This window comes from Urocampus carinirostris, chromosome 9 (genome assembly GCF_059441175.1).
Source record: "Urocampus carinirostris isolate Australia breed hairy pipefish chromosome 9, RoL_Ucar_1.0, whole genome shotgun sequence".
NCBI classification, from domain to species: Eukaryota; Metazoa; Chordata; class Actinopteri; order Syngnathiformes; family Syngnathidae; genus Urocampus; species Urocampus carinirostris.
Genome location: NC_142357.1, coordinates 36,991,786 through 37,135,964, shown reverse-complemented (window position 1 = coordinate 37,135,964; position 144,179 = coordinate 36,991,786). Strand labels below are relative to the sequence as shown.

At 38.9% G+C, this 144,179-nt stretch overlaps 3 protein-coding genes across 13 annotated transcripts in view; 2 read left to right on the top strand and 1 right to left on the bottom strand.

The window, feature by feature from the left end:
* Positions 1-15,305, top strand: part of hrh2a (histamine receptor H2a) — a 57,101-nt gene extending 41,796 nt beyond the window's left edge. For all 6 annotated transcript variants that reach the window (XM_088343671.1, XM_088343672.1, XM_088343668.1 and 3 more), the window contains 5 exons: positions 2,270-2,800; positions 6,896-7,563; positions 12,369-12,526; positions 12,596-12,664; positions 14,819-15,305. In XM_088343671.1, the coding sequence (XP_088199797.1) occupies positions 2,469-2,800; positions 6,896-7,563; positions 12,369-12,523 (1,155 nt within the window). In that variant the 5' untranslated portion in view covers positions 2,270-2,468 and the 3' untranslated portion in view covers positions 12,524-12,526; positions 12,596-12,664; positions 14,819-15,305. The remainder of the gene's footprint in view (positions 1-2,269; positions 2,801-6,895; positions 7,564-12,368; positions 12,527-12,595; positions 12,665-14,818) is intronic.
* Positions 15,306-54,859: 39,554 nt separating this feature from the next.
* On the top strand, positions 54,860-67,937 carry tlx3a (T cell leukemia homeobox 3a). The gene is made up of 3 exons (XM_088343664.1): positions 54,860-55,430; positions 59,624-59,861; positions 62,580-67,937. Exons 1-3 carry the CDS (start codon positions 55,055-55,057, stop codon positions 62,761-62,763), a joined length of 798 nt encoding a protein of 265 aa, XP_088199790.1. The 5' UTR covers positions 54,860-55,054; the 3' UTR covers positions 62,764-67,937.
* A 124-nt stretch (positions 67,938-68,061) lies between these two features.
* kcnip1a (Kv channel interacting protein 1 a) lies at positions 68,062-138,430 on the bottom strand. Of its 6 annotated transcripts, none has more exons than XM_088343659.1 (9): positions 138,364-138,430; positions 135,669-135,771; positions 77,403-77,527; positions 75,319-75,388; positions 74,219-74,289; positions 74,045-74,152; positions 72,433-72,537; positions 72,261-72,323; positions 68,062-70,495 (listed from the first exon to the last, which is right to left on the bottom strand). In XM_088343659.1, the coding sequence occupies exons 2-9, from the start codon at positions 135,754-135,756 to the stop codon at positions 70,448-70,450; spliced, it is 678 nt and encodes a 225-aa protein (XP_088199785.1). In that variant the 5' UTR covers positions 135,757-135,771; positions 138,364-138,430; the 3' UTR covers positions 68,062-70,447. The 6 variants fall into 6 exon arrangements, with proteins under 6 accessions (XP_088199785.1, XP_088199783.1, XP_088199789.1 ...); XM_088343657.1 differs by lacking the exons at positions 135,669-135,771; positions 138,364-138,430 and adding exons at positions 84,239-84,386; positions 121,206-121,467; XM_088343663.1 differs by lacking the exons at positions 135,669-135,771; positions 138,364-138,430 and adding exons at positions 84,239-84,379; positions 121,206-121,222.
* Between the last annotated feature and the right edge of the window lie 5,749 nt (positions 138,431-144,179).

The window sequence follows — 144,179 nt, the reverse complement described above, 5'->3', positions numbered from 1 at the left end:
ATGTTTCTTCATGGCGTACTTTAGCGAGCTTGCTATTCATAGTCATCTTTTTCGGCCAATTGCAGGGTTTGTTTTGGCCCTCTAGCCTATCCGAGGCTCCGAATAACTTCAGCCAATAGCGATCGATTTAACTGATGATTGACACATCTTTTTCGGCTAATTGCAGGGTTTGTTTTGGCCCTCTAGCCTATCCGAGGCTCCGAATAACTTCAGCCAATAGCGATCGATTTAACTGATGATTGACACATCTTTTCCTGCCAATTGCAGGGTTTGTTTTGGCCCTCTAGCCTATCTGAGGCTCCGAATAACTTCAGCCAATAGCGATCGATTCAAATGATTGACACATTGGTTAGCCAATGAAACGCCGGTATATAAATGCCAGCATACATCGCGGACTACTCCACGTTCGGGGGAAAATCGAGTCGGCGGCTGTTGCGTAAGTTGCGAGACCTTGCGACTTAATATTGAGCCATATATAAGGCGCACTGTATTATAAGGCGCATGGTCAGCTTTTGAAAAAAAATTAAGACTTTTAGGTGCGCCTTATAGTGCGGAAAATACAGTAATCAACTTTTATTTGCCACCACTTTCGTGTCGATGAATTATGTCCGATGAATTATTTGATGCCAAATCAGGGTAGGGGACACAGACAGTCAGTGCAGAAGTCCGATAACAATCAGGTTGGAGATGGGATACTTAGAGACCAGGCATGAGGACAAGGGATGCCTTAAGTTGAATTATTTATTGCCAAATCAGCAGTAGGGAACCCTGTTTTCCACTTATCCTTCCTTTGACATCGCTACAGCTCATCAGCAGACTCTGCAGGAGTTTGATAATCCATTTTCATCTACTCAGCTGTGTTAGAGAAGGGAGACTGAGAAAGCAAGCCTGAGGACAAGGTTTGCCTTTTTTTACTAATCATTTATTGCCAAATCAGGGGTAGGGAACCCTGTTTTCCATGCCTCCCTCTTTCAACATTGATGCAGCTCACCATCAGGCCCTGGAGAAGTCCTGTGACAATCTGGTTTTATAAAATCAACTGTGTTGGAGAAGAGCGACTGGGAAACCTGGAGAGAGGATCAAGGCTACCTTAAGATTAAATTTTTGTTGCCAAATTGGGGCTAGGGGACCCTGTTTTCCATGTCTGCCTTATGTTTAGCACTGGTGGAGTTGATCAGAAGCCTCTGCAGAAGTCCCAAAACAATCTATTTTCGTCAAATCTACTGTGTTGGTGGAGGGATACTCAGAGACCAGACATGAGGACCAGGTTTGCCTCACATTTTGATTATGTTTTGCTAAATAAGAAGAGAGCTGCAGTTAGTTAGCAGGCCCTGTAGGAGTCCTGTAACCATCTGGTTTCATCAAATCAGCGGTATAAGAGGAGGGAGACCAGAAAACCAAGCAAGAGGACCAAGGTTGCTTTAAGATTATTCATTTATTACCAAATCAACCGGAGGGAACCCTGTATTAGATATGCCCCTCCTTCGACACATTTGCAACTCACCAGCGGGCTCTGCAAAAGTCCTGTAACCATCTGGTTTCATCAAATCAGTTGTGTAAGAGGAGGGAGACCAGAAAACCAGGCAAGAGGACCAGGGTTGCTTTAAGATTCATTTATTGCCAAATGAACTGGGAGAGAACCCTGTATTACATATGTTCCTCCTTCAACACAGCTGCAGCACACAAGCTCTGAGGAATTAGAATACCAAGACATTTTCTTTGAATCAGTTGTGTTGGAGGAGGGAGACTCAGAAACCATACCCGAAGACCAGGGTGGCGTTAAGATTAATTATTTATGCCCTAATCAGGGGTAAGGAACCCTTTTTCCATGTTTTTCTCTTTTGACACTGCTACAGCTCATCAGACGGTTCTTCAGAAGGCTAATAATCCATCTTTATTGAACCAGCTCTGTCAAAGTGAGACTCTGAGGCCAGTCAGGAGGATCAGTGTTGCTCTTTGATTAATTCATTGCGCTAGGCTCAGTTTTTTTTAGGTCATCCCTGCCCTCATCAAGGTTTCAGATCAGGGGGTGTTGTAAAGGTGGTCCGTCTGTCCCTTTGAAACTTTTTGTGACGAATAGATAAGTGACTTGACTTGGCCAAATTGTAGGCAGGGAATCCTTTTTTCAATGTCTCCCTCTTTTGGCACAGTTTCAGCTCATCAGCGGGTTCTGCAGAAACAATCTGGTTTGCAGGGGGAGACCCAGAAACTAGCCAGGAGTTCGAGGATGACCTATCTGTGTTACTGATTTCTTTTTATTCTCCACCAGATGGTGCTAAAGCCATGAGAGATGTGCTCTGCATTCAACACCAGTGCGGACCTTTGCCTTTTGGACCATAAAATGCAACCAATCCCAGATCCTAGGCCACACAAATCGGCGGCTCAACGTTTTTTGGGCTTACCCAGCAAGAAGCCCAGCAGCACAAGTGTTAAAGGGTGAAAAAGTCCCCATGTAGCGTGGGGGGGCCATGTTGTCGAAAATCGTAGTGGGCCTGCTCCTGAGCCTCCTGATCCTTTTGACCATCAGCGGCAATGTTCTCGTCTGCCTGGCGGTGTGCGCCTCGCGCCGTCTTCGCTGCCTCACCAATTGCTTCATCGTGTCGCTGGCCGTCACCGACCTCCTGCTAGGCCTGGCCGTCCTCCCTTTCTCGGCACACCTGCAGCTTACCCACGACTGGCCCCTGGGACCTGTCTTCTGCAACTTCTACATTTCTATGGACGTCATGCTGTGCACCGCCTCCATTCTCACCCTGCTGGCCATCAGCATGGACCGTTACCTGGCTGTCACCATGCCCCTCAGGTACACTATGACCTAACAGAAATGTGATCTATGAAACTGAACAATAGTTTGTAAATATACAGCAAAGCCATGTATATTTCATGTTCCACAGGAAATTTTCCAATTTTCTCCTTGCAAAAAAGCATGCCATTCAGTATTTTTTTTTTGCTTGGATTATCATGCCTTTAGAAGACATTTCTTTTAATCCCCTCCTTATTCTTAACAGTCCCTTTTGCATATATGCCAACCTCTTGACACTAAAAAGCAGTACCATAAATTCCAGACAATAGACACACCTGATTATAAGCCGCACCCACCACATTTTAAGAGGAAAACCAATTTTGTACTTACACAAGCCGCACCTGTATATAAGCCGCATGCGCCCACATTTAAAAAAATCAAACACAAACACAAAATTAACCCAAACCCGACTTTAAGTCCCGCGATTGAAACTGAATGTCCATCATTAAAGTTCACAGTCCAAAAATCACAGCCGAAATGAACGGAAAATGATAATGATACTTAAGGTTTGATGCAGACCTGCAGAGTCCGGGTCCCGTTGAAAGTAATCCAAAGACAAAAGTGTATATTTCCAAAGGTAAGGGTGGGAAAAATATACATCCACTATTGTCCGCCGCGTCCACAAACAGGTCTCACCTTTACCCCACTTCCCGTCACCCCGCGTTTGTTCCGCCCCTTCTTTTTTATTCGCCCGTGCAAAACATATCAGAATAAGTATCATTGCATTTTGCATGATGAGGGTATGTTTACGCTAATTTAATTTATGCACAAGCCAAGAAGTTGCAGTCTTCCTCGGCGCATATATTCCACTGGTCTAAATCTTACCTTTTGCACTCGAGCACCGCTGGGGGCCGTTAGAAATATTACATAAATTGGCCGCATCACTGAATAAGCCGCAGGGTTGAACGTTTGGGAAAAAAGTAGCGGCTTATTGTCCGGAATTTACAGTATATTCAATTGCAAACTTCATTTCTATGCTCAAAACAAAAACTGTCGAGAATTCAAAAAACTAAAACAAAGAATATGTGATTGTTTAAAACCGGAAATGTCAAACGTTTACCAAAATGGAAATCTAATCCTTGTTGGAGCAATTTATTGAAGAACAAACACTTAGTCTGGTTTCAAAAAATGCAAATACTAATTTTCATTCCCCCCGATAAAGTTTGTAAATAAAATTTGAGAAAGCGGTAGAATTTTTTTAAAGCGGTAGGCATTTTTAAGAGGAGAAAAGCGGTAGTCTGACACGTAGCGGTCATGTTGGTGAGTATGAGATCATCGATTTGCTAAGGTAATGCGGTTTAGTGATGATAGCGATTGCTCTGTCTTCTTATTTCTTGATCATCGCAAATAAGAGTGTTACCAGAGGGGGCAGCGGTGGGCAGTGCCTACCCAAAAAGAGCTGGATGGAAAATTTAAAAAAAGAAGAAAAAAATAAAGGAAAACGGAGAACAAAATAGGAAAAGACCATAGAAAAGGAAGCAAAAAGAAGATAAAAAGTAAAGAAAAGGGGAAAAAAATGTTTAAAGAGTATATTATTAACAATAATGTAACATTCAGCACAAAATAAATTATTGTGTTTTTATTCCACAAAATTATAATAGAAATTATAAAAATGTCTGTCAATGGCCCTTTTCATGGTTTTGCTTCTCCTTTTAGCATCTCTGAAAGCCTTGGACCAATAGCAAATACATTCCATACAAAAAAATACAGTATTGTCTCGCCGATTTGCAGTATCTCTATAAATCTCACGAGATTCTGAACTGAAATAATAAAAAGGCATTGTGGGAGGTATTTCAGCCAATAGTGTATCTGTATTTTCGTGATGCTTTGATGCAAACCAATAACAGACCAACTTCTTATATTATGTCGACAGGCCTCTGAAAGAAATTTACAAGGTATTGGGTAGGCAAAATCATTTGTTGTGGATTTGGTATAATGGGAAACATGCCATCACGAGCGGCCGAAAGAAACATCTTTATCCACATCGTTAAAAATGTGGAGGCTAGTTTAAGGCGTCCTTTAAAAAGGCGGCGCAGTGGTTAGCGCGTGTGCGGCACAGTTCTAAGGTCTTGGGAACCTCCTGTGTGGGTTCAAATCCAGCTACCGGACTTCCTGTGCGGAGTTTGTATGTTCTCCCCGTGCTTGCGTGGGTTTCTTCCGGGCACTCCCACATTCCAAAGACATGCATTTCAGGTGCATTGGCCGGTCCAAATTGTCCCTAGGGTTGAATGAGCGAGAGAGTTGTCTGTCCCTGTGTGCCCTGCGATTGGCTGGCAACCAGTTCAGGGTATCCCCTGTCCACTGCCCGATGATTGCTGGGGCGGGCTCCAGCACCCCCGCGACCCTACTGAGGAGCTCAGTAGCCTAGATGGTAAGGCGCCCGCTTTGAGACTGGGAGGTCGGTGGTTCGCGCCCCGGCCGAGTCATTCCTAAGACTTAAAAAGTGGTCGGCGGCGCCCTCTGTTGGCTGCGGCTGCATCGGCTCGCTACAACGGGTCAGGTGCAATCGACATTTCGTTCTGTGTACATTGTTACACAGAATGACAATACAAGGAAATTATTATTATTATTATTATAAGCGGTGCAGCTGATGAGATGAGATTAAACCTTCTTTATTCTAGGTTGGGTCCAAAATCAGCTGGCGCTATCTTCTGGCTGAAATCATAATCTTTTGGGGCGGTATGGTTCGGCATTTGGACTGTTTATGAAACAGTCCTTTTCTTTAACCATTATTATTGTAGAATAAAAGAAAACCTTGAGCACGCGCGTGAAATCACTCTCCTCCGTCCATCCTCTCCGCCTCCTTTTTTCCAGCGTAATGTGCTATATGGCTGGGATACCGAGGGTAAAAGTAAAGTAAAAAAAACAGATAGGCGCGGTGTGAAAAAATATATGAAGCCCTTTGAAGGACACCTCAAACTACACACCACAACTTTAATTATGTAAGTAACAATGCACTCCTGACTTCAAAGAACCATTATGGGTTTTTTACACTGGCCCTATCTGCTTTTATCTTATTTTTTTGCAAATCCGTTCAGAGCAGAACACATTACGTAGGAGGAATGGGGGTTGGGGGAGTGCTGAAGAGTGATGTTATGCATCCGAGTGGATCTTTCTCTTTCTATTTGTAAGTGTGGCATGGAAATGGTGAAAGTAAGAAGAGGCCTTTTTCAAGTACAGTCCAAATGCCAACCCAAACTAAAAAGAGATGAAACAAGAGATTATTTGTGTGCGTCTAAGAAATGCTTGTACTTGCACATGCATCATGAACGAGATAAGAGAGGCTGCAATATAAATATAAATGCAGATCATTTCATTTCATTGGGGCGGCAGTGGCTCAGGAGGTAGAGCGCTCGTCTTGAGATCAAGAGATCGCAGTTCGAATCCCGGCTCCTCCGTGTTACATGTCGAAGTGTCCTTGGGTAAGACACTGAACCCCTAATACCCCCAATATGCAGGTTAGCACCTTACATGGCTGCACGGCCGCTATTGGGAAATGTGAAGCACACTGTAAAGCGCTTTGGGAAGTCTTGACTTGAAAAGCGCTATATAAATGCAGATCATTTCATTTCATTTCATTCATTTCATTGCAATGATAAAACAAGCCACAGACCCAAGTTCCAAATTCCACACAGCTCCTTTAACGTGAAAACTCTCTAAGGCAGGGACGCCATTACTTGGGGGTTTACTATATAATCAGGGTTGGGTAGGGTTACTTTAACTTGATTACTTTCAATTACTTTAAAATAAAATTATGACTCACAACAAGTGGTAAGCTTTCTCTCCTGGCTTTGATCTCTTTGATCTCTGGCAAAACTAACATAAAATGCGACAGAAACAAAATGAAAATAAATCCAAACAGCTTGTCAACATCATTTTTGCCGTTCCATGTGTTCCGTTACTCCCCAAACCTGCACAAAATTTAGTCATTTTATTCATATTTAGTTTATTTTGTCTTTTATTAGCATATTTGGTATTGGAGTAATCCAAAAGTAATTGAAAGTAATCAAGTTAAAGTAACCCTACCCAACCCTGTATATAATACACGCAATAACAAATCAGATCCTGAATTCATCCAAAATCCCTTTCTCTCAGGTACAACTCCCTGGTCCTACCCTGGAGGGTCTTCGTGGCGATGGCCGGCGTCTGGACGGTATCAGTAGCGGTATCCTTTCTACCCATCTACATGGGCTGGAACACGGTCAACGGGACGGTGCAAAACTACGGCCGGCGTGCTGCCGCCAGGACGTGTCGCTTCGAGCTCAACAGACCTTACGTCCTAACCGACGCGCTTCTTACTTTCTACCTGCCCTTGCTGGTCATGTGCTGGACCTACCTGAGGATCCTCCGCATCGCCCGGGCACAGATCAAGCGCATCCTCAGCGCCCGGCCCACCTGTGTGACCAGCTACAGCGGCCGGCAATCGGTCGTGACCACGGCGCTCGCCGGAGTCCCGGCCCCGGCCCTCCGCGAGCACAAGGCCACGGTGACACTGGCGGCGGTTATAGGAGCCTTCGTGGTGTGCTGGTTGCCTTACTTCATCCTGTTCACGGCACTGGGACTGCAGGAGAATCCAGATCCCAACCAAGTGCCGGAATTTTCAATCGTGCTGTGGCTGGGTTACGCCAACTCGGCCCTCAATCCCATTCTGTACGGGGCCCTCAACAGGGACTTCAGGTCCGCCTACACTCACCTGCTGCGGTGCCGATGGCCCACGTACAGCGGATGGAGAAGCCGGCATTCCTCTGCCTCTGCCACAATAGGTAATTTTTTTTCTTTTTTTTACAATAATGACAAATATGATCGTCTGAGAACGTTCAGTTCTGCTTCATCGCAATGCCTTTGTTCATTTGATGTTACATAAAGCTTTTCAAATCGGAGTTTATATAAAACCGAGGAGTTGTGTCAGGATCCGGCACGATTGTAGATCGGATCCGATTGACATAGACACGAAACAAGATTTTTTAAAAAGTCAAGGCAAGTCAACTTTATTTGTACAACCCTTAGGGCCCGGTCACACAGCCGTTTGCGTCTGTATCACGGGTAAAATTTTGCGTTTTTTTTTTTTGCCCATGGTTGCCCGCGATGGAAAATGCGCAAAATTGGCCAACCCGCTGTTCATCGGTGGTATGCCCGCAAAACAGACGCCGGCGACTGTTCCGCTTCCTCATCGCGTCATTTCCGCGTCATTTCCGCGTGTGGACCACGGGTATAAAAGCTGCCGAGCCGGTGTTATGCCGAGAAATGCATCCCCTCGCTACTACAACCACTTTTACCTCGTTTTATCTCACTTTTATATCACTTTTAGGGAATTCAATGGCGAACATATAACCAAAACCACTTCGTCTTGCATTTGTTGGGAATGTAATACAACTTAAACCATTCCGTCTTTGTATTTGTTGTGTGTGAATGTAATCGAACGGTAATGCATGCCGTATACAAATCACATTTGAGCAGCTAACATGTTTATTTTTCCTTTTTCTATTCAAATCGCTCGTATTGAAACTGTTATGCACTCTACCATAAAGCTTATTTCTGCATAATAAGCTTTACGGTAGAGTGCATAACAGTTCTCAAAAGTGACCTTCAGGATTAAAAGAGTCTCAAAGGGCTGCACAGACCCCTGCTACATAATGTTTAAACCCCCACTAGATCTAAATAAATAAAACACAAAATAAAAGAAAACACCAGCTCTACCAGAACAAAACATGAAAGGGGGGCAACACGGAAAATGTTGGAATACTGACTTGTTCTAACTGAAGAAAAACCTAAATGAAGAGGATGCAGCTCACAGTCCATTATATAAGAAAAACCCGATGTTATTGGTATTTATGATTTTTTTATGACAATACCACTGTCTTATAGACCACAGGCGTCAAAAAGGCGGCCTGCGGGCCAGATCAGGCCTGCTAAGGGATTGAATCTGGCTCGCGAGACAACACTCAGAGAAGTGCAAGAGAAAAACAAGCTGCAGGTTGAAATATGTCAACTTGATGTTGCCAAAGAAAGGTGCCTTGAACAAAGACACTGTACTTGTATTTCTCTCTCTCTCTCTCTCTCTCTCTCTCTCTCTCTCTCTCTCTCTCTCTCTCTCTCTCTCTCTCTTTATCCATCTCTCTCTATCCATCTCTCTCTCTCTCTCTCTCTCTCTCTCTCTTTTCCATCCCTTTTCTCACTCTCTCTGTCTCTGTCTCTTTCCCTCTCTGTGTCTCTCTTTTTCTCTTCCTTCATTGCCCTTTTTTATTTTTCTCTCTCTGTGTCTTTTTAACTTATTTTGCTCTAAATTTCTTTTTTCCTTTTCTCTTTTCTCTTTCTCTCTTCCTACTCGCACTTTCTTTTCTCTTTTCTCTCCTTCTGTCTTTCTATTTCTCTTTGAATTTCTTTCTTCCTCTCTCTTTCTTTACCCCCTCTCTCACGACTTTTTATCTCTTTTGTTTTTCCCTCTCTCTCCCTCTCTCTCTTTTTCTTTCTTTGTCCCGCCCTCTCTCCTTTTTTCCTCCCTCTTTCTCTTATTTCTTTATCTCTCTTTTTCTTTCTCTTTAATCTACTAGTCCGGCCCCCGACAGAATGTTTGTTCTATCGTGTGGCCCCCGAGTTAAAATGAGTTTGAAACCCCTGTTATAGACTAATACAAGGGCAAATATTCAACTCCTAAGAATAAGGGTTTAAATGTCTGCATCAAGAAAGTAACCACTAGAGGGGGCTAGAACTCCAGAATTAGATCTGTGTTTGCAGTTTATGATAACGGGACCGTCATGTCGGTCAGTGGCGTGCACAGCTTGTTGAATACAGGTACAGTGAACCCTCCTTTGAGTTTAAAGTTCAATTCTAAAAAGAACCTTGATAGGGAAAAATCTGTGACTTAGAAACCTTTATTTTTTTACAATAAATTCTCCTTTCTATACTACATTTATTTGTATAGCTTTTGAGGTGAGGTGCGTGGTTTGACCTTTAAAAGTAACAAATTAAATATTGTCTATATTAAGAATGTGTTAATGAAGTCCAACTGAGCTCAAATGGCATTTATATCTTTTTCCACCACTCCTATTTCTTTTTATCTTACTTTTACTGCCATGGAGCGCATTAGAGGAAACTAAATAACGATGAAAGTGTTGAAAGTAAGAAAAGGACTGTTTCAAATACAGTCCAAATGCCAACTCAAACCCCCCAAGAAATGAAAAACACAAGTTTATTTGAGCGCAGCTAAGAATTTCACACGCGCGACAAAAGGAGCTGCAATAATGACTTCAGCCAGAAGATGGCATCAGCCAACACAATATTTTGAAGTTACGGTTTGAAGTTACAGACACCCCTTTTAAGCATCTAGAGAAGGGGTGTCAGACTCATTTTAACTCGGGGGCCACACGATAGAACAAACAGGCCGGACTAGTAGATTAGAGAGAAAGAAAAACAAAGAGAAAGAAATAAGAGAAAGAGAGGGAGAGAAAAGTAGAGTGTGGGACAAAAAAAGAGAGAATGAAAGATGAAGAGAAAAGAGAGAGAGAGAAAGAGAGAGAGCGAGAGAGAGAGAGAGAGAGAGAGAGAGAGAGAGAGAGAAACAAGAGATTAAAAGAGAAATAGTGAGAGAGGGGAAAAGAAAGAGAGAGAAAGAACAAAATCCAAAGAGAAATAGAAAACGAGAAAGAGAGAAGGAGAGAAAAGAGAAGGAGGGAAAGAGAGAAATGAGACGGAAAAATAAAAAAAGAAGAGAGCAAAAAGACACAGAGAGAAAGAGACAAAGAGGAACAAAGACAGAGAAAAAGAGATACAGAGAGAGAGTGAAAGAGAAAGTGAAAAAAGAAAGCAAAAGCAAAAAAAAGTGAGATAGAAGAGAGAAAAAGAAAGGGAAATAGAAAAAAAGGAAAAGAGAGAAATTATGACAAAGAAAGAGAAAAAAACGAGAAAAAAAGAGAGATAGTCAGAGAGTTAGACTGAGATAGAAAGAGAGAGCAAAAGAAAGAAAGAGAAAAAAATAGAGAGAACAGAAAAGTGAGAGAGGAAGAGAGAGAAAGAAAGAGAGAGAGAGAGAGAGAGAGAGAGAGAGAGAGAGAGAGAGAGAGAGAGAGAGAGAGAGAGAGAGAGAGAGAGAGAGAGAGAGAGAGAGAGAGAAATACAAGTACAGCATTTGTGAGAGGCACCTGACTTTGGCAACATCAAGTGGATATATTTCGACCTGCAGCTCGTTTTTCTCTTGCGCTTCCCTCAGCGTTGTCTCGCGGGCCGGATTCAATCCCTTAGCGGGCCTCATACGGCCCGTCTGTTTGACGCCCCTGATCTAGAGTCTCAAAGGGCTCATTGATACAAAAAAACATAAAACTTTTTACAGGCCCAAGCATTTGTTGGAAATGTTTTTTTACAATTACTACTGCACTGGAGGGCAGCACGGCGGCGCAGTGGTTAGCGCGTGTGCGGCACAGTTCTAAGGTCTTGGGAACCTCCTGTGTGGGTTAAAATCCAGCTACCGGACTTCCTGTGCGGAGTTTGTATGTTCTCCCTGTGCTTGTGTGGGTTTCCTCCGGGCACTCCGGTTTCCTCCCACATTCCAAAGACATGCATTTCAGGTGGATTGGCCGGTCCAAATTGTCCCTAGGTGTGAATGAGCGAGTGAGTTGTCTGTCCCTGTGTGCCCTGCGATTGGCTGGCAACCAGTTCAGGGTGTCCCCTGCCCACTGCCCGATGATTGCTGGGATGGGCTCCAGCACTACCGCGACCCTACTGAGGATAAGCGGTGCAGCTGATGAGATGAGATGAGATAATATAATATAATATCCATCCGGGGCAGCACGGCAGCGCAGTGGTTAGCGCGTGTGCGGCACAGTTCTGAGGTCATAAGATCGGGCCTCCTGTGTGGAGTTTGCATGTTCTCTCCATGCTTGTGTGGGTTTCCTCCCACATTCCAAAAACAGGTGAATTGTCCAGTCCAAATTGTCCCTAGGTGTGAATGAGCAAGTGAGTTGTCTGTCTCTATGTGCGACTGGCTGGCAACCAGTTCAGGGTGTCCCCTGCCCACTGCCCGAAGATAGCTGGGATGGGCTCCAGCACTCCCGCGAACCTACTGAGGATAAGCAGTGCAGATAATTCATCGTCATTGTCAAAGAACAACGAAACTTCGTTTGGAGCATCTCCGGAGCATGATAATCAGTGTTTCATTCATTTTGCATTGTTGAGGGTGATTATTGCCTTAGGGTGCAAGCGGTTTTTCAATCTATTAGTTCTACTTGATGGTCCTAAATCTCCTACCTAAGGGCAACAGTTCAAACAAGTAACCTCCTGCGTGGAAAATGTCCTTCACAATTTTCTGAGCTCTCTTATCACAGCAGGCTCTGTGCAGTTCATCAAGTGATGGTAGAGGGCACTCCACAATTTTCTGTGCTATCCGAAAACAAGCAAACTCTTGCTAAAATACTGTAAAAATGGATCTAAACTTGATATCTTGACTCGTACTTCGCAAGAAGTCTTAGCAAAGGCAACCTTAACTCGGGCTTCCACCCCCAGCTCTGTTTGCCTTTGCACAACAAAAGGATTAATGGCAAATCCTCCACCTTTGTTTGATGTTCCCACATCTTAGGCAGAGAACAGATCATGGAGGTCACCCTACTATGCGGACATGTTCCTGCCAGCTGCAGGGCGGGTCAAACCGATCCTAACTTTCCACCGCCAGAGATGAACGCAGCCGCCACCCAATCGGGGAACGGCGCGACTGTCGCCGATACCGGCAGTTAAAAGGTAAACCGATATTGACGGTGTGTGGAAAAGGTGCACAAAATCACCTTTGATTCTCGTTGATGAGCTTAGGTCCTACAGTGTTGCTGGCGAGAAGGTTACAATGAAGGAGCTCACACTACTGAAGACGCCTAAAGGACAGTAAGTAGACGGGCGCCTTTGCTTTTGGCACAGTTCATCCATCCATTATGCACCGCTTATCTTCAGTAGGGTCGCGGGCAGGGTTGGGTAGGGTTACTTTAACTTGATTACTTTCAATTACTTTTGGATTACTCCAATACCAAATATGCTAATAAAAGACAAAAGAAACTAAATATGAATAAAATGATGACTCACGACACGTGGTAAGCTTTCTCTCCTGGCTTTGATCTCCGGCAAAACTAACATAAAATGCGACAGAAACAAAATGAAAATAAATCCAAACAGCTTGCCAACATCATTTTTGCCATTCCATGTATTCCGCTACTCCCAAAGCCTGCACAAAATTTATTCATTTTATTCATATTTAGTTTTTTTTGTCTTTTATTAGCATATTTGGTATTGGAGTAATCCAAAAGTAATTGAAAGTAATCAAGTTAAAGTAACCCTACCCAACCCTGGTCGCGGGGGTGCTGGAGCCCATCCCAACTATCTTCGGGCAGTGGGCAGGGGACACCCTGATCTGGTTGCCAGCCAATCGCACACAGGGACAGACAATTCGCTCGCTCATTCACACCTAGGGACAATTTGGAATGTGGGAGGAAACCGGAGTGCACGGAGGAAACCCATGCAAGCACGGGGAGAACATGCAAACTCCACACAGGAGGCTCGATCTCATGACCTCAGAACTGTGTTGCACACGCGATATAGTTAGTGCAATTCAAAGGTGGGGTGTGTCATTTGCAGTGTCCTTAAAAAGTTGGATCTCTATCTTAGGGAAATATTGACAATGTCCAACTGAAGTCAAAGAGTCATTATGTAGTTTTGTTTCACCACGCCTATCTGCTTTTATCTTACTTTTAGCAAAGCTGTTTGGGGCAGAACACCCTCAGTAGGAGGAATTGTGGCTGGTGTCGAGAGTATCCTAATGCCTGTGTTATTTTTGTTTATATTTGTTTGTGAAACGAAGACATTGTGAAAGAAAGATAGGTCTATTTCAAGGACAGTCCAAACACATACCCAAACCCCAAGAAAGATGCAAGAGAAGAATTTATTGAGCATCTTGAAGAAATGCACGTACGTGCACGCGCAACATGAGGAAATGAACATACACTGCAATTATGACACAAGCCAGGAGAAGTTCCAAATTCAGTACAGCTCCTATAAGGTCAAGGTGCATTATATACAGCAGCTAGTGATGTAAACAAAACACTATTGATTCAAATAATAAACAAACCATCATGTATCTCATAAACATGACTTTAGGTTTTGAAAGCTCTAAGGACATGACAAAAACTGAAGAAGCTGACCATTTTTTTGCCGACATCTTGCTACTACTGAAACCCAACTGGGGATTTTGCTAATGTAGCTTGTCCAGTGGTGCTTTTAGCAATTAGCAGGCACTTGCTGCACACAGCTGAGCCCTGAATATGATGGTCACATCATTTAGGCAACCTCCACTCTTCGTTTCCACCGTTTTCTTCTTTAGCCACTCATGTTAGCCAATCGGCTGCAGGTTATGGCTGGACACTATTGTTGTCTTCTCCTTCAGTGTCAATCGCCTTCCACAGCTGGTCATGTAAGCGAAGGTCGCAAAGTCCCGGAATCCGGTGTTTGTCCTATATGACTTTTTTTTCTCACTGTTTTCCTCTCTAGCCACTCATGATGTTGATTTCTATGATTCAGGGTACTGAGACTTGAATCCTTTCCTGGCTTTTTTTAGTAGCTTTTCCCGCTAAAGTTAAAGTTAGCTGTTTGCACCATCTCTGACCAATTCCAATCTTTGTCTCTTATTAGCCCTTCCAGTTGTATCTAGCTCTCTCTGTCTTTGTGTTCTCCCTTTTTTGGATTAACAGCAGCTTCCTTGCCCTGACGCTAGCTTAAATTCTACTTGTTCCCCTTGGGAAAATATGGAAGTAGGCTTCGAAATTTTGCAAAGTGGTACATAGTGCGTCTTCTTCTAATGCACACACTTCAGTTCAGCTCCATTCTAAGCTACAACGACCTCTTGTGTTGAATTACACGCTACACTTTTAGCCCAAAAAGCATTTTTTTTAAATATATACTTATTTCAAACAGCGGATATTGCAACCTAAATGGCCTCCAAAGAAAGAGTATCCTGATTTTCACACGTATTTATTTGTTTATGTCTTTCAGCCGCTTCACTTCTCCTTGCACACAAGAAGCATCAATGCACATGCCATCTGGAAAAGCGAGGGGCGCCATGATGTGGGATCCAAAGTGCACCAAAGAGCCTTCCTGGCCCAGGACTTCACCTGCATCTCCATGCCTGGATTGGAAGTATTGAAAATGAGGAACTTTAAGACTAGCCTGACCTCTAAAGGCGGGTTTTGGTATCACAAGCTGGATATCAAAACATTGCGACGAGAGAGACTTTACAATCATTTCATGTACAGTCTTGCGTAATCGTAGCATGGATTCTACTGTGAATGCATGTGTTTTTTTTATTTTGTATTAGAAGAATGTTAGCACACCAAAAAATGAAAATAACACACAGTCTTTTTAGTGGGTAAGTACAGTCGCTGCACTTTATATGTGGTCATAAAAAAAGTCTGAACTTGTTCAAAGATACCACAAGCTGAATGCTATGTTAATGTCTCCTTTAAAGTGTCTATTTTTAGAAATTAAGCAAGATACAGTAGACCCCCAGGATACGACAAGAATCCCTTCTGAGATGGGGGATCACATTGTAAAATTGCCATAGAGCAGGGGTGTCAAACTCATTTTACCTCGGGGGCCACACGATAGAACAAACTTTCTTTCGGGGGCCGGACTAGAATATTAGAGAGAGAGAAAAAGAGAGAAAGAAATAAGACAAAGTGAAGGAGAGAAAAAGAGAGAGGGCTGGACAATGAAAGAGAGAAAGGCAAAAAGAGAGAGAGAGAGAAGAGAGAGGGAGAGAGAATGTAAGAAAAAAAAGATATAAAGACAAATGACGATAAAGGGGGAAAGAAAGAGAGAGAGGGAGAGAGAATGTGAGAAAAAAAGATATAAAGACAAATAGTGAGAGAGGGGGGAAGAAAGAGAGAGAAAGAATGATATCCAAAGATAAATAAAAAGAGAGAAAGGGAGAAAGAGAGAGAGAGGGAGAGAGAATGTGAGAAAAAAAAGATACAAAGACAAATAGTGAGAGAGGGGGGAAGAAAGAGCGAGAGAGAGAAGAGAGAGGGAGAGAATGTGAGAAAAAAAAGATATAAAAACAAATAGTGAGAGAGCGCGGAAGAAAGAGAGAGAAAGAATGATATCAAAGAAAAATAGAAAGAGAGAAAGAGGGAAGGAGAGAAAAGAGAAGGAGAGAAAGAGAGAATGGGAGAAGGAGAGAAGGGGAAAGCAGGAGAGAGCGAAAGAGAGAAAAGGAAAAATGGAAGAGAGAGCAAAAGAAGGTAAAAAGACACAGAGAGAGATAGAGACAAAGAAAAACAAAGAAAGAGACACAGAAAGTGAAAGAGAGGGACACAGTGAGAGAAAAAGGGAGGAAAAGAGAAAGAGAGAGAGAGAGAGCACGAGAGAGAGAGAAAAACAAATAAATTCAAGTACCGGTACACTGTCTTTGTGAGACGCACCTGCCTTTGGCAACATCAAGTCGACATATTTAAACCTGCAGCTTGTTTTACTCTTGCGCTTCTCTGAGCGTTGTCTCGCGGGCCAGATTCAATCCCTTAGCGGGCCTGATCCGGCCCCCGGGCCGCATGTTTGACACCCCTGCTATAGAGCGTGGGATAGAAACCTAGAGTATTTACCTAAAGTGTTCTGAAACTCCGGTTTTCCAAATAAAAACATTGAAATAACCAAATAATATGTAGTAAGTTATTCATATGTGTAATATTCATTCTTATGATTAAATAATATATTGATAGATATGTAAAGGGAAAATAAAATTTGATATACCTTTGATATGACGTTAAAAGCTAGTTGAGTGGAGTAACGGGTGGATGCAATGTGTCGGAGGAGACTGCGATGGCGGTTTGAACATGAAACTTGTTTTAAACCATCCACGCGCAGTTTATTTGCTTTAACTGCTCTACAATTTTTAATAGTTGTCTCAGTTGGTGTTGGCCATGAAACTAGGTTGGGTTGGTGATTCGTGTGCTGTCTGTGTAAGCTTTTTTTCCATGGTTATCATGTTTTTGCTTGTCCCTTTGGCACCAATGCAAGTCTTGAGATCCATAGCGATTAAATACAGTAAAATAATACCAATGTTTTATTCCTGTCAGAACCTGAACAGGCGGTGGACCCAGATGCGTAACATTTTCACACAAGCTTTATTTTACGGGAACGGGGCAGTCATGCGCGGGAACACAAACGCCAGCGATTTGGCGATCGCTTGGCAGAAGAGATCGAAACCGGATAGGACAGATTGATATCAGATACAGGATACACGAGCAGATACCGGACAGGATGGAACAGACGGGATTGATACCGGATACTGCAGACAGGAGCATGATACCGGACAAGACGAGACAGACGGGATTGATACCGAATACTGGAGACTGGAGTAAAATAACGGGCAGGACGAGACAGACAGTACCGATACTGGAGACTGGAGCAAGATACCGGACAGGACGAGACAGACGGGATCGATACCAGATACTGGAGACTGGAGCAAGATACTGGACAGGACGAGACAGGCGGGATCGATACCGTCTTCCGGATACACGAGCAGGATACTGTACAGAGTCAAAATACAGGTCTTGCAAGTGCAGAGGTTTGTTGACTGACTGACAAGGAGTGACTGGAGTACTGACTTTAAATAGGAGATTAATCCATCAGGCAACAAGCACTGGCGGGCGCCAAACGGGCAGGCACAGGTGAGGGCAATGACTAATGATAATTCCTGATTTGCAAAGTAGTTACAAAGCACACGAGATTCTAAACTGGACCAATATAGAGAAAGGTATCGTGGGAGGTAATACAGTCAATAGCCTATCCGCATTTTCTTGATGGCCGATGCAAACCAATATCAGACCAGCTTTTTATATAACGTAGACTAATTGCAGAATGGCATTTTGAGACGTAACTTGTCATACGCAAAATTGTATAAGTTTAATTTGATTTGATATATAGTTGATATGGTATAATGAAGAAAATGCTGTAACGCGGGGCTGAAAAAAACATCCTATTCGCATCCTAAAGTGAAACCATCGTAAGGTGGGGAGACTGTATCCCGGGGTCTACTGTAAATCAAAACAAAAAGTGACATTGATGTCACAAACTCAAAACAGCACACGTCTGCCGATTGTCTTAGTCCTACGACTGCTTTTACCGTTTGAAATGTGTATTCAATCGAATGGATGCTTCCTAGAATTGTCTGCGGCTCATCCGAAGAAGCTGACGAAGAACACGAAAGAAGATCACGCTCTCGAGGGATAACGGCCACGTAGGCAGGTGACGAGCGATAACTGATTTACGGTGTTGCAATCCGCAGGTGAGACCTTCCAAGTGAAATCCTGCTAAGTGGAAGCCCAACATCGGCAATAACCCGACTGTCAGATCGCAAGGGGAACATAACAACAAGTCTTTTTAACAATTACCAGGTTCCATCGGACTCTCGGGGAGAGTGAGTACGAAAGAAAAATGGTTTCTGCTGCCGTTCAAGCTATTGTGTGTGTGTGTCTTGGGGGGTGCATCCTTTTGATCCTTCCATGTGGGTTTTCTAATGCAGCGGGATGATCAGGATCAAATTCTAAAATAAAGGACCACAATTCAGGGTTTTCATTTTGAAGGCATGGAAGAAAAGTGGTTTTGTCTGGGTTATTATTGAGAGATTTTTAAATACAATACAAGGAATTGACTTTTTAAATTGTGCTCAGTGATAAGTGTCTTTCTATTGTGCTACATTTAAATGGAAATACTGTTTTATATTTAGAGGGGGAGAGAGAGGGAGAGAGAGAGAGAGGGGAAAAGGTAAAGAACAAAATCCAAAGAAATAGAAAAAGAGAAAAGAGAAGCCAAGAAAGAGAGAAAGGAGGGGAAAGGAAGAGAGAAAAAGAGGGTAAAATGACAGAGAGATTGAGACAAAGAAGAACAAAGACAGAAAGAAGACAGACAGAGAGAGTGAAAGAGAAAGTGAAAAAAGAATGAAAAAACGAAAGAAAGTGAGATAGAGGAGAGAAAAAGAAAGGGAAGTGAGAGAAAGAGAGGGGGGGTAAAGAATGAAATCCAAAGAAAAATAGAAAACGAGAAAGAGAGAAGAAGAGAAAAGAGAAGGAGAGAAAGAGAGAAAAGAGGGAAAAGGAAAAAAAGGAAGAGAGAAAAAGAAGGTAAAATGACACAGAGAGAAAGAGACAAAGAAGAACAAAGGCAGAGAAATAAAACAGACAGAGAGAGTGAAAGAGAAAGTGAAAAAAGAATAAAAAAGTGAGATAGAAGAAAGAAAAAGAAAGGGGAGAGAGAGAGGGGGGGGGAGAAAACTAGAGAGTGTGGGACAAAGAAAGAGAGAATGAAAGAGGGAGAGAGAGAGAAGAAAGAGTAAAGAACAAGATCCAAAGAAATAGAAAACAAGAAAGAGAGAAGAGAAAAGAGAAGCTGAGAAAGAGAAAAAAGAGGGAAAAGGAAAAAAGGAAGAGAGAAAAAGAAGGTAAAATAACACAGAGAGAAAGAGACAAAGAAGAACAAAGACAGAGAAGAAAAGACAGACAGAGAGAGTGAAAGAGAAAGTGAAAATAGAATAAAAAATCGAAAGAAAGTGAGATAGAAGAGAGAAAAAGAAAGGGAAGAGAGAGAGAGGGAGAAATTTAGAGGGTGTGAGACAAAGAAAGAGTATGAAAGAGGGAGATAGAGAGAGGGATATATACATATATCTTTAGAGAGAGAGGGAGAGAGAGTGACATATTCATAAATCTAGAGAGAGAGAGAGAGAGAGAGAGGGGAAAACGTAAAGAATAAAATCCAAAGAAAAATAGAAAACGAGAAAGAGAGAAAAGAGGGAAAAGGAAGAGAGAAAAAGAAGGTAAAATGACACGGAGAGAAAGAGACAAAGAAGAACACAGACAGAGAAAAAAGACAAACAGAGAGAGTGAAAGAGAAAGTGAAAAAAGAATGAAAAAGCGAAAGAAAGTGAGATAGAAGAGAGAAAAAGAAAGGGAAGAGAGAGAGGGAGAAAATTAGAGGGTGTGAAAGAAAGAGAGAATGAAAGAGGGAGAGAGAGAGAGGGATATATTCATAAATTTAGAGAGAGAGAGAGAAAGAGAGTATTACTGTTTTATGTGAATGCAAAAAAAGAAAGGACTCAACATAGTAAAATATTTCCCCAAAAAACGTTCTTGTTCAGATGTCTCATCTCATCTCATTAGCCGTACCGCTTATCCTCATTAGGGTCGCGGGGGGCTGGAGCCCATCCCAGCCATCTCCGGGCAGTGGGCAGGGGACACCCTGAACTGGTTGCCAGCCAATCGCAGGGCACACAGGGACAGACAACTCATTCGCTCATTCACACCTAGGGACAATTTGGACCGGCCAATTCACCTGAAATGCATGTTTTTGGAACGTGGGAGGAAACCGGAGTGCCCGGAGGAAACCCACGCAGGAACGGGGAGAACATACAAACTCCGCACAGGAAGTCTGGAGCTGGATTCGAACCCACGACAGGTTCCCATGACATGAACTGTGCCGCACAAGCGCTAACCACTGCGCCGCCGTGCTGCCCCTTGTTCAGATGTATTTCTTTCTAATTTTGAAATCCCCTGTCCCCTTCACCCTGTGCAGTGTAGAGCTGCAAGTGTTTAGTAGAAATATTGTAATATAATAGAAAAATACTTATAATAATAAAGTTACAGTGTGTAATATTTCGTGCCTCCTAGTGCTAAAAAAAACTTTAAGTAAAAAAACATATATATTTTTATTTCCTTTTACATAGTGAAGTCCATACCTAGTAGTCCCCGCCATGATTGTCTGCCGTGTTTTTGCTTCCTGCGGCAATGGTTTTCCTTCGCATTCGACAACAGTGCCACCTAGCGGTCAAACATGACACACTTGGGCTTTAAATGATTTTAATTATCTTCTATTGGAATATTTCGCGTGCACAAACATAAAAAACTGTCCAAAAGAAAAAGGAAAAAACCCCGAGCTTTTACCATCGATTGCAATAGTGTTCCTAATCAAGTGGCGAGCCCGAATGAGATACTTTACAACCACAATAAAACTCACTACTACAAAACGCCGGCCGTAAGTACTTTATGTGTTGAAAACGGCAAACACCAGCAAAAAAAAACCCAATCCCACACGTCTTAAAAACCCCAAGCGGCTTTCCTGAAGTCCGGCAAATTCCTCAAAGGACGGCCATTCCCGTTTTTATTTATGATGCTTTCCTCTTTAAGAGCGCCCGTCAGCGGAGAATAACACATATTTATCGTTACTTCCTTGCAGAAAATGAGGATTTGCGAGACAATAATGCTTTTTTTGAACAAATGATCTCGTTTTTTAGATCACAATCACTTTTATTAGCATTGTATTGCCAGGGTTGGGTAGGGTTACTTTAACTGGATTACTTTCGATTACTTTTGGATTACTCCAATACCAAATATGCTAATAAAAGACAAAATCAACTAAATATGAATAAAATAAATAAATTTGGGCAGGCTCGAAATACATACATACAAGATTTGGGATTCGGGTGGAACCTTTGCATTTAAAGTATTGTATGTTGAAGGATTTTATACATTTTACTTTAAAGGATTTTAAACGATTAAATACAAGTTACATTTATCGAGTGTAATGAAGATTTTCGCTGAGTGGGCTTCCGGTCACGTTGTTCTGAACAGTGTTGGGTAGGGTTACTTTAACTGGATTACTTTCGATTACTTTTGGATTACTCCAATACCAAATATGCTAATAAAAGACAAAATCAACTAAATATGAATAAAATGACTAAATTTCGTGCAGGCTTGGAATACATACAAGATTTGGGATTCGGGTGGAACCTTTGCATTTAAAGTATTGTATATTGAAGGATTTTATACATTTTACTTTAAAGGATTTTATACGAATAAATACAAGTTACATTTATCGAGTGTAATGAAGATTTTCGCTGAGTGGGCTTCAGGTCACGTTGTTCTGAACAGGGTTGGGTAGGGTTACTTTAACTGGATTACTTTCGATTACTTTTGGATTACTCCAATACCAAATATGCCAATAAAAGACAAAAGAAACTAAATATGAATAAAATGACTAAATTTTGTCCAGGCTTGGGGAGTAACGGAATACATGGAACGGCAAAAACGATGTTGGCAAGCTGTTTGGATTTATTTTCATTTTGTTTCTGTCGCATTTTATGTTCGTTTTGCCGGAGATCAAAGAGATCAAAGCCAGGAGAGAAAGCTTACCACGTGTTGTGAGTCATCATTTTATTCATATTTAGTTTCTTTTGTCTTTTATTAGCATATTTGGTGTTGGAGTAATCCAAAAGTCAGTGAAAGTAATCCAGTAAAAGTAACCCTACCCAACCCTGTATATTGCTACATCGAAATGATGGTTGCACGCCAGTTGGCGAAATACAAAATAAAAAGACTGATAAAAAGAAAAATATAAAGTATTTACTTGTTTTATGAAGTATTTGCATCTAAAATGAGAATCATACACAACTGGGATATTGTGCTTCAACTGTAACAATGTGGTACCTAAAATAACCAGAACGGAGACAGGACCCACTCGCGTTGCGTTTCTCACAAGTTTTATTGGAAGAAAGAGAAAGGGTTGCGCCCACGATCCGGTGATTGCTGGACGCGGGAAGCAGGTCGTTCTGATATTCAGATTGCACTCCGAACGCGGAAGTGGATCTTCCGTGGAGGGCAATGGCGGAGTCGGGAACGGAAAAAACGGGTCAGTAGCCGGGACAGGAGAGCAAAAACGTGGTCGGAAGCGAGTCGGAAGCTAGGAAAGGAGAGTAGACGTGGTCGGGGACAAAAAAGGTCGAAAGCATTGACGGGAGAGTAGACGTTGTCAGGATCAAAAACTGGTTGAAGCCGGGGGACAGACAGGAGCAAAAAACAGGGTTGAGTCAGGGTTGAAAAAAAGGCTTGCCTCGTGTAAACTGAGGTTCGCAGACAGACTCACAACAGGGGACAGATAGGAGTGAGTTTAAATAAGGACAGAGAGCCAAGTTTGTGGGACGGAAATTAGCCATTACCAGCATTTTCATGGTAAAAAAAAAAGCACGTAATGAAAATTTGTCGAGACCAGAGCAGAGACAGGACCCCCTTATGGTTCCGTTTCAGTTTTATTGGAAGAAAGGAAAGGGTTGCACCCACGATCCGGTGATCGCTGGGCGCGGGAAGCAGGTCGCTCTGAACGCGGAAGTGGATCTTCCGTGGCGAGCGATGGCGAAGTTGGGTACGGAAGAAACGGGTCAGTAGCCGGGACAGGAGAGCAAAAATATGGTCGGGGTCGTAAGCAAGTCGTAAGCCAGGAAAGGAGAGCAGACGTGGTCGGGGACAAAGAAGGTCGAAAGCCGGGACGGGAGAGTAGACGTGGTCAGGATCAAAAACAGGTCGAAGCCGGGGAACAGACAGGAGCAAAAAATTGGACAGGTAGGAGTCAGGGTTCAAAAAGGCTTGCCTAGTGTTAACTGAGGTTTGCAGACGGACTGACAAAAGGGGACGGACAGGACTGGGTACAACTACTGAAAATGAAAATGAAACCGGGACATTGCACTTCAAAACTATTTCCCGACTGGGTTGTTTAGTAATTTTAAAGAAAATTCAACTGTTTTATAAATTTGATTCAACATTTAGTATTATTTTGCACAAAAATTATTTATTTATTTTCCCTTCCCCTAAAAATCCACTGTTGTGGGTTGTTTTCTACAACATGACACAAAACATTGAATTAATTTAATTCATCTTTTTATATTATGAAGTACAAAACATTTTTTCTTGCCCCGCTCCAAACAAATAGTCTGTTTCATTTGTGTGTCGTTTTGTACTCTACAATCCATTATTCTGGGTTGTTATACAATATTGAGTGTTTAAAACATAATGACTCTTTTTTTGTACTGAATAGTAACCGATTTAATTGCTTGCTTTTGGGGTTATTTTTTATTTATTTCATTTTTATTTATTTATGTATTTATTTGCTTAAGAATTATACCAAATTGGTTGCATTGATTCGATTTTTTGGGTATATTTTATATAATTTGTTCCTTTTTTTTAATTGATTTTTTTGTTTTTTCTGGTTGTGGCTGTGTTCCAAATAAATGATTCAAGTTGTTGTGGGTCATTTTGTACACAAAAACTCAATTTTAGTGCTTTAAAATCTAACTTTTTAGTGTTTAAAACATAAAGCTGAAGGCTTTTTAGGGATTGAATCATTACTTTGGGCCAGGAGGTGGCGGCAGAGTAGCATATGATTGCGTGCATTTTTAGATGCGCTCTAATAAACTCTTTTTTTATCTTCTTTGAGGTTTGTTTCGCTCCAAACAAGCCTGATAAAAGTAGATAGCTGCAGGGGGGTGCATAAGGGCTCTTTGAACTCAGTCGGGCATCATTAACGAAAATATTTCACTTTCAACATTTTAAGGACTCTGAACTTCTTTTTATTTATTATTATTTAGTTTTTCTCTAATTAGCTTAAACAGCGCACCCGTGACTTTTATTTTATGTAAGATAACATCAGGATGGGTTCCCTCAATGTTCTCTGATTGATTAATGGTAGTCAGCAAAAACAGCTATCGAGGATGCTTTGCAGGGGGCGTCTGGCTTTGGCGACATCCAGTGGACATATATAAAACTGCAAATCATCATTTGATGTGAATGTATCTCATTTTTCTCTAGTGCTTCTTTTAGCATTCTTGTGGTAGGCTGCATTTGGGCTCCGGGCTATGTGTGTGTAAACAAATGACACAATTAGATGAATTGTATCCATTTTTTTAAGACAAGTCAAGTTTATTTGTATAGCCACAGACTATTGCAAACTTGAACTACATTCGCGCAGTCATGATCCATTATCTCCAGTCGATTATTACTGCAAGCTGGCTCTTTCTCTGCCGTACTGTCCACTAAAAAGTGAACTGAACTTGTGCGGCTGCAATCCCTTATCCCCAATTTTGTTAAAAGCGGGGACCGGCAGAAGGTACTTTTGTCAGGAGACATGCCGTTGGCTCGCCTAAAATTGGATTTCATATTGGCTGTGATCTATTATCCCCAATTGATTATTGCTGAGAGGAGGGACAAGCAGAGTGCGTGATAAAAACACAAGTACATTAAATTACTTGTCTCTAAAAATTCTTGCTTCCCCTTCAAATGGATAAATAAACGGATATACGGTACGGGTTTACCATATTTTGTACAAAAATAACTTTTTTTTTTGCTTTTGTTCCAAACAAGTCAGTTAAATTCCGTGACGGACAGCAGTTTCCGAATTTATTTACGGGGATTTAACAGCGCCGGTCACTCGGCCTTGTCTAGCACTCTGGGGGAAACAGTCATCATTGCTTCTTAGACGAAATAACAGAAGGAGAAAAAAAGAAAAACAAACACACTTATAAACAAGCATCTCTATGGAAGCTATCAATCATAAATATTGTCATTATTCAACCAGGAAGAGCATCATGAATCATAAATCTTATGAATGCCACTCGGAGAAGCTATGAGGAAAAGCCAAGATTGATCGATGCGGTCGAGAAGAGGAGGAAGGGAGAAAAGCAAGAAGGGGAACAGAAGGGGGGCGGGGGTCACTCACCAGCAGGTCAGGGTTCGAATAGATTTGGCAAAGGAGCAATATCACGGACTAGGACAGGGGAGGGGTATCAAACTGAATTTAGCAGGGGGGCGAGCTTGGTTCTGCATCAGATTTTTCTCAAGAGAAATTCTCAGCGATTCAAAAAACACTTGGAAAATCACCAAAAACGTAAATTACACTTAAAAAAATAAAAATAAAATGTAAACATTTGAAGAATGTACTGAAATGTATGGAAAAAGTACAATATCTTGTGAAAATATGAAAAAGTCCTGAAACCGAACTCAATAGTATGAAAAAGTACTAAAAGGAACTAAAATAGTACATATTACTCAAAAGTATAAAAAATGACGAAAAAAACAACTGAAAAATGACCCAAAAATGTGACAAGAAATGACAAAAAAACAACCCCAAAAAAAAGAAAATCGACCAAAAAATCATGAATGATCCAAAAACCAACATTAGAATGAAAATCGACCAAAATTTCCAAAATAATCCAGAAATTGTAAAAATGTTTAATTAAAGAATGTACTGAAAAGTATGAATAACCAAAAAAATACTGGAAAGCATAAAACGTGCTGTAAAGTGGAAGGAAAGTACATATTACCTAAAAGTTTTAAAATGTAGGAAAAACGAATGCCAAATGACCAAAACGAATTTAGAAACAAAAAGTAACTAAAAAAAAGGAAAAAAATGACTGAAAATGACCAAAAAACACCAACAAAACAGAAACAGAAGATACCCCCGAAAAACTAAAATGTACGAATTTGAGGAATGTATTGAAAAGTATGAAAAATACCGAAAAATACTGAAAACTATGGAAAAAGTACATAAGGCAGTGAAAAGTGTGATAAAGTACTGGAAAACACAAAAAAAGTGATGAAAAGTAATATTACTCAAAAGTTTTAAAATGAAGGGAAAACGACTGCAAAATGACCAAAAACACAAACAAAAAAAAACAAAAAAACAACTAAATATGCAAAACATAATGACTGAAAATGACCAGAAAAGCAACAAAAAAACATAAAATGTACCAACTAAAATAATGTACTGACCTGTATGAATAATTACCGAAAAGCATAGGAAAAGTACAAAAGCTAGTCAAAAATGTGAAAACGTACTGAAACTAGTAATAATACATATTACTCAAAAGCATTAAAATGAATAAAAGAAAACAACTGAAATTTCACCACAAAAAAGACGAGAAATTACCGGTACAAGAAAGGGGACCATAAAACTTGACCCAAAAGACACAAAAATGACCAAATAAATGAAAAAGAAAATTGATCAAAAAACGACCAAAAGGAGATTGAAAAAATAAATAAAAATAAAACTAATCATCCATCCACTAGCTTCACCTTAATAACCTTAAAACGAAAATCAACCAAAAATATTGACTGGGAAATGTAAACATAACAGACTGACAAAAGACCAAAAAACGAATCTAAAAACAAAAATAAAAAAACAAATAAATAAGCAAACGATCCAAAATCGGCCTGTTAAAAACAATAAATAAAACAAAAATAAGTTCAAATGTAAACATTTGAAGAATTTACTGAAAAGTATAAAGAATTCGTGAAAAACGTGAAAAAAGTGCAAAAGTTAGTGAAAAATGTGAAAAAATAAGTAAAACATAACTAAATAGTATTTACAAGTACTGTAGTGTACTGAAATAGTACATATTACTCAAAAGTATACAAATGAACAAAAAAAAAATGACTGAAAAATGACCCAAGAACGTGACACAAATGACAAAAAAAAAGACAAAAAAATTGACTAAAAAATGACCAAAAAATAAAATCAATCAATCAGTATACAATATCCTCCTAGTGGGAGGTAGCCAGAGTCAAAAACACACTCATATTAACCAAATACTCAATCCCCTTCTCTCTTCCCAACCTGACACCGAACATTAAGCCCATACCACAACAAGGAGTGAGCTGCTGTGCCACGCAATCATTCATCAGCAGAGAGGCCCGACAGCATACATTGGTTTACCCCCTCTGCATCACATGCATCTAAATCACTCATTCTCAACCATCCTTCGCCACCTAGGATAGTTTAAAAAAAACGATTGAAAAATGATCAAAGAAAAACTCAACTTAATAGGAAAATCAATCAAAATTGACCAAAATCACATGAAAAATGTCAAAATTTGATTGTAGAATCTACTTAAAAGTATGAGAAAAAACTCACAAAATATGGAAAAAGTACAAAAAGCTAGTGAAAACTGTAAAAAAAAAAAAAGTCCTTAAACAGAACTAAATACTCATCTCATCTCATCAGCTACACCGCTTATCCTCGGTAGGGTCGCGGGGGTGCTGGAGCCCATCCCAGCCATCTCCGGGCAGTGGGCAGGGGACACCCTGAACTGGTTGCCAGCCAATCGCAGGGCACACAGGGACAGACAAACCATTCGCTCATTCACACCTAGGGACAATTTCGACCGGCCAATTCACCTGAAATGCATGTTTTTGGAATGTGGGAGGAAACCGGAGTGCCCGGAGGAAACCCACGCAAGCATGGGGAGAACATACAAACTCCGCACATGAAGTCTGGAGCTGGATTTGAACCCACGCAGGAGGTTTCCATGACATGAACTGTGCCGCACAAGCGCTAACCACTGCGCCGCCGTGCTGCCCAGAACTAAATACTGTAGTATGAAAAAGCATAAAAAAATTGCTGAAAAGCTATAAGGAAGTATACATATTTGTTAAAATTTTGAGAATGAAGGAAAATTGACAGCAAAATGACCTAAGAAGGAACCTAAAAATGAAAATGGACTGAAAATCGACCAAAAACAACAACAAAAAAAGGACGTGAACCTTAAAATTCAATGCCACCAAAAATGATTGGAAAATGTAAAAATTAGAGGACTGACTGAAAGGTATGAAGAAACACTGAAAAAGTACTGAAACGTAACTAAATTGGGTCTTATAAAAAAGTACCGAGAAGCACAAATAAATGCCCCAAAAAATAATAAAGTACTTATGACTCAATAGTTATAAAATGAAGAAAAAACATCTGAAAAATGACCAAAAAACAACTAAAAAAACATCAAAAACAAACCTTAAACAGAATATGCACCAAATGAAACCACCAAAAATGTACAAAAAATGTAAAAAATTGAAGAGGGTACTGAAAAGTTTGAAGAATAACTCCTAAAGTATTGAAACACAACTAAATAATACAGAAAAGTAACGAAAGCATAAAAAAATGCTAAATAGCAGCAATAGTTTGAAAATGAAGGGAAAAAATCTAAAAAAATGACCCCAAAAACGTACCTAAAAACGAAAATCGACTAGAAGTTGACTGAAAGACAGCAATTGAAAAACGATCAAAAAAAATCTTAACTTAAAATGAAAATTGACCAAAAATGCGAGGAAAATTCTGAAAAGTATGAAGAATAACTCCAGAAGTACTGACAAGAATAAAAAAAAATCTATAGTAAAAAGTGTCAATGCAGAAACAACTAAATATGAAAAAAATAATAAAAAGTGCTGAAAAGCAGTAAGGAAGTACATATTACTCAAAAGTTTGAAAACAAAGAAAAAAACTACTGAAAAATGTGCAAAAACACAATCCAAAAAACAAAAATCGACTGAAAAATGACTAAAAACGACCAATAAGCGAATGAAAAACTAAAAAAATGATAAATAACCGAAAACAACAAAAAGGGAAACAGAATTCAACCGAAAAACAACCCAAAAACACAAAACATTAAAAAAAAAAATACATTTAACATTAACACACAGTCCACAAACTATCACCCGAGAACCCTGAGTAAATGGAATGGGAGGCGGGGGGGGGGGGGGGGGGGGACTTCACGAAGGAGGAGCTCGGGGGGAGGAAGATGCTGAAGCCATAACTCATCTTTTATTAAAAATAATGAAAAAAAACTTAATGAGTTCATAGAGAAAGAGACGGAGGAAGGGACAGCGGGGAAAAAACGGTCAGCGTTTTGTCATCCTGTTTTCGAAAAAGTTCATAAAAAACACATTACACCAGGTGATGTCCCCCCCCAACCCCCGCCCCTCTTTTCTCTACCTTCTTGCTAATTAACGCCACTTAACAAGCAATTAACCGCAAATGAGCAGGTTCTTCTCGCTCGCCGACAAATGACGGATTAATTACTATTAAAGCACTCGGCGCATGCGCTAATCGGCCGGGGAACAATTAAGAAGCGCAGCTGGAGAAAGGCAACTGCGGTAGATCCCCAGGATACGGCATGAATCCGTTAGGCGGTGGGGGATCACCATATAGCGGGGGATGGAGACCTAGCTCTGAACTACTGGCAACTCAGATAAAAACTTTAGAATAACAAACATTTAATAAACATACAGGTAAAAGAAAATTGTCATTTTATATACATGTAAGGCACAGGTGTCAAAGAGGCGGCCCGCGGGCCAGATCAGGCCCGCTAAGGGATTGAATCCGGCCCGCGAGACAGCACTCAAAGAAGCACAAGAGAAAAATGAGTTGCAGGTTGAAATATGTAAACTACATGTTGCCAAAGCCAGGTGCCTCGAATAAAGACACTCTGTCTGTCTGTCTGTCTGTCTGTCTGTCTGTCTGTCTCTCTCTGTCTCTGTCTCTCTCTGTCTCTCTCTGTCTCTCTCTCTCTCTCTCCCCACCTCTTTTCTCCCACTCTCTGTCTCTTTAACTTTCTGTGCTTCTCTTTTTCTCTTCCTTTGTTGCTCTGTCTTTTTCTCTCTTTGTATCCTTTTAACTTCTTTTGCTCTAACTTCCTTTTTTCCTTTTCTCTCTTTTATTTTTCTCTCTTTCTACCCTTCGCGCTTTCTTTTCTCTTCTTCTGTCTTTCTATTTCTCTTTGGATTTCTTTCTTCCGCTCTCTTTCTTTCCCACTCTCTCATGACTTCTCTTTTTTATCTCTTTTGTCTCTCTTTGTCCCACCTTCCCTTCTTTTCCCTCCCTCTTTCTCTTATTTCTGTATCTCTTTTTCATTCTCTTTAATCTACTAGTCCGGCCCCCGACAGAATGTTTGTTCTATCGTGTGGCCCCCGAGTTCAAATGAGTTTGACACCCCTGATGTAAGGGGTGTAATCATAACTTTTGTTTGATTGAAATTCCTGCTGAAATATGTGTATAGTTTTTGGCAAGTGTCCTGCAATGATGAGTCCAACAGTGCCACCTGCTGGTATGGGGTAGGGTTTGTTTTGGCTTTTGACATGTGACCGGAAGGCGGGGTTTTGTTGGCAGTCTACAGAGCGAGCTGCCAACGGTAAGACACATCTTTTGGTGCTCCACAAAAAAAGTTAATTTTAAACATTATAACCACGGCTGACAAATCTCTCAAAATGCACAGTAATGCGATTGATGTTGTCAAGCTGTTAGGATTTATTTTCGTTTTGTTTCTGTTGTGCTAAAATGTTAATTCCCCTTGTAGAGATCAAAGAGATCAAAGCCAGCAGAGAAGCTAATCACGTGTTATGACTCATTTCATTTGCAGGTAAATTTGACCCGTTTTTATACTCATTATTGTTCTTATTTCTATTTTCTCTTATATATAAAAAGGATGATGTTGAATTCATTGTTAACGTTAAAAAAAAAAACACTATACAATCTCTTGTTAAAAGTATCTCGTTAAAATGGATGTAAAAATGTATTGTAATATTCTAAAATATATTTTATGTAAATTGAAAAGAAAGCTCTTTGATATGCTTCGGGCAGTCTACAGAGCGAGCTGCCAACGAGATCAAAGAGATCAAAGCCAGCAGAGAAGCTAATCACGTGTTGTGACTCATTTCATTTGCAGAAACTGTAATAAAAACCTCATCATCCAGTCCAGCGTGAATGTGGATCTTTGGTGGGACAGGTACATCGCGGTTACATACATGTGACGTGAATTGGGCTGGTCCAGTGGAGTAGTGGGTGGATGCAGAAGAGGAGAATTGGCTCTTTATTTTTAATAATAGTCCTGATTGTTGTTTTTTTTGCCTTGAGGATTCTGGATACATTTGCATTCTTCGTAATCTCTAAAACACTTGGGTCAGGATGAACCAAATTAATTTGAACCATTTTTGGTGTCCTTTTTTACATAAAACTACCAAATGGTTTGACCAAAACTGTCTGGTATAAAAGGAATCAATGTATAGCAGTGGTGAGCAACAATTTGGAGTCGCAATGGAGCATTGTGGGAGTTTGTTGGGCCAATAGCATATCTGCATCTTCTTGGCGCCATGATGGAAACTAAGAGCAAACCAGAAGTTCATATGAAGTCGACCAATAACAAAAATAACCCAATTTCTGTCAAAAATAGAGCGACCCAACGCTTGGGTAGATTGGACGTCTGTGTTGTTTTGGAGAAATCCACCCAAAAAAAAAATATTTTTTATTTTTAAAGAGAATATTTTTGCTTTTTAGTTTTTTCGTTCTTGCTTCTCTTTGTATTTTCAAATGTTCTTGTTTTCTTCTTCTTTTTTTTTCTTACTTTTGTCTTTTTTTCCTTTTTTTCTATATTTTTTTCTGTTTTTTTATTTTAAATTTTCTTTTCATTCTTTCAATTATTTTTTTCCTCATTTTTAGTTTTTTTTTTCTCCTTTTCCTTTTCTTTCTTTGTTTCCATTTCTTTTTTCCTCCTCTAATTTTTTTCCAAAATGTCTTAGCAGTAAAATGAAAGTTCGGTCACTTTAAGTCATCATAGTTCATATAGTAAAAAGAAACAGAACTAAATATGAAAAAGTAATATAAAGTTCTGAAAAGCAGTAAGGGAGTACATATTACTAAAAAGTTTGAAAACGAAGAAAAAAGTACTGAAAAATGAGCAAAAACACAAACCAAAATACAAAAATTGACTGAAAAACGAAAAAAAAGACTGATAAATGACCAAAAAGTAACCAAAAACCACAAAAATAAAATTCGACCAAAAAACAACCCAAAAAACACACCCCAAAATAGTGGTCAAATATTACACACTGCCCCTTCAAATTTCCGCATTCGGTTGAGCTTTGTAATCCGGAATTTTGCAGTAATTTGTCGTTTGGTACCAAGGTTGGGTAGGGTTACTTTGACTTGATTACTTTCAATTACTTTTGGATTACTCCAATACCAAATATGCTAATAAAAGACAAAAGAAACTAAATATGAATAAAACGATGACTCACAACACGTGGTAAGCTTTCTCTCCTGGCTTTGATCTCTTAGATCTCCGGCAAAAGCTTGCCAACATCATTTTTGCCGTTCCATGTACAAAAGTCAATTCCATTGAAGTTGGGAAAAAGTTTAAAATGTCAGTAAAATTAGAATAGAATGACTTGCAAACCTTTTCTAACCCATATTTAAATGAATACACCACAAAGACAAGATTATCCATGTTCAAACTCATAAACTTTATTTCCATAAGCAAATAATGATAAACTTAGAATTTTATAATTGCAACAAGTGCCAAAGTAGTTGGGAAAGGGGCTTCTTCACCATTGTGTTACATCACCTTTCCTTTTAATAACACTCAATAAACGTTTAGGAAGTGAGGAGACTAGTTGTTGAATCGTTGATAGTGGAATCCTTTCCCATTCTTGCTTTATGTACAGCTTCAGCTGTTCAACAGTCCGGGGTCTCCTTTGTCTTATTCTGCGCTTTATAATGCGCCACACATTTTCAATGGGAGACAGGTCAGGACTGCAGGCAGGCCAGTCAAGCACCCGCACCCTCTTACTACGAAGCCACGCTGTCGTGAGACGTGCAGTGTGTGGCTTGGCATTATCCTGCTGGAAGAAGCAAGGGCGCCCATGGTAAAGATTCTGTTTGGATGGCAACATACTTTGTTCCAAAACCTGAATGTACTTTTCTGCATTAATGGTGCCTTCACAGATGTGCAGGTTACCCATTCCTTGGCCACTCATGCACCCCCATACCATCACAGATGCTGGCTTTTGCACTTTGCGTGCATAACAGTCTGGGTGGTTCTGTTCTTCTTTGGACCGGAGGACACGACGTCCACAATTTCCAAACACAATTTGGAAAACTGACTCATCAGACCACAGAACACTTTTCCACTTTGTATCAGTCCATTTTAGATGGGCTCGGGCCCAGAGAACCCTGCGGCGTTTCTGGATGTTGTTGATGAATGGCTTACGCTTTGCAACATAAAGTTTTAACCCACACTTACGGATATAGCGTCGAACTGTATTGACTGACAGTGGTTTTCCAAAGTGTTCCTGAGCCCATGTGGTGATGTCCTTTACACATTGATGTCGGTTCTTAATGCAGTACCGCTTGAGGGCTCGGAGGTCACGGGCATTCAATAATGGTTTACGGCCATGCCGTTTACGCACAGTGATTTCTCCAGATTCCCTGAACCTTTTCACAATATTATGGACTGTAGATGATGATATCCCTAAATTCCTTGCAATTGTACTTTGAGGAATGTTGTTTTTAAACTGTTCAACAATTTGCCCACGCAGTTGTTCACAAAGAGGTGAACCTCGCCCCATCCTTGCATGTGAATGACTTAGCTTGTTCGGGTCTCCCTTTTTTATACCCAGTAACAACTCTCACCTGTTGCTAATTCATCTGTTCACCTGCAAATAGTTGGTTGATTTCCATTCATCCACTTTCTGAGTAGTTATTGACACCTGTCCCAACTATTTTGGCACGTGTTGCTGTCATCAAATTACAGAGTTGATGATTTTCTCCCAAAACAATAAAGTTTATGAGTGAAGACAATAAATATGTTGTCTTTGCTGTGCATTCATTTAAATATGGGTTGAAAAGAATTTGCAATTTACTTGGATCAATTTTTATTTGCAATTAACACACTTTCCCAACTTCATTGGAATTGAGTTTTGTATTCCGTTACTCCCCGAGCCTGCACAAAATTTAGTAATCGTATTCATATTTAGTTTCTTTTGTCTTTTATTAGCATATTTGGTATTGGAGTAATCCAAAAGTCATTGAAAGTAATCCATTTAAAGTAACCCTACCCAACCCTGACTATATCCACAAAAATTTGTTTTAAAACTCCAGTGCCATCAAGAGCAGGTAAACATCTGACAGCTTTTGCTGTGGGCACGGTCCTTAAATATTGGTGTTTACTGGTTCCTTTAGATTTATTAGAGTCAGGTGCAGTTGATGAGAAGCAGGCATAGTGTCCTCCTGTTTGTCTGTATGTACTATATCCAGGGTTGGGTAGGGTTACTTTAACTGGATTACTTTCAATTACTTTTGGATTACTCCAATACCAAATATGCTAATAAAAGACAAAAGAAACTAAATATGAATAAAATGATGACTCACAACACGTGGTAAGCTTTCTCTCCTGGCTTTGATCTCTTTGATCTTCGGCAAAACTAACATAAAATGCGACAGAAACAAAATGAAAATAAATCCAAACAGCTTGCATTATTTTTGCCGTTCCATGTATTCCGTTACTCCCCGAGCCTGCACAAAATTTAGTAATCGTATTCATATTTAGTTTCTTTTGTCTTTTATTAGCATATTTGGTATTGGAGTAATCCAAAAGTCATCGAAAGTAATCCAGTTAAAGTAACCCTACCCAACCCTGTTTGGTACATTGAGAAAAACACCGTAGAGAGGGGTCGAAAAAACAGCGTAAATCCAAAACACCGCAAGGCGGGGACGCCATATCCCGGGGGACTACTGTATCTTATTAAATACGTGACACGGCGATTCATCTTTACTGCCCTCCCTCGCCAAACTCTTTCTCCTTTCTCTTTTTTTCTTTTTCTCCAACTCTCGGCGCTTGAGGGACATCCGGTCCTGTGAAGGAATTTAATATGCAACTTTTATATGAGAAACCAATCGCATACGTCCGGAACCATCGGGCTGGCAATCTATCGGCCCGGACGGATAATGTAATAGAGGGAGCCGGGGCTATTTATCACAAGGGGGATGGCGACGCTTTCGTCTCCTTCCGTCTCGCTCCGTCTTTATTCAAGCCTGCCACTAAATCAGGCCAACTATGAGCTATGGCTGCCCAGAGGCGAGCTGCTCTTTTTTTTCGAGAGGGATTCCGATTGTGTAGATTGTGGTTCCTCGGTGGTCTTTGACGCGTCTTACGGAGGTCATAAACACTCCGACTTGGTGGTCCCGGGTGAGAGACCAAGCTGACGATGAATTTATTAATAGTGTGCAGGCGAGCTTCACTTGCTAGACTTCTGCAGCTAAGATTTGGGATTCGGGTGGAAACTTTGCGTTTAAAGTATTGTATATTGAAGGATGTTATACATTTTACTATAAAGGATTTTATATGATTAAATACAAGTTACATTTGGGTAGCACGGCGGCGCAGTGGTTAGCGCGTGTGCGGCACAGTTCTGAGGTTGTGGGAACCTCCTGCATGGGTTCAAATCCAGCTCCTGGCCTTACTGTGCGGAGTTTGTATGTTCTCCCCGTGCTTGCGTGGGTTTCCTCCGGGCACTCCGGTTTCCTCCCACATTCCAAAAACATGCATTTCAGGTGAATTGGCCGGTCCAAATTGTCCCTAGGTGTGACTGAGCGAGTGAGTTGTCTGTCCCTGTGTGCCCTGCGATTGGCTGGCAACCAGTTCAGGGTGTCCCCTGCCCACTGCCTGGGGATGGCTGGGATGGGCTCCAGCTACCAACACCCCAACCGCCCCCCCCCCCCCCCCCCGCGACCCTAATGAGGATAAGCGGTATGGCTAATGAGATGAGATGAGATAAGACTCAAAAATGTCGGCCCCACCCACCCAAAAAAAAAGAACAAAGGAAAATGACCCGAAAAACGAAACCCTCTTAAAAAAAACACCCAAAAACTAAAAACTAAAAAATTAAAAGTACAGAAAAATGAAAACTAAAATATAAAAATTTGAAAAATGTACTCCAAAGTATGGAAAAAAAAACCGAAAAAGCACTAAAAAAATGAAAAATGTCAAAACAATAAAAACTAAAACGTAAAAAGTTCAATACTTAACTTATCTGTCCTCCAAAAGTGAGGATAATCAAGACGCTTTTGGCAAATGTTTGACAAAACTTCTTTTGTGACAGCAGTAGTTTTTGCCGGGAAACTCTCCCGTGGACGCCATTTTTAGCCAGTGTCTTTCCAATGGTGGAGTCATGAAGAGTAAATTGTCTTGAAGTTTTCTTGCAAACTCTAAACTAGGAAATAGGCTACAGGTGCTGCAATCCACCCTAAACAACAAATGTGATTTCCTTCATCTCATTTGAATTTCCTGTCAATTACCTATTGCCACTCGTGCATTGTTCTCTTATTTTGTAATGCAGCCCACCTGCATCCATTATCTCCCCCAAATCCATTTCAACAAATGATCCCATTAGCAGCCGTTGTGTACTCGCTGATTGCAATTAATAAGAAATTAGCCCGATATTAGCATCTCGCCGAGGGGGCCCCGGCTGGAAATTAATAAGCAGCGATTCCGATTTCTCGTCTCCTTGGAACGCACATACCTAGATCGTCCATCACGCACCTCAAAGACACGCTCTTTTTTTTTTCTTTTTTTTTTTTGCTTCCAACCAAGCATCTCATGATCTGCAATCTGCTCGTACTAGCTAGCCAGCTTCCTCTTTACCAAGGTGTGAAATCCCCCTCATTGACATATTGTTGTGTGTCTGCTACACACAGACATATAAAGCGATAAAGATGTACTAGGTATGCACAATAATGATTGCAAGACTTGGTCGTGTATCCTCTCTACCTCTTCATAATGTGAGTGAGGAACTGGAGAGCTTGGCTTTAGAGAAAAGATTCTTCATTAAGGTCTTAATTAAAATAGATTTGTATTTTCTATTGAAGTAGGAACACAACTTTGTTGTGTCACCTCCTTACCACTTCGTAATGTGAGTGAGACACCGGAGCGCTTGGGTATAATCAATTACATGACTCGGGATTCTAACCAAACTCTTGGCATTTATGTTCCCCTTTAGAATATATGGTTATTTCTGATAGAAATAATATTACAGCTTGTTTATGTATCCTCCCAACCTCACCAGAGAGCTAAAGATAAAATTCAAAGCATTTGTTTTTCATTAAAATATGATTTGATTTTCTGAAGAACTAGTAGAACAACTTGGTCGTGTCTCCTCTCGACTTTTTCATAATGTGTGCGAGGCATGGAGAGCTTGGCTTGTTAGAAAAATTCCCAGCATTTATCTTCCTCATTAGAGTATGTTCGGATTTGCTTTTGACGAAGTTGCAGGACTGGTCCTCCCTAGCCCTTTTCAATGTGAGTGAGGCACCGGTCATAATTACTCGCATGACTCAAGATAATTGCATCTCAACTTGGTTGTGTGTCCTCACTACATCTTTGTATGTACGTGAGGCGTCTTAGAGCTTACCCAAGATAAGATTTAAAGCATTTATGTTTCTCAATAGAACAGATTTTTATGTTCTGTAGAAGTATTAGCACAACTTGGTCGTGTCTCCTCTCGACTTCTTCATATTGTGTGCGGGGCATGGAGAGCTTGGCTTGTTGGAAAGATTCTAAGCATTTATGTTCCTCATTAGAGTATATTTGGATTTGCTTTTGACGAAGTTGCAGGACTGGTTCGTGTCACCTCCCTACCCCTTTTTAATGTAAGTGAGGCACCGGCCATAATCAGTCGCATGACTTGAGATATTAGTATCTCAACTTGGTTGTGTCTCCTCTCTCCATCTTCGTATGTACGTGAGGCACCGTAGAGCTTGGCCCAGATAAGATTTAAAGCATTTCTCAATAGAATAGATTTTTATATTCTATAGAAGTATTAGCACAACTTGGTCGTTTTACCGCTCGACCTCTTCATAATGTGCGCAAGGCATGGAGAACTTGGCTTGTTAGAAAGATTCTAAACATTCATGTTCCCCATTAGAAGAATATATTTAGATTTTTTTTATAGAAATAGTATCACAGCTTGGTTGTGTCTCCTCTCTACATCTTCGTAATGTACGTGAGGCACTGTAGAGCTTGCACATGATAAAATGTAAAGCATTTATGTTTCTCAATAGAATAGAGTTTTATTTCATATAGAAATATTAGCACAACTTGGTCGTTTTACCTCTCAACCTCTTCATAATGTACGCGAGGCATGGGGAACTGGGCTTGTTAGAATGATTGTAAGAATTTATGTTCCCCATTAGAATTTATTTGGATGTTCCATAGAAATAGTATCACAGCTTGGTTGTGTCTCCTCTCTACATCTTCATAATGTACGTGAGGCACTGTAGAGCTTGCACATGATAAAATGTAAAGCATTTATGTTTCTCAATAGAATAGAGTTTTATTTCATATAGAAGTATTAGCACAACTTGGTCGTTTTACCTCTCGACCTCTTCATAATGTGTGCAAGGCATAGAGAACTTGGCTTGTTAGAAATATTCGAAGCATTCATGTTCCCCATTAGAAGAATATATTTAGATTTTCTTAATAGAAATAGTATCACAGCTTGGTTGTGTCTCCTCTCTACATCTTCATAATGTACGTGAGGCACTGTAGAGCTTGCACATGATAAAATGTAAAGCATTTATGTTTCTCAATAGAATAGAGTTTTATTTCATATAGAAGTATTAGCACAACTTGGTCGTTTTACCTCTCGACCTCTTCATAATGTGTGCAAGGCATAGAGAACTTGGCTTGTTAGAAATATTCGAAGCATTCATGTTCCCCATTAGAAGAATATATTTAGATTTTCTTAATAGAAATAGTATCACAACTTGGTTGTGTCTCCTCTCTACATCTTTGTAATAAACGTGAGGCACTGTAGAGCTTGCACATGATAAAATGTAAAGCATTTATGTTTCTCAATAGAATAGATTTTCATTTTCTATAGAAGTATTAGTACAACGTGGTCGTGTTTCCTCTCGACCTCTTCATAATGTGTGCAAGGCATGGAGAACTTGGCTCTTTAGAAAGATTCTAAGCATTTATGTTCCCCATTAGAATATATTTTGATTTTCTATAGAAATAGCATCAAAGCTTGGTCGTGCCTCCTCTTTACATCTTCGTATGTACGTGAGGCACTGTAGAGCTTTGCCAATAAAAGATTTAAAGGATATATGTTTCTCAATGGAATAGATTTTTGTATTCTATATAAGTAGTAGCACAACTTGGTCGTTTTACCTCTCGACCACTTCATAATGTGTGCGAAGCATGGAGAACTTGCCTCTTTAGAAAGATTCTAAGCATGTATGTTCCCCATTAGAATATATTTTGATTTTTTTATAGACATAGTATCAAAGCTTGGTTGTGTCACCTCTCTACTTCTTCGTATTGTACGTGAGGCACTGTAGAGCTTGCACATGATAAAATGTAAAGCATTAATGTTTCTCAATAGAATAGAGTTGGTCGTTATCCCTCTTTACTTCTGGGTAATGTTTGTGAAACACTGGAGATCTTGGCGTGTTGGAAAGATTCTGAGAATTTATGTTCCTCTTGAAATATATTTGGATTTTCTACTAGAGTAATACCACAACTTGGTGATTTCGCCTCCCTACCTCTTCGCAATGGGTGGGAATGATTCGGTGTGCCTTATAGTGCGAGAAATATGGCACATAGATTGTATATTTTAACAGAGTTGCACACTTATGGTTACCCCAAAAAAAATGAGTGTACGGCATCAGTGGGGTCCTCACACCAATCAGCAAAGTTCAGCGAGAATCAATTAACAGCAGTGGGAGGGGGCAGAGGGCGCACACTCCGAGACTAGCGTGCCAAGCTTGCCCACACATGGCACTGTCTGAGAAGATATCCGTCACGTGGCACGTCGGACGAAATGCCAGCCAGTTTGTTCGCCTCCATCCCGGACTTTGGCGCTGTGAGGTTTTGGGGAACAGATTGGGGGGTCCGCAGGGGGGCAAGCAGGGTCACCCCCTGTCTGAGTGGCACATGTGTCTTTCTCAGCAGATTCAAAATATAAAGCTGTTCAATTCAAGGAACTGAGGAACATTTAGTGTAAGATCTTTGCACAGAATTATAGGTTGCGAGGCAAAAATGCCTTGGTCGAAAAAGGATCCAAGTTTTTGTGGGTTTTGTTGTCCAATCTGACACAATTTTGGGGGGTTGCTGTAAACCAGAGGTGCCCAACCTTTTTGAAGCTATCAGCTACAGTTTTGTAGAATCCAGTAAATTGCAAGTAATACCGGTAAATTAGTCTAAGAAAATATTTACAATTTGTGCCAACACCCTAGAGAGTTAATTCACCGTCATTTTTACGCCGATCTAGTGTTACTTCAGTCTTTTATCACACAATATAATAGTGTTAATTGTTTTGCTAAACATACACCAAAGAATACTAAATTAACACTTTCAAAAGTGGGGTAGAGCCATAAAATGCTACTGACTCAAATTCGGTTCTTTTTTGTCCTAACTAGCTAATTTCATTATTTTTGTGTCTTTTTTTTCCTCAAATCAACGATAGCACCTCATCTGCTGAACACTAACATTAAAACTGGGTCGAATTACCATGCAAGTAATACCGATAAATCAATTTTAGAAACTATTTACAATTTGTGCCAACACCTTGGAGTGTTAATCCACCATAATTTTTACGCTGATCTAGTGTTACTTCAAGCTTCCATCACACAACACAATGTTTTTTTGGGGGGGGGGGCTTAAAAATACTAAATTAACACTTTCAAAAGTGGGGAAGAGCCATAAAACTGCTACTGACCCAAAGTGGGTTATTTTTAGTCCTAACTAACTAATTTCATTATTTTTGTGGTTTTCTCCCTTCAAATTAACGATAACACCTCATCTCCCGAACCCTAACATTAAAACTGGGTCGAATTACCATGTTACAAATTGCAGGTAATACCGATAAATACATTTTAGAAACTATTTACAATTTGTGCCAACACCTTGGAGTGTTAATCCACCATCATTTTTACGCCGATCTAGTGTTACTTCAAGCTTCCATCACACAACACAATGGTGTTTTTTGGGGGGGCTTAAAAATACCAAATTGACACTTTCAAAATTGGGGTAGAACTATAAAACTGCTACTGACCCAAAGTGGGTTCTTTTTTTGTCTTAGCTAACTTCATTATTTTTTTGTTTGTTTTTTTTCCTTCAAATTAACAATAACACCTCATCTCCTGAACCCTAACATTAAAACTGGGTCGAATTACCATGTAACAAATTGCAAGTAATACCGATAAATACATTTTAGAAACGATTTACAATTTGTGCCAACACCTTGGAGTGTTAATCCACCATCATTTTTACGCCGATCTAGTGTTACTTACAATAGTGTTCATTGCGTTGCTAAACATACACCAAATATAATAAACACTTTCAAAACTGGGGTAGGGCCATAAGATTGTTACTGCCAAAATTGGGTTCGTTTTTTTCCCTAACAGTTTTTAGGGCCTCTGGTTCAGACCAAATTAAACGATAACAGCTCATCTCCTGAATCGGAACATTCCATCTTCCTTCCTCTCCTTCCATCCCCATCTGTTCCCCTCTCGTCCGGCCTTCCTAGCCCGGGGGGAAGTAAGGCGATCCCCCCTACTGGTGTAAGTGACTGGTATTAGTCTGCTCCTCTGTCTGTTCGTTTGATCGCACCACTAATGACTCTACTGGGAGGGAGCATTGATAATGGGAAATCAATACACGAGAGAAACCTTCAAGTTGGCCTCACTTAGCTACACTTTTTTCACGCCTCGCGGCAAAATGCGTGTATGTACACTCGTGCACTTTTAGAGTATGCTCTTAAACGGATTGATTTTTTTGTTTTTATTAATAAGGTAAAAGTTGGTCATCGTCAATAAGTATTCCATACTATTTTTTCAGACCCAAACCATGGCAGAACTTTTATCTTTTCATATCAATTCTAAATACCACTTTTATACACAAAAGCCTTTAGAGGGCTTCGAAATATTTCCTAGAATTTGTGTGACATTAATACAGTGCTTTTCAATTATTTTCTGCCACCCCCCCTAAAAGGAAGAAATCCTCTCACGCCCCATTCCAACCATCTTGATTTTTAAGTGATCACATTATATAGGTGGGGACGAAACGATTGCACGACATTTTTACACACAAAAAAAAAACTGTGTGATTCCGTTGTAATGTCTTTAAATTACATTTTAATTCATTTGGCTTCATGCTGTCCGCTGCCAACATTTTTAATATAGCATTACGCCAGTTTTTTCTCGTCTCCCTCCATGGCTTTTGTTTGTCTCTTAACCCTGTCTCTCTCCATCTGTCCCTACATCCATGGTAAAAAAAAGTTAATGGAGTCACTTGAGGGTTTGCCACACTTCCTGTCTACTCTTTATACTAAATGCTTGTATGCTTAATGCACTGCGTGTAACCAAAACACTATGCCAATGAGAACGGCACTGCTCCCTGGTGTAGTGGAGGTGCAATTGCACTTTATCTTGGGAAAGTCTCTTTTTATTAATGTTGTTTTTTCCAAACTTGTATGCAGCTTTTTAATCCCCCCAAATTTTTGATTGGTTGACATTTTGTCATTTTTTTGATTACAAAACTAGATACCACGCGTACATGAATAGACTTTGCTGATATTCGTATCGGCACTCATAACTAATATAGGTATTAACCATCACCTTTTTTATGTCGTGTTTTTAAAAAAAGTGATGCAGCTTTTCAATCCACAAAACATTTTGATTATTATTACATTATTTTATGCCTCTCATCTAAAAATCGTAGTTCACAGGCTTAAAACAGCCACTAGGGGGCATCTGATATAGGTATTCACCGTCAACAATACTTGCTTTTGTCTCTCACCCATCCTTTTTTATTATTATGCAGTTTTCTGCATTTTTTGGGTCTACATTGTGTAATCTTCGATACCATTACTAGATTTCCATGCCATTACTACATTTCACTGCCCAATGAAATGTTTTTTCTTGAATTTGCATGAAATTAATGGCAATGTATCATTCCTCTCATATATAATTTCTACTTCACAAGTTTAAAACGGCCACTAGGGGCATCTGATATTAGTATTGTTACTGCTATTGGTACCCACTATATGTACTCATCTATCCTTTTTTTCGTGTAATATTATACAGTTTTACACAGATTTTTTTTGTATTTTTTGTCATTGAAATCATCTCCTTTCTTATAGAAGAAAATAGCCTACAGTATATAGTATTATTTCTACTTATACTATTATTATTATTATAGAAAGAGAATGTGGATTTTTGTATCAATGTAAAGGGATTAGAGGCTAAATTGATGACAAATATGTAACATAAACCAGTATATGATCAAACAATTTAGTCTTGTGTACATATGTTGGCCTGAAAAGGGATGGGCGCCACCAGACTGTGCTTGCCCATGACACACCACAGGAAATTGTGCTCCCAAGACCTCATAGGTTAAGGGATCCAAACACCCACCCACCCACATATAGAGAAGTAATAGCCTTTGCTCGGAAATTGCTGGTCTACTAGTGATTCCAAGAGCCAAGAAGAAATCCACAGGTTGGAGAGCATTCTCCATTCGCGCTCTGAAATGCTCTGCTCTTCTGAGATTTGATCTGCTACCTCAGTGGAAGTGTTTAAACACACTTTTGTTTGATAGCTTATGATTGATGTTGACCTCATACACTTGTCTTCTTGTCCTTGAGCGAGAAGGAAGAGCCTGGAGGTTTTTGAGTTTTTCCTTGCCCTCATGTAGGTTTCAGATCGGGGGATGGTGCAACGGTGGTCTCTGCTGCCCTTTGAGACGGTTGGTGATAAAGAGCTATACAAACAAACATGCACTGAGTTGAATACAATTAATTTATTATAAAGTCTATGGATTTTAAATGATAAGATAAATCATTTTGAGCTGACTCAGCAGCATCGAAACGGTGATTTCGCAGGCATATGGACAATTGTGTGCACAAGGGTGTCCTCAATCAGTCACACTCTTAGGCCCGGGGCAAGACAGGTGGGGCTGGTGGCATGAGGCTGGTGCCCCTCGCGCCTCAGCCCCTAAAAACCCCGAGGGTCCAGAAGGGCCGGCCAAGCGGGAGGCCCCGATCGCCACCAATGGCCTTTCGCGCTGCCAGGCGGCATTGCGCGGTACTTGCTGGCAGCTGCTCCCCTTCTGCCCTCCTCCCTGAATGAAGTGCCCCGTGGGCAGTCAACAGGACGGGTGAGGAGGTCAACAGGCATGGGGGGGGATAATGGCGACGGGATAATCGACTTTTATGAAGCGGGGAGAAGAGGAAAGGGAGTGTGACTCTGACACAATACGACGGGGGCTAATGAATTAGCGTCTTTGCTTATCCCCTTGCTCGCGTACCCCCAGGACCCGGACAAATCAGCTGCTCTTTGCAACACGATATAAATCAAACGAAGGTCGATCTAGTGAGCCCGGGACTATATTAACGACATGTCCCCTTCTCTAAAGAATCCCCATTTAATCCATTAGGTCAGTGTTTTTCAACTTGTGGGTCACGACCAGTGTTAGGCACGTTGGGCATAGTTACTCACTACTTCTCAGTAACTGAATCACCCTATAGTCAAACTAACTAGTTACCAGGGAAAGTAGCTACCGTAAATTCCGGACTATAGAGCGCACCTGATTATAAGCCGCACACATTACATTTTAAGTGGATAACCGCTTTTGTACTTACACAAGCCGCACCTGCATATAAGCCGCATGCGCCCACATTATAACATGTAACACAATCACGAAATTAATCCAAACCCGACTTTGAGTCAGGCAATTGCAACTGAATATGATGTACACAGTCCAAAAACCACAGCCGGCAAATTGAACGTAAAATGATACCGGTACTTAAGATATGACGCAGACCTGTAGAGTCCGGGTCCCGTTGAAAATAATCCAAGGAAAAAAAAATGTATATTTCCAAAGGTAAGGGTGGAAAAAATATATATCCACTATTGTCCGCTGCGTCCACAAACACGTCTCACCTTTACTCCACTTCCCATCACCCTCCGTTGTATTCGCCCCTTCTTTTTGATCCGCCCGTGGAAAACATATCAGAATAAGTCTCTAAAATAAATACATTACAAAAATATACAGTTGCAAATACATATTATACATGGTTACACATATTTACAAAGAAAGACGGTACACCGAGAGAGTTTTCAAAGCTTTAATGATAATATTATAACTTTCATCCCAAACCGTGTCTGTGAAGGGTAGCAAAACGCTACTAGGAGCACGCTCGCAACACAAGGAAACGGGTCCGTCCCAAAAAAATGGTATTTGTAAAAATCATGGTAAGCCGTGCTCATCTTCCTCATTATAACCGACGTCATCAAAGTCGTCTTCCCCAGTATGGGAAAGAGACTTTGTCATATAGACGTCGTCCTACGCTCCTTTATTCAAAAACACGCTCGCAGCACACTCGCATATATTCCACCGGTCTAAATCTTACCTTTTGTACTCGAGCGCCGCTGGCGGCTGTTAGAAAAAAATACATAAATTGGCTGCATCACTGAATAAGCCGCAGGGTTGAACATTTGGGAAAAAAGTAGCGGCTTATAGTCCGGAATTTACGGTGGCTGTCCAGGGATTTTTTCCCGATTTAGTGATTACTTGATAATCTTAAACAGGTGATGAATCGGCCAAAACCAACGACTTACCTGTTTGACCCGCTTCCGGGTTAGCTGATTAAGGGTCTTTTTGGGGTCCTTGGACCTTCAGTTCTAAATATTATAAACATATCACTCTCCTCGGGTGTAGTTCCAGCAGAGTTTAAGTCCGCTTTTGTTAATCCTATACTGAAACGACCCAACCTTGATCTGTCACAGACCAGGGCAGGAAAGAAAATTTAGAACCCACTCGCGTAACGTACTCACGATTTATTAAGGAGAGGAGGAATGCGCGCACACTCGATCCGGGGATCGATGGTCGCAGAAGTGGATTGAAATCCAGGCCAAAAAACAAAACAGGATCAAACACAGGCAAATTTACAGACTAGACATTTCTCAGAGTTAAACAGGAGTCTTGCAGAAGTTTCACAGAATTATCACAGATGCTCAGACAACTAACAGCTCAAAGGAGCGCGTTTAAGTACTGCCAAGGAGCAATCAGTCAATGCGTCTCAGCCGGTGTCCATGGACGGGGCCGATTGGGCGCCGTGGCAACCGCGACCGAATCCGGCGCCACCCGACTGGGACCAACTGAGCGCATGGCAACCGTGACATGATCCAGAAAGCTTATGTAATTATCGACCTGTGTCAAACCTACCGTTTCTTTCTAGAGTACTTGAAAAAGTTGTGGCACAGCAGCTGAATGAATTTATATCCGAGAACAATCTTTTTGAATCAATGCAATTCGGATTCAGGGCTAACCACTCTACTGAGACAGCCCTGATTAAGGTAACCAATGATCTTCTAGTGGCAATGGACTCCGGCGCTTCATCACTCTTGCTGCTGCTGGACCTTAGCGCTGCTTTTGACACTGTGGACCATAATATCTTACTAGAACGGTTGGAAAAATGGATTGGTCTCTCGGGAACCGTCCTCTTATGGTTCAGATCCGACCTCTCAGAGAGGACGCACTGTCTTAGATATGGCGAAATGACATATGAGCCCTTTAGTGTTACCTGTGGTGTTCCGCAGGGTTCAGTACTTGGCCCCCTTCTTTTCAGCATTTACATGCTTCCATTAGGTGATATTATTTGCTTTGTATTATATCAGTTTCCATTGCGACGCAGAGGACACTCAACGATATCTTCCAAAGGAGGAATCTGCCACCCTAAACTGTGAAAATTTGGAGGCCTGCCTCACTGAGATAATAGATCAGATGTCACTCAACTTCTTGCACCTTAACTCTGAAAAGACCGAAATGTTAGTTATTGGTCTATCTTATTGCCGACTGCTTCTGAAAATATCTCACCAGTTTCGGGACATTGTGATTTTCTAGTAAATTGATTTTTTTAGTGGTTGACTGAGTCGATGCAACCCTGCTTCAAATATTTGATGTGGTAATTACCTAGTAATAACATGGTAAGTGTTTATTTTATAAATGCATATCCAACTTGCTGCCCTTGGCGCCAATTTCAAGTAACAAAAACTAAATCTCTGCTTGAAAAAGGAGACCACTGGTCCAGCATTTCTTTTCAAGTCGCCAACTGCACTGTGCACAACATTAGCAACAATCGATAAGTCCTACCCTCTGCTTGCTGCCAAATTTTTGATTCAGCCCTCCGTCCATTTGAGTTTGACACCCTACTCCAAGTGAAAATCCTAAAAAGATCAAAACCAGAGTCCCAGGGAGAAAAAATGCAAGAACCTTGTTGTCCAAGCATGTGTCCAATTATCATCAAGGCCGAACGGACGGCCTCGAATGCTCGAATTTTCTCCCCCGTAAGCATTAAGTCGGTCTTAACTAGCATGAAGGAGCAGCCATGCATTCAACCATCAGACAGGGCCGGACCGTCTCCGCGCACGCCTGAGCTTATTGATGCAACGTAACAGCGCATCCTCTGTGGTTAAATCGGCATCCTGCGGTCCCAAATTTGTTGATTTGGTGCACCACTGGATCCTTTTGGGGTTGTTTTTTTTAGCATGAATGATTCTCCCATTTAGGATTGCCGCAGGGGGTTGCAGCATTCGCCTTATTGAGTATGAAATCACGATGGCCTCTTTTTAACCGACCGCTATTTTGTACTCTGTACTTATCAGAGCACGATTGAACACTGAAGCCGATCAAACCTTGTATGTTTAAAGCGGCAGAGGTTATTGTATCTTAAAATGAAGCTGAAACATCTGAGGAAGACAAACTAGATAGATAGATGGATGGATGTCTAGATAGATAGATGGATGTCTAGATAGATGTCTAGATAGATGTCTAGATAGATAGATAGATAGGTGTCTAGATAGATGTCTAGATAGATGTCTAGATAGATGTCTAGATAGATAGATGTCTAGATAGATGTCTAGATAGATAGATGTCTAGATAGATAGATAGATAGATAGATAGCTTAAATATTAAATGCTTAAATATGAGGGAACGCAATGAAAGGAAGCTGACTGACAATTTGGAATAATTTACTAAGCAGCGTTGGGAACGTTACTTTAAAAAAGTAATCCCTTATTTTTACTCACTATTTCTTCTAAAAAGTAACTAAGTGAGTAACTCAATTACTCTATAGCAGGGGTCACACACTTAATTGAGTTGGGGGCCGCTGAAGCTAGGATCTGGGTGAGGTTGGGCCAAAAACGAGCCTGATGGAAACATTCTGCTGTTCTTAAAGGGACAGTGTTTTAAACTTGTCCACTAGATGTCGCTGTAATGTGTAGTGTATCCAAAAATGAGTCCAAAGAAGACTACAAATCACAGAGACTGAAAGTGAGTGAAAAGCACCCTTTTCCTTTCAAATTTCAACCAGAATTTCTCAAAGACAAAAAGAAGGGATTTTTTTAAAGGAATAAAAAATCAGGAAGAAGGAATAAGACAAAGAAGCAAAAAAAGAAACCAAGAAATAAAAAGAAAAGTAGGAAGAAAGAAAGCAAAAAAAAAGGAAAATGGAGAAAAAGAAAGACAGAATGATAGAGAAGAAAGGAATTAAAGAGAAAAAAACATTTACATTTTTCTATTTTGTGGTTTTTATCTTTTAAATTTTCTTTTCCTTTTCTTGAGTTTTACTATTTGTCTTTTTTCTTTGAGTCTCTTTTTTCCTCCTTTTTCTTTTCTTTGTGATTTGCTTATTTCTCTTCTTTTCAAAAGAAATAAGGCACGTTTTGGTGAATTCGAGTCTCCTCATATTGTTTTCTTCTGTTGTGCTTCGAGCACTCGTTTTCAGTGGCACGACAGAATACAGCGACATCTAGTGAGAAAGTAATAAAACATACGTAAACGTTCGCATGGAAAACGAACGTTAACGCCAGCAGAAAAGACCTTGCAGGCCCTTGTGGCCCAACACTGGATCCCAGGATGATAGTATCGAATCATGGTACATGCTCGGTATCAGTAATATCGACATTCGTATCGATCCACCCACCCTTACTCGACAGGGGGGTCTTCATCTCTCATTTTTCACAACAATCCCACCGAGCATGTCAACGTGAAACACGATAGCAGCACGACCCCCACCCCCCCATCCCTTTTCACGCAAAAAGGAGAAAAAAAACCTCGTCAATTGGCCTAAATGGAGAATAAAACACATCTCGTCTTTACTGCACTCAATGTGATGTGATTTATCCCCTCATTTTTGTCTTCCTCCGTAAAGCTTTGTTTACTTCCCCCTTTTAAAAATACTAAATGAATAAAAATGCGGGGAAAAAAAGAAAACATCCTCCTTGTAAACGCTGTCAGACGCCGCGCACTGTCTTTGAGCTTAATACTACCTATATTAAAGAGTTTAAATATTTCATAAGGGCTCTTTTAAGAGCGAGGAATGGTTGGGGGTGGGGGGGTAATCGTTAACTGCGGTAAAGTTTCATTAACTGCTCCCCCGCTTTTTGTCTGCGAGGCACACTCATCTCCTCTTATCGTAATAAAACAATCTTTCCCGTTCTGACTCTTTTACATCATCATAACATACTACAAGCCCCCCCACCCCACACCCCCAATTTAAATGCACTATTACTTACCGCTGCCTTTTCATATTCCAACATCATGGCCACTTTAGCGAAGATATAAAAAAAGGAGGAGAAGAGTGTCATTCATTATTCACAAGCGCCCCCCCCCCCCCGCCCCCCCTCTCTCCATCTCTAAATGAAAAAAAGAGAAGGGGGTGAAATTGATAACGTTGAGGAGACAAGCAATAAAAACTAAGCCCCCGGGTACAACCCTCTCCCACCCCCTTTTTTCCCCTCGATTATGCAAATGTAGTGGTAATTTCTCAAACCAATCGCGCTCTTTCTTTCACTCTTTTGTTGTCTTTTATTTTTTGGGGAGGGGGGGGGGGAAGAGGGGCCATTCTTTTCGTCACTTTTTATCCTGGAGAAATTTAGGATTGATGGATTTAATTGCCGCGCGTCAAAAGGGCAATAAAGAGTTTTAATATTTTGCCCCCCCATGGCAAAAAAATTTGGCGCGGAATTAAAATGGCCGACAGCGGAAGGATACGTTCTTGAGATGAATGGGTGAATTTGTATTGTTGACGTTTAGAATAATAATATAATAAGTTATATACTTGTTTTATGCTATATATCATTATTTTTTTCGCCTTTATTAAGTTTATTCTCCTTTTTTTATTTTGTCCTTACCTAATATCAGTGCTTCTTAATCATCATCAACCCACCATAAGGAAAAGAACCCCTCCCTACCCCCAAGCAAGATTGCCACTGCTCCCTAGTGTAGTGGAGGTGCAATTACACTTTATTCTAGGACAGTTATTAAATATATTTTTAAAATTCCCGAGGTCAAACGTGCCCCTGCCCCACTATGTGAGAATCACTGCCTAATTTGAACCCGAAACCCGAGTTTGACACCCTAGTTTGACACATTGAAAAGGTTTAAAACCCAAATCTAATGCCAATACCCTCATTTGAAACCCTGGTTAAAAACCCATAGAACTGCCTTTAAACCCCAATATGAAGGTAGAATATGAGAAAATAAGTAAAAAATATAATAAAATAACATAAAATAAGATAAAATAAGATAAAATAAGACATATATATATATATTATGTATACAACAAAATTAACACATTTTCATTTTCAACCTCTACACAACACTAAATACTTCACTAAAATGTACGCTTAATTTACATATACATCAAAAACATATACTGTAGTAGTATTACATTCTTGGAATAATAAATTAGACGTAATGCTCAAAATATGATTAGGATTAGTACAACATTCAATAATAATGATAAAGCTCAATTCCTATACAGAAACATATACCCTTCAAATAATACTACCAATAAATACTACAAAACAAGTACTGTATATTCTTAAGATGTATGTTTCGATTAATTCTTGATTTTCAACGTCTATAGAAGGCTAAAAAAAATAATTGAAATGAGTACTAGTATACACATAAATATACACACATAAAAAATCAATTTATACACAAAAATATACGATAATTTGAATTTAATTATGGATTTTAAACTATAGTTGTACTCGTTCTCTATAGATAATTGACTACATTTTAAATTATTCAATACAAAGTGATAGTTATTCTACATTCTTCAGAATCATGAAAGAATGAGTAGATGATTTTACGCATATAAAAGTCTAAAAATATTCAAATAAGTGGAAAACGTACCAGAAAATGTATAATACGAAAAGATGCAAATTATTAAAAAATTAAATACAATACTACAGTTGTTTTACATTCTTGAGATGAATGAATGGGTGATTATTTTTAACGTGAAAAAAGCGTTAAAATAAGTGGAAAATTAACAACAACATAATAATAAATACAGAAAAATTTCATTTTTTTAAAATACTATATATCTTTGAAAAAATATCCTATATTCTTGAAATGCATGAATGAATGAATCTATAAATGATTTTTACGTGTATCAAACAGACACACACTTTAATAAAATTAGTGAAATATTTAAAAGAAAATTAAACATACAAAAAAACTCACTTTATCGTTTAAAACGAGTGCCTTTTAAAAATCAACATTAAATACAAAACATTTTTTCTTAAATATTCCCGGGAAGCATAATGAATAAATGGATAAATGGATTCTTTTTTTTCATTCTGAGTAAAACGGTCGAAAAATTAATTTAAACGAGTGTAAAAATATTAATACAAATAGATTTCCATTCATTCACCGATTAATACATTATTTAAAACATTAGCATTAAATCCAAAATTGTAGTTTTTGTCAATGTGTTGAAGAATGAGTGGATTATTTATTTTCCAAACAAATCCGAAAAATAAAAGTAAATAAAAAAGAAATATACACACAAAAATAAGTATTTTTTTTAGATGCGTGAATGAAATAATGATAGAATATGTTTTTTAAAAATATACGTACTCAAATTTATTTCGATAAAATTAATAAAATACAATAAAACGTGTAAAATTAGAAGATTATTTCTAAACTATTCATTATTAAATTCAAAACATTTGTCTAACAAACACAAACTGATCCCAAAATTATACGGAAGAGTTTCTTTGTGCTATTAATTAACAAACCGTTGTAATCCCAGATTACAAGGGATTACATTTCTCAAACAGTGCAGATTAAATCAGTTTTGCCTGCATTCGCGTGTCATTTTATAATCCTACACGTCCTCATAATTCCTTGTATGGAGGCACAAATTGGGATTATTTTTTATTTTTTTGCAAATGAATAATTTGTGTGAAAAGAAGCTATGACAGTTTTTAAGAGAGCAATTCAAAACCACGTGGGGAGGTAGCGTATGGTGGCTAGAGGGGGCCAAAAGGAGTTCTGGGGGCCATTTGCCACACAATCTGTGTTTTGGCAAAGAAAAAAAAAACCTTTGGCCCCTCCTGCCTCACTGATTTGTCACTTATTTGCCTCACTAGACTGCACATTATACCGAATGGGATCCCCCTGACTCGTATTTTTATTGATTTTATATTTTATTTATTTATTTCCTCTTGAAAGTGTTTATTCAATCTTATATTTATTGACTTATTTTATCTTTCCTTTGTTTGAGTATTGTATCCTTCATCTATCTACGCATATGTATTACAATGTGTAATGTATTCATTTCATCCTTTTTGACTTATTGTATCCTTCTTTTTTAATCATAAATTAATCTATTTCATTTTATATTTACTGACGTATTTTTTATCCTTCAATGATTTCTTCTTAGCTATAATTTCATGTTTGGTTATTTTATATATATTTTATAGTGTTTATTTTATCCTTCAATTGAATGATAATTTTACCTTAAAAGTGTTTTTAATCTGTTATTCATATACTAATTTCATCCTTCCTTTTTAATCATAAATATATTTATTGAGGTATTTTTATCCTTTTATCCTATTGATTTAATCCTATCTGTAATTACTTTTTGCATTAATATTTATTTTAGTATAAATTTTATCGTTCATTCGTATGTTGATTTTACCTTAAATGTATTTTATTTAATCCTTTATTCATAGTCTTCCTTTCTTTTTAATCACAAATGTATCAACTTCTTTCTATATTAATCGACTTATTTTATCCTTCGATTCTTTATTATGTTATCCGGTCTATAATTATTTATTTTTTCTTAATCTTTTTCTTTTACTATTCATTTTATTTTTAATTTATTTATGTATTTTATCATAAATATATACATTTTAATCCTGTATTTATTGACTCATTGTATTATTAATATTTTAATTAGAATTGTATCTATTTAATTCTATATTTAATTACTTATTTTGTCTTTTAGTTGTTTATTTATTTGATCCTGTATAATTTTTTTGGGTTATAGGATTTATTTTAGAATTGATTTTAACAAAATAGTAAAATAATAACCTTTAAATAATAATAATAACAATAATAATGACATTCAAGGAAAACAGTAACAAAATAAAAAAATACTCATAAAATAATTTTGAAACAATGAAATAAAAATAAAATATATTAATAGAAATAACAATAAGATAAAAGTAAAATATAAACCAAAATAATAATTATAATACGATAGTTTGGAAACAATATGCTGTTTTGGGGGCAGCACGGCGGCGCAGTGGTTAGCGCGTGTGCGGCACAGTTCTATAAGGTCTTGGGAACCTCCTGTGTGGGGAGTTTGTATGTTCTCCCCGTGCTTGCGTGGGTTTCCTCCGGGCACTCCGGTTTCCTCCCACATAGCAAAATTCATGCATTTCAGGTGGATTGGCCGGTCCAAATTGTCCCTAGGTGTGAATGAGCGAGCGAGTTGTCTGTCCCTGTGTGCCCTGCGATTGGCTGGCAACCAGTTCAGGGTGTCCCCCTGCCCACTGCCCAATGATTGCTGGGATGGGCTCCAGCACCCCCGCGACCCTACTGAGGATAAGCAGTGGAGCTAATGAGATGAGATGAGACGAGATGCTATTTTTGGAAACAATAACATTGTAATAAGATATAAAAAAATATAATAATAATATCTATTTTATCAGATAAAACTTAAAACATAATAATATTTATAATAAAATTGGAAACAATAAAATGATAATGAAATATGAAAATATAATCGTAATAATACCAAAAGGAACAAGAAGCCATTTAAAAAACTAATAATAATGATAAAAAGAAAAATTTAGTGACAATAACATATGAAAATATAATAGAAAAAATAATAGTAATTAAGGGAAAAAAATCAAATGTCAAAGAATACAATAATAAAAATAATAATATTAGGGAGAAAAATAAAATGATTTGGATTTGATAAAATAGCAGTAAAATATAAAAATATAATTATAAAAATAATAAGAAGAAGAATAAACTCATTTGGAAACAAGAAAATAATAAATTTGAAAATATAATAATAATTGTATTTGAAGTAAGAATAAGAATAAATAAATAAAAAATTAGGATCGAAAAATAAATAAAATCATTTAAATCCATCAAATATAATTCGCAAATTATGTACAAAGTCGGTAAAACTGATTTGCCGCCAGTTGATTTTATCGCCTCCTTGAACGGCGTTGACTATTATGGGATGTATTCGGTTTCCGTGCCAACTGGACCTCGCTTCCACATTAGCATTCAATCAGTCACGCCGCTGGCAGCCAATCACAGTTGAGGAAGATGAAGAAGATGAAGAAGATGAAGGAGATGAAGACCCTGCCAGCCAGCCGCCCATCAAACTTGGACCGGACCGGACCGAGACGGATCCAAATCGGAGTCATGGAGACTTCTCACAATTCAGGACCGGTTTGACCCCTGCACCAGTCCAAAAACAAGAACATTCGGAATCGAACATGGATCAAGCTCCGAGCCCCCCTCCCAAATCCACCCACCACGAACCCATCAGCTTCGGCATCGACCAGATCCTCGGTGCCGGTTCGGAACCCGAAAGACACCGGGACGGAACCGGATCGGACACTTACTACCCGACCGGAACCGGTGCGCCTTCTTACACGGCTCTCTCCATCTCCTTATCCGGCGTTGTGCCCCCGTCGGAGGGGTCTTACGCGGAGGGGAGAACTTCGACGAACCGGGGAGTGATTCGGGTGCCGGCCCATAGACCCATCACGGCGCCGGGACCGCAAACCCCGGTTCCGGGTGCCGTTCCTGGATTCGGGGGGCTCTGCTTCCCGTGGATTGGGAACCGCTTCGCGAAGGAGAGAATATCGGGTAGGAGATTCTAAATATCATATCTATTTTGATAATAATAGACATAAAATAAATATAACATATTTCGGAATTCGTATACAATTTAATAAATACAACTTAAATATCCAAATTTAAGACCCACTCTAAAACGAACTCATTTATTATAAATACTACATTATATTATATAAATTCACCTGATATATACTTGTAAAATGAGATAAACATGATACTTATTTCGAACATTGAATAAATAAAACATAGTTTGGAGCACATTTATCGAGAAATACAAACTCATTCAAACTTGACTTGACACAATTATAATAAACGCAACATCTGTATATGAAGATAAATTAAACACGATATCAATTTCTAACATGAAACAAATACAACATGTATTTTTGACAATATTTCGAAAATTTCAACAAAAATATCGCAAATACAGCCCAGCTCCAATACGAATTCATCCAAACTTCACTTGACACAATTGTATATAAATGTTTCATTAAAATCTGTATTATTTTAGTCCAATATAGAGATATTAGGACCAAAATCCAACAAAAAACGAAAATCGATTCCATACTATATATCTATCCATCCATTATTTGCACCGCTTATCCTCACCAGAATTACGGGGTCATATTAAATACAATGAATATATTCTTGTTGTTTATCTTTTCAATTTGTTTAAAAGCAGTTCTATGGGTTTTAACCAGGTTTTCAAACGAAAAGCCCACAAATTTGGTTATACTATCATATAAAGCCCATTCATGTATTATAACTTAAAAAAACAACTGCTATTGTTTATGACAATTTCATATTTTAAGCATTCAGAGCCCTTGTTTTGTAGAATAATTGAGGCAATTGTCGTTGTTTTGTGTCACTATTCTGATCTCCTATACTTTGTTAATCTAAGTCATATTTTTATCAAATCTCTTGGGTTCATTCTATTTTAAGAGTTAAAAATTGTGCCTGGGTAGAAGTTTAAATATTTTTTTTATTTAATCGAAGTATTATAATTGATATTTCAATTTTTGGGACATTTATTTAATGTTTTGCATTTCCTTAAGAAAGTGAACCTTCCAATTTAATGGCAAAAAATCTACCACAGTGTCTTTTTTCTAGTTTTGCAAGAGCATGTTTAAATAATAGAGTTTGGAGGGATTATCTGTTGTAAACTAAATGAACAAGTCACTGCTGTTAGCTCGAAAAGACGTATATTGAATGAATTCTTCTTTATATTCCTTGCATTTGTGCCTAACGTTTGAGGAATTGAACTCCTGATCTTCCAAAAACGAGATAGACAAAAACCAAGGGGCAACTGGGTTATTTATTTGCATGTGCAAGAAAAAGTTTCAATTTAATTTAATTCAATGGGTTGTTTTTGTTAATTGATGTTTCTCTAAACGATCGAGTCGTGCATTTGCAAGGATATGTTTTAATTTAATCGAATTAAATGAGTTGAGGGCGGAAATTTGTTGCTTGTCTCAACGAACGAGTCGTTGCTGTTATTTTAAAAAGACGTATCACAGATTTTTTGGATATTTCGACCCCGAATGTTTAAGGAATCAAACCCACGACCTCCCTGTTTCGGGACGATACTGTGCCACAAGCATAACGTGCTGTTTTTGTAACAAATAAGTTGCATCTTGCTGAATGTAAACATTCTGTTAGAGTAAACATGAACATGTCTGAATTTAATTAAACGTCAGATTTCTGTTCGCTAGTTATTCATTTGTATACTATTTGGGGAAATTGTGGCTTGCACTTTTTTAACCCTTAAGGAATTGAACTCCCACAAAGCCACCGAGACAGTTGTTGAATTAATTAAAAAAATAATTTTGCATTAATGCTAGTTTATTATTCCAAAGACACGAACAAATCTTAAACGTCACATTTCATTATATTTGTGCATATTGCCATGGAAAATTTGTTTTACTTTCACTTTTTAAATGTTATACATGTATTCAAAAAAGTGCTGTTACGCATGTTTAATCTAGTTTAGCAATAAAAAATATGTCATATTTATTGGATTTTATCATGTTGCCAAAAATAAAAAAAATATGATGATAGCACATTAAAATGCGTCATAATAGTGTTAAAATCTCAACAACGACTTCCATTTTTTATCTTACTTGTTAAGCACTTTAGTTTGACGAATCTGTGTCATTTACTAAATAAGTAAAATGACAAAATGTTTAGAAATTACTTATAACTTAATGTGTTGTAATCAATATATTGAAAGCTTTTCAGAAATTGCAACAATGACCTCCATTTTGTTCATCTTACTCATTAGTGGATTTGTTACGTAATCGAAATTTGACGAATCTGCGTCGATGAAGAAAAAATATTGAAATAAAAAAAAGTGGTAAGATGATTAATTTTTTCGCAGAATAAGAATAAGTAGCGAAATACTTTAAAGTGTGGAGTAATCTTACTTAATATAGTTAATAATTTGAAAATTACCCACAAATTTCAACAATTACTACTTTACTTTTATTTAATCATGCCATTTAGTGGGTATGTTACGTCACTGCAATTTGACGAATCTGTTTCAAATTAAGATTAATTGATATTGAAGAAAATTCGTGTTAAACATGTTTGTTTACTAAATGAGATAACACAAATTGCATAAACTGTATGAACATGTACATATTCGATATTTGATCAACTTCTTATTAATCCAATAAATTACTATCTTACTCATAAATTACACCATCACAATTTGACGAATCTGCGTCAAAAAAATGACAAAAATTTAAAGAATTACGTGGCAAATTTGATTTTTTTAAACTAAATAAGAAAACAACCGTGACATAAAATATTCAACAAGTATACATACATTATTAAACAGCTTTTAACGAATCCAACCAATGACTTTCATTGTTTTGTTCTAAACTCTCACGTATATTTTACGTCATCACAATTTGACGAATCTGTGTCAAATGAAAACGAAATTATATTGAAATAAATAGGTAGCAAAACATTTTTTTTTACTAGATGAGGAAACAAAAAAATATATAAAATTTTCTAACATTCATACAAACATAAATTGAACAGCTCCTCACGAAATTTAAATAAATCTCACTCGTTCGTTATGTTACGTCACGGCGATTTAACGAATCTGCGACTAATAAGGCACAGTTTCAAAACAAATGTGTATAAGTATACATATATTGCTTAAAATATTCCTGTTCCTACAAAAATATTTTTATATAAGTGATTTTATATTCAACTAGTTATTTTGTTGTTTTTGTTGTGCTCTGTTCAGCCCTTTGAGACTTTTTGCGATGAAGAGCTATACAAATAAATATGACTTATTGATGATGATTATTAATATTTAAATTTCCATTCAAACATGGTTTTACAAGTGATGAATAAACAATAAATGAAAAAAGCAAATAAAAAACGGACGAATAATATAAAACGTGGTAATACGTCGTTTACTGTGAAAATACAAACAATGACGTCACGTTGTCTACAAATGCTGCTTTAACAAATATAGGAATTCGGGATTTCCAACCTCTGACCAGGAGAAGATATATGTAACCAGACTTTGAGAATACGACCTCCCACTCTGAGTGTCATTCCTGGTCCAAGGTTGGAGAACCTGACTTCCCAATTTTATTGAAACGCTTTGAGGTCGTATCTGATACAATCTGTGTGGAATGATTCCGACTTTCCAATTTTATGGAATGCAGCATATGATCCATTTTGTCTATAAAGCGTTCCCACAACCAGAAGGTCATCAAAACTAACAATATATGTTAACATTTTGGTATTTTGATGTCACTTACCCGTTTCCTTCCTGGCATATTTGGGTTATGGTTGTTTTCTAGTTTCTTTCTTTTTATTTTAATTTAATTTTTGGTCACCAGGGATACACACCTAACACAACTTTAGTTTCTACAATGAAGTTGCAGCATCCAAGGTGACAATATAACATAAAACAAATCAACCCAGTTTACGCATAACAACAGCAAATATGAAAAAATAAAAAGAGAACAAACAAACCAATAAAAATGTACCTAGGCATACTCAAAAAAGGGAATAAAGTCAATCGTCACGCTGCAGTGGGTGATTCTTCACACGCAAGACGGATCATGTTAAAGACAATATTGTAAGAAACAAAAATATTTCTATGTTTTCGATTGTCTTGTCATTTGGATTGTCTGTACAGTTAAAATATCTTCCCTGTCTTTCTTGTCCTTATCCAGCCGCCCTGGTTCCGTTCTCGGTCACGCGACGAATAGGTCACCCGTACCAGAACCGGACGCCCCCCAAAAGGAAAAAGCCCCGCACCTCATTCTCCAGAGTTCAGATCTGCGAGCTGGAGAAAAGATTCCACCGGCAAAAATATTTGGCCAGCGCCGAGAGAGCTTCCCTGGCCAAAAGCCTCAAAATGACCGACGCGCAGGTCAAAACCTGGTTCCAGAACCGCAGAACCAAGTGGAGGTTTGTGTGGCGCTTGCCCTTTTTCACTTTTATTTTGAATCCAAACGAAAATACCGTAATCCGGAATCATTTATTGTTACAGTTTCCGGTTGTGCTACCCGGTGACGTAAAAGTAAAATCCACAGAGTCTTCATTGTTTTTAAGACTATATAAATGGAGGAAAACGTATTAACAGTCATTATAATATTTAAAATTTCCCTAACAGCTAATTATCACACTACAAAGCCCCAATGTGTAATATATGACCACTAGATGGCTCCAACACAAGGCCCCTAACCATAGAATGATACTGGCTCAACTGGGAATCGACCCCACAACAATGCATGCATCTTACCAGTTGAGTTACTGTTCTCAACCGAAACCCGAAACATTGCTCCAACACTAATCCAGGAACAATGCCTCCATAACTATGCCCCTACCCCTAGTATTGACTTGACTGGGAGACAATCCCCTCAACACTGTATGTGTAGAGCCACCATTTTACCAGATGAACTACCAGGCTTGTGGAATGTTCAGAACTTTAACCCTAGCTCCAAGCAAAACCCTAACCCAAGCGCCAATACTAAACACGCCTCCAACACCAGCCCCCGACCCTAGAATTTGTACTGGCATGACTTGGGATCAAACCCACAACAATGTGTGCGGAAATTAGGTTGCTTACCGGTCGAGAAAGCAGTGATTTATCTATTGCTCAAAACCCTAACCCTACCTCCCAACACAAGCCACAAGCGCCAACTAAACCCCCAACCCAAGCTTCAACCAAAACCTTGAACGCTGCTCCATCACTAACCCACTTATCATGGCTCCAAAACTGGAATGCTAAAAATCCTAACTCTAGGTCCAACAGAAACCCAAACCCAAACACCAACAGTAACCCTATAACCAGGGTTGGGTAGGGTTACATTAAATTGATTACTTTCAATTACTTTTGGATTACTCCAATACCAAATATACTAATAAAAGACAAAAGAAACTAAATATGAATAAAATGATGACTCACAACACGTGGTAAGCTTTCTCTCCTGGCTTTGATCTCCGGCAAAACATAACATAAATCCAAACAGCTTGCCAACATCATTTTTGCCGTTCCATGTATTCCGTTACTCCCCAAGCCTACACAAAATTTAGTAATTTTATTCACATTTAGTTTATTTTGTCTTTTATTAGCATATTTGGTATTGGAGTAATCCAAAAGTAATTGAAAGTAATCCAATTAAAGTAACCCTACCCAACCCTGCCTATAACCCAAGCTCCAACCAAAACCTGAATATTAGCTCCAACACGATGCCCCAACCATAGAATGATACTGGCTCAACTGGGAATCGATCTGGCAACATTGCATGCAGCTTACCAGTTTATTTACCAGTAATGCTGAATTTATCAAAGCCTAATTCGATCACCGACCAAAACCCTAAACCTGTTCTCAACCAAAACCCGAAACATTGCCAATACCAAACACACCTCCAACACCAGGGCCCTGACCCTAGAATTTGTACTGGCATGACTGGGGATCAAACCCACAAATTTGTGTGGGGAGACTAGGTTGCTTATCGGTTAAGAAAGCAGTAAAGTCCCTATTGCTCAAAACCCTAGCCATAGCTCCAACCTAAAAACCTTAACTCTATCTCCCAACACAAGCCACAAACTCCAACCAAAACCCTGAACGTTGCTCCAACACTTCCCCACCTATCATGGCTCCAAAACTGGACTGCTCAAAATCCTAACCCTAGTTCCAACATAAACCCACACAAAGTCGGTGAGCAACGCTTGAAACAACAGTGAGCAACCATAATCCCAAATGTGGCAAGATAATTAATTATCAAACATGTCCAAAACTTGACATCAAGTTACAATTTGCTGAGTTTCCGGCAATGCAAAATTATGATTCTCTTTTGAATGAATTGCCTCATGTACTATTGCAAAGGTTGTACGGCCTACAAATGTCGTTTGTTCTTTCTTATTTTTTCCGTGTTTTTTTTCTACTTTATTTTAAATTCCTTTAAAAAAAATCTCATTGAGTTTTTTTTTTCAGAGCTGTTACTTTTTTTTCTCTTTTCACTTTTTTCCTACATTTCTTTTTTTTCTTTTCTTCTAGCTTTTTTTTTCAAAATTTTTCCGTCTTTTTTTTTCTTCATTTTGTTTCTTTTTTCTCAGCTTTTAACTACTTTTTCATTTTGGTATTTTTTTCTTTTTTGTTCTATTCCCCCCTTCCTTTAAGTCATTTCGTGCATAGTTTTACATACTATGTGGTCATGTTGGGATTAAAGAAGCAAAAACAACCTGAAGAGCCGTTTAGGACCCGAAAGAGCCGGTTCCTTTTATTGAGCCGAGCCGAAGAAGCCGGTTCTCGACAAACTCTACTAACTTTACTCAACTTCGTTCTACTTCGACTTCAAAATACCGCATTTAGGACACAACGTCAGGGGAACCCGTGTATTTTTTACCTTCATGCACTGTAACTTTGACTTAAGTCACTTCTTAATTAGTAATTTTGAGCCCTGATTTATGTGCGCTGGCTAGATTTTCTTGTGCGCTGAGAATGTGCGAGCAGTGCGCAATTGCACATGCGCGCAGCTTAGAGGGAACACTGCTGGTGACATCCTAGCTCTTATTGGGAATCTCTCCTGCCTAAACTGGGGATTAAACCTACAACCATATGAATGTAATACATATGATGAATACCGGGCGTTCTCACAATTTTTTCCTTTTTCTCCTCAGGAGGCAAACGGCAGAGGAACGCGAAGCGGAGCGCCAGCAGGCCAACCGTCTCATCTTGCAGCTCCAACAGTCGGCGCTGCACAAATCCTTGGGCGAATCGTCCTCTTCCGACCCGCTCTGTGCGCACAATTCCTCGCTTTACGCGCTGCAGAATCTGCAACCCTGGGCCGAGGACAGGGAATGACGTCGCCAGGCTCCCGTGACGCCATCACTCATCTGCGATCGAACTTTGGAAATCGCAAGGATGGAGGACATATGAGACGGGAAATTGAACCCTTGGACGTCTATTGGGAGAAAGGGTGACGTCATTGCAAAGCAAGGGGGACCTCGTTTTCTGTTTCCTACTCTCGCTCCCAGATGAAAAGAATCAAAGAGGATAAACGTTCTTATTGTTTTCCAGTCTACTCTATCAATAACGTGTCACCAACCTCTTTTTTTCAATTATGTCTAACTAAGCACAAAAAGCTACTAACTTGATATGCATTTTTAGCAGGGTTGGGTAGCGTTACTTTAACTGGATTACTTTCAATTACTTTTGGATTACTCCAATACCAAATATGCTAATAAAAGACAAAAGAAACCAAATATGAATAAAATGATGACTCACAACACGTGGTAAGCTTTCTCTCCTGGCTTTGATCTCTTTGATCTCCGGCAAAACTTACATAAAATGCGACAGAAACAAAATGAAAATAAATCCAAACAGCTTGCCAACATCATTTTTGCCATTCCATGTATTCCGTTACTCTCCAAGCCTGCACAAAATTTAGTCATTTTATTCATATTTAGTTTCTTTTGTCTTTTATTAGCAGATTTGGTATTGGAGTAATTGAAAGTAATCTAGTTAAAGTAACCCTACCCAACCCTGATTTTTAGAAAAAAACTCATCAGAATGACCTCTATTATCATTGTGCTGCTACACGAAATTACAGTCTCACTCCAGCTGGCAAAATATACAGGATTACAGGTATTTACCATGAATATAAATGTACTCATGTCCAAAATAAACACTATACACGATCGGTATATTGCCCTTAAAACGGTTTACCTATGGATGCTTATGGTTTGGTATAGTGCAGGGGTCTCCAACACAGTTGTATATGCATTTTTATAATAGCAACTTAGCTAATTGTCTCGCTCAAAAGCTAAAAAAATAGTTTGATAGTGAGCTAGAAAGGTAAACAGGTTATTAACAAAAAGGGAGCTCGATGGCTAGCTAAGAGTAAATAGCTCAATAGAAAGTTTTTTAAAAAAGGTAGAAACAGGACCAGAATTTATCTTGAAAACTAGCAAAAAGGTCAAATGTTAGCTAGCTAGCATGCAAAAAATGTTAAGTGAGCTAAGTAGCTTGATTAATAGCCAAAAAGGTAGGTTGATAGCTAGGAAGTTAAACAGGTAAACAACTAAAAGGGAGATAGATCACTAGCCAAGTAAATAGCGAGATAGAATGTTTAAAAAAATAAAAGAAGAAGCTAAATAGGGGGCAAAAATCTAACTTGATAACTAGCAAAAAAAGTTAAAATGTTAGCTACATAGCATAAAAAAAAACTAGCTAGATCCCCAAACAGGTGGCAAGATAGCTAGCTACAGAGCTAAAAAGGTAGTCAGATAGCTAGCTACAGAGCTAAAATGGTAACCAGATAGCTAGCTGAGAGCTAAAATGGTAACCAGATAGCTAGCTAAAAAAAGACTCAACAAGTTTTGCTCATTTGCTTTGTCAGACCAATGAATTGAAATTCACCTTGTTGTATTTCCTGGAAAATAAACCAATTAAAAGATAAATACATACATTAATTAAATACATGAATATATGTTCACACTATTCTCTTGATTATTTGCTGAAAATAATAATCAAAACTTGTTTTTTTGTCCATGAACTGGTATTTTTTTATTTGAATTTCTCAAATAACAACGTATGTTGTTACTATGTGGTTAAAACATTCAATATTGCAAGTATGGGTAATTAAACTCAATCATTTTACTAGAAAATCACAATGACCCAGCACTGGTGAGTTATTTTCAGAATAGGACCGCGAGCTCAACTATCCTTAGTGGGCACCTTGGTGCCCGGGCCTCCATATTGGAGACCCCTGGTTTAGTGTGTTGATATGTTATAACTGCGCTGTTACTATGTTACTACCATTTTATTAGCATGTTGTAATTATTTCTAGTAGTGTTCAAATAGGCTCCGTCAACCACTAAAACATTTCCATTGTCCAGTAGACATTAAACCATTCTGAGGTGGGAATTGCTGTATAGCTGGGATAGTGACTTACAGGAATCTATTCACAACCCAGGTAACCCAGATAAAAAAAATTGAAAACATAGTATAGTATACAGTAAGTAGATAATAAGTACAACTTATGTGTAATATATGTTTATAGGATTAATAACATTATAAATAAATATAGTTAAAGGAAGAAAAAAAAATTACCTTCCGTGTGATGTGGCTTGAGCTGGTAGATTGGTGTAGTGGGTGGATGCACAGAGGAGACGGAAGATTAAAAATGAAATGAAATTTCAAACCTTCCAGATGCCGGATTTTCGTCCCTTGCTTTGAACACCTTATTTATGATAATAGTCCTTTCGTCAATTGTTTACGGCTATGGAAATTCACAAGGGTAGTAATTTGTGCGCCTTCTTCATATTTCTTGATCGCAAGCTTCTTTTCCACGGTTATCATGTTTTAGCTTCTCCCTTTAGCATCACCGAAACTTTGGAACTCATAGCGAATACACAGTGCGAAAAATACCGTTCTGTCTCGCTAAACTAAATAAAAAAGTCTTTGTGGGGAGAGAGGTCGTTTAGCCAATGGTATCCAGGCATTTTCATGATGCTGCTACGCGTACCAATAACAGACCAGCATCTTATAAGACGTCAACCAATAGCACTTGGAGACTAGCTCTACAAGTGCAAGAACACCACAGTTTGAATAATTTACATTTATATTGTCTGATGTAGTATAGTGGGGTAAATGCCATAAAGAGGGGGGGGGGGCGGAAAAACTAGTCTAATCTCACACTGTAAAGTGAAAACGTTGTAAGGTGAGGTCTCTGTATCCTGGGGGTCTACTGTGCAAGGGCAGTGATTGATGTACTGTCACAAGCCAGGAACAGAGACAGGACCCAATAGCGTTTGTTTTACTCAGTTTTTATTAAGAAAGAGAACAGTGCTTGCATCCACGATCCAATGATCGTCGGTCACGGCTAGCAGAGGGCAGGAACGCGGAAGTAGCACTTCCGTGTCGAGCGAGGGTAGTCGTTGACAGCGAGAAAACAGGTCGATGGCCAGGACGGGGGAGCAAAACAGAAACGGGTCCAGAAAAGAGGTCGGCAACAGGTATCAGGCAGGAAACAGGTCAAAACAGGTCGATGGCCGGGACGGAGGAGCAAAAGCAGAAACGGGTCCAGAAAAAGGTCGGCAGGAAAACAGGGCAGGATAATGTCGGAGTACAAAGCTTGCCTTGCTGAGAGCATAGGTTCGCAGACGGTCTGACAAGTTCTTTTCGGGAGACGGGGGTTTAAAAAGAGTCCAACAGTGCCCCGAATCAGTAATCATGACATGTACACACATAAATGATAGGCTTTATTGCATTTAGACACTCATCATGTCAATGACTTATCATACCATTTCCAAGAAAATCCCAATGACCCATCCCTGAGCTATTTTGGCAACCGGTCTGTGGGTTACTGGGGTGTTCTTAGTGGGCTACCTCGTTTTAGTGGTTGGTAGAGCCTATTTTAACCCTACTTCTAATAATTATGAACTGGTAATTATATAAGGGTCATAAGGGGGACATGTTATGCTTAAATTAGCCAGTACTGTACTACTAATGTGATTAAAAACAAGCTACTACACGATGATTACTATGAAAAATCTGTAACATGTTTATCAAAAATATTATCAACATGTAAAAAAAAATTCCCACTGTAAATGAGCATAACAGGGTGGACATGATATGCCTTTCCTCATTAGTAAACCAATATAAAAGATAAAAATAAGGTCGATTAAAGAGTACTAGTTACTCTTCTCTTTGAATGTTTTCCCTGGAAAAATATTGTTACATCAGAGAGTCATGTGACTGAAATGCTAGCCACCAGATGTTTTCTATAGACTACTTATCAGAGTAAAGGGAAGGATACGACATATCTTAGAGATTTTAGACAAGAAAAATGCACTAATAACTGAAATTAGCATTAGGTGAGGGATATTATCAATAAGGCAATACACAGAGGATGAAAACCATGAATTTATCAGATTTTTCTTACTTACAGTGAAGAAAATAAGTATTTGAACACCCTGCTATTTAGCTATTTCTCCCACTTAGAAATCATGGAGGGGTCTGACATTTTCATCGTGGGTGCATGTCCAAGGTGAGAGAGCTAAACTAAAAAGAAAAATCCAGAAATCACAATGTATGATTTTGTAACGATTTATTTGTGTGATAGAGCTGCGAATAAGTATTTGAACACCTGAGAAAATGAATGTTAATATTCGCTTCCTGTAGACTTTCACCGGGTTTGCACTTGAGGGATCTTGGCCTACTCTTCCACACAGATCTTCTCTAGATCAGGTTTCTGGGCTGTCGCTGAGAAACACGAAGTTTGAGCTCTTTGGACAGCTTTTTGGTCTTCGCCATGTTACAAGCTAAAGCCTTACCGGTTGTATGGGGTGGACAAGTGTCTTTATGCAGATAACAACATCAAAAAGGTACATTTGATTCAGGATGATACATGGAGTGCAGGTGGACTTCTAATGGTCTTTCAGGGTCAAAACTCTAGATCATACACAGGTGCTCAAATACTTATTTGCAGCTGTTTCACACAAATAAATTGTTAAAAAAATCATGCATTGTGATTTCTGGATTTTTCTTCTTAGTTTAGCTCTCCCACAGTGGACATGCACCTACTGTGACATTTTTAGAGCCTTCCATGATTTCTAAATGGGAGAAATCGCAAAATAGCAGGGTGGTCAAATACTTCTTCACTGTATATTTGTAACAGATGATTTTTAAGCATAAAAAAAAAATCTTTAAAAAAAAAGTATAAGCCCATTTTATGTCACTGGGACCCGAATCCCACAGAATAACAGGAGTGACTCAGTAATAACATAGTAATAACATCGTAATAACCTATTTTAGAAATGCATATTCAAATGGTAGCTTTTTGCACTAATCAGAAACCAAAATAATTCTAAGCTTCAAAAGCTTCTGTAGCCTCTATTATAGCCTTACTGGAAACAATTTACGGGGAACAATCAATTGTGTATACGACTTTGGACGCTCTTCTAATGTTTAACAAAAATTTCGAATAAAGAGATCGAGGTTGTAAATACTCTGATGCATGTGACATGTTTGTTTGTCCTCCTGAGGACGTTAAAATGTTTTTTTCTGGGCCATGAAAGAAATGTACAATGTTTTTTTTCTACATTAATGGTGTGGATAACAATATAAACGACTCAAGACAAAAGACAAGCGTTGTTTGTTGTTTTTTTAAAAAAAGTTTATTGATAGATTTTTTTTACAACACAAGTTCATAGGGACAGATTTTGTTGTCGAAGTAGAAAACAAAATCGTTTTGAGGAAGGGGAGGGGCTTAAAGGATCATTCTGACCGGGATAAAATGATATAAAAATAATAAGCCCTCTTTTTATTGAGTGTAAAAAGGCATTTTTGTTCATATGTATAACTGGAAAAAAAATCCAGTTCATAAGTTAAATTGTGATTCCGATGTCCCGACAATTTGACTTTTTTTTTTTTAAACAAAATGGCTTCCGAAATATGAAAAATGTGATCACCCTAGCTTCGTCACAGTGTAAATCTGAAAAATTCTGTCCGTTTGAAAAACATGCTCCGACAAATGTTTGATTTAATCAGGCAAACGAAAAAAATAAATCACGTTAACACACAAATCTTTCAGAGACTATATCCGAAACCCCGCCTCTTTAAATTATCGTTATTGTACAACTTTGTGCCACGAAAACCCCGCCCTTATTAAATTGACGTTATTGGCCAACTTGAGTCAGGAGTCCCCGCCCCTTTAAATGGACCATCTTTACAAACTTGGGTCAGGAGACCCCGTCCCTCAAAATTCACGATCTTGTCTGACATTATTCCAGGAAAACCCGCCCCTTAAACTCACAATTTTTTCAGACTTTACGCTAGGTAACCCCGCCCCCTTAAAATCATTGTCTGACATTGTACAATGAAACTCCGCCCCTTTTAATTCCCGTTCTTTTATGACTTTTTGAGAACCCCCTACGCTTCAAATTCACATTTTTGTCCAATTTTGCGCTTAATAACCCCGCTACTTAGAACCCATGTCGTCGTTCAACTTAGTGCGAGGAAACTCCGCCCCTTTATATGATTGTTATTGTCCGACTTTATTGTAAGAAACCCCGCCCCTTAAAATGCCCGATTTTTCATCAGGAAGCCCTGCCCCTTTAAATTCACGTTCTTTTCAGACTTTTTACAGGGAAATCTTGCCCCTTCAAATTCACAATCTTGTCCGATTTCGCTGCAGGTAACCCAACTTGAGTCAGAAGTCCCCGCCCCTTTAAATTCACAATCTTGTCCGACATTGTGCCAGGTAACCCCGCCCCTTCAAATTCACGTTCTTGTCCGACTTTTTCAGGAAACTTGCCTTTTAAGATTCACTCTGTCTTACGACTTGATGACAGAAAACACCTTCGTATTCACAAATTTGTCCGATTAAGCGCTACGTAACACCATCCCTTAATATTCACGATCTGGTCCGATTTAGCACTAAGTATCCCCTCCGCTTAATATTTACGATCTTGTTCAATTTAGCGCGAGGTAACCCCGCCCCTTCATGTTCACGATCTTGTCCGATTTAGCGCTAAGTAACCCCGCCCCTTAATATTCACGATCTTGTCCGATTTCATGCTAGATAACCCCGCCCCTTCACATTCATGATCTTATCCGATTTTGCGCTAGGTAACCCCGCCCCTTCATGTTCACAATCTTATCCGATATTGCGCTAGGTAACCCCGCCCCTTCATAGTCACGATCTTGTCCGATTTCGCTCTAAGTATACCCTCCGTTTAATATTTACGATCTTGTCCGATTTCGCGCGAGGTAACCCCGCCCCTTCATGTTCACGATCTTGTCCGATTTAGCGCTAAGTAACCCCGCCCATTAATATTCACGATCCTGTCCGATTTCGCGCGAGGTAACCCCGCCCCTTCATGTTTACGATCTTGTCCGATTTAGCGCTAAGTAACCCCACCCATTAATATTCACGATCCTGTCCGATTTTGCGCTAGGTAACCCCTCCCCTTCACATTCATGATCTTATCCGATTTCATGCTAGGTAACCCCGCCCCTTAATATTCACGATCTTGTCCGATTTCGCACTAGGTAACCCCGCCCCTTCACATTTATGATCTTATCCGATTTCGCGCTAGGTAACCCCGCCCGATAAAATTTGCATTCCCTTCCGACTTTGGGCCAGAAAACCTCGCCCTATAAATTCCGCGTCCTCTCGATAATATATTCGGACTTCACGAAACAGACATAAGCAACAAAAAGAACATTGAATTCCGATAGTGTTACGACATTCAGACTCCGGTGTGAACATTAGCTTAGCTTTGACCCCATGCATTATTAGCATTAGCATATTGCTCTTTTTTTTTCTCCAGAGATTTACAAAGAACACAGAAATAATCGCAAACCTGATTCAAGACGTGTTTGCTCCGAAACAAAAATCGAGAATATTTACCCAAAATGTACACGTAACATTGTGACAAAACGAAACAAAAGAAAAAAGCGGGTCTCCAGTGGGACTCCTTACTTTTAGTCATTTCTTTTGTCTTAAAGTATATTTTTTTTCGGTTCACCGACTTGATCCTTAGATGACATTTTCAAAGAGTTGAAGAGACCTCATGATGTTTTCATCCTGGACAAAAAACACGAAAAAGGAATGAGCACTTAAGGACATTTTTTCGACGGTTTCCTTCTCTAGCGACTCATGTTAGCTGCTTGGCTGCAGGCCCTAGCGTGCTGCTCATGGCAAGTGTTATTGTAGTCTGCGGCTGCTCCATGTGAATGACACTTGCTTCATCCTTCAGTTTTCTACTTTCTTCAACAGTTTTCTTCTCTAGTCACTCATGTTAGCACCTGGCCCCAGGTTATGGCTAGCCACTTTTGTTTGTGTTAGCTGCTCCATGTAAATGACCCTGCTTCATCCTTCAGTTTTCCCCACGGTTTCCTTCCCTAGCCACTCATGTTAGCCGCTTGGCTGCAGGGTATGTCTCGTCGCCATCGTTGTTAGTGATGAGGCTTGCTTAGTTTTTCAGGTTTCTACTCTTTTTCAACTGTTTTCTTCTCCAGCTGCTCATAGTAGCTCCCTGGCCGCAGGTTATGATTTTTTTCTGGCTGCTCCGTGTAAGTAATCCCTGGCTCATCCTTCAGTTTCCTCCTCTATTTCCTTCCCTAGTCACTCAAGTTAGCCACTTTCCTGCAGGCTATGGCCCGGCGCTAGTCACTATATATATTGTTGCCTGCTCTGATGAAAATTAAGCTTAATTTGTCCTTCAGTTTTCTTTTTTTTCTTTAGTTTCCTTTCCTAGCCATTTATGTTAAACACAGGGGTGCAGACTATGGCTTGCTGCAAGTTACCATATCTATTGGTAGCTGCTCTAAGAAAATGTAGTTTCTGCATTTTTGCCCCACTGATTTACACAGGGACAGTGTGTAATATCTAGTGCCTCCTAGTGGTATAAAAAAACTTTTATTTGATTTAAAAAACATTGATTTGGAATCAATAATACATGAACCATTGTACCAATGTTAATTTTGAAAAAAAAAAAAAAAACATACTGTATAGGTTGGGGATTTTGTATTTCTTTTACATAGCGGGATCCCTAACTAGAAGTCGCCACCATATTTGTCTGGGATCTTGCTTCTACACTGCGCTCTTTAAAACTGGTTTTCGTTCACATTAGACAACAGTGCCATCTAGCAGTCGGATTTATACACTGGGACCTTATTCTTTACAGAAAAATTATAGGTTGAGAAATTTGTATATCTTTTACGTAGTGGAATCCATACCAAGTAGTCGCCGCCATGTTTGTCTGGGACCTTGCTGCTATGTTGTGCTCTGTGGCACTGTTTTTTGTTACCATTAGATAACAGTGCCATCTAGTGGTAGATTATTACACACTGGGACTCTTATTTTTATGGAAAAATCATAGGTTGAAAATCTTTTACATAGTGGAATCCTAACCTAAAGGGTCGCTGCCTTGTTTGTCTGGAATCTTGCTTCTACACTGTGCTCTTTAGCACTGGTTTTCGTTCACATTAGACAACAGTGCCATCTAGCAGTCGGATTTATACACTGGGACCTTATTCTTTACAAAAAAATAACATGTTGAGGACTGCCTTTCCTTTTACGTAGTGGAATCCATACCTGGGATAACAGTGCCGCCTAGTGGTCATACATTACACATTGGGGCTATAAAGTTGTAGCTCATGAATGCATTCCTGCAGGTGCGTTATAAGAAAACCAGCTCAGGTGTTGTAATAACACGCGAGACGTTCGCTTCGTAACTGTGATTGTGTTACTCGCATCTGCTCCGGAATGCAAACAACAACACCGATCGTCTTTAACCGAGTTAGCCGGATTATTTGTCCGCCGGGGAAAGACACGAAAGTTAACGCACCTCCTGACAAGAATAGATGAATTCGTCAATGGTAACCACGCCGTCTCGGTTTTTGTCCATCTTCTGCGTAGAGGAGCGCATACAAAACATGAAAGAAATGCAGTTTGTTTCAACTAGTTTTGCTGGTTTTGAGCTTAAAAGTGGAAAAGGACACAAGTGAAAGTGAAAATACCTGAAAAAAGGCGTCTACATGCTGCTTGTGAGCGTCTGTTTTCAAGGCAGGGTACGTGTACTTGCCCATCATGTCGTAAATGGCTCTGACGATGTCCGTCATCTCCTGTAACGGGCAGCAGAACCTTGTCAAATGTATTCTTAAATCAAATAAAAAGAGGCGGACAATACAATCCTGTAAAATTTGCCTAAAATCTCAATCCAAGTCGTACTTAAAGTAAATAGAATGCTATTCTTGAACCAATTAGAGAATACGGTCTGTTTGGGTAACACTCTCGAGTTTTGTTCCAAATTTAAAATACAAACGCTCCCCTGCTTACGTGCATTCGACTTATTGTTAAATTCATAAAATGTGTCCCTCCAACATATTCAAATACAGTACACCCCCTGGATACGGCAACCCCACCTTACAGCGTTTGCACTTAATGCTGTGGAATAAGATGTGGTCATGCCCCTTTTTTATGGCATTAAATCTTGTATATTTTCCATAGATAAGGCGCACCAGACTATAAGGTGCTACAGTGGGAACATCAACTAAACAGTCGGATATCATAAAAATGCCAAAACACTATTATAATTAGTGTTTTAGTTTCTGTCGCAGCGGAGAAACATCTATTAAACACATACAATTGTGTACTTTAGACTGATGGGATATTGTATGGATGTCTTCCAACAATAACAACGTATTCTGGCCCATTTTTCACCACTATACGACATCAACTACATATAACCGTAAATTCGGGCTACAGACACTCCCCTACTTGGACTTTTCGACTTCATGGACAAAGACATCGATTTACGTATTGATAATTATTTTTAAGCAATTCATTATGAGAACAGAATGATAATCTATTCACGTGTTAAACAAATGTATTTATTAATCTTTTTATTGATTCATTTTACAGGAAATACAACTAACTAAATTCCAATGTATGGGTTTTATCCAGCGAATGAGCAATGGCTACTGTTTTAGCTTTGTAGCTAGCTATCTTTCTACATTTTTAGCTATTTAGCAAGCTATCTAGCTCGCTTTCTACTTTTTTGGATGCTAACTAGCTAAATGTAAATATATTTTTGATAGTTATCAAGCTAAATGTCTCCTTTCTAGCTAACTATCTAGCTTTGGTTTTAGCTTTCTATCCGGCTATTTAGTTGGCTCTTTACTCTTTTTGCTAGCGATATAGCTCCTTTTAGTTTTCTACCTATTTACTTTTCTAGCCAACTATCAAGCTACTTTTTAAGCCATCTAGCTAAGTTGCTAGATTTTGCCAATTAGGTTGAAGAGCCCTGTGCTAGAGTTATCTGAAAACCTCTTAATATGTTACTTCGTTACTGACAGGCATGCAAGTCATGTAACGTTAGTATACCGTACACGGTTCTCGATTTCATTTATTTTTTAAATTACTTTTAAGATGACATGTATGGTTTTGGTATTATATTTTAGACATTTCCCCCCCAAATATGCGACTTATACCCCAGGTGCGACATATAAACATTTTTTCCTTTATTATGCATTTTTTGGATGATGCGACTTATACTCCGGAGCGGTTAATAGTGCGGAAAATACAATATTTCTTCTAAGGATTTAAGTAATTTTGAATCCAAGCAAAAACCTCTTTGTTGATATATCCGTCACGATTGATGTCGTAGAGGTTAAAGGTCCACTGGAGCTTCTCGGTGATGGAACCTCTAAGCAGGATGGAAAGAGCAGTTACAAAATCCTAGCGGAGGACAAAAAAAGAGTCACAAAAAGCTAAGTACTTTAGAAAAGAAACATTGACAATTACCTCAAATTTGATCGTGCCTGATTGAGTCGTGTCAAACGCGTTGAACAGGTAGTGCGCGTACGTGCTGGCATCTGCAACACAAAATCAATCGCCGATGGATTTTTATGCTAATTCAATATGAGAGTGCCAAAATGCAATTAATAGACATTAATAACATTTGACTAAATATTTTATCATAATATTTAAGCATTATAAAATTCAACAAGTTTGTATTTTTAAATTATGAATATAAAATTCAACATTTTATATATAAAAAAATAAATTAAAAATACGTAAACAAATTAAAAAATAACATCATGCTTTGCCATAAAATAACAATAAAATTAATAAAATAAAACAGTGAAAGAAAAATTACATCAATAATAAATAACATTAGACTCTTGTTTAATCGTAACAACAAAATTATATAAAAAATAATGTTAAAAACAAAAAAAGAACATCAAAATATAAACATTTCTCTTTATATGTCATCATAATAGTTCATCATTTATACATTAAAGAACATCACATTTTTTATAAATATAAAAACTAAATTCAAATTATATATATATAAAATAAAAAATACATAAATAAAAAGATAACATATTTTTTAGAAATATAACAAGAAAATTAAAAGTAATAATAATGAAATTAAAATAAACAATAACATTGGAATAAAAAAATAACATACTTTTACGACATTGTAACTCAATAAATGCAAATTAATCATAGGTTAAATGTCAATATTTTTGCTCCAAATTGTATTTTTTTCAGGAGAATAGTTTTTTAAACTATTGTTCCTCCCAAAATAATTAGTACTATTTTAAATGATTCTACAAAATACTTATTATTAAAGAAATTTAAAAAAAAATACTTTTTAATAACTGCCTAATAAACAATTGAATGACAATAATTAACATTACTATCAAAAGTATCATGTTATAAAATAAAACATATTAAAACATATTATTATGTTACAATTTTAATAAAGAGATTCTAAGGAATAGTAAAAACATATTTCACCAATATTTCGACTTGTTTTAAAAATATATTAGCAAAAGCTCAATTTTTTCAAATTGCATTTTGGCCCTTTTAGGCTTCCATATATAACAAAGAGCTACCTCCATGCGGGAAAAATTGTGAGTATATTTGCTTGAAGGTTTCCTCATTGACAATTCCGCTCGGACACTCCTGCAAAAACACCCAATCGGAAAACGTGATTAAAAATACTTGAGTTAAATAATCCGATAGAACCGATTGCGATATGACGTGTGTGAAATGCTGCAACTGCTTTTTAACGACGCCATTAAAATCATATTGCTTACTCAAACGATACAGTGCATGAAGACGCTCCAATAAATCGACATTATGCGTACGACCATAAACAGATTATGCATAAATGCAATTTAAACGCTTACAAACTAATGCATAATCGTGTGCGTTATTTGACATTGTAGCCCCTGGCCGCAAAGCTCATTTTCATAAACGGACGGGTTTAAACTTGAATTCGGAGTTTCAAAATGAAACGTATTACTTAAACAGTAGACCCCCGAGATACGGCGCCATCTCCTTGTATTGTTTTCACTTGAACAAAATGATTTTTTTCTGCCCCTCTTTGCAACATATTCTCAACTATAAGCCATCAACAACAAATTAAATAGAATGTATTTTCTTGTGGTGTTTGTATTTATGACAAGTTGCATCTCTAAGATGCCTTTGTGCTATTTGTTGACGTTAAATAAATTGCTGGTCTGATATTGGCTGAACTATTTCCCACAATGCCTTTTCTTCTGTCACTTCAGAATCCCGAGTGCTTCTAAAAGACTTTGCGAGTTGTTGATAAAATAGCGTACGTTTTGTACTGTATTTATTGGTTCTGGGTCACAATACTTGCAGTGATGCTAAAAGGTTAGGCAAAAAGTTGATAACCATGGAAATATAGCCTGCAATTACCAAGAAATGCGAAGAGGGCATTAGAATGGCTACCCTTGTTAAATTGCATGCCATAGCCAATTGACAATAGGGAATATCATTAAAATGTGGAAACTTTTAAAGCAAGATAAAGGGCATGTCAATCTTAGATATGGATTTTTAAAAACAGTTTTAATTGGAATCTGCCATCTTCTACCTTCACTGCATCCACCCACTAACTCCACTGTTCCAGCTTAAGTCACGTTCGGTTACACCAGATGTTCTCATGTTGTGGGACGGGCTTGAGCTCCGTATGGGGGTCGCATCTGTTTGACCGTAGAACTTTATTTTTTTAACTTTTAAAATAATCACGTGCAATTGCACCTCCACTACACTAGGCGGAGTGGTGCTCTCATTGTCAGTTACATTTACATTTAACAAACACGCTGTACATGTAGCAGAGTATAAGCTTTGAGTATGAAGTGTAGATACAAAGTGGAGTAGACCCTTATGTGACCCCATAAAAGAATAACTAACCCGAATGAGGAGACAACCAAAAAATAAATTTAATTTAAATGTAGATTAAAATAATAAACGTAAATTCAAGTGCTTTAATAAACAGTAGCACATTCATAGCCCCAATACTTATCGTAACAGGCTCTGCAAGCATAATAATAACAATAATAATAATATTAATAAAGTAATATAAGCACTGTAAGCCTAAATCCACTGTGAAATCACTATATCCTTAGGGATGTAGATAACACAAGAAAAGGCACCTGATATATCATTATCACACAATTTTTAGGGTACCATAAATAAATGTTAGTGAGAAAATAGGGAACACAGAAAGTCTTTGAGCACTTTGAGACTTTTTGTGATAAAGGGCTATACAAAAAAAATATGACTTGACTTGACAGGCATCTTAGGGGGACGTGAGAGGATTTCTTCTTCCAAGAGGGGGCAGATAAATAATTGAGGAGCACTAGGTTACACCTAAGGTAAATGTCATTTTCCTTTACATGTATATTTATTTATAATGTTACTGAATGATATAAACATACATTACACATATGCAGGACTTACGTTATACATTTTGTCATTTTGTGTTTTTATCTGGGGTACCAGGAGTTTGGAGCCAATTAGCATATGTTATTAATCCCCTGCTATACAGCAATTTCACTTTGCGATCCCCACCTCAGAATGGATTCACCTATCCCGGGGGTCTTCTGTATTTTTAAGACAAATTATTATAAGTGTTATGAAATCAGACAATTTCTTAACGAAATCCTACGTTTTTGAAGCCCCTGTAGAGCACTTGGAGCTCTCGTTTACTGAAGTTGGTCTGAGCCTCCAGCTGATCCAGGCCTTCCGGTCGATGGCACACCATGGTCATCTCAAGGTCGTCATCGGCCTTATCTGGGGACACCCAAAAAAGTAAAAAACATTTGTTTTTCGTTAAACTCGACATTAAAACTTGGTCGGTTGCTCCGCCTCCTCCTCTCATTGGCTTATTACACCCTTCACAGCCAAGTGAGGAGAGGGAGGAAAAACCATCGCCGTCGGTGACCGCTTTTCCTCAAGGTCATCCATCTAGCTCAAAACGACAACAATTTCTGTCCAATCGCTTTGTTCAGCAGATTCCATCGTTGAGGACAAAGTTCATTTCGCGCTCTCCATTCCAGAGACAAAATCAGCCGAGCGGAAGATCCATTAATAAGCCTGTCCCACGTCTTCACATTACATTTTCTTCTTGGGTCACCACGATATGCTGATTTGAAATTTTTCAATGGAAGGTCAATTTCGAGTTTGTAAGTTGTTGCCGTTAAAATGGACTTACAAAAAATGAAAGGACTTTGAGTTACAGGGATTATTTGGAGTTTATTCAAGTGACAGTGTGTAATAATTGGCTTTTCCTTGAAGAGAAAAAAGTGGGCAAAAATAGGAAACAATGCGTGGCGCTGGCAATAATTTTCACACAGGCTGCATAATTTATTCTTTCAAAATTCACACTTTTAAAGTAACAGTGGGAAATAATTTGCTACTTGAGTTTGTTGAAGCATAGAAGGTGCGGCGCTTTTTCAAGGTTTTCTCCGTTTCCTCATGTTGAGGTTTTTGAGTTTTTCCTTGCCCTCATGTAGGTTTTAGATCAGGGGATGGTGTACAGCCCTTTAAAACTTCTTGTGATTAAGTGCTTCACAAATAAACTTGACTTGACTACGGAAGCCCGAAGGATACCACTCAGGAAAATTAGGAAGCCTATCATCCATAAGATTAATTTTAGCGGGCGACATGACATGAAAACTGCTGTAAATCCCCGCCAGAGTGAACAAAAGACTGAGCGAGCTGGATACACCCGGAGCAGCTGAAAAGAGCCAATATCAAAAGTTGGTCAGAGCTGGTCTAAGTGGCCAACTTTAGCAGCTCGCTGGAGAAGCAACTAAAATGCATGACCCAGCTGTGGAAGGTGATTGACATTGAATGACACGAGGAGTAACATCAACAAAGGCAACTAGAAGGAGGCCTGATCCTGCAGCTGTGTGGCTAATATGAGTGGCTAGACAAGGAAACCGTTAAAAAACAACTATACCTGAATCAGGAACTGTGCAACTCTCACTTGCATAACTGACAGTGGAAGGCAAATGAAACTGCCGCAGCCCCCAGATGATAGTTTGAGGCCCCCGATGTAATATGAAAGTTAAAGGGACAGTATGTTTTGTTTTACTACTGCATGTCGCTATATTCGGTCATGCCACCGAAAACGAATGCCAAAAGCACAATGGAAGAAGACAGAAGAGGAGACACAAAGTGACCAATACGCACCTTTCACCTTTGAAAATAATTGAAAAAGAAAAGAAACAAAGGAGAGAAAAGGGGACGAAAAGGATGAGAAAAATGAAATAAATAAAATAGAAAAAAATGAAAAGAAAACATTTTTAAAATTTTAAAAATGAAAAGAAAAACGAGAGGAATTGCAATTTTCTTTTTAATTCATTTTTTACATTTCTGTTTCTTTTTTCCTTTTTTTTCTTTCTTTTACCCCACTTTCCTCCTTAGTCCAGCTTTCCTTTTTTGTATCTTTTTCTTATATCTTCTCTTTTGTTTTTCCTTTTTAAAAAAAAAAAGGTTTCCCTTCTTTTTGTCTTTCTTTGAGAAAGGCTAGGTAAAAATTAGAAGATATAAAGATGCATTTTGCTCACTTTAAGTCTCCGTGGTTTTTAGTCTTCCTTGGATATTAATTTTTTGCTTGCAATACACATTACAGCAAGTGAACTAATATCAAATACTGTCCCTTTAATAATAGAGGCTAGTGGCTGCAGCCTAGTGGCAAACATGAGTGGCTTGAAAAGAAAACTATGGGAAAAAAAGTCAAAGACGCCTGAAACACAAATTTCTGTGATATTTGCTTGCATGACCAGATTTGGCAATTGAGTGACAATAGCTGATAATGACAAGCCATTGTCTGCAGCAAAGGGGTTAACATACATGGCTAGGAAAGGAAACAGTGGAAAAAAAGATGCCTGAATGACAGGACTGGGCGAGCGTCACATTTTGGGCTCAGCTGTGTGCGGCAAGTGGCTTACAAGTGCTAAAACAACACGGGGACAAGCTAACTCTTATGTTTTAAGAACGAGAGCAAGAAAAACAACACAACCTCTCCCCTATAACCAAACTCCTGCCCAACTTTCTAAAACTAACTCAGTAAACATCACCAGGTATTTGAACTTGAACTCACCTTCCACAGAGATGACTCCTAACAGGTGCAACATTTTAACCAACCCGCAGCAGAGAAGAACGATGGCAACCACTTGCAAACTGTTTTCCCGATGTGCTTGTTTCTCCATTACTTTTTCTCTGCACTTCATAAACATATACTGATTTTCATATTTTAAAAAGTCTATTCTCCTCTTCTTTCTTGAATGTACTGTACAGCGCTCCCCAGGGCATGTCCCCTTCCTGTGTCCCCAACCTCGGTTCTTTCCTGATGAGTCCCACTTGGTGTCCCCTCCCTTCCCTCACGATTTATGTCCTGTACTGTTTGGGAACAAGGCAATAACTCGAGGGTCCACTCTAGACAAACTGTAATTAAGAAGAAAAAAACCTTAGTTTGATAAATGGTCCACATTAAAATATCCTTGAAAAAAATTAAGGTTGAATTAACCACAAATTGACCCATTAAGGAAGTTCTGACCACTCAGAATATTTGGTAGTCTGCTATGATCAACAAATTCCGGTAGGGGGCGTCAGAATAAAGGGATAAATGCTCAACTTGTTTCTACTTCATTGCAATATTGTTTTTTGCTGACGTCAAATTCAAGGACATCAAGACTTGGGAACACAATTTACATTTTTTTGTGGCCAGAATATGGATATTTTTGGAAAAATATCCCCTTAAATGCTTTTTTTGCATATATATTATAGTTCCAATTATGTTTTGGAAATTTTAAAAGACCTTTATTTTAGATTTAGTTACAATGTTGTAGTAGAGCCTAAAAATGCAAATTAATCATCGGTAAAATATCAATATTTTTGCTCCAAAATGTTTTTATTTTTCAGGAAAATAGTTTTTTAAACTATTGTTTCTCACAAACTAATTAGTACTATTTCACATGAATCTACAATATACTTATTATTAAAGAAATTTAAAAAAAATACTTTTTAATAACTGCCCAACAAACAATTGAATGAATATTTTGATAATGAATATAAAATATATTTTTATTTCTGCGAAATAAATGATCGTGATTATATTTTTGAATTCTGTTCAATATCCAGGAATGCTTTTAATCATTTTAGTGAAATTTCCAACAATAACAATTATATTTCATGTAACTGTCAATAGATTGCATTGTAATACTATTCATACTAATAAATATTGCTTTTTGTTTACCAACTATCCAATCAGATTCAAATTTCTTCATTCATTTAACAGGGAAAATACACAATAAATTCTGCAAAGGAAAAAACACGGATCTAGCTACAAACAGAGGAAAATGAAGATACCAGTAAAAGTTGAGATAGCCGATTGTCTAATTTATATCTAATTTTACATCTCAGTTTATTTTAGACAGCATATTATTGATGCTAACGAAACACATGAGCAGATCTAGTTTATAAACAGGAGTTTCTCGATTGGACATTTCACATAGACATCAGTAGGAAGTACAGCAAGCATTCTGTGATATAATTATTGGATTTGTGATGTTGGAAACAGTCAACAGGGGGAGCTATAGCATCAAAAGCTTTCATTAGCTAGACTTCATTTCTAGTGGCTGCAATGACTTAACTTTAATGTTGCACCAAGGGTAGCATTTAATTCCATTTGATAGGCATTCAAAGCACGCTCACTCACACAAATACCTTTTAATAATGCTTCCCTGTGAATAGAGAACAAAATACATCAATTTGGGGGTGCTGATGTGCTTTCAGGGAGGTGATAAATTGAGGGATTGTATAGTGCACCGGGGGATTGAGTTGCATGGGGAAACAGAATATATTCTCCGAATGGGAACTATTTAAAGTCCCAGTGTGTATTGCATAGGGACGTCTAATGGTATCAAAATATTTCATTCATGGAAATACAATTATTGGGTCAAATAATAAGCAAAAACACATGCACACATGTATAAATTTTTCATTCCATTACCAAATTTGAAGAAGCTGAGATGATTGCCTGCCATCTTACAACTTTGGAAGCCCGAATGAGCATTTTGCCAAGGTAGCTTTTCTCGCAGCTAACACCCATGATTCAGGCATTTTCCACTTTTTCCACTGTTTCCTTCTCTAGCCACTCATGTTAGCCACTGCAGGCGGGGGCTCGCTGCAAGCTATTGTTTTCTAAGGTGCTCCTGCTTCGTCCTTCAGTGTCACTCGCCTTCCACAGCTGCTTATGCAAGCAAAATCGTAGACACCCGTAAATAAGGCATCTTTGACTTTCTCATTGATTCCTTCTCTAGCCATTCATGTTAACCCCTTGGCTGCAGGAAATGCCTTGTTGCCAGCTGCTACTGTTATCATTAGCTGCTCCTGCTTCGTCCTTCAGTATCACTCGCCTTGCACAGCTGCAAATGCACGTGAACATCACTGACTCCAGTAATTCAGGCATTTTCCACTTGTCTTTTTCTACTGTTTCTTTCTCAAGCCACTTGCGTTAGCCACTTCCGCAGTTCATAATGCAAGAGAACATTGCTGAGTCCTGTGATTAGGGAAAGGTTGAGTAAATCATTTAAAAGTGGGGTGCAGGATTTGGAAAAAAAAACTGCAATCATGACTTGAAGCCAGGCGGCTGGGTAACGCATGATTTGCGTGCATTTCTTTGTAGCGCTTGAATACTCTTTTTTTTCATCTTTTTGGGGTTTATTTCGCCCAAAACAGGCCTGATGAAAGTAAGATATTAGCAGATAGGCGCATTGAAAAAATAAAGTATAAGGGCTCTTTGAACTTAGTTGGACGTTGTAAACACATACTAAATAAATAAACTAACTTTTAAAGGAAACCTTAAATGACGCACACCACCTTTAAATGTTTGTTATTCTGTTTTTCTGAAACTAAAACTGCTAATAATTTCTTTGACTCATCATTTCCCCTTTTAAATCACAGAAACAATCATTTATTCCGTTTTTTAATTTTTTATCGAACACCTGCAAAACATTCGATGAGGCTTGTTTTAAGTGTCCTTTTCATAAACTTAAAGCGCATCTTCAACTTTTTTTCAACTGTTTCCGTCTCTAGCCACTAATGTTAGCTACTTAGCTGCAGGCTATGACTTGCCGCTATCTGCTAGTATTAGCTGCTCCGTTTGAATAATACTTGCTTTGCCTTTAGTGGCACTGATATTGGCAGGTTTGGCGGTGCGAGTAGAGCTTGGCGCTTCTGTTATTTCAGCACTGATATGCTGGCTAACTAAAAAAAAGTTCAAGAGTGACTTGCACGAACAAATAATCCTATCAAAAAATCCAAAAGTGAATACCACAAGGCTCGTTTCTAAAAATAGTCTCCCTTTTAGTTGGGATGTAATATTTCACCTAAGAATGTCTCCCCATCTTGATCCCCTGAACATCAGTCATGTCCGTCTATTAGAAGGTCATGCAAAATCGTGCTGAGCACAGATGTGCACCGCTATCTAAGAGGGGCCTCGTTTTGATTGCCCCTCATTAACTACACGTGACAGTGACCTTCATCATTTATGGCTCTTGACTAAGTGACATCAGAGACACGGGCGAAGCGCTACCTTGACTTCCCGTTGACCTCTTTTTGTGACAACCAGTCTTGATCAGAATCTTGCTGATATTTTCTGCGAGAAAGTGACAGGGACGGTTTTCTCTGCTAACATCCAATCACCATCTTTAATCCTTCCGACAGGTGCTAGATTGAATGATTTCAGAATTTCAGTCACAATGCAAGCTCAACCATCTTATATTGTCTCCAAACCGACTGACTTTGACCTGAGTTTGTTTTGGAACTCGTTGTGAAGGGCGGATCAAGAAATTAGCTGTCCCCAGACGGTAAGATAGTACAGTAGCAAAAGTATGATAAAATTGCAAATTATACCTTACACTAGGGGTGCTCATTTTATTGATCGTGCTCTCTTGCAGAGCTGTCAAATATGAAAAATGCTATTTCAGAATGGAGAGAATTTTCATATACAGCAAAAGTAGCATTTAATACTGCCAATTTACTTCAAACTTGCTTCTTCGACAATGTTATCACATACAAATGATTTCCAATCAAAAAAGTAGCGACCATTGAAAACTCAATTGTACAAATTTGATATGAATATAACTGTTTAATATTTGTAGCAATCAACAAAAACAGTGATTGATATGATGAACAACTGGTTTCATAAAGCACTTCTCTGAGATTATAATTCACGCGTGCGTTACCTCCCGTCTCGATTACTGTAATGCACTACTCTCCGGTCTCCCGAAGTCCAAAATCAAGAGCCTTCAGCTGGTAAAAAATGCTGCAGCGAGGCTTTTAACTAAGACAAGAAAGTTTTATCACATTACCCCGATTTTAGCTAACCTGCATTGGCTCCCTGTTAGCTTAAGATGTGATTTCAAGGTTGTGCTGGTAGTATACAAAATCATGCAAGGACTTGCTCCCTCATATCTTTCAGATTTAATTTACCCTTATGTTCCGGTCCGGAGCCCTCACTCTGAAAATGCTGGTCTACTAGTGATCCCAAGAGCCAAGAAGAGATCCGCAGGTTCGAAAGCGTTTTCCATCCGGGCCCCGGTGCTGTGGAATCCTCTCCCCCTGAGATTCGATCTGCAACCTCAGTGGAAATGTTTAAATCTAAGCTTAAAACACACTTCTATTCTATAGCATATGAATAACCTATATTTTATGTTGACAATATCTGTGTATTATTTGCCCTCATGTAGGTTTTAGAACAGGGGATGGTGTCATAATAGTCTGTGGTTTGCAATAATCTGTGGTCTGTGCAGCCCTTTGAGACTCTTTGTGAATAAGGGCTATAACAAAAAAACATGACTTGACTTGAGATATTAATTCCTCTAAATGGCACTCCCTGTCGAAAGATGCACTGGAATTGTATTGAACTAGCCTTTGTGTAAACCAAGAGCACCATCTACAGGAAAAAAATGAACATAGCTTTATTCGTTTTGAATTTTTGTAGTATTCGTAGAAAAATGCGTACACTTAACTATGGACTCGCGTACTAAACTACGGAAGATTTGTAGTATTTGGTAGCTCTGCCACCAGTAGATCACAATTACAATAATGAGAACTCCTACAAGTCGATTGTGGAGGTAGTACCTGTCGATCATTTTTATCCTGTCACTTGATTGATACAGTCAGCCAGTTAAATGACACAATGTCGGCCTATCATTAATATTTTGAGATGAAATATTGGTGTTTTTGCCATAATCAGCAATATTAAATAATAAAAGACTTGCAATTGTTCAGTTATTTTGTAATGAATCTAAATGTATAACAATTTTGTTTTGTTTCATTGAATTACAGAAAATAAAGAACTTAATCACAATTTTCACATTTTTTGAGGCCCTCTTGCATGAATGCATTCCTACATTGGAAAACCGACACAAAGGCTTGAAGCCAACGGGAGGGCAATGACGTGATGACTTAATAAGCACTCACAGCAGCTAACGGCAACGTGGGTGATGAAGAAAAGAAGCTAATGAAAGAAAAGATGAGGGCCCAATACAAGAAGTCATAAAAGTGTGAATGCGATGATTGTGGAGTTGTCAGAACGAGGAAATGTGGAACTGAACCGAAAGTGTGACATAAAAAAGACTAGGCAGACTGCCACAGGGAGAAACATGACAAAAAAATTGGCGGATAAAAATCACCAAGGAGACGCCAAGTGTCGCTAGGCTGCTGGGGAAGATGGCAGCAGGTAGAAGAAAATTGGTTTGTCAGACAAGCAGGAACAACAAGTCAGAGATAGGATGACGATGACACATGTTTCAGAGCTCAAAGGTTCTCCATAAAAAGATCCATCACGTATTCACAATATTACGGCCGTGTTGTGTTTGTTGTGGCGCCAGATAACAAGTTATCTCCAGACAGCAGACAACAACAACCAGGAAAACAAGCGTGCAGAAAATGAGAAATGCAGCGGTGTGATTTAAATCCATTTAAGATGTGAAAAACAGATAAATCGACTTCCTATCAATAAATAGAAGTCAACAAACAAAACAAATAAAAAAACGTCAATTTTTTTTCTCTGTAAACATACGTCAGAGCAAACATTATTAACTCATTCTCTGCTAATGATGGTTATGGATGACAAAGATGCAATCTCAGTTCAGTGCCGTTGACGGCTTTAGACGTTAATCCACCATTTTCCATGTCCAGCACAGCCCCGGGATACAGCAATGTTTTTTTTCAGCCCCTCGTTATGGCATTTTCCCCACTAAATGACATCAACAACAAACGCTCATGCGTGCCCAAAAACATACAAAATTCAAAATTTGTACTATGACAAGTTAAGATACCTGTCTGTTAGTGGTCGAAGTCATAGATAATGCTGTCCTGCTATTGGTTTGCCTCACAGCATCATGAAAATGTTGATACACTATTGGTTGAACTACCTCCCACAATGATCCCTTTCTCTTTTTTCAGTTGAGAATCAGTTGAATTTCTTTAGCTATCAGGGATCCCAAGGCTTGTAGCAATGCTAAAGGGAGACGCAAAAACACAAACCAAGGAACAAAGTTATGTCAAGTCATGGTTATTTGTACAGTCCTTAGTCACAAGAGGTCTCAAAGAGCTGTACTGACTACAGACTGTTAATAATATGCCATCACCTACATGAGGGCAAGGAAAAACTCAAAGGAATACCATTCCACAATCGGGACAGTTTTTATAAACAAGGATGTGATTCAAGTAACAAAGTGTTAACAACGCTTACAAGTGGAAGATTTGAAATCAGTTTAAATTTTTAATCTTCCCTGTCCTCAACCATTTGCATGCACCCACTAACTCCTCCGTACCAAGTCATCCATCCATCCATCCATTATCTGTAGCGCTTATCCCTCAGTAGGGTCGCGGGGCAAATTAAGTCATGTCACACCAAAAACAACCTTGATTTTTCCTGTACTTTTCATTTAAAATGTTAATCGTATACACATACACTACCATTTAAAAGTTTGGGGTCACCCAAACATAAAAAGTCTTTTTTTTTATTAATCAAGTGAGTTGCAAAATAAATAGAAAGTATACTTGAGATAATGAGAAGGTTAGAAATAATCATTTAAAAAAATCCTCCAAACTTTACTTTTGTCAAAGAATGGACATTTTTAAGCTCCCTGATTTTTTATTTTATTTTTTACAATAAATAAATAAAAATGTCAAAGTAACCAACATGACTTAATTTAACTTACATTCAAATTTCTGGCGAAAAGTGTGGGCATTCCTGTTTCACAGCCATATTGACAAACAAATGTTATGGTAACAGCTAATCACTTCCACTTTAGGGGGCTTTTTCTGCTCTTTCTCTGTCACAGACACACACACATCTGGTTGCATACTAATCGTATAACAAGAGCAAATATATCAGTCTCCAACTGAAAGTCCCTCTCTGCAACCAGTGAACTTCACTTTTTACACTATCTCTTAATTGCAAACATGCTTTTAAATCACCGACACAGGCATGCTATAGCTTAAATGTTTCTGCTTTAGTGGCTCCGCCCCAAGTCGCTAATTCAATCAGAAGGCACAGGGTAGGAAGCGGGGAGAGAATTTGAAGGAAGAGGGTTTGTAGGATCAAGAGAATGAGTCTGAGGAGACTCCATCTGTGACTTATTAATATCAGCCCCCAAAAAAGCCGATAGTTAGTCAAATTTCCAAATATCGGTGCCGATAATAGGCTTGCCCAATAGTTGTCCGACCTCTGGTATTTACCATGAATTATTTTTGTTTGAATGTTTTTATTCGAGGTTTGGGGAAAAAAATAGTCAATAACCATTGATTTCCTTCCCCCCTCCTTAACAACGGGAGTACTACTTATGTAACTTAGATTGATTTAAGTAACCACTGAAAATGACATAAATTTGTGTAAAAACACCCCCCAAAAATTGGGTTGTGTTGTTATTAAAAAAAAAAAAAACAACCACAGAACGTGGTCATTTTGTCTTAAAAACTAAACTCAAAAGATTGGATTGTTTCACACAAAACAACCCAGCAAGTTGGATTATGTTAATACAATTACTGAATGGTTCCACTTTTGACCCCATTTCGGGGGGTAGGGGTTCATTGTACTATAGGTTTTTTTTTCCATTCCTGGGCAATTATACTCTTGAATCACGTATAAATGTCCCAAAAGTGTCTTCCCAGGGGCGTGGAATCCATTCTAGCCGCAACGCAAGCGCCGAATCCATTTATCCTGTGTGTCTGCCTCTCGTGAGTAATGGCCCGATCCATTTGTCCATAATTCATTTGCATTTCTCTCACAGGTACGTTTGTTAGCACATTGAAAGGTGAGTCAGACTTCCACAGTATGTTCGCACGTTCCCGCCAGCTCGTTATTCCGAATAGCGTTTCGCTAATGCCTCCAACACGAGTAGGAGTGAGAACATTCCGAAAGATGGGAGCAGCCATATGCACTCGCTCGGAAAATGTCCTGTTTGTGTTAATTCGCACTTCGGGAAATAGAAAAACAAAATGGTAAAAGCCTGCCTTGACTCGTAATGGCAAAGAAAAAGAATGCGGTCAATGGACAATATTTTTTTCTTTCTTTCTTCCACACACACACACAACAAAAATAAATTAAGCGTTAGATTATGCACATTTTAAGATGTTTTTTTTTCTTGTTTCTTGGAAAAATGATTTTTAAAGCTTTTTATAGCTTTCTTCTAATCTAGAAGATGTAAGATAGTTTTGCTCATTTTAAGAAATGTCTTCAGATAGTATTTAAAATAAGTAAAACCCTCTTCGCTAGAAGGAGGGAGAGATCATATTGCTTTCCACCATGTTTACAAAATAATGAAAATAAAATTTAGAAAAAATAGATGAGGGGAAAAATGACTAGAAAATCATTCGTTGAAATTAAAAAAATATTTTTTATAATTGTGCTTTTTTTTAGGGTATATTTTCCACCTTTGTAAAAAGAGGAAATTGCAGAAATTGGCTAAGTAATATCCCTTTTTGAAAATTATCTTATTTTACACAAAAATAGTAAAAATATCCAAAAATATTAAACATTACACTTACAATAAGCTAATTTTGCCTTCTTTAATGACGGATGGTTCAGTATCTTATAATACTTGGAATTACACCTGAAATAAGAAAAATAATATCAATGAGGTAATATATTATTTTCTCCAACTAAAAACGATTAATTAATCAAAAACAAAATCAAATACCACAAAAAATCTTATTGGCAGACTTTTGAAAATTCTATAGATAATTCTATCACTATGAGATAATTTATCTTATTTCTCAAATAAAATAAGACATATCATCCTAGCTGATGGATTTTTTTTTATATAATTCTAAGGAATATTTTATTAAAACCTAAGGAAAAAAATACATAAATCAAGAAAAAAATTATCAATGGGCACCTGCTAGCCCACGGACCGGTTCTGAAAATAGTTCACTAGTGACGGGTCATTGCGATTTTCTATTGAAATGATTTTTTTTGTTGTTGACTGAGTCTATTTTGCCCTACTTCCAACACTTATTCTGGTAATAACATAGAAATACTGTGAAAGATTATTTTAGAAATGCTTATGAAACTTGGAGTGCTTAGTGCTAGTTGGTAATAAAAAGTCAGAAGTCAAAAAAGAAGTCAAAAAAGGTTGGAGACCCCTGATCTACACACTTTTAGAATAGAATAGAATAGAATAGAATTTACTTTTATTGTCATTCTTTGTAACAATGCACACAGAACGAAATGTCGATACACCTGACCCGTAGCGAGCCGATGCAGCCGCAGCCTAACAGGACGCAGCCATTTTAGTCATTAGGTGACCAAACCCCCCAATTCCAACCCTTAATGCCGAGCGCCAAGCAGGGAGGCAATGAGTACCAATGTTGTAAGTCTTAGGTATGACTCGGCCGAGGCTTGAACCAGCGACCTCCCAGTCTCAGAGCGTGCACCCTACTATCTAGGCTACTAGAGAACTTGGTTATTTAAGTATAGTAGTGTTTTTTTAGCTTACCATAAATAATTTCTTTAAATAAGAGAAAAAAATCTTAAACTGGTATACTAGGATTTTTCCATTCAAATTTAAGACTATTTAAGACATTTTCAAGACCACATTTAACAAAATGTAAGACCAATCCTGCACCTATACTGGAATACAGACGTAGGAGGCAGGCGCCGAGTCGTCACAGACCCTAACGCCAGACGCCACCCGGGCGCGACGGCGGGGACTTTAAAGCCCAGCGCTAAAGGAGCAGGGATGGTATTGCGTACTTGAGGTGTGGTTTGCCAGGGCGGCCGGACCGTGTTGGCACCGAGGGGGCGCTGGCTGTTTTGGAGGATAACGAACCCATGTGGAGGAAGCAGGAACTGGAAACAGGGATGCTCAAAAACAAGGATGGTCATTATCAACAAAAATCAGGACCAAAGTACCAAACAAACATCTGGGCACAAATCAACCAAAATGTTCAAACAAGAATTCAGAAACAAAAACCAAACCTGACAAAGTCCAAACTAGAAACATTAAAACTGGAAATGGAATAACACAAAGAAACTGGAAACAAACAAACTAACCTGACATGAATGTGGAAGTGAAAATGCAATGAAAACTAGAATAAACATGGCAGACGAAATGAAAAATCACAATGTCTCAATAACCGTGTGGAGACCAACATATCCTTTTTAAAGGGTGCAGGATAACTGGGCACAGGAGTGTGTGGGGATTAGACACGCCTGTGCAAAGTTCAAACCTCGGTTGGGGCCCTCTGGTCGTAGTAGGTGTATCAGATACAACACTGGCCCCCTAACGGGCCAGGCCTGGGACTGAGGCGGCTGTGAGCAAGAAAGGACGGTACCTAGTAGTAGTAGTTGTGAATTTCCCTGCGGGGATGAATAAAGTATCTATCTATCTATCTATCTAGTACAGGGTCCCGGCCCACCCCAAGGAATACAGCAGAATGCAAAGCACACTGGGAGAGGGGGGTGGACGGTGGGTGGACGCAGTGACCACGCAGTAGAACCGAACGCCGCCAGTGGCGACCTGGCCGGACTGACAGGTCAGGGTTTGAGAGGCGCAGTGCCGCGACGGGTTCGGGACATCAGCCGAGCTACCCCCTGATGGAGGTCCGCACCCAACTATCGCAGTTATCCCTGTCGCAGAGAGTTTGGGCATCAGTTGGACAAGCCGTCCTACTCATTCCCTGGTATAGCTAGAACAGGTTAAACCTACACTTTCCCATCCTAAATTTACTCTGACCACGACAGCTGGTTAAGAAAACATGGAAATGTGTATTTTCTGACCGACACATTGCATTTTTTAGTCAGAAACTAATAAAATCGGAGAACATTTTCACACACACATTTCATACTTGTGTTAGTTTACTCATTATGGAGTCATTAGCTCTATCACACAGATAAGACAGAAAGAAATTAAGACAGAGTTAAATTTAAGACTTGTAGACAAATTTAAGACTTTTTCAATGCCTCAATTTGCAGTTATAAAATTTAGGACTTTTTCAACTTTTTAAGACCTTGGGGGAACCCTGTCAAAATGAGACACATTTTATACCGGAGGTTAATATTTTATGTGTTGCAGTGCATGAATGGGCAACAGGTTCCCTTCACAACAGTTCTTCCTCGCATCCAGGGACACCCCCCATCAAGAGCCCCAGACTCCCCCAAAACTGACATCTTTTGTTGCCATGGTGACCGTGCTTCCAAGGTAACTGCAAGACGGAAAAGTGGTGTGTGATCGGGGTGACAAATACCTCGGACGCGGCGCTAGTTTACCGGCGGCGGTCGGATCGAGTGAAACGGACAGTCTCTGAAGATGAAAACACTAGCGCGGGAAACTCCCCGGGAAGGACACACACGCAGTTGTAAAAACTTTACAGCAGGATCAGACTGAGGTGTTTATCATTAGGAGAACCTGTTGTGTACCCTGGCAGTGCACAAATCATCAAACTTTTTCGGTCTTAAATGATTCTTGCCTTTGTGTAAGTGCATGTGAGGGAATGCCTCAGTGTGTGTGTGCAAGAGTGCACCTCTATAAACATGCCATGTCTGTATATATTCCTACAAGTTTGAAGAATAATGTTTGTGTTTGGTCCCTTACCCCTAGATGGCCTCCTGGTTTTGGTCTGCATGGTCAGCGTGCCCACCACGGCACCCATGTTTGCCACGTCGTCCTGGAAACAAGCACGTCCGCCCTTCGTGCCAAAGTCTGGATGTGTTTAGTCACGTGCACGCACAAAAACACACGTACGCCTCCTTCACCCTCTCATCCTACCTCCCCCTTTTCTCTCTCCTCCTCTGTTATCCCTTGACTCTTGGCACAAACCCGATTTCCAACGTCTTACTCGCTCCTCCTATTTTTTTTCCTCTCTCTCCTTACTCCCCCCCACCCTTATTTGGGGGTCTCTCCCCTCCTCTCTTCTCTCAATAAGCCACGGCATTAGTGATTCAGCATGAAACCATCAGCATTTGTATTCAGTGAAGAATTTAATTGCAGTGTGTTCGATTCTTAGAACAAAAACACAGCGAGACTCACCATAAAAAGTTGAGTTTAACACTGTGACGGTTATGTAGATGAGACTTAACACCCCATTGTGTATAATGTAGCAACACCTAGTGGTGTGAAAATACTTAATATATGTATATTTAACACCATTATCTCAAAAAAGTAGTAAAAACAGATTTATTATCTCATAAATCTTATTTTAGAATTAGATTTTTTAAATTATATTAAGCAACTTAAAGTGGTTTACATGTTTGGTTGTCATCTTACTACTACAGAAGCAGACGGACTGTTTTCCCAAGCTAGCTTGACCCGGTGGTGCTTTAAGCACTCAATGGCCACTTACTGCAAACAGGTAAGCTCTGCAGGTATGCTCACAGAGTCCTCAATTTCATGAACCCCCACTGCACACACACAGTCTCCTTCTCTAGCCACTCATCATAGCCGTGTTGGCTACAAGCTATGGCTTGCCGCTATTGTCATTGTTAGCTGCAACGTGTGAAAAAAGCTTGTTTCGTTCTTCAGTGTCACTCTCCTTCCGCAGGTTGTCCATTATTCGATCATTTAGGCATCTGGTGTTTGTCATATTAGATGTGTTTCCTACTGTTTCCTTCTCTAGCAACTCACATTAGCCACTATAGATTATTGTTAGCTGCTCGATGTAAACAAAGCTTGCTTTGTCCTTCAGTCATATGATTCTAGATAAATGCCTGTTTGTTTTTGCAAATTTTTACTGGCCTTTTTAGTAGATTTTCAGACAGCTGCCGCTGACACATGCTCGGATCAAATTTAGCTATTTGTTCTTTTCAGTTGCTCTGGGTATATCCAGCTAGCTTGTTCTTTTGCTGTCACTCGCAGGGATGAAAAGCAGCGTTCGTGTCCTGTTGCAGGTGAAATGTATCATAGCACACTTGAGAAAATATAGAAGTAGGCTTCGAGGTTTTGCCATGTGGTATACTTCAGGTTTCTGTCGTGTTTACTCTTCCAATGCACACGCTTGAGCTCCATTTTGAACTACAATGACCTCTAGAGGTGAGCTATTACACACTGTCACTTTAAAAGTCCAAATGAATTATGCAGTGTGTGTCAGTGACAAGAATAATGGCCAGCGCCATGAATCACTTCCTGTTTTTTTCTACACTCATCTGTCAACGTGTCCCTTCACTCCCGTGGTAAAAACCAAACGGACGGAGGGTTAGTGAGATTAGCCCTTAACCAAGAAAAGAAGGGCCAGGAGGAAAGTATATAAAAGGGGAGCTTAAGAGTCGAGGAAACGCGACCGGGAGAGATTAAAAGAGGCGAGGGATTGAGAATGGGGGAAATATTTAATGAAGTAGTAATACAGGATGGAGACAAGTGTCAGATAAAAAGTGTAAAGTGTGTGGCGGGAGAGTGCTCCTGTCTGCATGGATGAAAGTGCGACTCATTTACAACAGAATCGATACAAACAAGGTGCCACAGTCAAGAAGAGAAATCGAGTGGAAGAAGGGTGATTAAATGATCAGAAACTTGCCAAAAACCGAAGAGAGGACAATGTATCCTCCCAGAGTTGAAGTGTGGCCTCAAACCTGTCAGTTTTTAACTTGATTAAGACCAAAAAATGGATGCAAAAAAATGGTTTGAGCATGTTCAATGTGGATTAAAGTTACTCGAAATATGATAGATTTTGTTTTTAAAATGTACGATAATGTTCAATTTTATCAACGTATCATTTTTTTTTTTACCTAAAGGAGTTAGAAACAGATTTTAAAACTTGTACTTGCGGAGATTGTCCTTTCCTCAGAAGATTTTCTTGCTTTTATTGTCTGCTTGATTTTTTTACCGTAAATTCCGGACTATAAGCTTTTTTTCCCCAAACTTTCAACCCTGCGGCTTATTCAGTGATGCGGCCAATTTATGTAATTTTTTTAACGGCCGCCAGCGGCGCTCGAGTACAAAAGGTAAGATTTAGACTGCAACCTCTTAGCTTGTGCAGGCACATGACACAACTCCCAAGCTAAACGCAATCGAGCAGTCCGATATACAAGGAAACAGAGCTACCGCACGTCAACTTTAATTTGCGAACGTGACATTAACGTGTTTTTGATAAAAGGGAGAGCGTGGGATGACGTCTATATGACAAAGTCTCTTTCCCATACTGAAGGAAGACGACTTTGATGACGTCAGTTATAATGAGGAAGATGAGGACGGTTTATCGTGCTTACTACAAGCACGGTATGTTTTTTAACAGAGCTGTTTACTGTGTTGCGAGCGTGTTCTTAGTAGCATTTTGCTACCCTTCACAGGCACAGTTTAGGATGAAAGTTATATTATTATTAAAGCTTTGAAAACTCTCTCAGTGTACCGTCTTTCTTTGTAAATATGTGTAACCATGTATAATATGTATTTGCAACTGTATATTTTTGTAATGCATTTATTTTAGAAACTTATTCTGATATGTTTTGAAAGAGCAAATGAGAAAGAAGGGGCGGGGCAAACGCCGGCTGACGGAAGGTGGAGTAAAGGTGAGACGTGTTTGTGGACGCGGCCAACAATAGTGGATATATATTTTTCCCACCCTTACCTTTGGAAATATACACTTTTTTCCTTGGATAACTTTCAACGGGCACTTGGACTCTGCAGGTCTGCATTAAATTTTAAGTACCGGTAACATTTTCTGTTCATTTTGCCGGCTGTGTTTGTTGGACTGTATCGGGCCGGCTGTGATTTTTGGACTGTGGACTTTAATGAAGGACATTGGAGCTTGCTCTGTCCACTCCACGCATCGGCCCGGTATTGCAGTACCTCCGGGAACGGTGCATTCGCAATGATCGCAGCAAGGCTTTAGGGCTAGGACCTTAGCTTGGCCTTTTGGCTGAGAGTAAGTGTCCCGGCTCCTAGGCTTTGTAGCGTATTATGAACTGACCGATAACGGATAATGGATAATGAATAACGAAGATAGAACAATAACCCTTAAAAACCCCAAAACCCCATGGGTTAATTTCGTGTTTGTATTGCGTATTTTCAATGTGGGCGCATGCGGCTAATATAAAGGTGCGGCTTGTGTGTGTACAAAATCGGTTTTCCTCCCGAAATGTGGTGGGTGCGGCTTATAATCAAGTGCACTCGATAATCCAGAATTTACAGTACTTATTTTATTATTTATTAGTACCTATCGTCAATTGGTCACGGCCATATTCCTTAGCAGGGGTAACGATGCGTGTACCAGCTTAATATTTCTTTTTAATCACAAGCTCTTTTTCTTGGTTATCTTCTTCTTGCGTCTCCCTTTATCATCACTGCATGAGACTTGGGACCCTTAACTACAAAAAAACTAAGTTTGTTACACGAAATTCTAAAACACAGAGGAGTGAAGCATTTAGGAAGAGACATCAGCCGATACCATATCGGTATATTCATGATGCAATGGAAATATCAATAACAGACCAGCATGCAGTATAACAAACTTAAAAACACTTCGGTCAAAAATGGGACCAGCCCATTTTCTGTGTTGTTTCACACAGAACGACTCAATTGTTTGGGTTGTATTTAACAAAATAATCCATAATCCGTTTTGAAGAATGTTATTTTAAATAAAAGTACCCTTCATGGACACTGCTCTTAAACAATACAAATACATAAAACATTACGCTATTTTGGTTGTTTCTGCACACAGGACATGGGTCTAACTGTTTTTAGAGTGCATGAAATTGATCAAAATCACACAAGAATCCTAGAGAGGGGGATTGAATTTTGTACGTTTTTGAGGATGCAGAATAATTGGTTGTTGATGTCGTAAAGTTGGGAAAATGCCATAATATAGGACCATCCTAATGTGAAAATATTGTAAGAAAGGAATGCAATTGACCAGGGTTCTACAGTACAGCTTTTTTTCTGTGCCTTCCTATAATATCTGCCGCTGTAAAGAAAACAGCCCATAAAGGTCCAAACATAAATAAATAAAAGCAAAAGAAACATACAGTTCAGGGTTTTATTTTCTGGGAGCTGAGCTCTCTAAAGATTTGCTGAGCTTTACAGAATCTTCCAATGTTAAAAACGACTTGCTGGCATTTTCCGCATCCAGCAGCCTGCAGACATGACCCAGTTTACAACAGGTAGCAAATTGGAATCATCTGGAGCAAATCGACCGCAGGACGAAAACATGTTGACGCATCCCTCAACACTGACAATTTAATAGACTTCCAATGGCTTGGCTAGCAAAAATGTCAACGCTGAGAGCTTTGGAGAAATTCGCGAGAAAAGAATGTGTATTTTTTTTTTGTCAAGCCATTTCACTTTAAGAATAAAATCTCAAAACTGCTGAATGTTGTAAGGTGCTTTCTTTCTCTACATTTATTTTAGGAAGAATTACCATGAAAACTGGACTATAAGGCGCACATGATTACAAGTCGCACCCATTACTTTGGTAATAGAAAAAACATTTTGTACGTACATAAGCCTTAGCAGACTGTAAACCGCATTATGGGAGAGTGATAAGATCATATTTAAATGTGAAGGACCTAAAAAAGTTTTTTAGATCATCTCTATTCTGTTCCAGCAGTACCTGGTCTGGATTTAGCAGTATTTTTGTATATTATATTTGTATTTAATTATATCAACAGTTTGTTGATTGACAGCAGCCCGACCAAGTCCGCAAACGAGTGTCTTAATTGTGTCACTTTCCTGTAGTAAATATACACAATATGTAGTGTACATATTGGAACGTTTGTTCTCCTTTGGCAAACATCTCCGTGAAAAAAAATGCTTTACATTCGCCGCTATGAAAGACTACAGCCACTTTAGCATTTGTATATTCATTTGGATTTATCGTAGTTACTAGCGTGTACAGATCAGATAATGGTATTTGATAAGAACAGGTGATGTATGTTTATCAGCCAAGGCATGCGTGCCACTCAGTATTCAAGCACTTGTATATTGCTTAGAAGTGATGTAATGTCGCATAATGAACGCAGCCATAATCATAGGCACTTTCTGCAATATCTATATGTCAGTGTTATGGTGCTCATAACAGTATCTTGTCATGAGAGTAATTACTGACAAAATGAGCATTGATTGCTTTTTTTTACAGTAAGTCAGATGCATATGCTTATTTACTCACAAAGTAGGAAGAGAATGGCTAGTGCTCATGGCCACATACATACTGTACATGGACACACATTTCAAATAGTCGCAGATCATGAAATTTACAGACCATCAAAGTGATTTGCAACCCGCTGTCAACGTTCCTGACTCCATTCTGAGCTTCCATCTTTCCCCCTCTTCCCTTTTCTGGTAATTTGTCCCTCGGCATGCCACCACCTCTAACCTTTTATTTTCGCCACAGCCTATAAATCACACTTCTGCTGTCATTTGGAATCAGCTAGCCAATCTCACGTCTTAATCCGTTCCTCCCTCGGTATAGTCGAACGACGACAGGCCTGTTTCCACGGATCTCCTGTTCAATAATCTGTGAGGACAGATTTAAGGAAATCAAGCGGAAAATGGGACAACGAGGAGTGTGGGTAGACACGTGGAACATATGGAGGATGAGAAAAGTAAAAAAAAAAATTATCTCTTTTTGGCAAGAGAAGAAGCGTGAGAAGAAAGAGGGAGGAAAGAGGCCAGGAACGCTTCCAGGGGGAGATTAGAGTGAGATGAAGGCAGAAAGAAAAAGAAACGTATGAAAAGAGCTAGGATGAAGTCAAAATTCAGAGCAAGTGGGGCATCTCAACATTTGATTTCTGCGGCAAAAGAGTATATACACTTAGGGAGAGTGAGAAAATGAAACTGCGAGCTAACATTTTGAAATGTTGGTCTTCCATGTGTGCTCGTATAATCGCTCATCTGTCTCTGTCAGAAATCTCAATATCCGCTCTTTGTTAGGATGTGCCATTCGCACCAGTCGCGTTATTAAAAAGGGAATAATTAATGGAAGCTCAGCTATTGATCCCTCATGGCACTGAAAAATGGAGAACGGCAAGCAGACAGAAAGTTTTGGATGAGCCTGCTCTCTTTTTGGAAGATTTCCTACACAATATGAGAAACTAAATGCAATGACTCAGCCAGAACTATAATGATAAGAATGTCATGAGCACCATTAAACTCACATATACAGTGAAGAAAAGTATTTGAACACCCTACTATTTTGCTATTTCTCCCACTTAAAAATCATGGAGGGGTCTGAAATTTTCATCCCAGGTGCATGTCCACTGTGAGAGCGCTAAGCCAAAAAGAAAAATCCAGAAATAACAATGCATGATTTTTTTAACGATTTATTTGCGTGATATGGCTGCAAATAAGTATTTGAACACCTGAGAAAATGAATGTTAATATTTGGTACAGTAGCCTTTTTTTGCTATTACATAGGTCAAACGTTCCCTGTAGTTTTTCACCAGGTTTGCACACACTGCAGGAGGGGACCTTGACCCACTTCTCTAAACAAATCTTCTCTAGATCAGTCAGGTTTCCGGGCTGTCGCTGAGAAACACGGAGTTTGAGCCCCCTCCAGAAATGTTCAATTGGGTTCAGGTCTAGAGACTGGCTGGGCCATGCTAGAACCTTGATATTCTTTTTACGGAGCCACTCCTTGGTTTTCCTGGCTTTGTGCTCCATGTCGTGTTGGAAGACTCAGCCACGACCCATCCTTTATGCTCTGACAGAGGGAAGGAGGTTGTTCCCCAAAATCTTACAATACACGGCCCCAGTCATCTCTCTTTAATGCAGAGCACTAGTCCTGTCCCATGTGCAGAAAAACTCCCCCAAAGCATGATGCTACCACCCCCATGCTTCAGAGTAGGGATGGTTTTCTTCGGATTGTATTCTTCATTCTTCTTCCTCCAGACAAGCTTAGTGGAATTATGACTAGAAAGTTCTATTTTGTTGTCATCTGATCACAAAACTTTCTCCCATGACTCCTCTGTATCATCCAGATGGTCATATGTAAACTCAAGACGGGCCTTGACATGTGCTGGTTTAATCAGGGGAACTTTTCGAGCCATGCATGATTTCAAGCCATGACGTCTAGGTGTATTACCTACAATAACATTGGAAACTGTGGTCCCAGCTCTTTCCAGGTCATTGACCAACTCCTGTAGTGAAGTTTCGGGCTGGTTCCTCACCTTTTTTTAGAATCATTGAGACCCCATGAGGTGATATGTTGCATGGGACTCCACTCCGATTGAGATTGACCATCATGTTTAGCTTCTTCCATTTTCTAATGATTGCTGCAACAGTGGACCTTTTTTCACCAAGCTGCTTAGCAATTGCTTTGTAGCCCTTTTCAGCCTTATGAGGGTGTACAATTTTGTCTCTGGTGTCTTTGCACAACTATTTGGTTTTCGCCATGTTACAAGTTAAATTCTTACTGGTTGTATGGGTTGGACAGGTGTCTTTATGCAGCTAACGACCTCAAACAGGTGCATCTGATTCAGGATTATACATGGAGTGCAGGTGAAATGAAATGAAATGAAATGAAATGAAATGAAATGATCTGCATTTATATAGCGCTTTTCAAGTCAATGACTTCCCAAAGCGCTTTACATTGTGCTTCACATTTCCCAATAGCGGCCATGATCTGTGCAGCCATGTAAGGCTGCTAACCTGCTTATTGGGGGTATTGGGGGTTCAGTGTCTTACCCAAGGACACTTCGGCATGTAACACGGACAAGCCGGGATTCGAACTGGGATCCCTTAATCCTAAAACGATCGCTCTACCTCCTGAGCTACTGCCGCCCCAGGTGGACTTCTAATGGGCGGACTAACAGGTCTTTAAGGGTACGAATTCTAGATGATACACAGGTGTTTAAATACTTACTTGCAGCTGTATCATACAAATAAATGGTTAAAAAAATCATGCATTTCTAGATTTTTTATGTATATATATATATATATATATATATATATATATATATATATATAATTATGTAAGGTGCATAATTGTCAAGTAATGGAGAGTACAAATGTGTGCTCAAAGGCACCTCCCACTTGAATTTCTTTTGACTAATTGTAGTTATCCACCTGCACCGCTTATCCTCACTAGGGTCGCGGGGGTGCTGGAGCCCATCCCAACAATCATCGGGCAGTGGGCAGGAAACACCCTGAACCGGTTGCCAGCCAGTCGCAGGGCATACAGAGACAGACAACTCACTCGCTCATTCACACCTAGGGACAATTTGGAATGTGGGAGAAAAACGGAGTGCCTGGAGGAAACCCACATAAGCAAGGGGAGAACATGCAAACTCTACATAGGAAGGTTCGATCTCATGATCTCAGAACTGTGCCGCACTCGCACTAACCACTGCCGTGCTGCCCTAAAATTGTTTATTCATGTATAAATATATTGTACTTAAATATTAATATAGCATCACTGTCTTGTGAAAAAAAACAGACATTCAAAGAGTGTTTGCTCCTAAGATATGTGTGGACAATTTAATTGACAACAATTATTATTTTACTATGGTGAAAATGCATATGTGCCTTGTTTGTTACATTAGATAGATAGATAGATAGATTCACATTTCCAGCAGCATCCCTGAGCTGAGAACAATACAATAATAAAGCAAAAAGAATACAATATACAAATACCCAGTGTGACGTGCAAATGCCCACTTAGAATGCGCCAACTACCGCACCATCCTCATCAATTCCTTATTAATCCTGTTTTCTTGTCACCACTCATTGTTCTGTCCATTAAAAGCTTTAAATCCCACCAAAAAAGATGTACCTATAAAAAAGGATACATAGAATGTTTATCCGTTGAAGAATTAATTTGCATTTGCTATTTGAATTTTACATCTCTCAGCAGCTTTATTTCATTTGTTGCACTTTGTCTGATTTTCTTTTGAAGCACTTAAATGAACTTTTTCTCGTTAAATGAGAATTCAAAGTATTCAAAATCAGTTGCTAGTAATCGCCCATGAGATAATCAGCATTTTATAGTACGCCTTTTAAGAGAGTCTATGCAAAATAAAGGTTCTAAGTGTTTTGGGGCTTTACTTTTTTGATTACTGTAAATTCCGGACTATAAGCCGCTACTTTTTTCCCCAAACTTTCAACCCTGCGGCTTATTCAGTGATGAGGCCAATTCATGTAATTTTTTAACGACATGACGCATCTTTCAAGTTAAACACAATCGGGCAGTCCGATATAGAAGGAAACAGAGCTACCGCACGTAATCTTTACCATGCGAGCGTGATGTTAGCGTGTTTTTGAATAAGGGAGAGCGTGGGACAACGTCTATATGACAAAGTCTCTTTTCCATACTGAAGGAAGACGACTTTGATGATGTCAGTTATAAGGAGGAAGATGAGGCCGTTTTACCGTGCTTACTACAAGCACGGTATGTTTATTTAACAGAGCTGTTTACTGTTTTGCGAGCGTGTTGCTAGTAGCGTTTGCTACCCTTCACAGGCACGGTTTGGGATGAAAGTTACAATATTATTATTAAAACTTTGAAAACTCTCTCGGTGTACCGTCTTTCTTTGTAAATATATGTAACCATGTATAATATGTATTTGCAACTGTATATTTTTGTAATGTATTTATTTTAGAAACTTATTCTGATATGTTTTGAACGAGCAAATGAGAAAGAAGGGGCGGGGCAAACGCGGGCTGACGGGAAGTGGAGTAAAGGTGAGACGTGTTTGTGGACGCGCCCGACAATAGTGGGTATATATTTTTCCCACCCTTACCTTTGGAAATATACACTTTCTTCCTTGGATTACTTTCAACGGGCACCCGGACTCTGCAGGTCTGCATTAAATCTTAAGTACCGGTAACATTTTCCGTTCATTTTGCCAGCTGTGTTTTTTGGACTGTATCGGGTACGGGTTAATTTCGTGTTTGTATTGCGTTTTTTCAATGTGGGTGCATGCGGCTAATATACAGGTGCAGCTTGTGTATGTACAAAATCGATTTTCCTCCCCAAATGTGGTGGGTGCGGCTTATAATCAGGTGCGCTCTATAGTCAGGGATCAGAATTTTCCGCGGATCCGCGGATTTCCGCTGTTTTTGAACCCCAAAGGTCATTCCCGTAAATCGTCTAAATTCGATGAGAAAATATTTTGGGGGGGTGAGGTATGATACGTGACTGTTTCATCACCCCAAGTTAGCAGTTAGAGATCGCGAGAAAAATCGGCAAAAAGAAGCGCAGCGCATTAGATCTATAACACACAACGTGGTTTAGCTAACAAATAGATCGACACCTACCATTGGTCGATAGGTTCGCTGATAACCAATCAGTGGAGCTTTTGTTCAGAGCATTGGCTTTCTCAAACATGGCGCTCCTTCCGGTCTTTTCAAACAGTGAAATGAGTGTTTGAAAAAGTAAATATGAAAATACTAAGAAAAGAAGACGAGGCTTTTGTCTCCGAGATTGATAAAGGAATCAAGAATAAATTTAAGTGGTCATGGCTGGAGAAGACTGTCACAGTAAACGTTAAAATCGGCGCAAAGATCGAGGAAGTTACAGAAACTTTGAGCCAGTTCATCGCAAAGTGTGATGTTCCAGGGAAAGCAAAGTGTCTATACTGTGTCGATCTGATCAATTATGGTACGCGAGGTTGTGTGGCACTGATCGATCATGCTAAAATGAACAAGCACAAAGCAAAAATAGCTTGCCGGCGATCAAATGATGCACTCGGATTCGCATTTAAAATCGGCAGTGAAACTAACAGTAACACCACCGGTTCAACATTATTGGCCGTTCCAAATCCTTCCACTTCAAATACTAGCAGCAGTCAACCACTGGTTCCCCTGTGTGACAGAAAATCCCAATCTGAGGTATTTATAAATCTATTTATTTATGAAATGATTTTATCTTTTGTGTTTATACAATATTTAGAACAGGATAAACAAAATTTAAAATTTGTTATAAACATGATTAAAATAAATTATTTTGTATCATCATGATAATGTTCAATATTACAAATGCTTTTAATGTCAATATATTATTATTTTTTAAATTTATATATATATATATATATATATATATATATATATATATATATATATATAAAATACATGGTTTCTGTTTTGTTGGATTTAATTCATTCTAGTGCAATTTTCACATAGCAAATAAGATAAATGCTGTTGGCTTCGCCCCCCTGAGCCCCCCACCGGGCTCCGCCCTGGACCTGGCCGGGGCCTGCGGCCCCTGGACCCTGGCTATTTCAGCTGAAAATGAAAATCTCCATTCTGATCCCTGTATAGTCCGGAATTTACGGTAATCATTTCAGTGTGACTGTTCTGTTGTTTTCGCCAAGGGTTGCACATTTTTGGTTTGGGACCAATGTTTTTAAAATTGGTGCATACGTACTAATTTTCTCATTCGCCATAATTCCTCTACCCATTAATTCTCACAATTTCCATCAATTCTCCAAATTGCAAGCTCTATTTCCTGTGAGAGCATGTTAAAACTGTGACTCACTTTGCTGTCCTATTATATTAGGTTGCAGAATAAAAAATCTTGCACAAAGGTTCAAAGCACACAAGAAAATCTGCTTTCCTGTCAACAGCTAGGGTCAAACAAATGGCCCTTGGGCAAGCACAGGCTAAGCTGTCCACAAAAATAAAATCACATGGAAATGCTCAACCTAGTAAAAAAATTTGTCTGAGAGTAATATGCAAATACAGAAAGAGTGACATCTTTTTTCCTGTTGGATCCAAATGTGAATGCAATGTTCCCGTGGTAGAGATAAAGGATGAAACACTGACGTTTTCTCTCGTTTTTAAATGAAATTGATGCTTCCTAAAGGACAACACAAACTGAGGATTCTCTCCTAAGAAACATGCTTTTAATGTTGTCAAGCGTGTACTAAAACTCCTTCACGGCTCTAATTGGTCCTTTCGGTGCAATTCCTTTGATGTTCAGGGACAAGAGGAAATGGTGGGTCCTATAAACCTTCATTAATACTTAATTCCGACTCTTTAACCCGGCAGCAGTCCAACACACTGCTAGGCTCACACCGAATACACTCAATTGGGCCTGAGACGGCACACAATCCTGTTCCGTCCGAGACTTCCAACAGAAAGATTACATTTTCTGCACTCAACGGCTCAGAGAATCAAAGACCAGAGATAAATAGAGCCAGGAAGAAAATGGAATCGTCAAAGATCGAGCCAAGAGCAGCTCGGGGAAGATAAATGCAAAGTCTAGAAAAGGGAACTCCATTGTGACCATGAGAGAGTGGTAAAAGTCTACTTGGCATAGAGATAAGTTAGTGTTGAAACAAGACAAGTGGGTTATAAAAAAGCAACAAAAGGACAGGGAGTGAATGTGTCAACAAGAGGTGCAGTTTTCTGTTTATAGCACAATCAAATGTGAGAAATGTTTTCTTAAAAACTATGGTGTATCACAATAAAAGCTTGTAATGCTAAGATTTTTAGATTATAGTACTGTTATCCCTTCTTAATTCATGCTTCATACTTTGTGGCCGATTGAAAAAATATTCCGCAATCCATCATCCCCGATTGCGTATTGTCGATTGGCGACTGGCAATGCACACTGCTGACAGGCCTGGGGGCTTTCTTTTGACGTACTTTTGCTGTGTTATTTTGTATTTCTAGCTAAAAAAAATGAATTGCACTGGTACGGTTCTGATCCATTATCCCCAATCCAATATTGCTATGTGAAGGGACCGACAGAAAACACTTCTGTCAGGAGGCATTCTATTCTTGCCAGACTCAAATTAAATTGTAATTCAGGTTAGCATGATGAATGATGGATTACAGAGTTAATTGATTTCTCAGGGACATTCCCGTCTTGATTCCTAAATCCAACTTTTGATCCCAGTACCCGCATATTTAGCGTAGTCACTGGTATTACAAATTGAATCTGGCTCCAAAAAAAGGCAAAAAAACAATGTTGTACATTTAATTAGGGCAGGGGTCACTGAACCTTTTGATGCTGAAAGCTACTTTTGTCACTGATTGGCGCGAAAAACAACGTATAATATTACTATGTTGTCACTGTGTTATTACCAGGCAGTAATTCGTAAACATCTAGTCAACCACTAAAACCTCCTGTCAGTTTGAAATAGAATTTACTCTAAAATCACAATGACCTAAGCTATTGTCAGGATCTGTCCTCGGGCTGCTCAGGTGTTTTTAGAGGGCTACCTGGTGCCCGGGTCACCACATTGGAGACCTGTGTATTAAAAAGCTATTGGGAGAGGCTGCTACATCATAAAAACATTGATGCAAATTACGTAACTGCACACACACACAGCAGAATGATCGTTATTATGCGCAAATGAAATAAGTTCCTTTTGGGTCCACCTCAGCTGATCATTGGGTGACGATCAAGAATGATCCAGGCATGCAGAATGAGAGTTACCCTGCTTTCATTTACCCACTTTTTTTCTGACAGCACAGCAGATGGCAAAACGCACACATACACTTGAATGTTTGCACACGTTCTCAACTTTTTTGCCTCCCTGACTCATTCGTCGCCTTGATCCAGCGCATTGCCTCACAGTGGTATCTTCACAGTACGTGCCTTATGGAGTTTGACATTCCCCCGCTAACGCAAACAAAAATACCCCAAATCCGTCTTGATTTTGCTCAGTAAGCACGAGCGTGACCGCGGAACAACGCGGCCCACTTTCCCCTTTCCGCGCCACCTTGCTTCGTTTATCTTCTGGTGGCTCTGGCTGTGTTTTCTCTCCGGGAGAAAACATCTACCTTGAAAACGAGCCTCGGGTGGCTCGTTGGACAGCCGTCTGAAGCATCTGTTGAGGGCTGTTGCCATGCGATGAAATGAGGCGCAGGATGGAAATTAAAATAAACAACCCACGCAGGAAGCCATCTATGGCTGTATTTCACTCAAGCGTTTATAAGGTCTGTAAAAGTGTGCTACTGTTTGACAGACAACACAATGAGTAAATATATTTATAAATTATGTCACAGTTATCCTCCCAATACAAAAAAATTGCCGATAATTGGTCACTTGAGGCCACACTATTAGGAGTATTAATGTAAAAGTAGAACTTGATCGCGTCTTCTCTCTATCTCTTTGTAATGTGAAGGAGGCACCAAAAAGCTCAGCCATAATCAGTTGCATGGCTCGGGATTCTAACACCCTAAGTATCTGTTCCTCCCTAGATCAAACTTTAATTTTCTATAGAAGTAGTAACACATCTTGGTCGTATTTCCTCTCTACCTCTGTGTATTATGCGCAAGGCACTGGATAACTCGGCCATCCCCTGTCACATGGCTCAGGCTGTTGTGATTTTACACGCTTCTGAACTTTAGCAAATACATTGAAGTTTTTTTGTATGTTTTTTAGTCGCACTCCTGTGTATCTTTGTGCATGAACGCCGATTTAATCAAGACTGCCATCTTGTTGATTGAGATTGATGTGTTACTTTTCTGTACTAGACATACACAAAGTGTACTGTACACATTTGTAATGTTTTGTACTCCTTTAGCAAATAATTGCTGTTATGAGAGACCTCTACAGCTGTAATTGGCCATAGGTTACATTTACCCGATGTAGCATTTGTATATTTATTTTGGTTTAATATAGTTCCTACTGAGTACAGCAAAGATAATGCCACATGATAAAAAGGAGTGAAATATTTCTGTTAGCCAAGGCATGTGTAACATTAAGGAAGGTACATTATTTAATATTTGACCACTAGGAGCACGCTATTGCTAGTGCGACCGGAAACGAATCCTACAAAGCAGAATGAAGAAGAACTAACTCCGGAGAGTCTAGTGACCAAACAGGAGCCTTGTTAACTCAAGATGCTCTCCACCACACTAACCTAATGTCATCGCACAAGACCTCCAGTATTCCCTCAAGTATTAATGTAAGTCTGTCATCATTGAATAATTTGGTTTTTAGTGATCTCAAAATTAAAACACCAGGTTAAAACGTTGACGAATTTGTAAGCAAACTTATGTTTTGGTTAAAAGAGCAAAAACTTCATTCGAGATTTATTATACAGCGTTTCTATATGAATATTAAATATTTTGTTTTTCCGCTTTTTTTATAGGCTTAGATTAGTTTGTTAATTTTTTTTACAATTATCTTCTGGCAGACCCATCTTGGAAATGACATTGATTGAAAACAAGACCAGCTGATCAAGGAACCTGCGAGTTCCTCCAAGCTGCTGTGTTGGAGAAGTAAAAACGTACACAGTTTCCAGTTTACCCGGGATATCATTCCAAAGAAACACGTAAATAATATAATATTAATTTTGTCTAAATATTTGTATGTATGAGGCAGCGCGGCGGCACAGTGGTTAGCGCATGTGCGGCACAGTTCATGTCATGGGAACCTCCTGCGTGGGTTCAAATCCAGCTCCAGACTTCCTGTGCGGAGTTTGTATGTTCTCCCCGTGCTTGCGTGGGTTTCCTCCGAGCACTCCGGTTTCCTCCCACATTCCAAAAACATGCATTTCAGGTGAATTGGCCGGTTCAAATTGTCCCTAAGTGTGAATGAGCGAGTGAGTTTTCTGTACCCGTGTGCCCTGCGATTGGCTGGCAACCAGTTCAGGGTGTCCCCTGCCCACTGCCCGATGATTGCTGGGATGGGCTTCAGCACCCCCGCGACCCTACTGAGGATAAGCGGTGCGGCTGATGATGATGCTGATGATTTGTATGTATTCAGAATAAACACTATTTTCAAATCAACATGCAAGTGTGTCGTTCAGTGCCCTAACACTAATTTACTTGACCAGAAATATAACATTGCAACATTTGTCAATCTCAACAGTCACAACAAACAATATAAATGAATGAATCAGTGAATGTCCTTTATTGTCATGATATAAGTACATTTAAATTGGGGGGATTTAGGTCTTTATAGTGCAATTAAAACTAATTTAAAAGGTAAACAATGTGAAAAAAGATGAAAAAAAAACAAAGCCACAATATATTTATGATAAACAATGTGTTTATTCACAGTGGCAGTTGTATGGAACATAAGGCTAAAGGACAGCCTCCAATAATTTTGAGGCAAAACAAAGAAAGTTTGTAGGAAGTACCCTAACAAGACAAATGTTGGCACTCCACTGTTTCACCTAATTCTTAGCAAAAAGGTTTTACTTTTATGAATGCACCACTGTTTGGAATGGCGTGGTTATGTGACTCTCCACCAGCGATTATTATTGTGCACCAAAGGCTTGGGGAGAATGGTAATGACTCCATGATTTCAGACACCCATTCAGCTGATCCTGTGAATGACTAGTAGTATTTGTTCACGTAAACATCCTGCATTGACTGGGTTTCCCCAGGAATTTTGATCGATATTGTAAAATAAATAACCAAGTATTTTACAAAAGGATATAGAAATCAGCTGCAGTCTCATTTATGTTTTTTTTTTTACTTTGCAGTGACTTGTTTAATTTACCTTATTTGAATGCATACAGACTGTGTATTATATCTAAAATTAAAAACACAATCCATGTCACCACATTTATACCATTCTCTCACACACAAACCTTTTTATACGTTAGAAATGATTCAATTATCGTTGTCCAAGGTAATATGTTCGTGCAACACAAATTAATATAGTAATTTGTATTATCTTTTCTTCCAAAATACAAACAGACTACCTCTACCAGCAAAAAAAAAGCAAAAGTGGCTGTGAATACGATTTATAGGGAAGCACGTAGCTAATAACATGGCTTGCAGTAGCAGTTAGAAAACAATGCTAAAAACACGAGTTAAATCATAATAAAACACAGTGGTATAATCTTTTTTTCGAGACACAAACACACAATACTCTTACTGGTGCAGCAACTCAATGCTTTGAGCGGGGACCCAAAATAGTTCTTTGTGGTAGTATCTCCATGTTGCAGATGAAACAAGACCTTCACCAAAACATAGTGAGTTTTGGTTGCTTTGGGTTCCCATCGCATCGAGACTTGAGATAAACACGACGGCGACTTTTAGCTATGGATTCCACAATGTAAAAGAAATACAAATTTCTAGACCTTTGATTTTTTTTTTTTATGTAAAATTACATTGGTATGATAGTTTATGTATTTTTGCTTGGTATTTAAATCAAACTTGTTGTCTTTTTACTGAATGAAAGATTTTTTTGGACCACTAGGAGACAGTAAATATTACATACTGTCCCTTTAAGGATTCAGATATGCCAAACATTGAAAATCGTATTTCAGAATGGCTAGAGAATTTTCAGATTAGGAAAAAAAATTCCCAGTAGCAATTAATAGTGCCATTTTTATGTTGAAAGTGTTTTTTAGACCCTAAACCATAAAGAAGAAATTATTGATAACTTCATTGTGAAAAACGTTTTAATTTCTAATCAAGGTTATTATAACAAGATTCTAAAATGAACATTGCTTAATTTCAATTTTCATACTTGTGAAAATGTAAATTTTGTAATTTGCTACAAACTCGTGCAGTAAACTATGAAAGATTCTGAGTATAAGGTAGCTTTAAGAATTGAAGCACTTGTAAAATGTTTAGACGTTATGTATTTTCACATCATGAACAATATTTATATGTCAGTGTTAGGTGCTCATAATATCTTGTCATTATGTGTTATTGAAACCGGTCTCCAGAAGCAGGATTTTACTAGCCATCAGTAGGAAAAAACTATTATCATGCAGCCCTAGTAAATAAGGGTTCTGAAAAATGAAATCGCTTAAGATTCCCAGCCTGTCAAACCCGGCATATTTCTCCACTGCGTTTCGGGATATGATGAAGTGCAATCTGCCAAGCTGCAGACACAAGGTTGGGGGTCAACAGATGCGAGGCAAAAGTAGCCAAATACCAGCAGATCACATCGACTAAAATGTCACGTTTCAGCAGTTTGCTGGAGAAAATCAGCATATGGGAACCCCTGCCAGTTTTCTCCTGTCAAACAGTGGCAGGAGTGACAGGAAACAGGTTGGCTTGGAGATCCCAGAGGGGTAAGTAGTATCACCTTTTATAGACATGCCCAATGGCACTGCTCCTCCGTTTTTCACGTGAGCCAAACTCCCAAATCCTCAGTTCAAACAGAGGACAGATGGTCCCACGAGGGCTTTGCCATCTACCCATAATGAAAGACTATTTTATGTCAACTTTCCCACTACAAATCTGACTCACTGCCCATAATGCACTTTTTGTACAATATGCATGAACTCATAAACCCACAACAAGTTTAACCATAAGCCACAAAGTAGTACTTAACTAAGCAAATGGAAGAGGGAGAAATCCTCCAATCTTACCTCTGTGATAGCTGACTTGCTTCGTCTGCATGGAAAAGGTCCCCATCACCAGACCCATGATGATCTCAGAGAAATTGCGCCGAGTGTGTTTAAGTGTCTGTAATGGAGGCGTGTGTCTTCAATGGATGCGTGCACTGTAATTAAGTTAGTCCATTAGCCAGCTGCATCTGCAAGGACAGCTATCACTTCTCACGCCACCTCACTCGCATCTTCCAATCTGAGCATGTGTGCATGTGAGTTTATGTGAGTAAGAGAGTGAATTATATTAGGGAGAGGGGGCACGTGCACTGCGTAGCTACCTTTTGTTGAGGCTGTGACTGGAGCCGCCTTCTACGTGGCCCTCTCCTTCCCGTTCCCTCCCTCCCTGTCACTCATCATCAATTCTTCCGAGCCTCTATATGTATTGTCCCCCACCCCTGTCTGCGCTTTTATCCCGCCTTTCGCTCTCAGACGCTCTGTCTGGTAAAGATCCAAGCGTTGCACACTGTTGCACAGACTGACACATGGGAGGGGGAGGAATGAGTGAGTGGATAGGGAAAGGCGAAAGCTCATTTTTGCAACTGGAGGGTCTTGATTTCAATCATTGTGGCAAACAGTGATTGTAGGGATGCGCATCTGCTTTGGGAGTGTTGTCGATTGATTTGATATACTACATAATTGAGTTTAAGGTTGCTGTGTGCAATACAGACACATAAAGACGACCCCCGGGTTGCGACATCACTAGTTTAGAATATTTTTACATTACGATGTGGATTTAGATGCATTTTCCAGCCCCTTGTAATGGCATACAACGAGTTTTAAGTAATCGGTATTTAAATGACTGTGCAAGCTACACAGCTTATACGTCTCTAAAAAGGCTGTCTGATGTTGGTCATTGTCAAAATAAGCTTGGTGGAGCTGCCTATAATACTACAGGTTTAACACTCGCCCACAATGCTCCCTTTTGCCACTCTCCTTTCAGTTCAGAATCTCATGTAACAAACCTGAATTTGTTTAGCTATGGGTCCCAAGACTTGCAGTTGTGCTAAAGGGAAACACAAAAACACAACCACCATGGAAACAAAGCTGGCAATAATCAAGAAATCCGAAGAAGACACATGCGTCATTACCCTCACTAAGTTGCAAGAGTGTAAGCAAGTGGTTTAAGGGCATGACAAATCCTTAAGTTTTAAAACAAGTTTTAATTTGTTGTCATTTCTCCACTCTACCGACTAACTCCATTGTACTGGCTCAAGTCATGTCACACTAAAGTTAAAAAAAGATTTATTTATTTTTCTTTCAATGTATATTTATTTATAATATTATTTATTCATGAATACGCATATTCCATATAAGTAGTACTTTCCATATCATTTTTTTTAAATTTTCACATTTTATCTGGAGTACCAGGGGTCCGGAACGCTTTAGCTTTTTACCACTGGTTTTGATCCCCTGCGATACTGTAGTTTGACTTTGCAATCGCCACTTCAGAACAGATTCATGTCGTATCCTGGGGCTTGACTGTAATACGGCCGATATTATTTCTCCGGTGTATCGTAGCAATGATGTTAGACTCTCCACTAGGACTGATGTTGTTTTTTGCTGCATCTCGGCATAAAGTAGGCTAATGGTTTGTTGGTTCATCAGCTTCTTACTCTTCTTTACAAATTGATTTCCCTTAGGTAAACAAAACAGCTTTGCCGGGGACACCCCCATTTACCTGCCCTATGTGTTTTAGAGGATTGTAATGTATTTCAGTAGGGATGATTCAAATTGTATTGAAAATTTTTTAAGATGACATCCAATGCGCTAATGTGAGGAAATCTTTCCTCAATCGCATAGTCACATTACTGGGAAATTTCCATTGGCGCCTCAGGTACACATGCATACACATAAGGTAATTATTCTGCAACAGACCCTGTACACAGAGGCAGGCAATCCATCCAATTTCAGAATCCAATCCCTAGCCTGCACTGAATATAAAACGAATGCAGCCACACCATCAAACTGTAATGTGGCTGCGGTTCAGCAATTCAGGTAGGGGTCATCAAGGCCAGTAATACCGCCATTACATCATGGAGACATATAAAGGAAGCTAGAGGCTGCAGCTGCTGCTAACCATCTACATGCAAATGAGTCCGAGTAACACAGGGAAGCAAAGAGATGAACAAGCCAAAGTCTTAATGGTGACAGTTGATGCAGAAGCTCACCTCTACTCTGCATGAGTCCACTGTGGCAGAGATACAAGTTCGAGCATAGGCTGGATAATCAAAATGAGGAAACTCGAGGATGATCTTGTTTGCTCAAATCGATGAAATCCTCCACTTTTAGTTTCACATATACTTTTACATCGCCCGAGCATGTAAAGTACAAATATATCTACAATATTTCTTCATGCAAAATTCTTGATGGTGTAATAGTTAGGGATGCACGACAACCATTTTATTTCCTACTGATACAGACAACCAATAAAATCCCTCTCCTGAACACAGGTACCGATAACTGATAACCTTTTAAGAGCATTCTATATTTTAAACACATAGAAATTTTGTTATTTATATGTGGGTCTTCATTTTGGTTTACATTACAATAACATTATAAAGCTTCAGTAAACATGACTCTAAAAAGAAGTGTGGGGGAGATGAGAGCTTGACTTATTCAATACATGCTTGTAATAAATAATAAACAAGTAATAGATAATGAATTGATTGATTGATTGATTGATTAACACTGGTATAGATAAATTGCAGTACGTGAATTTGATTATGGGTGTTTATGATGTGGAAACACGTCACATCTATACAATATACAATAGCTCGAATACTGAATGACACACATGGCTTGGCGAAGAAAAAATAAACACTTATCAAGTGCCTAAATAAAAAATGTACACACACTACATCTGGCAAGTGTAGAGTTTCATCAATTAGAGCAGTAGAGGTCTTTCATAGAAACACACTATGACCAAATTTATGCCATTGTTACTCCAAAAACATAATCCAATATGTACACTACACTTTGTGGATGTCTATTAAAGTAAAACACTTAATTGCTGACTTGGATGGGAACCTAACAATCTTAATCGAAAAAAAAACGCAGCATCTGACGTGTTTATAAAGTGCTAACCTTCAGTTTTCTATTGAGTTTAAGGGAGCTTGATTCTGTCACCATAGCCTAGATGGTAGTGTGCCCGCTTTGAGACTGGGAGGTCGCTGGTTCGCGCCTCGGCCGAGACATACCTAATTGGTATAATGGCGGCGCCCTCTGTTGGCTGCGGCTGCATCGACTCGCTACAACGGGTCAGGTGTATCGACATTTCGTTCTGTGTACATTGTTACAAAGAATGACAATACAAAGGAAATTATTATTATTATTATTATTATTAATTATTATTATTATTATTATCAAAACTTGTTTAGTTTAACCTGTCCACGCAATTTATTTTGAAAAGTAAGAAATGATGTCACAATAATCTGCCTTGCCTCACTTGAATGTAGTTTAAATGCATATTGCACTCAAATTAGCTTTAGGTCTTTAAAAATAGTTTAGAACATTCATTGCAGTCCCATTTCACAAGAGTTCAATGGAAGGTTGTGGTAGCCTCAAACATCATTCAAAACATTTCATTGGGGTGAGCGAAATATCGAAATGTCCTTAAAAGAAACTCATTCATCCTTTAACATTCTAGAATATAAATGTTTTTCTATTCACCAGTGCAGATAAAAGAACTGCATATTGTAATGGTTTTATTTTGTGGCAGTTAGCAGAATCCTTCATGGAAATCCAGACATATTAGATACAAATGAAAGAACCGATGGCTGAATTCCTATTTTCAGTTCTCGACAGGACTTTCAGGGTGCTAATGCTTAGAAATAAGAGTAATACAACACAGGTTGAGGTTTAGCTAGCCGACATTACTGTTAATTGCCTGACCTTTGTATTTACAGTATACCACAAGACAGGCAAATCATGGTTGTAAAAAGAGTTAGGGCAACATCGTCAATCTCATGATGTGCACTATACAAGTGGTACAATACTTATTGTTACACATGGCTTGGCTCGTAAAAATATATCGCTCCTTCTCAATTGGCATAATCATAGCTCTATAGGTCGACCGATTATCGGGCGGGCCGATTATCGGCACCGATATTTGATAATTTGACGAATATCGGTGTAGGCCTTTTTTGGGACGATTATTATTAAGTCACAGATTTAGCCACCTGAGACTTTAGGTAGATAGATAGATAGATACTTTATTCATCCCCGCAGGGAAATTCACATTTCCAGCAGCATCCCTTCGCTGAGAACAATACAATAATAAAGCAAAAGGTCGTTTGCTCCTACAAACCCTTCCCTCCAGCATGTGTTGAAATTGAAGTTATTTACTGTAAAAAGTTTCAGGGAGCTATTTAAGTTTTATGCACCTTTATACGAGTTGCTGTTAAGCCTAATTTTAATTCCTGCACGGTTACATTTTGGTTAAAGTGAAAGATTAGTCATGTTAGTTGTGTTAAAATTCTAACGTATTGCGTGTAAAAGGTTGCAGAGAGCTATCATAAAAGTGTTATTTAAATTTATAACAAATCTTTTTTGTTTCTTTTTCATGATTAAAAAATTCTTACGGCAATTTTTAAACTTTTACAGCAAACGTATATTGGCTTCAAATATTGGCTATCGGCCTCCTTTTAACACTAACAATCGGCATCAGCCCTGAAAACCCCGTATTGGTCAAGCCTTATGAATAGTCTGCATCTCTAGTATTGTGTAAAAATATATTTTAGATTCCCAAAGTGAACTAGGGGAATAATTGAATAAATCCTTCTGCTTCATCACTGCCCGCTCCTACAAGATGAAGGTGGTATATACAGTAATCAGTGAGGTTGACAATCACAAAGGTAAGGAGAACAATGATGGCATTAGACACAAATGGGGTGGAGGGCAAATTGAAGACGTGGGGGAGTGTGGAGGACGAATATTAAAGGAAAGAGATTACGGTGGCGAACATATAGAGGAAAGAACAAGGATCTGTTGTGATGCATGAGTCACCAGAACCTTGAGATTGATTTGGTGAAGGGGGCTGCAAAGAGAGGCTGAGCTCAGTCATCCCAACAAGGAGTTGACTCGAAGACCTGCCAAGACTTCTGGGGAAAAAATCCATCTCGTGTGTTGTGAACACGAACCCATCGAGGTGAGAATCGATGGAAACAATGAATTTTCACTTTAAAAGAGTACTGAAATTGGAGTAGTCAAGAAGAATTGATATTAAAAATGTCTCCAAAAAAAATTAAAAACTGTAGATTGTCTTGCTCCGAGTACGTCAGATTTATGAATAGTGTACCGAAACAGAACAATGAACTTACGAGTTCAAACTAAGTTAAGCTAGGACAGGCTCGACTACACATCCCTGCAACCCTAACTAGATCTGAATTTACAGAAACATGAAACAAACAAAAGGCAGGACATGTGCAAACACAAACTAGCTTGCACTGAACAAAACATGAAAAGCCGACACAAAGACAAAAAAAATGAAATTGCCATAATGACGAGACCACGAAATATAATGGATACACTAACAAACTCTTACTGAAAAAAAAAAAAACAATGGGAAAAAAAATGATCCAGGATATGTTGGAACGAAAACTAATAAAAACATGAGAAAAAGACAACACAGAAAAATTTGGGACACTAAATGGCTCTAATTGAACAAAAGGAAGACAATGTGGACAATGTTAGAATACAAACTAGATCCATTAAGACAAAACACTAAAGGAGGAGGAGTATTGAGCATCCGAACATGTTTATATGACAACTAAATTTTGTTTCAAAACCAAAAGGCTATAGAGGAACAAAACATGAAAGTAAGTGGCTAAGTCTGTCTCCCTCAATTCATCTCCTCCCCTCTTTGCTATCCACTTCATACCTTCGGATTGGATGAGGGGCAGAGCCACTGAAGCTAAAGAGAGGCCTCTCTTCTGACTCCGAGTCTGGACATGCCTGTGACTGTGAAAAGAACCGCTGATGATATTGAGATTTTAAATAGTCCGTGCCATGGTAGAAAGGCATGTGTGTGATTAAGAAGTAGCGTAATAAGTGTAATTCACTTGTTTAAGGGAAGTAGGTCAAGGTGGAGAATGATATATTAGCTCTTATCATAACAATAGTTGGATTGATCAAGCATGTGTGTTTGTGATTGAGAGAAAGCATAAATAAACACACTCAAGTAGAAGGCTGATTGATTAGCTGTTACCATAACATCATTTTTGACAATTTGTTTTAAATTAATTTGTTATGTTGGTTGTATTGACATTTTTATTTATGTGATGTTAAAAAAAATATGGAGCTATTTAAGTTTGTATTTACCATTATACAAGTTGCTGCTAACCCAAATTTTATTTCCGGCACTGTTTTTGGTTTCAGTGAAGGATTTTTCATGCAAGTTGTGTTGAAAATCAATATTATTTGCTGTAAAGAATTTCAGAGAGCTATTTAAAGTTTTATTTGAATTTATAACAAATATTCTGTTTCCTTTCGCATCATTAAAAATTTCTTACGCCAATTTACACAGCGAATGAACATCGACTCCAAATATCGGTTATCCGCTCCCTCTTAATTCCAATGATCGGTATCGGCCCTGAAAAACCCATATCGATTGTTCCTTTATCTCTACAACATCAACAAGCAAAAATCCACTGAAAGCACCAACCCTCAGAACATGAAAGTACACCAAGTACAGAAAATTATATTATCACAGTAGCCATGTAGCCTCCAGCTAATCATGACTCAAACAACGACAAGAAGTGCAACCAAAAATGATGGATTGAGGCGATGCTTGCCTGCTTCTAACATTAGAGTATAGGAAAGGGGGGAGGGGGTGTTGCGGGTGGGCGAATCTATACCAAAAATATCTCCAATCCCTAGCAGCGATATAAAAACATGACTTAATGGATTCACAAGGTTCGATGTGGTACCAAGGCTAGTTCTGCTTTCTCTTTATAAAGAATGAATCTGTGCACAGATTCACCTTCTTCATACTTTATGCCTCCTGCCAGGGAAATGGAAAAAGAAAAACAACTCAACTTCACGAGCGCCATCAAGTCTTATCGTAAAAAATGTTCGGTGTTTTAAGGTCATTTTGCTGAGAGCTTTGTATCACTTGTAGTAAACACAAGCAAACAAGAAGACATTGAACCTGTTGCCTGCAATACAGTAGAACTTCAGGATACAGCGATCTAACCTTATGATGATTTTGCACTGTGGCATAAGATGTTTTTTGGACCCTCTTTACAGCATTTATTTCCAATCAATAATATATTATTTTGCCCTTACCAAAACGTACAATATTTAAACTTTGCTTTTTTGATGCCTTTTTTTTTTGGTGACGTTTATAAGATGCATGTCTGCTATTGGTTAACGTCAAATTAAATGATGATATGCTGTTGGCTGAACTACTTCCCACAATACCCTTTTTCGTATTCAGTTCAGAATCTCGTATGCCTCGTAAAGACAGCGAGTCAACAATACTATATTGTTTGTACTGTAGTTATTTGCTACAGTTCGCAAGGCTTGCTGTAAGAAAAGAGAAAAACAAAAACATGATCACCATTGAAACAAAGCTTTTGAAGAAGGCACACACTTCCCTTACCAAGTTGATGGCCGTAACCAATTGGTGATCGGGAATAATATTAAAATGAGGTTATTGAAGCAAGGAAATCTTCTAAGGGCTTAACAATCCTCGCAGGTGGAAGTTTTAAAATATTTTTTATTTTCACCTGTTACCCCCACTTAACAGCCAGCTCGGTAGCCTAGATGGTAGGGCGCCCGCTCCGAGACTGGGAGGTCGCAGGTTCAAGCCTCGGCCGAGTCATACCTAAGACTTACAACATTGGTACTCATTGCCTCCCTGCTTTGCGTTCAGCATTAGGGGTTGGAATTGGGGGGTTTGGTCACCTATTGACTCCCAACACCTCAGTTGGGTTGAGCGAGGGGGCTGGGAATCCCCTCCTCTGAATCAATCTCCCAAAAAGAGTCAGAAATGACTCTAGCCACCTCCCACTAGGGGGATATGGCTGTGGTATATATATATATATATATATATAATACCCCCACTTAACCGGCTCAAGTTTAGATTCATTTTTTGATCTGGTTTACTCATATACACGTTTTTTTTACATATAAGTAATACTTTCTATAAACTATGTTGTAATGATGATGATTTTTAATCTGGGGTACTGGGTGTTCTGTACACATTAGCTAAGTACAGTAAGTTTCTATCTCCTGCTATAGGGTAATTTCAATTTCCAATCCCCACTTCATAATGAATTTAATGTCCTACCTATCCTTTGGGTCTACTGTACATCCATCCTGGTCTAAATTTACTCCAAATACATTGTTTTAAGTCCAATTATTGAAGAAAATAAGCTTCTTAGAACCTCGGTACAGTTGAATGCTTAGCCCACTAATATTCGATCTGCAACCTCAGTGGAACTGTTAAGATCTAGGCTTAAAACACACTTCTATTCCATAGCTTCATTTACTTCATGTTGAGGTTTTGAGTTTTTCCTTGCCCTCATGTAGGTTTTAGATCAGGGGATGGTGTAATAATAGTCTGGTTTGCAATAATCTGTGGTCTGTACAGCCCTTAGAGACATAACTTGACTTGACAATGAACTACTGTATTTCCGCTATGCCAGTTTTGTCTACCAAGTCTCATGTACTTTATGCTAGTGTTATTCCTTTGTTATCCTGCCATTTGTCTCTACAGATGCACAATTTAGTTAAGGTGGCACAAAGTCATTATCCTTGCAGGTGACGTATCGTCTTGTGCTGTGTGCAGCGAATACAAACGCTTCCATTGACCGCTTGCTGAGCGATGGAGATGACAATCATTGCAGTGATTGGAAATGGGTTCAGCATTTATATCACATCCTTCTAATCAATCTGAACTTCATGAACTAGTATCGATAAACTAGTAAAAAAAAGGGCAATGTACTTTCCTCAGTAGATGTGTACACTTATTTTGCACTTCTTTTATCTGTCAAGGGTGGGGCTGGTTGCAGCAAGGCAAACCCCCCATACACAGAAAAGTCTCTCTATCCCTTTTGTCGCATCCCTTGCCCCTTTTCAGCCGAGAGATAGGGAAAAGGAGAACCATGGCTGGGTATTGCCATGATTCCTGGCTGAGGAGACATGGCTGTGGATTCCGGTCTTTTCAGTCGCCATTGTTCCCAGGCGGCATAGGCCGGCGAGGCTTCCCCCCTTTCAAGCAAATGTGAAGGCATTGTCTCTACAAATGTATACATCACAGTGATAATAACAAAGTCTGTTTCATTAATAATATTGCCATATTTACATGATATATGTAGAGCAAATAAGCCCAGCACGAAAACGACTTCAACCTTCTTTGTTTGGTCTGGCTCCCTTTGGAATAAATGGAACGACGGTATCCCCTTTTGGACGGTTCCCGAACGTACCAATTTACCATGTACCATAATGAAATCTGATAACATGAAGTATTGAATGTAATTATACCATCCAAGGTTATGTATTGATAAAATAATGGTCTCACCGTACGTAATCATGTTAATTGGAGTGGCATTCTCAAGTAGAACATTATGCAAATTTCTCACTTCTTTGGCTTTCTAACAAGTTTAGCAACTTCAAACACCGTCATCTGATACTGGTGGTCTCAAATATCTGAGATTGCGACCAAAGAGGCATGATCTGGTCAAACGTCCCTGGTCCATATGAAAAGAGGAGCTGATCTAAAGCTTGCTCTTTTTTTCCTCCTCCCTGCCTCGTCACAAATCGACAACTTGGCGCGATCGTGCAGGCCTGCAATGCGGCCTTGAGATCAGCACGTGCCACATACGTTGTGAACATTCAGAGCACGATACCAAATCTCTGCAACAACAAGTCAGAGGACAGTTTCAGATTTAACACCGTGTTTGCTGGTTCTTGGGCATGAGCGTTTTTTTCTGTTCAAGGGAAACTCCCCAGATCGACTAGCCTTCTAGCAGGAAACTTTCTTTTTGTGATAAGCTTCCAGACTTTCAGCGGTCAAAAACCATGACCTCCGGGACCTTCCCCTCCCCTTTTTTTTCCTATCATTAATTCTGTGTGTTAATAAATTGTTTGTGCCGTTTCAATTGGCCGGGTTCATTGAATCAATTTTCATTGGGATTAGTACTTCATATCAGAACTCAAAGAAATAACATAATTTAATTTTTCTTTTTATCAGTGTAGGAAATTCTAGCATCTTTAAGAGAAAAAAACTGATTTATGGTGGAGCACAAGCAACACCTAAAGGCAAATTTATTTACTGATAGCAGTAGAGAATCATCCGTTTCAATCCTAATGATTTCCAAAATTAAAGCTAGAAGAATCCATATTATATATATATATATATATATATATATATATACACACCGAAGGTTTCCTCCGGGCACTCCGGTTTCCTCCCACATTTCAAAAATATGCATGTCAGATTTATTGGCCGCTTCAAATTGTCCAGTTCAGGGTGTCCCCTGCCCACTGCCCGAAGATAGCTGGGATGGGCTCCAGCACCCCCGCGACCCTACTGAGGATAAGCTGTGCAGATAATGGATGGATGGATGGATGGATGGCTAACGCAGTTAGCTTGGTTAGCAAACAAGCCCACTAGCTAACGAATGCTAACGTCTTAAACTGCTCGCTTTTTAACACTTTTTGGACAACTTTTGTGATTCCAAAACGTTTAAATATAATTTCTTACTGCCTTGACTACTTCTGAACATAAAGCAACCAAGAAATTAAGAAATTGAAACTTACGTGGGCTAACACTCCATCAGGTACATGTTGATCTTCGAGATCCAAAATCTTCGATGACGTCATAAATAGCAACAGGTGTAAATTGCACTCTCCAGTAGCTTACAGGCTAACGAATGCTAACGACTAAACGGCTCGAATTTCAGACCAATCCAACAGCTTTTGTGAACCATTAAAAGATTCAATGCTTTTTCTAACATGTTTAACCCGTGGAGAACATAAAACAACAAAGAAAACACAAACTCGGTACGTGTTAATTAATCATTTGATGCTGACGTCATAATAAAGCGACTAACAACGAAACATTTTCATTTGTACATAACTATTACACGTCACAATCAATGTTTACAAGTTGGGTGAGTAGTTTGAGTTGTCCTTAAAACGTGTAAATGAAATATTTTCTCTATTAAGTATGTGTTAAAGCAGGGGTGTCAAACTCACAAACCTTCTCTCAGGGGCAGACTAATGAGGTAGGAAGAATGAAAAAAGAGATGGACAGAAAGAAAATAAGAAAAGAAAGAAATAAAGAGAGAGAAAGAAAAAGAAGGAAAGAAAAGAGAAGATGAGTGAAAAAAAGAATGACAGAAATAAAGACAGAAAGAAACAATGAAAGAAAGAAAAAGGGAAAGAAAGAACGAAAAACTAGTAGATTGAGGAGAAAGAAAAAGGGAGAAAGAAATGGGATAAAGAAAGAGAGAAAGGGAGAAAGAGGGAGAGAGAGATAAGGGAGAGCAAGAGACAGAGAATGTTAAACAAAAGAGATAAAAAGAGAAATAGTGAGAGAGGGGGAAAGAAAGAGAGAGAAAAATAAATCAAAACAGAAATAGAAAGAGAGAGAGAGTAGGAGAGAAAGAGAGAAGGAGGTTGATGCAAGAGAGAGACAGAGAGAGAAAAGACAGAGAAATGGAAAAAAGGAAGGGAAAGCAAAAATAAGGTAAAAGAGAGATAGATAGATAAAGATAGAGAAAGAGAAGAAGAGGAACAAAGAAAGAAAAAGAGCGACAGCAAGTGAAAGAGAGAGAGATAGAAGGTGAGAGAAAAAGGGAGGACAAGAGAGAGGGAGTGAAAGAGAGAGAGAAAGAAAGAAATACAAGTACAGCGTTTGTGACTGGCGCCTGGCTTTGGCAAAATCAAGTGGCCATATTTCAACCTGCAGCTCGTTTTTCTCTTGCGCTTCCCTCAGCTTTGTCTCGCGGGCCGGATTCAGTACCTTAGCGGGCCTGATCCGGCCCGCGGGCCGGCAGTTTGACGCCTGTGTGTTAAAGGGACAGTATGTATTATTTATAACTCCAAGTGATACAAAAAAAACGGTCATTAATTATTCATTTGAATACCAAGCAAAACACAAACATAAACTATCATACCAATGTTGAATTTCATTTTTTTTTAAATCATAGGTCAATAAATGTGTATTTCTTTTAGTTTGTGGAATCCCTGTCTAAAAGTGGCCACCATGTTTGTCTCGGGTTTTGCTGCTCCGGGCACTCAAAGCGACCGAAATTTGCTATGTGTTTGGCGAACCAACATGGAGATACTACCACGAAGAAAAATTTGGGCTCCTCGGTCAAAGCATTGAGGTGTTTGCACCAGTAAGTATTGTTTTTGATGTTGTATTTCCACACGCAGGCATTGAGAGGAGTTTTCACCATTGCTCATTCAAAAAAATCTAAATTTTGGCTTCCAAATGTTGCCAAGTTTTATCTTTTGGGCTTCTGTAGTATATCTTCTTCTAATGCTCGTGCTACAACTCTATTCTAAGCTACAACGACCTCTAATGGTGAATTATTGCACACTGTCACTTTAACACAAGCACTTTTAAGACCGTTGAGTGATCTGACAGCATTTTTAAACGCGGCGAGCACGCTCATAAAAACACAATCACGCGCATTAGCAATGCAACTCACAGTTTAATCCTCTCATTTGTCCTTTTTTGCCTCGGCGCTCGTTTATACGCATTAATCACACTTTCGGGGGGAAATAACGCAATCCGGTCCCGCAGGAATGGGAGGGTGAGGGGGTACAATGGCCAGGAGAATATTTGATGCAGAAAGACAATGATGAATATTTCATGTGCCACTTATGAGAAGAAGTCGGCTCAAATCTGCCTGCCGCTTGCTAGCTTGTCATGGTTGGCCACGGTATTTCAAATCGGGTCGGCGAGACTCAAATTTGAAAGGTCGGATATGTGACTGCTGATGAATCATTGTACAATATTTAATTTTTAGAGAGAGAATGCTGAAAGCATTCACGTTATAAAGTTACCTCATGTGTAAACTTTGCAGTCCATTAACTCTGCCATAGTAACATCTCATCTCTCATTTCATTAGCTACACCGCTTATCCTCAGTAGGGTCGCGGGGGTGCTGGAGCCCATCCCAGCAATCATCGGGCAGTGGGCAGGGGACACCCTGAACTGGTTGCCAGCCAATGGCAGGGCCCACGGGGACAGACAACTCACTCGCTCATTCACACCTCGGGACAATTTGGACCGGCCAATTCACCTGAAATGCATGTTTTTGGAATGTGGGAGGATACCGGGGTGCCCGGAGGAAACCCATGCAAGCACGGGGAGAACATACAAACTCCGCACAGGAAGTCTGGAGCTGGATTTGAACCCACGCAGGAGGTTCCCAAGACATGAACTGTGCCGCACATGCGCTAACCACTGCGCCGCCATGCTGCCCGCCATAGTAACAGTTCCACTAAAATTAAAAGTATAAAAAAAAATCCCGTTGCTAAATTAAAGTGCTAACTTCTAGATCAGAAGTGTGCAACCTGCGGCCCCCAGGCTTTTTTCAGCCGAACATGCTCAAAGTATAATGACAACATATAAAGTAATAATGAATAAGATACTACTATTTCAAAAAGTTTTACTGGTGCCAACCCTGTTCCCATTGTCCGTCTGTGTGTCTACAACAGGGGTGTCAAACTCATTTTAACTCAGGGGCCACAAGATAGAACAAACATTCTCTCAGGGGCCGGACTAATGAGGAAGGAAGAATGAAATGGAGAGATGGACAGAAAGAAACAAAGAAAGAAAGAAAGAGAGAAGGAAATGGAGAAAGAAAGAGAAAGAGAGAAAGAAAGAAAGAAAAGGAAAGATGGGATAAAGAAGGTAAGAAAGAAAGAAAACAAAGAAAGAAAGATTAGTAGATTGAGGAGAAAGAAAAAAGAGAGAACAAAATAAGAGAAAGAGAGGGAGAGGAAAAAGAGAGAGGGTGGGACAAATAAAAAAGAGAAAGGGAGAAAGAAAGAGATGCAGCACGGCGGCGCAGTGGTTAGCGCTTGTGCGGCACAGTTCATGTCATGGGAACCTGTCGTGGGTTCAAATCCAGCTCCAGACTTCCTGTGCGGAGTTTGTATGTTCTCCCCGTGCTTGCGTGGGTTTCCTCCGGGCACTCCGGTTTCCTCCCACGTTCCAAAAACATGCATTTCAGGTGAATTGGCCGGTCCAAATTGTCCCTAGGTTTGAATGAGCGAATGAGTTGTCTGTCCCTGTGTGCCCTGCGATTGGCTGGCAACCAGTTCAGGGTGTCCCCTGCCCACTGCCCGGAGATGGCTGGAATGGGCTCCAGCCCCCCCGCGACCCTAATGAGGATAAGCGGTACGGCTGATGAGATGAGAAAGAAAGAGAGAGAGAGGTAAAAAAGAGAGAGCGATATGAGAAACAAAAGAGAAAAAATAAATTGTGAAAGAGGGGGAAAGAAAAAGAGAGAAAAAAAAAAATCCAAACAGAAATACAAAGAGAGAAAGAGAAGAGGAGAAAGAGGGGGGTGCAAGAGAGAGAGAGAAAAGGAAAAAAAGAGAGAGCCAAAGAAAGTAAAAAGACACAGAGAGAAAAAGGGAAGAAGAGGAACAAAGAAAGAAAAAGAGAGAAAGAGCGAGTGAAAGAGCAAAAGATAGAAGGTGAGAGAAAAAGTTAGGACGAGAGATAGAGTGAAAGAGAGAGAGAAAGAAAGAAATACAAGTACAGCGTTTGTGAGAGGCGCCTGGCTTTGGCAACATCAAGTGGACATATTTCAACCTGCAGCTCGTTTTTCTCTTGCGCTTCCCTCAGCGTTGTCTCGCGGGCCGGATACAATCCCTTAGCGGGCCTGATTTGGCCCGCGGGCCGGCAGTTTGACACCTGTGGTCTACAACAAATATACTACTGTAAAAATACAACAAAATTGCTCGGAAACTTAATTTCAACTTACCGTAAATACCGGACGATAAGCCGCTACGTTTTTCCCAAATTTTCAACCCTGCGGCTTATTCAGTGATGCGGCCAATTTATGTAATTTTTTTAAGGCAGTACCAGTCTGCCAGTCTTCTATATACGGTATGTGTTTCCTTAATAGGCTCGTTGGCTGGTATGCGAGCGTGTTGTTAGTAACGTGAGGCTACCTGCAAAAGGCACGGTTTAGGATGAAAGTTATATTATTATTATTAAAGCTTTGAAAACTCTCTCGGTGTACCGTCTTTCTTTGTAAGTATGTGTAATATGTATTTGCAACTGTATATTTTTGTAATTTATTTATTTGTATTTATTTGAGACACTTATTCTGAACGGGCCAATTAAAAAAGAGGGGCGGAGCAAACGCGGGCTGATGGGAATTCGGGACCGGTAAAGGTGAGTTTTTGTGGACACGGCGGACAATAGTGGATATATATTTTTCCCAGCCTTACTTTTGGAAATATACACTTTTTTTCCTTGGATTACTATCAACGGGCACCCAGAATCTGCAGGTTTGCATCAAACATTAAGTACCTATATCATTTTGCGTTCAATTTAGGGGCCGTGATTTTTACACTGTGTGCTTCAATGAAGGACATTTAGTTTCATTCATGGGACTTGAAGATTGTCTTGAATTAATTTTGTGCTTGTGTTACATTTTTTAATGTGGTGAATGCGGTTTATGTACAGGTGCGGCTTGTGTATGGACAAAATCGGTTTTCCCCTTAAAATGTGATGGGTGCGGCTTGTAATCAGGTGCGCTCTATAGTCCGGATTTTACGGTAAGTGCTTATAAAAAGGAACCTATTATGAGATTTTGCTTTCATTCAAATAAAATACCCAAGAACTACTTCAAAAATACTACAGTAACACTATGATACATAAATACAACTACAGAAGTACAACTGCAGAAAGACTACAGAAATAGTACAAAAAAACTTATGTAGAGTACTTCATAAATACGTCTGCAGAAATACAGTACTCCAAAAATACTACAACAGTAATACGATATCAGATAAATACCACTGAATAAATATGACAACAAAAATACTACAAAAATACAACTAAAGTAATATTACAAAATACTACAGAAATACTAATATATATATATAGGTGTGAATGAGCGAATGAGTTGTCTGTCCCTGTGTGCCCTGCGATTGGCTGGCAACCAGTTCAGGGTGTCCCCTGCCCACTGCCCGGAGATGGCTGGGATGGGCTCCAGCCCCCCCGCGACCCTAATGAGGATAAGCGGTACGGCTAATGAGACAAGATGAGATATATATATATATATATATATATAAACAAATTTTGCTTTAATTATGAGTGTTTCATGAACCGATTTGGAAACGAATCTATTCAAAAACAAATACAAATATAACATGTAGATATGTGAATGTATATTTATCTATAGGGCAGCACAGCGGCGCAGTGGTTAGCGCATGTGCGGCACATTTCTGAGGTCATGAGATCGAACCACCTGTGTGGAGTTTGCATGATTTCCCTGTGCTTGCGTGGGTTTCCTCCGGTTTCCTTCCACATTCCAAAAACATGCATGTCAGGTTAATTGTCCGGTCCAATTTGTCCCTCAGGTATGACTAAGCGAGCGAATTGTCTGTCCCTGAGTGCCCTGCGACTGGCTGGCAACCAGTTCAGGGTGTCCCCTGCCCACTGCCCAAAGATAGCTGGGATGGGCTCTAGCACCCCCGTGACCCTACTGAGGATAAGCGGTGCAGATCATGGATGGATGGATGGATATTTATCTATAAATTAAAAAAAAAAAAAGATTATTCTCCCAGATCAGCCCATTGGCCACATTTTTTAACCCAGGAGTTTATCCATCCATCCATCATCTGCACAACATATCCACAGCAGGGTCACAGGGCCCAGGGGTTTATTATACCTCATTTGCATTTCTCAGTTTTCAACATTCCCATGAATTAAAAAAATAAATCCCCAAGTATATTATTAAAGGAACGCTGTATGATTTAGCGCCTCCTAGTGGTAAAATACTCATTTCATTTCAAAAACAATATTTGAGTAATGAGCAAAAATACTTGAACTCTTATACAACCCTACATTTTTTAAATACTCGTTGGTCGAGAATTTAGCATTTATTTGAAATAACATTAGCCACATCTAGAAAGACCTGACATAATTGTCGGCCATCTTGCTGCTACGGCAATCCAAATATGTCAAAAAGGCTGGGCAAAAACCTGAAAGGTAACAGTGCGTTTTGCTCACTTAAATTCTCCATGGTTTGTATTTCTTCTTGGGTCTTTTTGGTTACACTACACAATACAACAACCTCTAGTGTTAAAATTATACACACTGTGTCTTTAATATTATGTTTTATAGCAGTAGTGCCTGTTTGGTCCAACTCTAAAAACACCTTTGAAGTTTTTGGGAATATTTTAATTGCTTCTGAGGAAACGTATGAGTCATACCAGCACTCGCAAAGATGAGCAGGGAAAAAAAGGAGAACTAAAGACAAAAAACAAGTTGAATATAAGTTCAAATTATGCCTGAGAAAAAAATGTTGTGGAGTGATAACATCCAGAGGCAAAACGCTTTCAAGAGTTTTCTCAGATAGCACAAACTCGCCGTATTTTGTCAAAAATAAGTTCAGGGAAATAGAAATGGAAAATGTGACAGCTAGCGAGGGCAAAAAGTAAGAAGAGGAGAATGTGATGATGGGGATTAGGCTTAATCGGTGCCTGCAGCTTGATGATGAAGTTGAGGAGAATAAAAAATAGAATAAAAAATCTGCCAGACTCCAAAATGCAATCAAATGTTTTTTATTAGCAATTTGGTCTGACCGCTTTAAAAAAAAAAAAGGTTAATCAAATTATAAAGCAAAGACTCTGTCTGGAACAGAATCAGTTAGAGGGAAAGTAAAGCTCAGTGACTAGAGAACGAAACAGTGGGAGGAAAATATGAAAGGATGCATAACCAGCTGTGGAACGTGAGTGACACTAAAAGATGGAGCTGAAGCATCTAACAATAACAATATCAGTTAAGAATGAGCAATAACCTACAGCCAAATATGTGTGGCTAGAGAAGGAAATAATAGAAAAAAAGCGCCAGAAGCCCGAATCACGGAACTCAGCCACGTTTGCTTGCATGACTGGCTGTGGAAGGTGAGTGACAATGAAGAACGAAGCAAGAGAAGCTAACAATAACAAATGCAGCCAGCGTCGAGCCAAACCCTGCAACCAAGTAGCTAACATGATTCAAAAGAGAAGGAAACAGTGGGGAAAAAAGCACCAGGCGCGTGAATCATGGATTTCCCCGACGTTCGCTTGGACGACCTGCTGTGGAACATGAGTGACACTGAACAACGGAGCAGAAGATCTAACAATAACAAAAGCAATTAACAATGAGCAGTAGCCTCCAGCCAATGTGTGGCTAGAGAAGGAAATAAGAGAAAAAAGCGCTAGAAGCCTGAATCACGGGACTCAGCCATGATTGCTTGCATGACAGGCTGCGGAAGATGAGTGACACTTAAGAACAAAGCAGGAGCAGGTAAAAATCTGTAATGCAGCTAGCGTCAAGCCAAGTGGCAAATATGAGTGAAAAGAGAAAGAAACAGTAGGTAAAAAAGCCCCAAGTGAGTGAATCACAGATTTCCCTGAAGTTCACTTGGATGACCAGCCGTGGAACTTGAGTGACACTGAACGACAGGGCAAAAGATCTAACAATGACAAAAGCAGTTAACAATGAGCGATAGCCTCCAGCCAAATAGTTGTGGCTAAAGAAGGAAATTATGGAAAAAAAGCACCAAAAGCCCGAATTATGGAACTCAGTCTCGTTTGCTTGCATGAGGAGGTGAGTGACACTGAAGAACGAAGCAGGAGTAGGCAACAATCACTAATGCAGCTAGCATCGAGCCAAGTGACTAACATGGGTAAAAAGAGAAGGAAACAGTGGAAAAAAAGCACCAGGTGCCTGAATCACGGAACTCCAACTTTCGCTTGGATGACCAGCTGTGGAACGTGAGTGGCACTAAAAGATGGAGTAAAAGCGTCAAGCCAAGTGACAAATATGAGTGAGAAGAGAAAGAAACAGTGGGTAAAAAAGCCCCAGGTGAGTGAATCACAGATTTCCCTGAAGTTCACTTGGATGACCAGCCGTGGAACATGAGTGACACTGAACGAATAGGCAAAAGATCTAACAATGACAAAAGCAGTTAACAATGAGCAAAAGCCTCCACCCAAAAATCTGTGGCTAGAGAAGGAAATCATAGAAAAACTCCAGAAGCTCAAATTACGGAACTCAGCCACGTTTTCTTGCATGACAGGCTGTGGAAGGTGAGTGACACTGAAGAACGAAGCAGAAGCAGCTAACAATAACAAATGCAGCTAGCGTCGAGCCAAAGCCTGCAACCAAGTAGCTAACATGAGTGATAAGAGAAGGAAACAGTGGGGAAAAAAGCACTAGGTACCTGAATGAAAGAACTCTCTGACGTTCCCTTGGATGACCAGCTGTGGAAGTCGAGTGACACTGATGTACAAAACAAGCTTTATTTCCACAGTGCTGCTAACAAAACGAGCTAGCAGTGACACATAGCATATAACATTAGTGGCCAAAGAAGGAAACAGTGGAAACAAAATAGATGATGCCTGAAAGTAAAGACTTGGCCATTACATTAGGAAATCAGCTGTGTACAGTGGCTATTTCTTAAGTGATAAAAGCTCTACTGGGAAAAGGTAGCTTGGAAAAATTGTCATCTGGGCTTCCGTACTAGCAAAATGGCCACCTCACATATCAAAGTCTTCAAGTTGCGTAATATTGGACAATAATAATAATGTTTATGAGGTAGCACGTTTTAATTGTATAGAGTGTTTACATATCAAGGGGGCGCTATACAATACACACCGACGTTTTAAGATAAAAAAAATCATTAGTCGTGAGCAAATGAGGCTTATTTATGGATATAAAAATACTATGTTTGAACACAAACACTTTCGTTTAAGGCCTGTATATATTCTAAGAAGTCCTTTAATCCAAAAGAATAAATAAATAAAAATGAAATTAATCCTGTACCAAAAAAAATCCTAGTGGACAAAGTTGAAACGTGAGAGATTCAAATCCTCGAAAGTATTTTCCTCAAAAGTACCCTTATATACGATGATAAACACGAATTTTCAAAATTGTTCCCAGTCTTCTGATCTGCACCAACAAGCCTCCGAAAGAAAAATAACAAAAGAATATCTTATTTCATTATATCCGTTCGGTGCTTAAACTAAAGAGAGTAACTAAAGTGAGGTGACAGAGCCCTCTAGCGGCTAAACAAAAAACTACAAAAACATCATTTATTCGTCATGAAATCTTGGGAGTTATCAACTATTGAAATTTCTTAGTACTGTTTAAATGAAGTAACAGAGTTCCTTAACAGCTGAACAAATAGAAAAATACAAAGATAATTTATTTATTCCATTATTATAAAGTCTTAGTTTCATTATTGTGTGCGTGTCCACTAGATAGTTATACCAGTCTAGATGGATAGATACAGATGTCTAGATAGATAGATAGATAGATGGATAGATAGACATAGGTGTCTAGATGATAGATAGTGTCTAGATAGATAGATGTCTAGATAGATAGATATAGGTGTCTAGATGATAGATATAGGTGTCTAGGTGATAGATATAGGTGTCTAGGTGATAGATATAGGTGTCTAGGTGATAGATATAGGTGTCTAGATGATAGCTCTATGAGTTTAGATGTCTAGATAGATGTATAGATGTCTAGGTAGATGTCTAGATAGATCGAGATGTCTAGATAGATGGATAGATATAGGTGTCTAAATGGATAGATATAGGTATCTAGAGAGATAAATGTCTGGATGTCTGTATAGGTAGATTAGATAGATAGATGTATAGATAAATAGATATAGGTGTCTAGATGTCTAGTTGGATAGATGTCTTGATAGGTGTCTAGATAGATAGATGACTAGATAGATAGATATAGGTGTCTAGATGATAGATATAGGTGTCTAGATGATAGATATAGGTGTTTAGATGTCTAGATAGATGTATAGATGTCTAGGTAGATGTCTAGATAGATCTAGGTGTCTAGATAGATGGATAGATATAGGTGTCTAAATGGATAGATATAGGTGACTAGAGAGATAGATGCCTGGATGTCTACATAGGTGGATTAGATACATGTATAGATAAATAGATATAGGTGTCTAGATGTCTAGTTGGATAAATGACTTGATAGGTGTCTAGATAGATAGATGTCTAGATAGATAGATATAGATGTCTAGATAGATAGATGTCTAGATGTAGATGCCTAGATAGATGTCTAGATAGTTAGCTGGATAGAGATAGATGGATAGATAGATTTTAAGACTAAATTGTAAAGGTTGCTGTAATTTTTCGTCCTGTTGAGGCGAATATCCAAAAACAGCCAGCAGAGGGCAGCATTACTCCTATGACAAAAGAAGAGTCTTGAGGAAACGGAAGGCAACCAAATGGTAAATGGAATAGACTAGACTGCATTTTATACAACGCTCTTCAAGTCACCTCTCAAAGCGCTTTACGATGTATTCCACACTTACCCATTCGCGCACACTTACTCACGGATAGCGGCGTCAGACATGTTAACTAGGTACAGTTCAATAAATGAATGGCTCAGTGAAAACAAATATTTTAAAAGGTAAATGTGATGCAAAACTAAATTGTGGAATGTCAGCATGCAGAATGTAAACATAACAAAAATATAAACATTTAAATGATGGATGCAAACTTCTATTATGATTTAATGATATTATGGTTTTTGCATTAATTTATTTTTATTTATTTTGAATTATTTTATTGTACAAAACACAAACACTATAGAGTCTCCTTACACAAAAAAGGAACAGTTTTTGGTTAGCTCACATACAAAGTAGTCTTGTTTTATTGGTTTAAAAAGAAGAAAAATCCTGGTATTTGGACCAGAAACGTGTACAAAAACTTTTTTTTTAATCTTAATTATATAAAAACTTTTTTATAATGGAATATTATTTTCTTTTTTTTGTGTGTAAACTTTTTTAATTTTAATTTAATTTTAATTATTCATTTATTTATTTGTATTAATGTTATTATTTTATGTCGACTTTTTTAAAAAAAATTGTTTTAACTTAATAATATATTTTTGTGTTTAACAATTTATTATTAAAAACTATTTTGATTGATAATTCCTGCTTTTGTGTACATTTTTTATTGTACGATGGATTGTTTTTAATATAATTTGGTATGCATTTATTTAATTTCACTACTATTTCATGCATTTTTTAAAATTTAGACTACTTTAATGATGTTTAAAAAATCTAATCATTCACATATTATAAAACATTATTGTCATCATTCATTTGTGTATTTAAAGGGCTACACAAATGAACATGACTTGACTTTATATTTAGAGAAAAGGTATTTTAATTTAGATGTCAATTTTGAATCATTTAAATATTAGATTATTCATTTGGAGTGGAGACTTTGTATTTAATTTTAACGATTTAATATTTAATAATTTATGTATTACTTTTTTTAAATTAATCTTTTTTTGGTGTGGATATTTATATGTTTATTTAAATGTATTAATTGAATAATCTATTTGAATATCAGTTTATGTATTATTGAACCTTAGTTTATCTTTATTTTTCAGTCAAAATGTTATTTTACATATTCATTTACTAATTTGAGAAATTATTTCAATATATTTTTTAAATAACTTTATTCATCCATGCATTTAATTACTCATAAATGTATATAATATAAATGTATTTAACTAAAAATAATAATAACAATTGCGCCAAATTTTTCTATCCACTGTTTATATGTGGACTTGCGTGCACAGTAAAGGGAAACAGAAGAAGTCCTTGAGGGCAAGTGCACATTGACAAAATTACTCTGCAAGACGAAATACTACAGTTGCGTTTACAGTGTTCGTACACGTCATCTTTGATATTCCGCAGTGTCCAGTCTCAATACATAAGTGTGTTCCGGCCTGCGGGCATTTCTCTTTGTGTCATTTCCTGCTCGCTCCCACAACAAAAGCCAAAGAAAGATCTCTGTTACTTACACACACGAATGTACAAGCTAGTTTGTGTGGCCCCTTTTTTATTACTCGCATTCATCACCAGAGTGGCCTAGATCAACTTTTAGCCACGTTTCTCTGTTAGTTAGCTGCTTTCATTAGCGAACAACCAACAGAGAAAAAGAAGAAGTACCTGTAATAAAGAAGAAAACATCTCTCTACATGTGATGTGCATGAAAAATGATAAAAGGATTAGACTCCGGCTTTAAAAAAACATGCATTCTTTTACACATATACATGTATACATAGAATTCCCAGAGAAAAGGAAGAGGTCAAAAAGAAAGAAAGAAAAAACAACCTTAAAAATAACTCAATTTAATCAGATAGTAAGGTGAAATATGTTTCCTTATTTCTAATTTAAAACATTTCCCTCTAAACTCAAAATAAAACTAAGTTAATTTATTATTAATAAAAACATTGCATGGAGAAGAAAAAGAAAACGTCAAAAAGGAAAAAAAAAATCATGCATTATTACACAAAAATACGTAGATAAATATATTTCCTAAATATATAAAATAACCTTACTTATTAATTCAAAGAATTTAATCTGATATTATGGTGAAATGTGTTCTTTTATACATATATCGAGAAAATATTCAATTTCACCCCCCTAGACTCAAAGTGTGTTTGTATTAAAAACAATGGGAGAAAAGGGAAGAGGACAAAAAGAAAAGAAAAATCAGCTTACTTGCTAATTCAAATAATTTAATCTTATATTATGGTGAAATATGTTATCTTATATATATTATCAGGAAAATATTCAATTTCTCCCCCTAAATTAAAAAAAGAAATGGTCGAGAGGAAAGAAGAAAGCAAATAGGTCAAAAAGAAAAAAATGAACAATTTAATCAAATATTGGGTCGTAACATTTTAACATATTTGGCAAGAAAACATTTAATTTCTTCCCCTAAACTTTAAATAAAACAAATTTATTTTTTATGAATAAAAATGAGAAAAGGAAGAGGGCAAAAAGAATAAAAGAAAAAACTATTTGATAAGATATTTTGCTGAAATATGTTTACTTATTTCTAATCAAATTAAATATAAAAAACAATTTATTAATGAGAAAATAGTTTAAACAAAAGGATTAAATAAACAAATAAATTAGACATGGTGTTGAAATATTCTTTCCCTAAACTATAAATTAATATAGTTAGTTTCTTTGAATAAAAAGAAACAAATAGTGGAAAATAGGAAGAAATCAAAAAGAAAGAAAACCTTACAAATCAATTTAATCACATAATTTGGTGAAATATATAAGCTTATTTCTCATAAAAACATTCAGTTTCTTCCCCTAAACTCTATATAAAAGATACTTAGATGGTCAAAAAGAAAAGAAACAACCTAATCATATATTTTAATAGTTTATGTGAGCTTATAGCTCTCGAAAATATTATACAATATTTTTTATGAATACAAAAACAACACAGGGAGAGACAAGCTAAAGGTCAAAAGGGAAGATAAAACAACTTAGACAATTTAATCAAATATTTTGTTGAAGTATGTTAGCATATTTTTATGAAAGGATTCATTTTCTTCCCCTAAACTCTAAATAAAATATAGTTAGTTTTGAATTTAAAAAAAACACACACTAAAAAAAGGAAGAGGTCAAAAAGAAGGGGAATAAAAGCTAAAACATTTAAATCTAATATTTTGGTGAAATATGTTTGCATATTTCTCATTAACACCGAATCAAATATACCTAATTTGTTATGAATAAACAATTCAGGAGGGGAAAAGAAGTCAAAAAGAAAGAAAAAGTAAAATATTTCTGGCTTATTGAATACAAAAATAATACATTTCTTCCCCTAAACTTATTATTAATATTGTTAGTTTGTGATCATTAAAAAAATGAAAAAAATATTTATATGGCACCTTGTTTTATTTTAAACTCTTTTTCCTTTTAAATAAATTGTATATTTTTAGTTTTACTATTTTTCTGAAGTAAATATTCCTGTATATGTAAGTGTTTTAGTGGAATTTTAGAAATTGTTTTCTAAAATTTTCTAATTGTATTGATTATACAAGATTATTTTATATTACCTGCAATGTGCACAAAAGACAATAAAACGGAATCCATTTTTGGAAAAAAAAAATTCTTTCACAATTCTTTCACTGATATTTGCTTGAAAAAAAACAATAAAATAATATTAAATAATATCTTACCTTTAATGAGAGTTCCGGTGAGCAGTTTATGAAGCGACAAAACAAACTTGACGACAGCTCGCTTGCATCGCTTGGCGCAGCCTGCCATCCCGATCGCAGCCTCCTTTTGCAAAAGGAAAGTAGTCAAATGGAAATTGACTTAAAGTGGAGTAGATGTAAAGAGAGGAGCTCTGTTTGTAGTAGGACAGTAGTAAAATGGAAATCGTCATAAGGTGGAGAAGAGATGTAAAGAGAGGAGCTAGACATAATTTGGAATAGATGTAAAGAGAGGAATTCCGTTCTCTGTAACAAATCGACTTAAGGTGGAGTAGATGTAAAGAGAGGAACTCCGTTTGTAGAAGGACAGTAAATGAAATAGAATTCGCCTTACAGTGGGGTAGATGCAGAGACTCAGTTTGCAGCAGGAATGTATTATAACAAAAATTGACATGAGGTGGAAATGTAAAGAGAGGAGCTCTGTTTGAGGTAGTAAAGTAGCAAAATGGAAATCGACTTTAGGTGGAGTTGATGTAAAAAGAGGCGCTCCGTTTGTAGTTGGACAGTAGTAAAAAAGAATGTGCCTTATAGTGGGGTAGATGTAAAGAAATGAACTCCGTTTGCTGTATGAATGAAGTATAATAAAAATTGACATAAGGTGGAGAAGAGATGTAAAGAGGAGTTCAGTTTGCAGTAGGAAAATATTAAAATCGAAATCGACATAAGCTGAAGGAGAAATGTAAAGGGAAGAGCTTGACATAAGTTGGAATAGATGTAGAAATTAACTTAAGGTGGGGTGGATGTAAAGAGAGGCGATCCGTTTGCAGTAAAAAAGTAGTAATTTAGAAATCAACATAAGGTGGAAGAGAGATGCAAAGAGAGGAATTTGACACAAGTTGGAGTAGATGTAAAGAGAGGAGCTCTGTTTGCTGTACGGAAGTAGTAAGATGGAAATAGACATAAGGTGGAGGAAAGATGTAAAGAGAGGAGTTCAGTTTACAGTAGGAAAATAGTAAAATAGAAATCGACATAAGGTGAAGGAGAAATGTAAAGGGAGGCGCTTCACATAAGTTGGAATGGATGTAAAGAGAAGATCTCCTTTTGCGGTAGAAAGTAGCAAAATATAAATCGACTTAAGGTGGAGTAGATGTAAAGAGAGGAACTCCGTTTGCAGTAGGAAAGTAGTAAAATAGAAATCCACATAGGGTGGAGGAGAAATTTACATAGAGGAGCTTGACATAATTTGGTATAGATGTAAAGAGAGGAGCTCCGTTCGCAGTAGGAAAATAGCAAAATAGAAATCGACTTAAGGTGAAGTAGATGTAAAGAGAGGAGCTTAGTTGGCAGTAGGAAAGTAGTAAAATAGAAATCGACATAAGGTGGAGGAGAAATGTACATAGATGAGCTTGACATAATTTGGAATAGATGTAAAGAGAGGAGCTCCATTTGCAGTAAGAAAGTAGCTAAATAGAAATCGACTTAAGGTGGAGTAGATGTAAAGAGGAGCTCCGTTTGTAGTAAGACAGTAGTAAAATACAATTTGCCTTACAGTGGGGTAGATGTAAAGAAATGAACTCCGTTTGCAGCAGGAATGTAGTATAATGAAAACTGACTTAAGGTGGAATAAATGTGAAGAGAGGAGCTCTGTTTGCAGTAGGAAAGTACTAAAATAGAAATCGACATAAGGTGGAGGAAAAATGTGCATAGAGGATTTTGACATACTGTCAGTAGGACAGTAGTAAAAGAGAAATTACTTTAAAGTTGGGTAGATGCAAAGAAATAAACTTTGTTTGCAATAAGAAAGAAATAAAATAGAAATTGACTTAAGGTGGAAGAAATGTGATGAGAGGAGCTCCGTTTGTTGTAGGACAGTTGTAAAATAGAAATCGACTTAAGGTGGAGGAGAGATGTAAATAGAGGAGTTCAGTTTGCAGGTGGAAATGAGTAAAATAGAAATTGTTGGAGGAGAGATGTAAAAAGAGGAACGACTTAAGGTGGAGTAAATGTAAAGAGAGGAGTTCTGTTTGCAGTAGGAAAGTAGTCATTTAGAAATCGACATAAGGTGGAGGAGAGATGTAAATAGAGGAGTTCAGTTTGCAGGTGGAAATGAGTAAAATAGAAATTGTTGGAGGAGAGATGTAAAAAGAGGAACGACTTAAGGTGGAGTAAATGTAAAGAGAGGAGTTCTGTTTGCAGTAGGAAAGTAGTCATTTAGAAATCGACATAAGGTGGAGGAGAGATGTAAAAAAAAAAAAGAGCTTGACATAAGTTTGAGTAATCGCCTTAAGGTGGGGTAGATGTAAAGAAAGGAGCTTTGTTAACAATAGGAAAGTAGCAAAATAGAAAATGACGTAAGGTAAAGTAGAATTAAAGAGAGGAGATCCGTTTGCAGTTGGAAGTGAGTAAGATAGAAACGGACAAAAGGTGGAGTAAATGTAAAAAGAGGACTTTTACAGTTGGAGTAGATGTAAGGAGAGGAGCTCCGTTTGCTGTAGGAAATTCGTTAAATAGAAATTGACTTAAGGTGGAAGAAATGTAAAGAGAAGAGCTCTATTTGCATTAGAAAAGTAGTAAAACAGAAATTGACTTAAGGTGGGGGAATTGTGAAGAGAGGAGTTCTATTCGCAGTAAGAAAGTAGCAAAATAAAAATTGACTTAAGGTGGGGGAGAGAAGAGCTCTCTATGCAGTAGGAAAGTAGTAAAATAAAATTCAACTTACGGTGGAGGAGATGTGAAGAGAGAATCTCCGTTTGCCGTAGGAAAGTAGTAAAATAGAAATCAACTGAAAGTGGAGGAGATGTAAAGAAAAAAGCTCTGTTTGTTGTCGGAAAGTAGTTACATAAAAATCGACTTAAGGTGAAGGAAAGATGTAAAGAGAGGAGCTCTGTTGTGCTCCTTTGCGTCATAGCACACTGCTGGATGGGAACAGAAAAAAAAAAAAAAAAAAAGAGCATGGTCCTCTTCTGTTTCCCTCTCTCACCCCTCTACCCCCTCCTCTTGCATGAATGTGATCACATTAGAGCGAGCGAATGTCGAAACTGAGGAAAAAAAGAGTAAATCATCCAAAAAAATGCATGCAAATTATAAATCCAAGCAGACAAGAAAATGGTAGTATTATAAATGTGTTATATAGCGACCCTTAGTGGTGCAGTTTGGACGATTGTTTATAACTTCGAATCTCCTTTTTTTAAATAAACGCCATCCCTCTTTTTTAGCAGACCTGGCTCTGATCATGCTTCCCTATTTTTGGGTCCACCTGCAAAATGACTGCTGTTATCGCTAGCTGCTCCTGGTTTGCCCCTTGGGTATCAATAACCTTCCAAGGTTGCTGATTTACGTCATTCAGACATTTTCCAATGTTTTTCACCATTTCCTTCTCTAGCCACTCGCGTAAGCCACTTGGTTGTTAGATATGGCTTGCCGATAGCTGCTGTGTTTTTTTTTAAAGCTGCCCCTGTTTCGTCTTTCAGCGTCACTTGCTCATGCATTTTAGTAGCTTCTCACGCTAACTGCTAGCTTAGGTTAGCCATTTCTACTAGCTCTGACCTCATCTCATCTCATCTCATTAGCTGCACCGCTTGTCCTCAGTAGGGTCGCGGGGGTGCTGGAGCCCATCCCAGCAATCATCGGGCAGTGGGCAGGGGACACCCTGAACTGGTTGCCAGCCAATTGCAGGGCACACCGGGACAGACAACTCACTCGCTCATTCACACCTAGGGACAATTCGGACCGGCCAATTCACCTGAAATGCATGTTTTTGGAATGTGGGAGGAAACCGGAGTGCTCGGAGGAAACCCACGCAAGCATGGGGAGAACATACAAACGCCACACAGGAAGTCTGGAGCTGGATTTGAACCCACGCAGGAGGTTCCCAAGACATGAACTGTGCCGCACATGCGCTAACCACTGCGCCGCTACTAGCTCTGACCAACCCCAGCTATTTTCTCTTTTCAGCTGCTCTAGGTGTATCTAGTTACTTGGTTTTCTGTTGTAGCTCTACTTTCCACAGCTGAGCACAGCATGCTATGGTCGCTACATCTAGTCACCCAAGCATCTGTGTTTTCCCCACTGTTTTCCTCTCTAGCCACTCATGTCATGGTTGTAGGGAATGGCTCTCTACTAGCTGCTATTACTATTGTTTGCTGCTTGTGCTTTGTTGCCTTCAAAAGCTGGTCATGCATTTGAGTAGTTTCTCCCGTTAGTCGCCAAAACAACCTCAAGTAATAAAATATTACGCACTGCCACTTTAAGGAGAAAGGTTGTGGAAACTTAGTTATCAGCCTGCAGTCTGATTCTGAAGTCATAAAATGTTTGTTTTTTTCCGCCTTATGCCAGCCCCCTTATAAAACAAGAAGGCAATTATCTACTTTCAGCACCAGTGGAAATGGACAGTTCCTTGGAATACACATATACATATTTATTCATTTTTATTAGATTGATGTTTGTAAACTAGTTTCAAGGGAAATCTGGTAATTTTTAGTTTCTTCTAGTGGTACAAAAATCTTTCAGTCAGTAAAAAAACACATTGTTTTGAACACTAGGCAAAAATACATGAACTATTAGACCACAATGCTAATTTTTAGTAAAAAAAATGCTTGCTTTTACGTGTTGGAATCTCTACTTAGTAGTCTACGCCACAGGTGTCAAACAGGCGACCCGCGGGCCAAATCAGGCCCGCTAAGGGATTGAATCCGGCCCGCGAGACAACACTCAGAGAAGCGCAAGAGAAAAACGAGCTGCAGGTTGAAATATGTCAACTTGATGTTGCCAAAGCCAGGTACCTCGAACAAAGACACTGTACTTGTATTTCTTTCTCTCTCCCTCTCTTTGCCACCACTTTTCTCCCACTCTCTGTCTCTTTTTCTCTGTGTCTTTTTAACTTATTTTGCTCTAACTTCCTTTTTTCCTTTTCTCTTTTCTCTTTCTCTCTTCCTACCTTCCGTGCTTTTTTCTCTTTTCTCTCCTTCTGTCTTTCTATTTCTCTTTGGATTTCTTTCTCCCTCTCCCTTTCTTTTCCCCCTCTCTCACGACTTTTTATCTATTTTGTTTCTCACGCTCTCTCCCTCTCTCCCTTTTTTTATTTCTTTGTCCTGCCCTCTTTCCTTTTCCCTACCTCTTTCTCTTATTTCTTTATCTCTCTTTTTCTTTCTCTCTGATCTACTAGTCCGGCCCCTGACAGAATGTTTGTTCTATCGTGTGGCCCCCCGAGTTAAAATGAGTTTGACACCCCTGGTCTACGCCATGATTGTCTGGCGTGTCATTGCTTGCTGTGGCAATGCTTTTCCTTCGCATAGTGCCATCTAGTGGTCAAATATTTCCCGCTAGGGCTTTAAGGTTTCATATTTTCCAAGCACCACAGTTTCAGGACAAGGAAAACGGATGAAAAATGAATTATCTTTAAATGTTTGGGCTATTGGTGTTGGTGCGCCCAGTGTGAGGCAGCGTATTTCTGGATAAAATAGGAAGACGCGGGGGAAAAAAAACGACGCTCACACAGTACCGATGTCAGAACGAAATCAAGAGGCGGCCAGCTGCGAGCTTAGATAGCGCTCGGGCTCTAAAATAAGGCGCTCGTCGACAGATGTCCTGATATGGCGACAAAAGCAACCAACAGGATATAAAATGGCTACGCTTTGCCGGGAAAGGGGTACTTAAAAAAGTCAAATACGTTCAAATGTAGAAATATGAAAAAATGGATGGAAGCCCAAGAATGCCCAAATTAAATTAAAAATGCATTTGCCTTAATTAAAGGAAATTGTCCTAAATATGCCATAATGCATGGTTAGTGCTGCTGCCATTTGCTGTTTGGGGGTACGTTTTGTTTACTTCTCTCTCTTGGGTGTTATATAATACGTACTTGTGGAAAAAAAACACGCATTTAATCAAATTAGTCTAACTGCAGAATGGGTTTATTTGGGGATAAACAATAACCGTTTTTTTCCCCCACCAACGAAATCTTACATCAGGAAATCGATAACTTTTTTTAGACCATGCTATATTCAGAGGAAAATAAAACTACATTATGTCTATGGAATGGCAGCATAGCGGTGCAGTGGTTAGCGCGTGTGCGGCACAGTTCTGAGGTCATGAGATTGAACCTTCTTCTGTGGAGTTTTCATGTTCTCCCCGTGCTTGCGTGGGTTTCTTCCGGGCACTCCGGTTTCCTCTCACATTCCAAAAACATGCTTGTTAGGTTAATTGGTCCAAATTTTCCATAGATGTGAATGAGCGACATGTACACATCTCTCCGGGCACTGTGGGAGCCATAATATCAAAATGGAGCGAGCTTAAAATCCACTTCAAACCAACCAAAAACTTGCTGTTCCTCTAAACATTCTGCCCAAACGAGGAGAAAGTTAATCAGAGAAGCAACCAAGAGAGCTATGATCACATTGGATGACCTGCAGGCATACACGCTGAGGTAAGGTAATCTGTGCGCACGACAATGATTAGTCAATTTGCTATTTGAAGAACAGTGTCAAGCAGAAAGTCCTTTCTGTAAGAATACAATAAAAAGGCTTGTTTGACATTAGCAAAAAGCTATATGGGAGACACAATTAACATTTGGAACGAGGTGCTCTGTACAGATTAGACCGAATTTGAACTTTTTGGGCTGAATATGTTTGGCGTAAGAGTAATACTCCACATTACCCTGGAAATACCATCCCCACTGTCAAACATGGTGGTGGCAGCATCATGCTCTGGGATAGCTTTTTTAACACAGTTAGAGCTGATGGGTCAATGGATGGAGCAAAATGCAAAGTGATTCTGGCGGAAAATAATCTGGAATCTGTAAGAGACCTGATAATGGGGCACAGGTTCCCCTTCCATTAAACATTAAGCAAAATCAACCATAGAATAGTTTAAAACTAAAAATATAGGTAGTAAGAATGGCCAAGTCAAAGTCAGATCTAAATCCTATGGAGAATTTGTAGAAAGATCTGAAAAATGCTGTGCACAAATGATCACGATCAAACATAAGGAACTTGAACTTTTTCGTAAAGAAGAATAAGCAAATATTTCTGTTTCAGGATGTGCAAAACCTATAGAGACCCAAAAGGACTTGTGACTGTGATCGCAGCAAAGGTATTAACTCAAAGGGGGCCAATGTTTTTGCAATGCCTAGTTTTCATTTATTTAATAGTTGGCACAATATAAAATGGGACAGCACGGCGGCGCAGTGGTTAGCGCATGTGCCGCACAGTTCATGTCATGGGAACCTCCTGCGTAGGTTCAAATCCAGCTCCAGACTTCCTGTGCGGAGTTTGTATGTTCTCCCCGTGCTTGCGTGGGATTCCTCCCACATTCCAAAAACATGCATTTCAGGTGGATTGGCCGGTCCAAATTGTCCCTAGGTATGAATGAGCGAGTGAGTTGTCTGTCCCTGTGTGCCCTGCGATTGGCTGGCAACCAGTTCAGGGTGTCCCCTGCCCACTGCCCGATGATTGCTGGGATGGGCTCCAGCACCCCCTTTTTTTTTGCAAGGAACTGTAGTTTGGATGATTGATTTTTATTAGCGCCGCTAATTATAATCAGGTCTTTTGTATTGGGCTGTAAGGTCGTAATAGTCCAATAACAATTGGCCCCATAATTATTGCGCATGGCTCGTTTTATCGCGTTTGAAGCTTCCTAACGGCAAAACACGAACGTATTGTCACTGCACCAACTCAAGGAAATCAACCTAAGTGCTGTCGTGCCCCCGAGGGTCCGGCTCTTCCTCTCCGTCCGCCACCCGACCTGCAAAAAGACTGCAAACATTCTCTTTCTCTGTAATGAAAACCGCTTCTCTCTTCTCCACTTTCTCTGGCCAGCCTATAGAAAACGATCGGACGGGCGTCTCTATTCCCCAACATGTCAGGCTAAGCATGTTTTCAACCTCCTGCTCTCCGCCTCTCCGCCTCCCGTGTTGACATTATTAACACTCAGCATGAAAAGTTAATTAAGCCGCAGGCATGAAGCGACGTAAACAAGCCATGAAAGAGAACACACGAACACGCGCGTGTCATGAATGGCGTGGCGTGTGTGTTAATAATGAAGGTGGGGGTCCCCTGGTGGGTGTAACGGGTGTCCCGCAGGGTCCGGCGGAGTCTCCAGTTTTGAAGCTCTTGATTGAATTAGCACAAACTGAAGGACAGCTTGCGAGAAAACAGGACCAATAGGTGCAACAGTTGAATGCAGTTTGCTTTTTGGTTGTGTACTTCGTCTTGTATTGGGTTGCTTCTGTATAATGATAGAAAAACACGCAAAATGTCATGATCCGCCAATTCCCTCATTCAGCCCCAGCTGACACTCATTCCCTAATTAGTCCTCCTCCTATTTGAGCAGGTCATTCTTGTTCACTCCTGGTCAGTCCGTCAGCAAACCTCCGCACATGCAAGGCAAGCATTTTTGACTCTGGCTCCCGTTCTGTTCCCTACTTGTCCCTGTATCCTGCTTGATTTTATCCCAGTTTCCTGTATCTATCCCCTGTCCCTGGCCTCCCAATTGTCTCCGGTTACCTGATTTGGTCCGATCTCCGATCATTGAATAAAGGCA

Coding starts and splice junctions, on each gene's coding strand:
- tlx3a (XM_088343664.1), top strand. CDS start 55,055: ATGGATCAAGCTCCGAGCCCCCCTCCCAAATCCACCCACCACGAACCC. Junction 55,431..59,623: donor CGCGAAGGAGAGAATATCGG/GTAGGAGATTCT, acceptor GTCCTTATCCAG/CCGCCCTGGTTCCGTTCTCG. Junction 59,862..62,579: donor AACCGCAGAACCAAGTGGAG/GTTTGTGTGGCG, acceptor TTTTCTCCTCAG/GAGGCAAACGGCAGAGGAAC.
- kcnip1a (XM_088343657.1), bottom strand. CDS start 121,268: ATGACGTCATCGAAGATTTTGGATCTCGAAGATCAACATGTACCTGAT. Junction 74,290..75,318: donor ACAATTTTTCCCGCATGGAG/GTAGCTCTTTGT, acceptor TTTGTGTTGCAG/ATGCCAGCACGTACGCGCAC. Junction 72,324..72,432: donor ATGTAGACGCCTTTTTTCAG/GTATTTTCACTT, acceptor TCCTCTACGCAG/AAGATGGACAAAAACCGAGA.